General features: G+C 40.5%; 4 protein-coding genes and 3 long non-coding RNA genes across 20 annotated transcripts; 5 read left to right on the top strand and 2 right to left on the bottom strand.

Annotated features, from left to right (window-relative positions):
- Positions 1-50773: 50773 nt before the first annotated feature.
- Positions 50774-82541, top strand: lzts1 (leucine zipper, putative tumor suppressor 1). Of its 4 annotated transcripts, XM_077224146.1 has the most exons (7): positions 51167-51334; positions 53050-53078; positions 77741-78238; positions 79063-79908; positions 80072-80260; positions 80458-80652; positions 80744-82541. In XM_077224146.1, exons 3-7 carry the CDS (start codon positions 77879-77881, stop codon positions 81329-81331), a joined length of 2178 nt encoding a protein of 725 aa, XP_077080261.1. In that variant the 5' UTR covers positions 51167-51334; positions 53050-53078; positions 77741-77878; the 3' UTR covers positions 81332-82541. The 4 variants fall into 4 exon arrangements, with proteins under 4 accessions (XP_077080259.1, XP_077080261.1, XP_077080262.1 ...); XM_077224144.1 differs by lacking the exon at positions 53050-53078 and having other exon boundaries at positions 50774-51334; XM_077224147.1 differs by lacking the exons at positions 51167-51334; positions 53050-53078 and adding an exon at positions 66650-66932.
- A 6830-nt stretch (positions 82542-89371) lies between these two features.
- On the top strand, positions 89372-108216 carry msi1b (musashi RNA binding protein 1b). 7 transcript variants are annotated; one of them, XR_013201097.1, is made up of 15 exons: positions 89372-89553; positions 89825-89865; positions 91013-91094; positions 91221-91305; positions 97043-97084; positions 97197-97289; positions 102304-102352; positions 103556-103638; positions 103740-103857; positions 104047-104127; positions 105262-105318; positions 105605-105667; positions 105851-105984; positions 106833-107804; positions 107874-108216. XR_013201097.1 is itself a non-coding variant. In XM_077223284.1 (14 exons), the coding sequence occupies exons 1-14, from the start codon at positions 89423-89425 to the stop codon at positions 106872-106874; spliced, it is 1101 nt and encodes a 366-aa protein (XP_077079399.1). In that variant the 5' UTR covers positions 89372-89422; the 3' UTR covers positions 106875-108216. The 7 variants fall into 7 exon arrangements, 4 of the variants coding, with proteins under 4 accessions (XP_077079399.1, XP_077079401.1, XP_077079400.1 ...); XR_013201096.1 differs by having other exon boundaries at positions 89373-89553; positions 105830-105984; XR_013201098.1 differs by lacking the exon at positions 105262-105318 and having other exon boundaries at positions 105830-105984.
- A 700-nt stretch (positions 108217-108916) lies between these two features.
- LOC143732329 (uncharacterized) lies at positions 108917-110943 on the bottom strand. 2 transcript variants are annotated; one of them, XM_077223289.1, is made up of 6 exons: positions 110837-110943; positions 110366-110743; positions 110050-110202; positions 109655-109689; positions 109450-109548; positions 108917-109270 (listed from the first exon to the last, which is right to left on the bottom strand). In XM_077223289.1, exons 1-6 carry the CDS (start codon positions 110883-110885, stop codon positions 109172-109174), a joined length of 813 nt encoding a protein of 270 aa, XP_077079404.1. In that variant the 5' UTR covers positions 110886-110943; the 3' UTR covers positions 108917-109171. The 2 variants fall into 2 exon arrangements, with proteins under 2 accessions (XP_077079404.1, XP_077079405.1); XM_077223290.1 differs by having other exon boundaries at positions 109026-109270; positions 110396-110743.
- Positions 110944-125070: 14127 nt separating this feature from the next.
- Positions 125071-129766, bottom strand: LOC143732324 (uncharacterized). Its single transcript, XR_013201093.1, has 2 exons — positions 129542-129766; positions 125071-128350 (listed from the first exon to the last, which is right to left on the bottom strand). It is a non-coding gene; the product is annotated as an uncharacterized LOC143732324 (long non-coding RNA).
- Positions 125142-127787, top strand: LOC143732326 (uncharacterized). The gene is made up of 2 exons (XR_013201095.1): positions 125142-125276; positions 127241-127787. It is a non-coding gene; the product is annotated as an uncharacterized LOC143732326 (long non-coding RNA).
- Positions 128854-141532, top strand: prkab1b (protein kinase, AMP-activated, beta 1 non-catalytic subunit, b). 4 transcript variants are annotated; one of them, XM_077223281.1, is made up of 8 exons: positions 128854-128991; positions 130087-130231; positions 130347-130498; positions 132537-132630; positions 134342-134456; positions 134539-134672; positions 139694-139762; positions 141004-141532. In XM_077223281.1, the coding sequence occupies exons 2-8, from the start codon at positions 130091-130093 to the stop codon at positions 141079-141081; spliced, it is 783 nt and encodes a 260-aa protein (XP_077079396.1). In that variant the 5' UTR covers positions 128854-128991; positions 130087-130090; the 3' UTR covers positions 141082-141532. The 4 variants fall into 4 exon arrangements, with proteins under 4 accessions (XP_077079396.1, XP_077079394.1, XP_077079395.1 ...); XM_077223279.1 differs by having other exon boundaries at positions 130087-130234; XM_077223280.1 differs by having other exon boundaries at positions 130084-130231.
- On the top strand, positions 134681-137534 carry LOC143732325 (uncharacterized). Its single transcript, XR_013201094.1, has 2 exons — positions 134681-134852; positions 137371-137534. It is a non-coding gene; the product is annotated as an uncharacterized LOC143732325 (long non-coding RNA).
- Positions 141533-144179: the final 2647 nt, after the last annotated feature.

The following is a 144179-nucleotide window of genomic DNA, read 5'->3' as shown; positions in this document are numbered from 1 at the left end:
GCAGTCATAAAATGGTATTAATTAAAACCTTGGCCCGAAAACTTTGAAACCACTGGACAAGAGAATATATGCAATTAAAACGCAATAAATGCAATCAAATGTTACACAATAAATATGCGTGTGTGTGTGTGTGTGTGTGTGTGTGTGTGTGTGTGTGTGTGTGTGTGTGTGTGTGCATGCGTGCGTGCGTGCGTGTGTTTATTTGTTTGTATGTATGCACACTAGGATCATTTCAACATTAGTTTCTCAGCAGGATGTTCTGAATTTGGAACCATTACCGGATTATGGATGAGCATTTTGGGATAATCTCACCCTTGGCTGGACTCAGAGTTCTTCCTGCTCACATCAGTAATATATAAACATAAATAAATGTCCCTCTATGTCAGTATACATAGAGGCAAAACCCATTTGGATCACACAACTTAAAATATAAGTTTACAGTAAAACGTCTGCTTGTGTACATCTGGAATAAGTTCAGTAAACTAGTCCCGATCTCATTGTGCACTTCTATGTTAATCAGATTTAGATATAGGAGCCCTTGTTTTAAATGTACTTGACAAATACGATAAAACAAGATGTAGGCTTATGTTGCACTGATCATTGAGTAGATGCTATTGGACATTAGTAAAGGTGCTATGCTTGTCAAAAAGAACAAATCAATCACATGATTTATGACGCCTCCATGGGTAGCACTCAGACAGACTCTTGAGAGATGGTTAGACTGCAGACTCTGCTTATTGGCAGTCCAAGGCATGAGCCTAAACTGATGCTATCTGCCAAAACTTTGCTTAAAGGCGTACAATATAAGAGCATCAGCATCTGTCAGATCAATTTACTGGTTCAATGAGTAGGTTACTACAAACACTTACAGGCAGAAAATACGGCAGTGCTGGTCCAATGCAGCCTCCGAGCATAAATAATACAAGGGGGGGAGAGTAGGGAACGCTATTGACAAGATTTAAATCAAACCACTGAAGCCAAAATAATAAGCTGTTTTATCTCAAACTGAAACTGTCCGTTGAGTGTACACACTGCTTCAGTCTACACACTCTAACTGTCAATTTCACACTGCTTTAGATCAATGTACATTAAAGTTTTATGAATTTGTGGATTTTGTTATTATGACTACTATTATATTACTATTTTTATTATTGTTAGGGCCAAAATATAAGTTATTTTAATATATTACAACACAAACAATATTCAGGAGTCAAAAGAATAGTAAAGAGTAATTGTATGGATGAGCACGTCCCAACAAAATGGGAAAAAGTATCCAAACGAATATAGGGAATATAATTGGGGGGGGGGGGGGGGGGGGCTTTTGGTGTCTGTGTAGTGATGTGCAGAGTAGTGATAGGTATATTGTGAACAATTAGTTCATTTTGAACTAATATTTTATATGACTTGGGAATAATGAGTTGTCTCAGAGAGCAATTTACTCATTTTGTGTTGGCGGTGCATGTGCATTTGCCCAACATCCTTTCGTTTGTAAACAAAGCCCAAGTTTTGCGATGGCCTGCGTGTCAATTTTCGTCATCAGGAGGGTCCGCGCACATCATCCGCGTGCAGCGTAATTTTTGGGGCTATGCGAACAGTGCAAGTGCAACAGCACAAGCGCAAGGTGAATATTGAGACAGAAGAGTCCACTAGGTGGCAATATGCAGTTGTGATGTATGGTGCACATGGGCGTAGGTTTGGTCTCAGCTTTGGTGGGGACATCCACCCCCCCCCCTTCCCCCCATTCTATTCTTAAAAAAAAAAGTCCATTAGATTAAACTGGGAAGGGTCATAAAACTTGCATATTGTTATCCTAGGTTTACTGCTTCTATTGTTCTCAATTGTAAGTCGCTTTGGATAAAAAGTGTCTGCTAAATGAATAAATGTAAATCTGTTGTGGTTTGATGCTGTCTTTCCTGCATACAAAATGGTTAATTAATTTTGTAGTCTATCCTATGGCTAGCAAGTTTAACCCTCCTACCAGATATTGTTATTTGGATATTATCAATCAAGTAATGATTCATTATATTTGAATAACCAACAGTGTTAACTTTCGCCTTTTTAACATTGCCAACATGTTTTTCCAGCACATGTGTCTAGCAAGGAGGCTACACTCACAAGTACATTACATAAACAGAATGTAGAAACGAAAAATGTCTCAGATGATCCACTGTTTATGACTGCAAGATTCTAAGTTAAGGTAGGCTAATTAACATTCAGTGACTTCGTAGCATTCTATCATGATAGCGCAACTTCTATGAGTCTATCCGTGCTGCACACCCCTAATTAATGCTCCTAATCTTGAAAGATTGCAGAAGCTAGGTTTAACTGTAACAATATCCTGGGTAACCAGGATCGCCAGTTAATACTATTTTCCACAGTAGAATCTGCATTTGAAAGCCTGGTCAGTCACTGCTACTGCTAGTTATTTGTGTGGCTAGTTATTTTTGCCTACTTACACTCTGCTTTATGAAAAAGCTTCGTATGTCCCCTTTCTTCTCCTTGGGTGACATAGCTGATCTACAAAGTACAAAAAGGGGCAAAAAACGGAATATTAAAATGTTTTACTCTGGCCTTTGTATATGGCAGGCAGAGAGACAACCCTGGTAACTTACCATCGGCGTCGTCACGCGCGCACACACGCACACACCACCCGCTCGCTGCCAGTGAGTGCAAGCACAAAAAGTAGTCCCGGCCCGCGCGTGTAGCCTGCCCGTCAGATAACCCGCCGCCAATCAAATTACGGCGTATCTTGTACTGTCGTCGTCCTGGCCGTTGGAATCGGTCCAAATAGCAGCGCAAATATCAAACTACCAGTTCAAAGGAGCTTGCTAAATATTGGTGGGGACAAATTTGTCATCTCAAAATATTGATTGGGACTAGTACCCAGCGTCCCCCCCTAAACCTACGCCCTTGATGGTGCAGTATTTGAAGAAGGGAAGATCGGATCATTTGACTGACTTGGATCTTTGAATCACGCTCAGCAAAATGAACAACATTCAAAGATCCAAGTCAGTAACATGACTATAACTAGTGCAAAGCTCTTCAACAATTGTAAGTAGTATGTAAATCCAGTATATACGCAATTAAAAAGTTTTATTTATATATAGAGAGAGGAAACAGGATCAACAAATTACCTTGAGCTAGGACTCGAATGGAGGCGCAGCTGCGGTGTATGTCGGAAGGCTTCCCACAAGGCTATTGCTCTGACAGTAATTAATACTTTTATTCACCAAGGAGGCATTAAATTGATTAAAAGTGACAATGAAGACTTTTACATTGTTACAAAAAAATATATTTTTTTTGTTTGTTTGTTTTTTTGAATGGTCTATTTCTCAAGGGATCCTGAAAAAAAATGTATCACAGTTTCCATAAAAATATTAAGGAAAACAATTTCTTTCAACATTGATAATACTAAGAAATGTTTCTTGAGCAGCAAATCAACATATTCAAAAGATTTTTGAAGGTTAATGAGACACTGAAGACTGGAGTAATGTTGTTGAAAATTCAGCATTGCCACAACAAATATAAAAATAATATAAAACACTTACATTAAATTCACAATATTAATGCATTTACTGTACTTTTGATCAAATAAATGAAGCTTTGGTGAGCACAAGATACTTATTTTTTTTATAAGAGACAAATATTTAACATTTAAAAAATGCTGACAGAACGTTAGTGTATACTTGTATACTGGTATATAAAAATCATAATCTGACACTCAATGAAAAGGAAATGGAATTGAACTGTGTACCAGTCAATTTATCAATTTATCAGAGCTGCAAGACACACTGAACACTGTGAGTGCATGTAAAAAATCAAGAATGGTGAGAGAACATTGTGCTTGGTACGTGTTTCATCTGCAAACCTGTCACAAACTGCTCTGAGACAAGGTTGAGGATCCAAATGCAGTTTAATAGAGTAATCCAGAATCGTGATCGAACATAGGCAAACGGTCAAGCACAGGAAGGCAGTCCAAACAAACAAAACACATAATGTTGGGAACAAGGCAAACAGGTAATCCAGAGGCAGGCAGAGAGTCCAAGAACCAAAATACAGGGAACCAGAGAAATACTCAGATACCCCTTTTCCACCAAAGCATTTTGAGAGCCGGTTCGGAGCCGGTGCCTACTCGCGAACCGGTTCTTTGTGTTTCGACAGCCAAAGAACCGGTTCTCGGCCAGGAAAACTGGTTCCAAAGCGGCACCAACTCTTTGCTGGACTAGAACCAGAGAACCGTTCTTTTACCACCGTGTCATGCTTACGGCGGGGCTGGAGGCGGGTTTAGATGTGTCCTAAACATTTTTTATGACCGCAAAGCCAGGAGAAACATTTGCAGAAACACGATGTAGTCCACCATTGTAATTATTATGCTTGAAGTTGGCGCAAGCGTGTCTAGCTTTTTTTAAATTTTATTTTTTTATTGAAAACATTATGTAAGCAAAGAAGAAAACAGTCAAAATATAGAACAAATAAACGGAAAGAAAAAAAGACACAAGACAGAGGTACATAACTAATCAGAAATGATTACATATCAAAGGAAAAGATTAAAAGACTTACTTATTTCAATTGTTTTTAAAGCCTTCATGGTACACAAGTTAGAGATAATCCCAAAATAATGTACTTGCTAGCGTTTCTGTATGGCGACGTACACAGTGACGTAACGACGTCGTTCGCTGGGCGCTCTAGTCAGTGGGAAAACGTACTCGGTTACTAACGTAACCTCGGTTCTCTCTAGAGAGGGAACGAGTACTGCGTAATATCTTACGCTACGGGGAAAACCTCTTTTCCACGAGATATTGAAGCCAAAAATTATCCTTTAATTTTGATTAATGTAAAACGCTGTGCGGCAGCGTGCAGACATAGGCAAGACGGCTCGCGCGCCTATTGGCTGCCCTGCGGCCACAGCAGCAAGCCTATCGAGAGAGGCCCTGCGTGACGTGACGTCCAATGGGGGTACTTCGCGCCCATTTCGCCGCGTCCCGCCAGAATAGGCGTGGCCTTGGCCTATAAATACGCTCGACAGGCTGATACAAACTGGTTTTCAACGTTGAAGCGAACCAGCGCTGTTGTATGCACGGCAAGATACGCAGTACTCGTTCCCTCTCTAGAGAGAACCGAGGTTACGTTAGTAACCGAGTACGTTCTCTTACGAGAGTATCTCTCGTACTGCGTAATATCTTACGCTATGGGGAACACAATGTAAGACGCCGTGCGTACTGGGATCCGACACCAAAGTCCCAAGGGCAGTAGCCCGGGGCTCATATAGTGCATAATCACCGTAGACTCACAGAGAGTCGGAGAAGAGAGGCTACCAGCATCATTCCCCACGTAATAGCATCCCATAGGAGCTAGTTATGTCAACAATATATCCCGCAGACAGGGTGAACGCGTTCAGCCTGAACTGGGCAAAAATACGGGCTATTCAACACCCATGGAAGTGTTCCATCGATCAGTGAGTGATACTCAATCAAAACTCAGCATTTTGCGCCGGCGCAGCGGGACAGATAGTACTGAATTCTAGACCGACAGCAGCTTGGCCTGTAAGGCGGGAACTTCTAGGTTATAGAACCTTATAAATGTAGACGGCGAGGCCCAGCCTGCCGCCATACAGATATCATGCAAGGAAATCCCACTAGACCACGCCCACGAAGAGGCCACGCCTCTCGTGGAGTGCGCTCTGACACCCAAAGGACACTGCAGGCCCTTAGAAGTGTAAGCCAGCGCTATGGCATCGACTATCCATCTGGATAGGCTCTGTTTTGATGCGGCCAGTCCCTTGGAGCGTCCGCCAAACAAAACAAAGAGCTGCTCGGTCTGCCTGAAGACAGACGAGCGGGACACATAAGCTCTCAGCACCCTGACGGGGCAAAGGAGATTAGCATCCGCTTCCTCATTGTTCACCGGGAGGGCGCACAGGGAAATAACCTGGGCCCTGAACGGTGTGTTGAGGGATTTTGGCACGTACCCGTGCCTTGGTTTGAGTATGACTTTTGAGTCATTAGGCCCAAACTCAATACAGGACGCGCTTACTGAAAGCGCTTGCAAGTCCCCCACGCGCTTCATTGAAGCAAGAGCCACAAGAAATACCGTTTTGAAAGACAGGTGCTTCATGTCTGACAAATGGATTGGCTCGAATGGGGCACCTTTCAGGGCTTCCAGAACCGTAGAAAGGTCCCACATAGGGACTGAGGGAGGTCTGGAAGGATTCAGCCTCCGCGCTCCCCTGAGGAATCGCACGACAAGGTCGTTCTTCCCCAGTGACTGGCCAGACGTCGGTTTTGCAAACGCCGCTATGGCCGCCACGTATACTTTGAGCGTGGACGGGGTTCTACCCTTATCCAGCAGCTCCTGAAGGAAGGAGAGCACTTCCGTAACCCCGCAGTCTACGGGTGTAAAGCCCTGAGCTTGACACCAGGTAGAGAACACTGACCATTTCGAGGAGTAGAGCCGTCTAGTAGACGGGGCCCTAGCCTGCGTGATCGTGTTTAACACTCCCTCCGGGAGGTTAGCGGGTACCCGTTGATGGCCCACACATGTAGGGACCATAACTCCGGGCGAGGATGCCAAATCGAGCCCTTTGCCTGAGAGAGGAGGTCTCTCCTCACCGGTATCGGCCACGGGGCAGTGCTGGCCAGCTGCATCAGGACTGGGAACCAGGTTTGGTTCGTCCATAGCGGAGCCACGAGCAGCACTGGGCATCCATTTTCCCTGATTCGTTCCAGCACTTGGGGCAGGAGCGAGACGGGGGGAAAAGCATAGAGGGGGCGTCGGGGCCATACGTGGGCCAGCGCGTCCCTGCTCTTGGAGAAAAAGTCCGGACAGTGAGCGTTTTCCTGGGACGCGAACAGGTCCACCTGCGCTCTGCCGAATGTCTCCCACAGCAGTTGGATCGTCTGCGGGTGCAGCGACCATTCCCCTGCTGGGACATTGTTTCTGGACAGTCTGTCTGGTCCCAGATTCAGGTGACCAGGCACATGCGCTGCTTTCAGTGAAAGCAGGTTGTGCTGAGCCCAGCCCAGGAGGCGTTTCGTCAGCCTGTAAAGGCTTCGGGACCTGGTGCCGCCCTGGTGATTTATGTATGCCACCACTGACATGTTGTCCGACCGGACTAAGACGTGGCGGCCTTTTATCTGGGGACAAAAACGCCTTAGCGCGTTGTCTACTGCCAGCATTTCTAGACAGTTTATGTGTAGGAGCTTCTCCCGTTCTGACCACTGGCCAAAGAACGGTGTGCCCTCGAGCAGTGCTCCCCACCCCGAGGTGGAGGCGTCCGTGGACACCACCATCACACTCGAGGGAGTCCCCAGACTCACGCCTGACTGGTACCAGTCGGCTTTTTTCCAAGGTTTCAGAGCCGAGACGCATTTCCTGTCGACCCTGAGGCGAAACAGACCAGCGGCCCAAGCCCCGGGCGGAACTCGTGCTTTCAGCCATAACTGCAGTGGGCGCATGCGAAGCAGGCCCAGCTGAAGTACTGAAGATGCTGAGGCCATAAGGCCCAGCATTTTCTGAAACCGTTTGAGCTGGACTATAGAGCCGCGGCGGAAGGATTTCACGGCGCGCTGAATGTTCAGTCCTCGCTCCGGCGACAGACGTGCTGTCATAGACAGGGAGTCCATCACTGTTCCCAGGAAGGAGATTTCCTGGCTGGGAGACAGCGAACTCTTCGCCCAATTGACTGTGAGACCCAAATTCTCGAGATGCTCGAGTAATGCGGTCTTGTGTTCTATGAGCTCTGATCGTGATCGAGCTAGAATCAACCAGTCGTCCAAGTAGTTCAAAACTCGCATGCCCTGAAGTCTCAGGGGTGCGAGAGCCGCGTCCATGCACTTCGTGAATATACGGGGTGCTGGAGACAGGCCGAACGGTAGGACTGTGTATTGATATGCCTGGCCCTCGAAGGCGAATCTCAAGAATCGCCTGTGACGTGACGCAATCTGTATTTGGAAATAGGCGTCTTTCAGATCTATTGACATGAACCAGTCTCCCTGGCGCACGTGCGCGAGGATTTTGCTGGTTGTCAGCATTTTGAACTTGCGTTTCAGAAGCGCTTTGTTCAATTGTCGCAGATCTAGAATGGGTCTGAGACCCCCGTCTTTTTTCGGTACCAGAAAATATCTGCTGTATACACCCCCTTCGCTCTGAGCCTGAGATAAAGGTTCTATGGCCCCTTTGCTCAGTAGTTTCGCTATTTCGGTTCGAAGTAGATGAGATACTTCGTTGTCCACCGTGGTTTCGACACGCGCCGTGCAACGGCGGGGACGTCGAGCGAACTGTAGCGAATAGCCTCTCTTTATAGTGTTCAACACCCATTCTGATACCCCGGGAAGCATTGCCCATGCATTCGCGTGGATAGCTAGAGGCAGAATGATATCCGGGCTCTGGCCGCGGCACAGCGGCGGCTGCAGAGCTTCGGTGTGCTGAGACATGAACACTGCGTTTAGAGTGCGCGAGGCGGGGGGCGCGCCGATCACGGCGGGCAGGCTGTTCGCACTCGCTTTCTCTATGACACATTGTGGAGAGAGAACGAGCGGGACAAGCCCCGTAGAGTTCAGCGTGTCTGTGAGTGAATGTGGGCGCGGGACAGCGGGCACATTTACTGCACTGAAAACACCGTCGGCTTGCGCTGACTGAATATGTGTTGGTTTCGTTTTTACAGAAACCGTGGGACACGCACTGTGTAGTGTTTGTGGGCACTGTGTCGTGGGCACATTCACTACGTTTGCACAATCGACATGAGTCGATTTTATTTGTGCTAGCCCTGAACTGTGGCGGGCTGTGTCTGTGTGTGGGAATGGGCACTGTGACGTGGGCATTCTTACAACACTCATAACACCATCGGCTATGGCCGGGACACCAGAAAATACACTCTTTATTGGATTTATCTGGGTAGCCGTAAAAACGGCTGTTGTGTGCAGGCAAGCGGGCAAATGAACCGACTTGTTGACTGCTAAATACACTGGAACAGTCACATCGCATGGAACTGGACGAGCGAAATGTTTCGGTGAAAATCCGGCCGCAGCGAGATTTGAACACCGTCGCTTTCCTAGGATGGCTAGGAAGGCTTTGAGACCTCGGGCTTGATCTCAATCCTCGGCCGGGGCCCGCGCTGAGGGGGGCGGCGTCCAGCAGAGCGAGAGCGCGGTCTCTGTTCTCGGGCCTGGCGGCGCTGAGAAGCGGCGGCGGGTGGTGCAGGCTGTGGCTGTGAGCTGCGGGCAGACGGCTGTTTCGAGCGACCTGCTGCGGAGCTAGAGCGCTTCGGGAGGAAGTGCTTCATAGCCTGCGATGTCTTCTGAACCTCCTGGAATCTGTCCGCGAAATCTTTGACGGCAGATCCGAAGAGGCCCACTGGCGAAATGGGCGCGTCGAGAAACACAGAGCGCTCCGAATCCGTCATTTCAGACAGCGTTAGCCATAGGTGTCTCTCAGCCACGGTGAGAGAGGCCATGTTCCGCCCAACGGCCTGTGCAGCAGATTTAGCGGCGCGAAGAGCCAGGTCTGTAGCGCTCCTTAAATCCGCAACGCTGATCGATCCCACGCCTTCCTCGTCCATTTTTCGGAGAAGGTCGGCCTGGAAGATCTGCAGGATGGCCATTGTGTGTAGCGCCGACACAGCTTGCCCGGCGGCGGTGTAAGCGCGACCGTGCATGGCTGACGTCACTCGGCAGGCTTTAGATGGCAACACCGTCTGTGCTCGCCGTCCAGCAGAGGGCGGGCAGAGATGTGATGCTACCGCTGCTTCCACAGGAGGAAGAGAAAGGTACCCTCTGTCTTTCGCACCGTCTACAGTGGAGAATGCAGCAGAGACAGATGTACGCATTCTGGCCGAGAAGGGGGCGTTCCAAGACCTCGCGACTTCTTCGTGAAGCTCAGGAAGAAAAGGCGCGGGTCTGGACTGTGATGGGGCGTGGTCCTTCTTGAGGAAACATCCATCCAGTCGGTTGCGCGGGGGTTGCGCGGGCGCCTCCCAGTCGAGGCCGAGGTTGTCGACGGCTTGAGAGAGCAGACGCATCAACTCAGACTCAATGCCCGCTCTTTTCCCGGAAGGCTCGCGAACAGCGGAGGGGAGGTCCACAGAGCTCGCCCAATCTTCGCTGTCCGACGCCAGGATAGAACAAGCCTCGGCTGTTTCGTCGATCTCAATGGCGGAAGCGGTGGCAGACGGCGGCCGCTGTCCATCGGTGAGTGACTCGAGCGATGCCGGCGAAGCTAGCGGGCGAACCGGCGAGCTTAGGCGGGCAGGAGAGGGCTCGGGAACGCGCTGAGCGCGGCGCTTTTTACGGCGCGGCGTCGCAGCGGGTTGAAGTGCAGGCTCTGAGAAGGATGCCAGGCGAGTCCTCAGAGTCACCATAGGCATTAGCTCGCAATGAGGGCATCCGCCTTCGACGAGAGCGAGAGCCGCATGATCCTCACCCAGGCAGGAAGCGCAGATGACATGACGGTCCCCGTCGCTGAGTGTGGCTCGGCACGAGCCGCAGGATCTTTGCATCTTTAAAAAGACGCTTGCTCTTTTAGAACAGATAGAAAACAGAGATAGAGTGTGAGTCGCAGCGGCGAACACACACTCAGCAGTGAAAAGGATATGAACGCCGGAAAGCGTAGCAGGTACGGCGGCTGAAGGCGGCGAGGTGCAGGCCAGCGACTTCAGGCTCGAAGGCTCGTCCCGCAGAAGGCTTACAATCAGACGGCGCGGCTTCTCACTCCGGATCCAGCGATGCAGTAGTGCTTCGCTGAAGAGTTGAAAATCAGTTTGTATCAGCCTGTCGAGCGTATTTATAGGCCAAGGCCACGCCTATTCTGGCGGGACGCGGCGAAATGGGCGCGAAGTACCCCCATTGGACGTCACGTCACGCAGGGCCTCTCTCGATAGGCTTGCTGCTGTGGCCGCAGGGCAGCCAATAGGCGCGCGAGCCGTCTTGCCTATGTCTGCACGCTGCCGCACAGCGTTTTACATTAATCAAAATTAAAGGATAATTTTTGGCTTCAATATCTCGTGGAAAAGAGGTTTTCCCCGTAGCGTAAGATATTACGCAGTACGAGAGATACTCTCGTAAGAGAACAAACCGGTTCTGAGAAGGTTCGCAAGTTGAACCAACTCCGAACTAACTTTGAACCAGCACCAGTTCCGAACCAGTTCTTTTTTGGTGGAAAAGGGGTAAGAGATATAATGCAACAACAACATACGAAACTACACAGTGATTGAATGTGAAAACCAGGCTTATAAGGGGTGAGCTAAACAAGGTCATGACATACAGGTGAATGTGATCAGTGATGATGAGTCCGGGCAGTGAGTTATGGAAAGTTGAGTGCCCTCTGGTGGCTCTGAAGGCCACTCCAGCTGATGACCGTTACAAAACCAAACTTGGGTCTTCAGCCCGAAAAAAGTTTAAATCCTGTCTGGCTATTACGCTTCCCATAATGTCTATGAATTGAGTCAGTGGGTGGAGGCCAGGCGGTCTTTTGTGGCTGTTCGAATACATTCAACCACATGAGCGTCTATACTACGAATGAAATCCAGCACTTTTATCATGAAAATATGCACTTTGATGGACTTTGAAAGGCATACAGCCATTCACTTCAATTACCAATCTTGGAAGAGCCAGGACATTTTTTAGTATAACTCCAATTGTATTTGTCTGAAAGAAGAATGTCATATACAGCTGGATGGCTTCAGGGTGAGTAAATCATAGGCTAATTTTCATTTTTGGGTGAACTAACCCTTTATCTTCTGCACTATTCTAGGCTTCCTTCCTTGGGTTTTCTTATTCTATTATACTTCTGTCACTCTCTTTTCTTCCTTTCCTCAAATCCCCCGCTGTCCATTTAACACCTGTCCTCCCCACTGCTCCAATTCTTGTGTATTTATTATGTTCCTGCGCTGCAGACACTACCTGTTGTGGCCTCTTCTCTCTTTTTCATCCCCCACCCACTCACACACACATAAACACTGGCAGGTAGTGCCATGCCTTTTCATTTCCACAAGCAGGTGATTAGATTTACTGTAGTCCTCAGGGACTTGTCCACTGTATTGCTGACTGTAATTCAATCAAACTCAGTCGGAGCCACCTCGATTGTGAGACTAACGTGCTCCACAGCGCAGCCTGAGGGTGAAATCAACAGCATTTCACCAGAACAAGCAAAAGAGAGTGCAGTTGATGTGATTCAAGAAAAGGCTGTTTGATGCAAACAGAGATTTCTCAAGTGAAATGGACACTCTTGTGAAATATTAAGGAGTTATGCTTAACATAGGCATGTGTTTGTATGTTTGACGTAAATGACAGGAAACAAACACTAGAAATTATCACAAAAACATGATACATTTGGTTTTGCTGTTGTTATGCTATATATACTGTATTTATATATATCATGAAAAGCAATCATGCATTTCAGGCTGATGAAATGGAGACCCACAGACCCTAATGAGCCGTCCGTTGTAGTTTGAGAGCTTGAAAAATAGGGCTGTCAGTTTGTCATACGTGTGATTCAAAATAAAATAATAACATGGTAAATAAAAAAGTGAATCTGTTAACATAAAAATTATAATAAATTAAATTATCAAATTGTATATTTTAGCATGGTAAAAATTAATTATTGTAGCTTTTAATAGTTTATAAGGTGTTATTGAGACTAAATTGTCCAAGAGTTCAGAGCAAAAACACAGATAAATAGTACAATTCGTGCAACTTGGCTCAGTGTAGCTCATCGAGTTCCCCCCTCTGCATAATATCCCTGGTGGGAGTCTCTTTCACAGATAAACATTCACTGTTCTCTCTCTTACCACAAGCTCATTTCATTCAGCCAGATAAGTTTGCTTCTATTAAACGCAAACCACAATGGCATGCTTGCAGGGAAGGACATGGGTTTGCCAATAATGAATAAAACCTTTGTAGAGTGCTCAGGGGGCCTGTAATAGTGTGAGAGAGTTACAATTACAGTTAGCTGTTAGGGTTATGTGGAATAACACATTATGCAGAAAACGGTACAATCAAAAAAGCATAAAATGTGATATGCATATGAGATACTAAGTAAATTATACAGTATATGCAATACCACCCCATGGTGGTGTAAACAATAATAGACACTGAACGACTGTCAGTTTATCAAAATTACAGTAGCTGATTTCTTTTTAATAATGTTTTCACTCATTAAATCAAGATTGATCCTATTTGCTTTGACCCTAAATGCACATTCCTGGTCTTATCGAGAATGATTTATTGGGGCATATATGCTTCTTAATCTTTAATCAAAATGTAATGTAAGTGTACACTTTCTCTTTGGAATGAATTTGACATCGCTTAGGCTTTGTGGCTATTGTATAATGTAAACCTTTAGCCAAACAGCTATTTGATCAATTTAGCATTGTTTTAGTAGACTCACATTCAGAGCTTGTTCGATTTTGGTAACACCTACTTTCAATGACTGATGAAATGTGCAAAATTTGTAACTTTATTTTGTCATTGGGGTAGTATCCTCTTATTTACCCCTAAAAGTTAAATATAAATACTTTAAAGAATTAACAATTGGCACCCTTAAGGTACTAATATGTACCCTTAAGAAAACTTCTTGGGTTACCTGTGTAACCCATGTTCTCTGAATAGGGAATGAGACGCTGTGTAGCAATGACAAAATGGGAAATGCCCATGGGTTGTGTCAATTGTCTGAACACGTAAAGAATCACGCCAATTCATTGGCTGATGGCGCGGGCACCTCCTCAGTGGTGCTGCATCATTCACTCTTAATACAGTGAATGCACCATCTGCTCCTAGGATTTTCTACCGACACCGCCCTCGACAGCGAGATGAGCTTGGCAGCAAACGCAAGATGTTCTCTTTAATAGGTTCACTCAACACTGCATAGCATTGACACAATTGGAACGATACACCACACGCCCAAAGCTAAGCGCTGCCAGATCTGGCGCAAGAGCTTTCTTTCTTAAGGGGTTAAGGTGTTTTTGGGGTCCTTGAGATGTTGTGGCGTGCCCTGACATTTGTGCTTGTAATATTCAGTTACTTATAAACATATTAATGTCAAAGGTGTCATTACACTCTATTCAGCACAAACAGGGCTAGCATAATATGTGAGCAACATGTTTGCATTTTGAGAAAATAATGTTTATGCATGGTTATTGAAAAAACAAACAATTAAAGTTTCTGAAATAAGGCCACAGAACACATACTAAATTTGTGTCCACAAGACATTTGACTAATGGATGTCTTTGCCAAGAGTTTTTGCTTCAAAGGGATGTGAAAATCATCCTGCCTACTGATTCATATAAAACAATAGATTGATTTAAATGTTGTAAGACACTTTTTGTTTAGAAAGGCAATATGCGTGGGGGCATGAATGATCATGAATAATGCTGTGATTCACACCTGAGAAGACAATGAACCACAGCCCAAATCCTGTTCAAATAGGCTACATGGGTAATTCTAGAGAATTGGTTCAAAGTGGAAAAATCTTGAAAAAAAATTTTTTTTTTCCACAAATTTTGTATGCATGCAAATTGTATATCCAAGGTAAACATTAATTCTCCTACTGTATTTTCAGAAAGTTTTGGAATATTTATCCTCTCCCCAAATGTATCACTAATAATACACAATTATAAATAATGAGAAGGTTTATATTGAACTATTAAGATTTTGTTTACATCTATGTGGCGAGCAGGACGAGGCCGAGGGCCGTGAGATAGTGGCACGAGGTCGGTGGCGTGATTACTTGATGAGCGTATCTCGTATCTCTCACAGAGGAGCGGAAGCATAAAAGGAGGAGCGAAGACAGTGGAAATCGAGAGAGGCCAGGCCTGGATTTCACTTGATGTTTAATTTAATTGTGTGTGGCGGCAATCGACCATGAGGGACTGCCGTCTTTTACTTTCATTTTGTATTTGTTTTATTTTGTTATTTAAATGTTCGCCAGTTCCCGCCTCCTTCTTCCCGTAACATCTGAACTACGTTACAATCTACCTTATAAATATATTTTTTGCTATTTTAGTAAATAGTTTTCACATGTAAATCAACAACAATTGCAATTTTAACAATATTTTATATATCTTTCTTTGTAAAAAGCATACATTTTATCATATGTATTTCAGAGTTAAAGATTCATTAGTTTGAATTGGTACAAACACTATAATGACATCTTAGTTGATAATTCAATACACCTACTTTATTTTTGACAAAACATCCCATACTATGTATTTAACATATGAGCAGAAATTAGCAAACAAAAGCTTATTTGATGTGGCAGTTGTCTATTTTACAGTAAAAACATTATAATTATACAAAACTAGTACAACAAAATCTTGTCTAAACATTCATATTTCATCAGTAACAATCAGTAAAGTTTTTATGATGTATTAATATAGGGCATATAAATGTTAATTTGCAGTTTGATACGTTGCATATACAAAGACAGTTTATTTCAATTATTTCGGTAACACTTTATTTCGATAGTCCACTTTAGACATTCAACTAACTATAAGTAACTTTGCAACTACATGTCAACTAACTGTCATTAGAGTATTAGTAGACTGTCTGCTTAATATCTGCTAACACTTTATTTTGTTGGTCCCCCAACAGATACTGACTATAAGTAACTTAGCAACTACAAGTCAACTTGTTCTCCTAACCCGAACCCTAACACCTAAACCTAACCTAACAGTCTACTGACAGTCTACTACAGTGAAGTGCCTGTAGAAAACAACAGCATGCACATGGGCCGTTCATCCACACAGACACGCGATTTATATTTAAACAGTCTTTTTGTGGTTTATATGCACTATATGGCAATTAGAACAAAGCACTTAAGAATAAAATAACTTACTATTCCCAATCCTCAGCTGGATCCGTTGCTCCTCGAAATGAAACCGAAACTAGCACTGCTGAGGTAAATTTTCCCAGCATTATATTACTATTACACTATTATTATTCCTCACAGCATCGCAAAACGACATAAAGTACATGAATCTGATTAAACTTGACGTGTTTTATTGAGTTGATTTGGGCATTGACAGGTTTGCATGGATTTGTTTTCATTTTGAATTAGATCATTTAAAAGTAGGCACTTCAAGGATTATAAAGATATATTGCTCTTGCCTGTGTGACTAGTATTCATTGAGTTTTGTTTAAGTTTAGAGACATGCTCCAGAAAGACGCCCTTCTGTATAACCATATGACCAGTATTTTAAGTCTATTTTGCTGCTATGTGAAAAAAATCCAGCAAAACGCGCCAGCGTTAATGGTCTCCCAAACATTAGCGGGAAGACCAGAAGCCATTTGCAACTGACCCTGATCTGCCACACCCACAGCCTCCATATCTCGGGTTGAGAATGGAAATCCTGCCCTGGAGCTCAGGCAACAGATCTCTCATTGTTTCAGTTTCCCACTATGACTGCTGAACCAGGGAGCTCAGCTCAAAAAAAACATGTCTGGGATGCCCCGAACGGAACTACCAATAGGAGGGCGAATTCCACACTCCCTCACCCTGCAAAGGAGTGCATGGAGCAACTTGACTAGAGGGAATGCATATAGTCTCTAATCCGGCCATGGATGAGCAAAGGCAACTATCCCCAGAGGCATCAGATGAGACAGGGCGAACCAAAAACCAAATGGGGCACAGAATTGAGTCTTGCGACACAAAAAGGTCCACCGCCAAGTTTGGTAGTGCAACTGCAAGGTTCACTGGAATGCACTGGAAGGGCCACTGGAATGTTAATTGTTCTCAGAAACAGGAGCCTGTCCCGAGCACACAGGAGGAGCCTGGTCAGGAGCCTGTTCAGGCTGTGTGACCGCGAACCTCCCTGGCAATTTATGTGGGTCACCACTGCCATATTGTCTGTCTTGACAATAACATGACATCCCAACAGAGCCGGGAGGAAGTGATCCAGAGCCAGAGAGATGGCTCGCAACTCTAGGCAGTTTATGTGCCTCGAGAGAATATTTCCCGTCCAAACACAGCAGGCCAGTCCGCTTTTGAACACTGCACCGCAACCAGTCAGGGAGGCGTCCATCGTGATAACCTGATGGTGGCAAACCACACCTATTCTTGACCACTTGAAGCTCAAGAGAGGGTCTTTCCACCTACCGAGAGCAAGAAAGGCAACTGCGCGATATTCTCACCAGACGGAAGGCTGACCAAGATGGGGGAATGCCCCTGAGCTTCATTCACTACAGGAATGGCCTCATATGAAGCAGACCCAAAAGCAGCACAGGAGAGGCTGCTGCCATGAGCCCCAGAAATCTATGACATGTCCCCAGCCCAACGCGATGGTCGAGCCTGAAATGGGTCAAGCACGCACTGAGACTGGAAGGGGCCAAGCGGGCATGCATCGAGAGAGAATCGAGCTGGACACCCAAGAAAATGGCCTACTTAGTAGGTGTTAAGACGCTCTTCTGAGCATTCAGCCTGAGACCAAGAGACCAGAGGTGGTGGAGAAGGACGTTCCTGGGACGACACACTAACTCTTTGAATTGAGCCAGAATGAGCCAGTTATCTAGGTAATTTAGTACACAGATGCCCTGGAGCCTCAAAGGGCTGCATCCATGCACTTGGAGAACATCCATGAAGCCAAAGTCAGACTAAATTGAAGGACCTGATCTTGGTACGCCTTTTCCCCAAAGGCAAACCTGAGAAACCTCCTGTGGCGTGGAATAGCCTGGATGTGGAAATAGGCGTCCTTCAGGTCCACAGTAACAAACCAGTCCGCTGCTCAGATCTGCGACAGGATAGTTTTTAAAGTCAGCATCTTGAACTTTCCTTTGTAGAGGGAAAAATTCAAATGACATAGGTCCAAAATGGGGCACAGACCCCCGTCCTTCTATGGAACTAGGAAGTAGCAGCTAAAAAAGCGCCAGTTCAAGTCAGAAGGAGGAACCGCCTCTATAGCTCCCCTCAGGAGGAGTGATATCGCTTCCTGCTGTAGAACAGAAGCCTCTATGGCTCTGTTCATAACAGTGGGATGAACCCCATCGAAGCAAGTTGGATTGTGATGGAACTGGAGAGTATATCCAAATTGGATCGTGCAGAGAACCCATCGCAACACTCAGGTCTGGCAGAAGCCCCCACGCTTCCAGGTTGTAAGACAAATCACGGGTGCAGTGTGCTTAGTCGCAACGCCAGGTCTGTTGCTCTGCGGAGCTCCTTGACTGCTTCTGGTGTCAAGTCCCCGCCCTGGTCAATTTCCTTAAGGACGTCCGCTTGGTAGGTCTGAAGAATGCCTATGGAATGAAGCGCCATACCTGCTGGCCTGCCACCGTGTATGGTTTGCCCATGAGGGCCAAGGAGGACTGGAAGAAGGCAATAGGTGATTGGCCAGCGTGTCCTCAACTGCTGGAATGCTAGTAAAGGGCTGCTCCACAGAACCAACCAGGCTGGGGAAGTCAGAGACCTCTGCAATAGTCAGACGAGCGGAAAAAGGCTGCTTTCAGGGCCTTAAGATCTCGCAGCGAAGATTGCTGAAAAATGGCAGCTTCCTTCTAATGGGGCACGAAATAGATTGGCCACTCAGAAAGTGCTTGGAGGATTAAGAATCGTGAGGCTCGTCAGGCACTCAGTGTTGAGCTTCTCAGTAGCACGAGATAGCACATCCACGAGATCAGTGTGTGTAGAAGGCCGAGCTTCCTGGCCGCTAGGCGGGAGAGCATCGGCCGCGGGCCCAAAATCCTCCAAATCAGATGCCACGGTGAATAAAATATCCTCCAAGGAAATGGCATCACGTGCCTCTGGACTGGGGCATAAATAATCATGGAGAAATTACACAGCAGAATAAATGCAGCGCAAGAGCTCAGGCGAGAAAGAGAGAGAGAGAAAAGGAGAAACCGGTCTGCTCACACTCCATATCCTCGAGCTCGACATCCGATCCCCAGGTCTTAGATTCATGAAGGGCCTCAGTCAATTCATTAGTCACAGAGCGACGGGGGAGAGCAGTCGAATCCTTTTCAAAGCAAGCAAGCCTCACGCAGAGAGTTTTAAGCTTAAAATTCTTGCAAAACATAAAAGCGCCATAAATAGCCTTGCATACATGTGACAGTCTGAGGCATTTTACACACTTACCGTGTGGGTTGTCCCTTGCAATGAAGCGGGAGCACAGCGGTTGGCAACGACGCAGATCCATAGTGCTTCACCGAGAGGAGAACGAAGAAAGTTCCACTATTTGTAGTCGCTGATGCACAAAAAGAGAATATCCAAGCGAAAAATGCTTAACTAGCATGGGCCAGATAAACCGCATCTTCTGAGGAAGAAAATCTGAGGAGCAGATAGGAGCAAATCTTCACCGTATGAAGAGTGAATGACGTAGCGCCACTGAGGAGGCGCCCACGCCATCAGCCAATGAACTGGCGTGAATCTATACGGGTTCAAACAATCAACACCGCTCAAAGAAGTTTACCAAAGTTGGTGACTTTTATAAAGGTAAACTAGTTAACCTTTCTGTTTCAAAATGTACAAAATTTAAATATTCAATATTTCATCAATACTTCTTCCAAAACATGTTTTTGTCTTCCCCTGATTCACTATGTTATAAGTGTTTATATTTTAGACCTGTCGGGATTGTTTCACAGGAAACTGCATACACGTCATTCGCTCCTACGCGTCTAGTTATATACATAAATAGAGAAAAGTTGCTCCGGCTACTTTGACACGTGTTTGGTGTGGGAGTGGCATAGGTTAATTGTCACAACGAGTGAGAAATGTTGACATGTAACGCGCTAAATCTTGAACCGCTGGGGAATAATCTTTAACAAAACGCAGAACAGAGTCTCTGCTAGCAAAAATAGAATGTGACACAGCTCGTAATAAGACAAGAATCAAATCATTGGTTGATGTCGAGAACTTAGGGATTTGAAATGTTGTAAAAGTGACGAGGAGATGGCATTTCTATTACTCAACAGGTATTTTATTGAACAGATATTATCTATTGTGAAGGGTCATATCCATCCGCAGAGTCACGCAGAGCAGAAGCCCAAACAAAACAATGTTCTTCCGAAAAATGCATGCATTTTAGTTTTATAACCGCTAGATGGCCAAAAGTTACATAGTCACTTAGACCCATCAATTGAAGTCTTGTTTAGACATATTTTTTCAGATTTCATATCTTAAAGGTACACTAAGTCACATCTTGGCTGATCATGGTCAATATGGGGGTTATGTGCCACAAACGTCCGTATTCCATAAAACAGGCTGCATGCCTTCCGGTTCAGGTCTTTTATAGGGAAATGTGTTATGTCAGTTCATTTAAAAAAAAAAAGTTTTAAATTTACTTAACTTATATAAACGAAAGTTATATTCTTACTGTTCCTGGTGGTAAAAAAAAAAGGGTTGACCTTTTTTGAAGAAGCTTTAAGAACGTCCTGGTTGCGTATGCAACCCACCGTTCCCTGAAGGAGGGAACGGAGGACGTAGTCGACGCGACTGAAATGGGATCACGCTAGGGAGCCTATCATCTTCGAGTACTATTGAACGAGCCAATGTAATTGGCGTGCGTGATTCGCATCACACACTCCGCCCCCGCGGCGCGGGTATAAATACGGAAGTGGGTGCACGCACTAGTTGCTTTTCGCTGAGGAGCCGAGAGTAACCCGGGGTCAGCGGTGGTCCAGCGGTAGTGGCAAGGGGACTACGTCCTCCGTTCCCTCCTTCAGGGAACGGTGGGTTGCATACGCAACCAGGACGTTCCCTTTCAGTCGATAACGTCGGACGTAGTCGACGCGACTGAAATGGGATCAACCATTGAACACGCCACTAACGCTGCCACCTTCCAGTGCCTAAACCAAAGCCTCCTGATGCCCCCGCAAACTTAAGGCGGGGAAGGACAGGGCTTAGGCCAGGGAAGTCACTGCTGTTCCTACAGGACCACTGGGAAAGCGTTCCCCGTACGTTGGAAGGAAGGGACGCTGCGGAAGCCACATCCAACCCGAGGGAGGAAATGTGGAGAATACCCATATGAACTGGGCGGAAACCGGGCAGTCTAACATATGGAATGTCACTGGGGTGGCTCCAGCCTAAGACGGGGGGAGACACACCGGACAGTGACGGCAGAGAGACTCTGCCGAGGGAAGACACGGGCTCACCGCAGGGAGCCGTATCGTGGAAGAATACACATATGGGGTCACCGAAGGGACCGCAACATATGGACCCAGCCTAACACAGGTTCCACACTGCTTACGAGTGGTAGGCCTAACACCAGACGTTCCGCACGTCCGACGTCGGAGGGGTGTGGAGGAACTCAACAGGGTTCAATTTTAAGGGAACTCAACTGGAGTAGAAAGGCGCACGTATCCAGTCCATAGGAGGGGAATGGCGCAGCAAGCCGACACTTGAACCGGGCTCACGGTGAAACTGGCTTCATGAGAAGGGAGCCCACGGGAAGCAGCGGTTCAACTAGGTGTCGTCCAGCCCCCAACTCTAGAATCTGTTTAGCAAAGTATATCGTCAACGCCCAGGAACGTTGGGCGCCCAGGGGTGTATTACTCTCTTCCAGTTGACCTGAAGACCCAACGGGCTCTGGAGCACTCGAGGGGAAGGACACTGTACTGATACTCCACCCTTAGACGCAACACACAGGATGGCCTGCGGTGCGGGAGGTAGAGATCTGAAGCACATGTCTTTCAGGTCAAAGCTGCAGACCAATCTTGGGCCAAGATGGTCACGACCCACCACCTAGTAGCACGAAGAACGAGTTTACAACTAGGAACCTTGGGCTCAAATCCTTCGCCAGCAGGATAAGATAAGCACGCACAAGTCAGGAGCACTGCTCAACACTCGGTGTGATGAATATCACTGAATTTTCAGGAGCACGTCTGCTCAACACCTAATGTGATGACTATCACTGACTTGAGCGGGGTAGCCGAGCCTGAGGTGGGGCAGCAAAGTAGAGAGAGTGGTGTTAGTGTGCTGTGCAACACTTACCTGTCTCCACAAGCGGCAGGGGGCGCGTGAGAAGGCGGATGACCGGGTCCTCGAACGCACCAAGCTGCCTGCTGGCGACCAAGGGGGAGCTGAGGGGTGTAAGGCTATACAGGGTCACACCCGCCAGACTGGCCCTCTTGGGACCGAGGAACAGATGAAATTGCTCTCTCTTTGAAGTGTGGGTACCGCTTGCTCCGCTTTTTTTTTTTTTTTTTTTAGGGAGCCAGCGGCGGAACAGACACACACACAAACAAAGGCTCCACCCGGCCCTCACCCGGGGGGAGGGAGTGATCGTGCCACTCCAAGAGCATCTCATCCATTCCTGGGCGGCCCGCTCCGGAATGCTTTCGCTGTCGCTTGCCACCTGGCTTGGCAGCGCCTGGAGCGGGCTGGGCGTCTCTACTGCGGCCGGCTCCCTGCTGAGGCCTGGGTGGAGGCTGCTGCGGAGGGCCAGCAGGAGCGGCGGCCGGAGAACTCCCACGGCGACGAGCAGGCGGAGGAGCTGCCACCGGCGGCGGGTGTAGGCAGCAGCTGGCCACCGGGGCAGGATGTGCCGGATGACCTCCGTCTGCGCTTGAGCGGCAGAGAACTGTTTGATGCAGTTCTCCACCGCGTCGCCGACCAGCCCAACCTGGGAAATTGGGGAGACCAGGAACCGAACCTTGTCCGCATCCGCCATACCAACCAGGCTGAGCCAACGAAGGCGCTACTGGACCACCAAGGTGGACATCGCCAGACCGATCACGCACGCTACGACACCCGTACCCCGGAGGGTGAGGTCGGATGCAGTGCGGTGCTCACCTATGAGCGCACGGTCTGGATTACCCTCGTGCATGCCATGGGTGCCCTAGCCTGCAGCAACGCCATGGCACGCAAGAGGAAGGGGCTTGCCCACAGGCTTTGTAAGCTCTGCCCGTCGGAACGGACGAAACTCACAGGCCTTAGGGGGGAGACGAGGATCCCCCCAAAAGGCAGCGGCCGCCGGACACAGGTGCACCTGTGTCGACAGACCGCTCCAATGGAGGGACACCTCGCAACCCTTCACCGTTCCTCCATCAAGGGTAATGAGGGGGAAAAGCTATTCAGGCAGTTTCTGGCAGAGAAAGATGCTGTTCACCACCTGATAAGCTCTCCATGCATTTCGGGAAAGAAAGGCACTGGGGCGGCGAGCTGAGAACCAGCGCGGCCCGCCCCAAGATACCAAACTCCAGATTCCAACCGAGACTGAACGGGACACGGTGGAGGTTCCACTCGAGCCCGGCAGCCTCGGCGGCCCGTTTCAGCATAGCTGATAATTCTGGATCCGGCTCGGGCAACATTGAACTCCCGGAGGGAGACAATGCAGCCGAGTCATCATCTCCAGAAGTCAGCTCACCCTCTGATGCTGCAATCGGCGTCCTGTCCTCCAGGGGAGCCCCGAGTGAAACCGCTGGCCCACCCATTACAGATGGACCAGCAGAAAACACAGGAGGCTCCAGTGGTTGCAGTGGAAGGGAGGAGTGAGGAGCCCACAGGGAATGGTTACCGGGCGGGACATCCAACACTATCCTCCGGTCACCCATCCCACACAGCACCCGAGGGTGGGGCATGGTAATGGGGACTCGCTCTCCGCGAACGAAGGCGAGTCTCGCCCTCAACACTGCGACAGTCATGTTCCCACAGTGAAAACATGAGCTGTCCACAAAAGCTGTCTCAGCGTGCTGTAAGCCAAACACGTGACACAACAGTTGTGACCATCAGAGAGAGACAGGGAACGACCGCACCCAGAAACGCACGGGCGGAATGACATCTTGAAAAAGACGCAAACGCACCCGTGTTGCTCTTTCAGAAAATAGGACCGTCACCAGTGCCGGAGCACACAGGGAAATGACCGCGGCAACACTGAACAGAGAACTGAAACAGTGAAGCACTCACTTTTCCGCCCTCTAACCAGCCATCAACACACACACAAACATTTAGAAATTTGTTGCTGTTAAAACAGCAGTTGAGAGCTCAAAGCTCGCGATCACCGCTGCACTCGCGCTGTAGAACACCAGCACTGGGAGAGTCTTCCTGAAGAACACCGACACACTCGCTCGTTGTAGACAACAGCACTCTCAGAGACATCAAACGATCGGCTCCGAAGCGAAAGGCAACTAGTGCGTGCACCCACTTCCGTATTTATACCCGCGCCGCGGGGGCGGAGTGTGTGATGCGAATCACGCACGCCAATTACATTGGCTCGTTCAATAGTACTCGAAGATGATAGGCTCCCTAGCGTGATCCCATTTCAGTCGCGTCGACTACGTCCGACGTTATCGACTGAAAGGGAACCGTTTTTATCCACATACGATAATTTATTGAGGTCCAAAACAACATTGCACTAATTGCATTGTACAAGGATGTATTTCTGAGCGTACGGCCCGAGGAACCAGCTGTTGTACCCATAAAAGATAAAAAAAAGTTCTTTGACAGTGCAATGATACACTCAATTCCCAATGGATAAAAGTCCCGCCCTTTACCCTATTTGTTCATAGAATAACCTATTTCACAACATTACAGTCACACAAACAGTAAATTCACATTGACTATAAAGATAAATGTCCCTTTCTTACATCAGAATATTTCCCTTGGATCTAGATTTCAAATGATAAATTGCAAAATTCCAATTTAAAAATATATGATCAACAGGACAGTGTGTTTGGTACTAGCCACCCATGAGTGTTCTTCCTCGGTTGTGTTGGTAGATAACAGTAAATAGCGCGGGTAAGAGTGTTCTCTGTGAGTGCTTCACAATTGTTTGTCAAAATCACACATTCTCAAACAGCACCTAAAGCAGAGCTGTCACAACACCTTTTTTAGTGTGGTCTTGAGATCAGTAGACCAAGGAATCTGAAGCAGCCATTTCCACCGTTACATCATCATCACCGTTATGTGAGCCTCTTTTTGTCTCTGTAAGCGCTTTTCTTTTCAGCCAGAAAGCATTCAGTGTCTCTTGCTGACATTCAGGCCTGAGGTGCTGATTGTGTGTCTGTGGCTTGTCTAATCTTCAAACTGTGTGTGCTTTTATTATTATTACTGATGGCTGTGATGTCTGACGTGGGTGTCTGAATGAGAATCTGTCTGTCAGGAAATCTTTTTTTTTTTCAAGCACAACCTGCACCTTTTACCAGGTTTGAGATTTTTAGGCCAACATGGATACAGTTTAAACATGAATCCAAAATGTGGCCAGACAGGTTTATGTGCAAAGTGAAGTTCTGCATTTATGAGCATATTGCAGCAGATTCCTCAACAAATAGCATTGCTGTAAATGACTTTTTTTCGTGGGAAGAAAGGGGCTTTAGATGCCGTCATCTAATTACTAGCTGCATCTGTAGTTCAATCTCCAGTCTTCACCGTGCATTCTACATTTTAACACAATCCAAGTAAACAGCAGGTTGCCTTTTAAATTTCCTCTACATTAAAAAAATAAAAATAATAATCAATCACAATAAATAATCACCACATATTGTTGACTGCTGAAGAGCATTGATATGTTTTTGGGTTGTTGTTTTTTTCATATTATTCAAATTGGTTCCTTTTCCTTTCCGAAACTTTATATAAAAAAGATCAACATTGCCTCTTAGTGGACATTTAGAATATGTCAGTAGGCCACTGGCTAACCCATATTGCATAGAAGTGATGTGAAATAATATACCTGGTTTCCCCATCAATCATTTTTTCAAAATGCTATTTTTGTACACACTGGCAGTGAGACCTTTCTAGTATGTAAAGACAATACCTCTGAAAACCTCTCCATTCTCTTGACATCATAGTAGAAGTCTTCACTTCTACAGTGACGTGAAATATATTGTTTCTGAATTACAGTAAAATTCAAAAAAATACAAAACATGTTTTCTATTCCGTAACTGTATTGACCGCAGTATTAGGGCAGTGATTTTCTTTGTTATTTTAATCAAAAATACAAATTATACATATAAATACCAAATTATTTTTGAAAACTTTTTTATTTGTTTGTTTGAAAAAAAGTCTTTAGAAAGTAAAGTTTCCCTGATTTGAACAATAAAGTCACTATGTAAGTGATTAAAATAAAAGACATATAAACATAAATAAAAGAAAGAAAATATTTCTAAAGTTTAAGGCTAAATTAAAACCCCACCTTAACCCTTGTACATCAATTTAAAAAAGTTACACATAGGTACATACTGTAGTGGAAAAATACTGTCATAAAAATTTGAAGCTTGGGAGCACAGACTTAAGTGTGGTCTCATTTTAAAGAAGACCCGTGGCAGATTATTGCTGAAGTAAAAAAAAAAAAAAAGTTAATAAAAAAAAGTTATATAGGTTTAAGTTTAGGGAAATTAGGGTTAGGGTTTATGAACATTATTTTATATAAAATATATATTTTATGAAACAAGTTGAACACTAAAACGGCTAGAAAATCAAAGCCATAAATCTAAATAAGTTGTGTTTCAAATTTGAGGTTGATATCTCAAAAAATTAGCTTTCAGTAAGATTTTGTTTGGGTGCAGTAACAGATTTTCCCAATTGGATGCAGCAAAACTCCACTGGTGCACACAGTGATTGGATTTTAGATTTGCAGCTTTTCTCTATCAATATTACAAACACACACATATTTTTTTTACAACACATATACCAACAACCACACTCTGACATCCATACCAAAACACCCACACAATTATCGTTGCATAATTTATCCAATTGGCTCTATGCCGAAGCAGAAAACAGGAATAAAGCAAGTATTTGCTTTATATAGGCAAAACCTGCATAAATGGCACCATCTGGTAAAAATATTTTACAAATTAAAATTTTGAAGCCTTGCCAACAGAATGAAAGCCTCTTAACAAAGATTGCATCATTTTATAGTTAAATGGGATTGGGTTTAAAAATTGCAGTTTAAATAGGTTTCAATGGGGACATTTCTGTCTAAGAGGCGCTGAGAGAAAGTATTGTGTACCTAGTGCAAAATAGATTTTTAAAAGGAAATAGTGGTGAAATAGTAAAATTCCAATAAAAACACACCAGTGCAAAATTTTACGCAGTTAGCAATAACACAGGCAAAGTGATATAAAAAAAACTGAAAAAGACAAATATGTCCATAAGGATGCACAAAGAACGGAAAAGACCCAAACTGCTTCTTCCCTCATGCTTCAATGTCTATGAGGATTCAGAATAATCTTCATCATTAGAGAATGCCTTATACAAGAGGGGTTTTTTTTTTTCACCACTCAAAGTACTAGATCTTTTGAAGGGTAATTGAGATTCCAAGGCACTTCACCTCATCCCAAAACACTCGTTTATCATTCATAATAACTGTTAATAAGAGTGAGATGCCTCCCTGGTGGTGTGAATAATGATTGCTGATATAGTTTAGAGTAAATCCAAAAGAAAGTGCTCTACGTGGTTGACAAGTGTTGCATAGAATAGTTGATACATTGTTCAGATTAGCTTGATTTATTATCCAGTTTGACCCAGTATACTCTTATAGTATCACAAATATGATACACAAACAGGATCTTTAAGAATTATTTTCAGGATCTTTTGAAAGAAACCTCTTATGCTCACCAAGGCTGCATTTATTTAATCAAAAATACAGAAAAAAAAGTTATTGTTAAATTATATTATAATATAATATAACTTTTTATTTGAATATATTTTAAAATGTCATTTATTCCTGTGATGCAAAGCTGAATATTCCGCATCATTACTCCAGTCTTCAGTGTCACGATCCTTCAAAAGTCACTCTAAAATGCTGATTTGGTGCCAAAAAAAAAACATTTATTATTATTATCAATGTTGAAAATAGTTGTGTTGCTTAATATGTTAGAGAAATCTATGAAAACAAAGTTTAAAAGAAAAGCATTTATTTTAAATAATAATATTTTGTCACAACATAAATGTCTTCAGGTCACATTTGATACACATGTCCTTGCTTAATACATTTTTTTTGTTTGTTTTTATTTTTTTAAATACTCACCCCAAACCCTTTGAACGGTAGTGAATCACAGTTTACACAAACATATTAAGCACAATTATTTTCAACATTGATAATAATAATAAATGTTTCTGGAGCATCAAATCAGCATGTTTGAATGACTTCTGAAGGATCATGTGACACTGAAGACTGGAGTAATGATGCTGAAAATTCACCTTTGCATCACAGTAATAAATTATATTTTAAAATATATTATAATAGACAAGAGTTCTTTTAAATTGTAATAATATTTCACAATATTACAGTTTTTACTGTATTTTTGTATCAAATAAATGCAGCCTTGTTGAGCAGAAGAGACTTCCCTCAAAAACATTTAAAAAACGTAAAATTAAAGAACATTGAATGGCTGTGTAAATTTTTAAGACCAGGGATTTTCAAAGAAGCCACAAGGGGGTGCTAGGGTATGAAAAATAGAATTTTTTTTATTTTTATTTATTTCTAAATGTTTATCTATTCTTCTTTAAAGTGTCCATACTGTATGATAAAGAGTCATGTTGTCCTTTTAGGGTGTTTTTCCCCCATTTGGAGGATCCTTAGCATTAGCAATTGTTTCTGACATAACCTAACTATCTTCATACTTTCATTTATTTTAATTTTTTAATTTTATATTATGTGTAGTTGTCATATTTATGTGTGTATACTGAAAGCTCCACCACCAAGAAAAACACATTGTGTACAGTTGGCAATAAAGCGCTTTCTGATTCTGAAAGTTTGAAAACGTCTCGGTTACGTATGTAACCCTCGTTCCCTGAGTAGGGAACGGAGACGTTACGTCGGATGACGACGAATGGGGTTTCGCTTAGAGCACCTATCGACTTTGAGTATTACAAAACGAGCCAATGGCCAAGAAATGACATGGGTCTGCGGAATTTGCATAGCGTATCTCCGCCTTACCTCGTGGGTATAAAAGGAGGACGCCAGCAACATGCAGATATGTTTCTTCGCTGAGGAGCCGAGACTGAACTCAGGCGATCCCCGCGGCACAGAGGAAAGTGGCAGGAAGACGTAAAGTCTCCGTTCCCTACTCAGGGAACGAGGGTTACATACGCAACCGAGACATTCCCTTTCGTTGTCACTCCGAGTTACGTCGGATGACGACGAATGGGGTTACCAGTCTAATCACGCCACCTTCACAGCTGTCTTCCAGTGCCCTGCGTAAATCTGAGATCCCTGTCGTAAGACTAGCAAGGACTCCTATTTAACACAGGAATACCAAGGTACACTAGGGAGCATATCCCATAGTTTAGAGGAAATATGCAAATATAGCCAGCCCAAACGGGGGGGGACTTAGAGAATACACATATGACCCGAAGGATGCATATGGAGAACACTGGGGTGTCCAGCCGCAGGTGGAATATTTCAACCCCCAGGGGTGGCAAGGTGGCTTGCCAAGGGAAAGACACATGCTCAGAGAGGCTTACAGTGGAAATACACATGTGGGGGTCGCTCAGATGAGGGACCATGCACACGGGAGGCACCTAGCCGACGCGCAGGCAATAGACACTGTCGCCGACGTCAGGAGTGCTGGAGGAACCTGAGGAGGATATCGCACGTATCCAGTCCGTGGAGTGGAATGGCGAGCAAGTCGAAGACACCTGAGCGGGTCCAGTACAAGCTGGTTGAACCGAGTACATGAGAGGACACTGGCTCCACTCGGAGATTGTAGAATCTGGCGAATGTGTTAGGTGTCGCCCAGCCTGCAGCTCTGCAGATGTCTGTTAGCGAGGCGCCATGCGCTAGAGCCCAAGAGGACGCCACACTCCGGGTGGAGTGGGCAGTCACACCAAGGGGGCACGGTCGACCTTGCTGCTGGTATGCCAAAGCAATGGTGTCCACTATCCAGTGAGACAACCTCTGCTTGGAGAGAGCCTTTCCCTTCAGCTTCCCACCATAACAGACAAGAGCTGGTCTGAGGTCCTGAAACACTGTGTTCTGTCTACGTAGGTGCGGAGAGCACATACTGGACAGAGCAGTGCCAAGGCTGGGTCTGCCTCCTCCGAGGGCAGCGCTTGCAGGTTCACCACCTGGTCCCGGAAGGGAGTGGTAGGAACCTTGGGCACATATCCAGACCGGGGTCTCAGGATCACGTGAGAGTAAGCCGGCCCGAACTCCAGGCACGCTTCGCCAACGGAGAATGCGTGCAGGTCACCTACCCTCTTGATAGAGGCCAGTGCAACCAGGAGCGCTTTCTTCATCGACAGGAGCTTAAGCTCCACTGATTGCAAAGGCTCAAAGGGAGCACTCTGCAGGGCAGTTAGAACCACCGCGAGGTCCCAAGAGGGAACGAGAGGAGGGCGAGGAGGATTCAGTCTCCTCGCTCCTCTCAGGAACCTGATGATCAGGTTGTGTTTCCCAAGGACTTACCTTCTACCAAGTCATGGAATGCGGCAATAGCGGCAACATAGACTTTGAGGGTGGAGGGAGACAGCCTTCGCTCCAACCCTTCTTGAAGGAAGGAAAGCACGACACCGACCGAGCATCTCCGGGGATCTTCTCGGCGAGAAGAGCACCAGCTGACGAAGAGGTTCCACTTCAACGCGTAGACGTGTCTCGAGGACGACGCTCTAGCGGAAGTGATGGTAGCCACCACCGCAGGTGGTAGGGTACTCCAACCTGCCTGGTCCCGCCCAGGAGCCGCACGTGGAGGCTCCAAAGATCGGGACGAGGGTGCCACAGGGTACCCCGTCCCTGAGAAAGAAGGTCCTTCCTCAGAGGAATGGGTCAAGGAGGTGCTGTCACGTGGAGTAAGAGTTCGGAGAACCAGGTGAGGGTGGGCCAGTAGGGCGCAACCAGAAGTATCCGCTCCTCGACCTCCTTGACTTTGCGCAAAACCTGCGTAAGAAGGCTCACTGGGGGAAAGCATATTTGCGGCCCGCGGCCAGCTGTGCGCCAGTGCATCCGTGCCGAGCGTGCCCTCGGTCAGGGAATAATACAGGTCGCAATGGGTCGAGTCGTGAGAGGCAAACAGATCTATCTGTGCGTCCCCGAACTGGTCCCAAATCAGCTGAACCGACTGGGGATGGAGTCGCCATTCTCCAGGGAGGGGCTGAAGCCGTGAGAGCTCTTCGGCTGCACAGTTCAGGACTCCGGGAATGAAAATGGCTCGAAGCGACCACTGAGGTGGCGGGCGAGTTGCGACATACGGCGTGAGCGTAGACCACCTTGACGGTTGATGTACGCTACCGTGGCAGTATTGTCTGATCGGACTAGTACGTGTTGATCCCTGAGCAACGCCCGGAAGCGGTGCAGGGCAAGGCGTACTGCCAGCAACTCGAGGCAATAGACATGCCAAACTGCTCAACACTACATGCGAGAATCACTGAGCTTCAGAAGCAACCTTGGTCAACACCTAAGTGTGAAGAAATTCACTGAACTTCAGGAGCATTTCTGCTCAACACCTGGGTGTGATAAATCTCACTGAATTTTTCAGGAGCATTTCTGCTCAACATGAGAGTGTGACAGAATGTCCATTGCGCATGGCGCCCCAGCCCGTGGAGGCATCAGTTGAGACAACAACATGCCGGGAAGCTCGTTCCAGGGGCACTCGGATCCGTAGAAAACTGAGGTTCGACCACGGGGTGAGTACTGACGGCAGGTCGGAGTAACTGGTACTCGGAGGGTGCCGTGTTGCCATGCCCACCTCGGGACTCGGTCGCGAAGCCAAAGCTGAAGCGGTCTCATATGAAGCAATCTGAGCGGCGTACCGCGGCTGCAGATGCCATATGCCCCAGGAGCCTCTGAAAAAACTTCAGTGGAACCGCACTCTTGTGCTTGATAGTCTCAGGCAAGTCAGCAATGGCTGAGTGGAGAAGGCGACCAAGTCCATACCGAGAAAAGAGCTCCTCTGCACGGGGCAAAGTTTACTCTTTCCCAGTTCAGAGCTAGGTGCCGGAGCACTGGGTCCCTGTATTCGCAAACCTGGTCTCAGTGAGCTTCAGACAGCCAGTCACCGAGATAGTTCAGGATGCGAAACCCCGTGTTCCCGTGGAGGAACAAGGGCTGCCTCAACAACCTTGTGAAGGCACGAGGAGACAGGACTAGCCCGAATGGGAGAACAGCGTACTGATATGCGTGCGCCATGACAGCATACCGTAGGTATGGTTTGAGTCGAAGGAGAACGGAGACATGAAAGTAGGCGTCCTTCAGGTCGATCGCTGCAAACCAATCCTGTGACTGCACACATCCAGAAATGTTTTTGGCCAGGAGCATCTTGAACAGCAGCCTGTGAAGGGAGCGGTTCAGATGCGTAGGTCCAGGATTGGCCGTAACCCACCAGACTTCTCCGGGACAATGAGGTAGGGGCTGTAAACCCGGACCTCATTTCAGCTGGAGGGACAGTCTCAATCGCACCCTTCGCCAGTGGGGTAGCAACCTCCACTCTCATGATAGCATAGCCATCGACCAAAGTGGAGCGGACTCCCCTGAAGCGGGGAGGAGACCGTGCGAACTGAATCGCATAGCCGAGCCGATGGTTCGCGACCCAGCGGAGCAGATAGGGATGCTCTGGGCAGGCTCCCAACTGTGCCAGCGGCGTCAAGAACCACAGACGTCCCCCCGGTGGTGCAGCGAAGTGGAATGACCGTCCCAGACGTGTACAGCATAGAGGCCCGGTGTGGGGGCAAGGTCATAACCGCACCCTGACAGAGGAGGCCAGGGAAGGACTAGCGTTCCACGGGGCCTGCTCTGTCAGGGGTCTGGCGACAAAGGGGGACAGGGGCGAAGCGGTCCGTGGACGGCACGCCGTGTTAAACGCCTTTGTGACAGAGGGGGACGAGGAGAGCACGGCTTGTGGGCGGCGCTCTGTGTCGTCCGAGAACTCTGTATGCTCATAGACGAGAGAGTCAGCTCTTTCTGAATAAGGATTCTTCCCCAGCCCTCCACCGGGAAAATGAGTGGCCCTGCTACCAACTCCTGGAAAGAACTGAGTCTCATCCCTGATCAGCCCATCTCAAAAGTGCCGCTTAACCCGGCGTTTAGCGGGGGGTGGGGCGGGAGAGGGCTGTGGCATCCCCCCTACGGTCTTCCAGAGCCAGGCCCGGGTGAACGGGCGGGGTTGGAACCGTGGGAGGGTGCCTTCGGCGGTGAGCAGACTGGGGGATCTGAGCGGACGACGGGGCCGTCGGGCAGAATAACCTCAATTTGCTCACGGGCAGTTGAGAACTGTTGGGCAGAAGCACTCAACCGCACCGCCGAAGAGGCCGACCTGGGAGATGGGGGTGTCGAGCAGACGGGTCCGCCCGACATCGTGCACATCAGACCGGTCAGCCCCAGACTGGTGAACATCACCTGACTCCGAGAGCGTACGGCCACTTTCGTCGCTCGGAGAGCAAGGTCAGTGGCAGCGCGCAGCTCACTGAAGAGCCTCGGGTCAGTCCCGCCCTCCTGCATGTCCATGAGCATCTGGGTCAGGTAGACCAACAGAATGGTCATGGGATGCAGTGAGGCGGCTGCCTGTCCTGTGTCACTATAGGATTTCGCCACAGATTAGTGTAGACGAAAATAACTACAGGCTTTGGACGGGTGCTTAGGATTGCGCCGGGAAGCACTCTGAGGACACAGTAGGATGGCACCAGAGCGTTCAACCGGGGGGACCCCAGTGTACCCGTGGGCAGCGGCCCCTGAGGGGAGGAAAGGCGGATGAGACCAATGAGAGGAAAGATATTGGGGTTTGCCGTGGACGCGGGTCGGCGGCCTCACCCAAAAACCAATCGTCCCGGGAAAGCATGGCCGTCATCTCTGGATCAGACTCAGGCACAGCCGTATGCACACTAGAAGGTGGCAGCTGTGACGAGTCATCATTTCCAAAAGAATCAAGCCCACCTAGTGATGCTGCTACAGACACAGCATCATCCTCTGTAGCTTCAAATGAAAACACACAGGCCACCCGAGGGTAGACTCATGGAGTCATCAGTTCGCTAGCGGGCACCGTCATTAAAGAGGGGGGGCTGGGGCGTGGACACAGAGTCGGCGCCTTGTTCCAGACCAACACCCTCAGGTCACCCTGGCCACCAGCCGAAGATCGGGTGGTGGATGAGGGGACTCTCACTCTTGCGAGTTCACCGAGTCTCGACCTATATATGACGCAATGATCACGTTCCCAGAGAGAACATGAGTCATCCACGAGCGCTGTTCAAGCATGATCAAAGCCCAAACACACTAGATAGCGCTCGTGCCCATCAGAGTCCGATACCAGTCCGTTGTAACCAGAAATGCACGGGCGAGCCGTCTTTAAAAAGACGTGCCGCGTGCGAGCTCTTTTATGAGAGGAGAAAAAACTCTGCGATGTTGAAGCGCACAGGGAGACACACACACACTGGCAGATCACTGCACAGATCAGCAGGCACTGTGAGCTTGCTGGAGATCGCCGTCACACCAACACCGAGAGAGAAGCTCGTCTCGTAGAGCGAAGTCAGAGATGGCTGTGGAGTGAAGAAATACTCTTGGCTCCGAAGCGAAAACATATCTGCATGTTGCTGGCGTCCTCCTTTTATACCCACGAGGTAAGGCGGAGATACGCTATGCAAATTCCGCAGACCCATGGCATTTCTTTGCCATTGGCTCGTTTTGTAATACTCTAAGTCGATAGGTGTTCTAAGCGAAACCCGATTCGTCGTCATCCGACGTAACTCGGAGTGACAACGAAAGGGAACTCTTGGAACAGAGTTGATCATGTAGAATGAAATATTTGATTTCAAAGAGGAGTGTGTGTGTTACTTCCTAAGAGTTAGTTTGTCAGTATGCTGTGACAGAACTAGGAATTATAGCACTAAACAGGAAATGCATCTGTCATGAACGGCTGATCGAAGCTTTCAACACCACAGCAGAATGATGTGCCGAAGATAACTGCTGAGGAAAAAAAACTGTTGACTAGTGGTATCAAAGCAAGTACATTAATGCAGTCGACTGAAAATGAATCTTTAGCTATTGGCTTTAAGATTGATCTGCTTTGTCTCTGATGCCAAGATGAAGCGTATAAGATGACGGTTTCTCGAAAGGCATGAATTTAGACCTGTTATCTAAAAAATGGTCTAATATCAATCTTTCAAAAAAGGAAATTGAAAACTCAAACAAATTCTTGTTTGTTGCTGCTTAATACATTCACAGTTCAGCAGTATGTAAACAACTGTGAAAAATGGATGTTAAAAAAACGTAATGAGTTCAAATCTAACCCCACAGATTCATCCAATGCAGTCATTTTTGACCACAAAAAATACAAGTGTGACTATTTTTTTCAAGACCATTTAACCTTTTCGAATAATGTCCATGATTTTTGTGTGTGTGTGTTCACACAGAAAGTGCCAAAACCTTTATCAAGTTTTGTACCATTCCAATTAAGTCAAAAAGTCAGCACTAGAGAGTTAAAAAAGACTGTTTATTTCAAATATACTTCAAAAGAATATAGTTTAGTGTGAAGACTGAACTGAATGGAATATTATTGAACACTTATTTGCATTTGTACAATAAAAAAAAATGCATTATAGTTTACATTTATATTAAATACAGTTGGTTGAACATAGGAGTGATTTTTTTATGCACTTAAGTAGGATATAGTACATCTTATTTTGTTTTTTGAATACCGTGTGGCCAAATGTACTGGCAAGCATTTATAGTTTAATTATACTTTTGTGTAATTTAAATATATTTGTAATTACTCTTTTGTAATGAAGTTGCAATTTAGTACATTTAAATACCTTTGCATGCAATATTTTAAGGGTTAGTTTACCAAAATATCAGTAATTACTCGCCCTCATATTGTTCCAATCCCGTAAGACTTTCACTCATCTTCGGAACACAAATTAATTCCCATCAAATGATCATGAGCGTCATCTTCTCAGTTCTTGCGCATGCGTCGTGGCGCCCTCGTGAATTCACGTCAGAAGCCCACAGAAGAAAATGAATAGTTGAATAAAGTCGTTATTTTTGGGGGGGGTTGTGCAAAAAAAGTATTCTCGTCGCTTGATAAACTTAAGATTGCGCCACTGTAGTCTCTTGGACTATTTTAACGATGTCTATACTAACTTTTCTGGACCGGCAGATGCAATTACCTAGCAGCCTATGAAGGAGTGATCCAGCTCTCAGATTTCATCAAAAATATCTGTGTTCCAAAGGTGAACAAAAGTCTTACGGGGTCGGAACAACATGAGGGTGAGTAATTACTGACAGAATTTTCATTTTTGGGTGAACTAACCCTTTAAGCACAATTATTTTCAACATTGATAATAATAATATAGTACACACTTAATAATAAGTACACTGATAATCAAGTGCTTTAGTATGTTAGACAACATATCAAAATAAGTGCACTTCTTTAATGCACCACAAACAATTATCTAAAACCTAATCATTTAAAATGTACTTAAAAATGAAATGTACTGAAATGATTACAAAGTGCACTTTTTAAGTGTTAAACATTGCCATGAAAGTGTACTCTCTTTAAGTACACTTACATTTTCTTTTACGTTTAAGATTTAAAGTAGCCTACCTACACCCGAATTGAGCTTTCAATAAATGTACTTCTTCACAAGGGAAATTATCAATGAGATGGGTGGATTATATAATATCTATTTGCTTTATGCTAACTTAATAAAACCAAATGTTATGATGTCGATTTGAAAGATACAGTAAGATGTACAGTAATTATAAAATAATCTGAATGTTACTGCAGCTGTTAGCAAGCACTGTTGACACAGTGTGACCCCAAGGGGGCAGTGTTTCATTATAATTCACCATTTATGGGTTAATGGGCACTACTTTAAAGACTGTAATTTATTTGAACATAATATAGTCAAATCTGTTTCATTAAAGTAGCCAATGGCTGTTAACCATGATTTAGTTTTTGATTTTCTAGACTCAAAAGAAAACTGAACAAAGGGCAGAGCTGAAACATTAGAGGTCTGGAGTTTTTAGGCAAACACAATGTGAATATTGAGTACAGTAATCAGAAACTCATCCATATGCTCGCAGGGTCGGCTTCCTGAGCTGACTCTCTGCCCGCTGACTGATCCCTTCACAGAGAAGCTCAATACCACATGTGTCCTGAGGGCAGAGAACGAGAGAGAATCAATAAAGATCCAGCTCATGTCCTAATGCCTGCCGCAAGCCAAAACTACAGTCAGAGAGTTCAGTGTGAATCTTTCCCCATACTGAGGGTTTATCTGCATCTGTACAGGCGAGGACATGCAGTATCAGCTCACACACATAGCTGACATATAATGACAGGAAGAGACACTTCATCTTGGCAAGACAACAGTGACATTCTTATGAAAAGAAAAAAAAAATCAACATTTTAGAGGGGGGTGAGTGCTTCTTTTACCTCGAATGTTTGGAACAAGAACATGCAACTGGTTTTGATATTGTGCGCTTCACTGTATTATACAAAATATGTACTAATTACATCGCTTTTATGGCATAATTACTGTGTTCAGATTTCTAAAGCCAGTTTTTACATTATGTTCACAACTCAAACTATGGCTGCGCATGAAATCGCATACTCTCTTGAGAAGGTTCTTATTTTGAATAAGTAATAAAGTACATTCTATATAGTATGATTGTGTGTATTATGAATGTAATCTGGAGGTACTACATTCACCATGTTGTCATTATCACATGACCTACCAGCGTCAGTTACATTGCTTCTCTGCCATTCATAAATCCTCTCCCATGGCCTCATGGGATAGTAAATCGTATGCACACTTCAGAATATCGCCGGAAGTACTAGGTCATCCAGGTATTTTTTGGCAACACTTTTATGAGTTCTGTAAATTTGGACACCAAAAAAATTTTGTCACATACTCTTTTTCGCCTACTACATAATAGGGAAGTATGTAATTTCGGATGCAGCCAATTCTGTATATGGTCGCTCAGTTTTGCATCTAGTTTTTTTAAACCAATCATAGGAGTTATATATGTCATGTGACTAATCCCTTTGGAGCAGTAGGGAAAAGACATCATGACAGTGCTAATTGGCTGATGGGACCATAACTATATAAAACAAACCAAGACCAAAGAGAAACTATTGTTTTAAGTAATATTTTGTTTGTTTGATTGTTTTTGAAAAAGTATATTATGCTCACCAAGATTTTATTTGATCAAAAATACAGTAAAAAATATATATTGTGAAAAATAGTTACAATTTAAAATAGCCATTTTCTATTGTAATATATTGTAAGATGCTAATATGCTGAAATAGCTGCTCAAGAAACATTTATTCTTATCATTAATTTAGAAAACAGTTGTGTTGCTTAATACTGTTTGTGGAAACCATGAATCCTTTTTCAGGGTTTTTTGATAAATTTAAAGTTCAAAAGAGCAGCATTTATTTGAAAGATACTTTGGCAACATTATAAATGTCTGTAATGTGTTCTTACTGAATAATATTAATTTCTATAATATTATGATACAGTTTTGATAATATATTGTAATTTTAGATTGTGTAGATAAATGGACTCCGGGAAGACTTTTTGGAAACCAATGGGGATCCAAATAAAAATGAAAAGAAGATTTTACAAAGAGTTTAGTTGCCCCAAACTGACTGCATTTGTTCTCTAAACTTTAAGACGATCTTTTCAACATAAGCTCACATTTTCTCTCTGTATCTTTGAACCATGATCACAGCTGATTCCTCACTAGGAGTGAAACATCTGTGTTTGAACATCAGCAGAGGGACATGAACTGAATCTGGCAAGGCAAAAGGTCTTTGCATGTGTGGCAGGGAGAGTCACACTGGCTTTACATCAGCAGTAATTTGACCTGATATGGCCTTCAGCTCAGAGCACATTCCCTGGGGTTGCTCAGCAAGCGGATGTGGTCAGGAGCATGGATGTGTTTGTAGAGTATTGAGTAGATGTGAGCAGGGGTCACTTCCCTCTCTCCCCCAACACTGTGAAGTGCATTAGGAAGAGAACAGATGGGAATGAGGTGAGCCAGTGCGTCAATGTCAAATAGCTAATAAAGGACCATGTGAATAAGAGAGAGACAGACGTGGAAGGGAGAAAGGCCCTGTTTACACCTGGTATTAAAATGCAGTTTGGTCAATCGGATCACAAGTAGACGAGTGAGACACACTCCCACCTGTATTATGGAGGTTATCAGTGCCTTTTAAAGCAGATTTGGGTAGATTGATCTATTAACATTAAATCACTAAATATACAATCATAAGTAGCAATGCACAATACCATAATACCTGAAACAGTGTCACTATGTTATTTACATGAATTTCTGGAAACCACAGCTTCTATTATTTTTACCGTAAATGTAACAGGGTACAGTAGGGATGAAGATTATGGTGGTACTATACCGGATATCAGCTGAAATTAGAGATTTTTTAAATTCATATTAATTTGCGTATATTTAATTGTACATGCTCAGCTCATTTCCCCTATTTTTACATTTAGCTTACCTTTGTCACAGCTCTGCCTTCCTTGTCTGGGTTTCCTTGTGGTTTAGTGACAGAGCTGTGACACTCCCGGGTTGTCGTGTGTTTGTGTCTTGTCTAGTCTGTTGTGAGCACATGGCTGTTATGTTGTTCCTTGTGCCATGTGCTCTTCTGTCTATTGTCAGCCCCTCCCATCTCATTATCTGTTTAGTGATTAACGTTCTTCACCTGGGTTGTCTCGTTAGTCTCCTGTGTTTGGTTCCTATATAGTCTCCTTTGTGTTTGCAGTCCAGTGCTGGTTTGTTGTACATGTTACGTGTCTTTGTGTTCCTCCCGTGATGTCTAAGCCCTGAAGTTTGTACCTACCCTGTTTGTTTTGTTATTAAATCACTCTGCATCTGAATCCACGTCTCTTGTTTACCATTCCGTGACAACCTTTGACAAAAGATAACTTAAGGTAATCTTCTAAAAATACTATTTTATATATATATTTAATAACACTTTAAATGCAATCTTTATCAAATCTCAAAATCAATATCTATTTTTCATGTTGTACAATATAATGTTGTGATGCCTACAATTGTCACGTGTGGCTGTAGTGAAGCACGTAACAAAGGAGATAAAAAACAAAAACTTTCTTTAATCCACAAACTAAAACTCAAGAGATCGCAGGAAAATAACAAACACTACCCCGTTTAATTTAGACTATACTGGACAAAGGAACAGAATGAAACTCAAGGCTTAAATACTGCACATGGAGAGAGTAATCAAACTTAACAGAAACGGGTGTGAGTGACTAATTAACAATCAAGGAAACTAACTGGGAACTCAGGCACGTAAAGAGGAACAGAACACAGTGAAACGAAACCAAAATTGAACAAACAAGTTACAACATTCACTTGTTTTATTTATTCAGTTGAATTTTTTTTTATCGTACCATGCAGCCATTATTTTAATATTGATGCATCCCATGTCTTCTCTTAAAAATAAAGGTTTGAAAATGTTCCATAGAAGAACCATTACTGGCTCCCGAAAGAAACTTTCAGGGAACAGTTCTTAATAGATTCTTTTTTTCTTAGTGTGAAGGACATTTGAATAAACTAAAGAACCTTTTTCCTCTATAGAGAACCTTTCATGCAATGAAAATCATGCCATTGAAGAGTGAGGCTATCCACATCTAATGTGAAGTACCAGCGTCAGAAGCAGATGACAACGTGTGTGCATTTATTGATCGATTGTTATGAAAACTGCATCTGTGTAGTTCTTTGTCATAAATGCATTTTACATAATATGATGCAAGAAAAATTCAAAATGGTTTCCCATCCATTGTCAAATCTGGGATTATTTATTTATGTAGTTTTATGAAATTCCTTTCATCTAAAAGGCATGAGAGTTTGTGGCCTTTCCTACTCTTCTTAAAGGGGTGGTAAAACACGATTTCACTTTTCTAACTTTAGCGAGTGTGTAATGTTGCTGTTTGAGCATAAGAAACATCTGCAAAGTTACAGCGCTCAAAGTGCAAAGCAAAGGAAGATATTTGCTTTTAAAGAAATCAATTTCTAAGGACTACAGCAAACGGCCGGTAGGGACTACACGACATTCCTCCAGGGTTGCTGACATCACTAACCCCACTAAACTCCTCCTCCGAGAATACTACATAAGGAGGGCGAGGTCATTTTATATTGCGTTCAATGCATTGGAGAAGAGTTGTTGTGGTATAGGAGGCTGTTGTTGCCGCAGTGCCGTCGAAACGCTGTTATTTTCATCCGGATTGCAGGTCCACTTTGTTCAGCCTTACTTGGGCCGTGGGAGTAAGGGATCAATGGTTAATTATTACCCAAATTTCGCTCTCTGTGCTGCACATTTTACAGAGAAAGCTTCCACAATCTTCGTGAGTTCAATGCAGGATTCGCACAACGGCTTGTCCTGAAAGATGGAGCAGTTCCAACTTTAAGAACAGAAGCTGTTGTTTACGGGCCACAACCTGTAAGTATGATTTATTTTTCATCGATGTGTTTTCCTGTAATAGTTTGTATTGTTAATTGTACGTTGTAGCAAGGAAGTAAACAAATGACAATGCTGTTTGGCTCTGCAAACTAGGTTGTTAAATGTTCATTCATACTTAACGTTATCCGACAAACACCTAACGTTACAAACGTTTTCTCAACAGCGAACTTGGAATTAGTGTAAATTATTCTTTGATTAGAGCTTTTATGTATTGTTTATCTATATCGTCGCTGTCCGATGAAAACCGCGTATGTCCATTTTGCCGATTTTGAGCTTTTTCAATGGATAGAATGTCCAGGTTCATTTCCGTATACAGTATGCTTCACATTATCTAAATGACCAATGAAAAGTTGTGAAATCATGTCATCTGATTTTCATGTATATCCATTTGGTGTCAAAGCTGTCAATCACGCCGCGTATCTCCCACCCTGTGCGGCATCTCGCCGGTCTCGTGAAGTTTCATCTTAAGCTTCTCTGGAAGCTCAGCATTGGATAGCCAAATACCACTGTGAGGTAAAGTATCAGCAAACGTTTGTTTATGACAACTGTTCTCAAGTTTATTATATATTCACAAAATTACGGTAGGACTGTGCAAACAAAGTATCAGTCTAGCATTGCCATGTCAGTGTATTGATTCATTGTCCCTTCATAGTTTGCAAGAGACATTTAATAAACTGAGTGTATTTAATAAACTGAGACGTAGGCTATTTAATAAACTGACACTTAGGCTATTTAATAAACTGAGCGTAGCCTATTCATCTGTCAGTATGAAACGCGACTTGGTCATTCTAATTAATGATCGGAAGAACGCATATCGACCACCGTTACTGTAAAATATGCACTATGTCCATTTAAACTTGATTTTGGTCAATGTGGATTATATCATTACACTGGCAAGAATATGGTTACATTTAAAGATGCTGTACCAAGTATGCAATGCTACGTTCAACTGCTTTTGAAATTACGGTGTTTTTTTCACTTCCTGAAAAGTAACCGTTTTAGACATACGTGAGTTTCATCGGGCAGCGACGATATGCTTATTTATCTACAAGCATGCTAAACATGGTTCTGTGTTTGATTTGGCTACTGTAGTAAAGCCAATGTTTAGTGTTTGTTTTGGGTTAGTAGTTCTGGTGACAGATATTTGTCTACAATCGTTCTAAAAATACAAAAGGAACGGTGCCAACGCATCTTTGGTTTTCGCTGAGGAGCCGAGGTCCGGTTGGGCCAATAGGGGGCCACTAAGGCCCTCCTCGTCCTCCCTGACTTTGAGGTCTGTGCAAGAAGGCTCACTGGGGGAAACGCATACTCGCGAATGCCCCAGGGCCAGCTGTGAGCCAGTGCAACTGTGCCGAGGGTTCAGTAGGTCAGGGAGAAGAACAACTGGCAATGTGACGTGTCCGGGGAGGCAAACAGATCTACCTGTGCGGTCCCGAAGTGCCTCCAAATGAGCTGGACCACCTGGGGATGGAGTCGCCACTCTCCCGGAAGCGTAAGCTGTTGTGAGAGCTCGTCGGCTGCACGATAGCATGCCAGAGTTTGCTCTTGTCCTAGCTGAGGTGCCTGAAGGGAAGGACTTTGTACTGATACGCCCGACCCTCAAAAAGCAAAGCACAGGAAGGGCCTGTGTCAAGGAAGAATGGCTGAGCGACCAACAAATTCTGCAACTGGCCCTCCTCCGGTGGAAGAGCAGCTTCATCCCGGTTCGGCTTGCCCGTCTCAGAGGTGATTTTTCACTGACCGCACGGCGGCTGAGACGAACGGCGTTGTTTCACTGCGATGTCAGAGTAGAGCTGGCTGTTGCGTAGTCCCCTTCTTTTTTCTTTTTTTCTTTTTTTTGCAGGGGAACTATGCCCAATTTTTTTTTTTAGAAATGAGCAGAAAGAGATGGTGAATGAAGTAAGAACATTTATGTTCTGACTTGTCATAAATTCTTTCCAACATGGACAAATGCTAAAAAATGTAAATAACAAACTTTACCTTCCCTATTGCTGCTACAAGTTCCAACATGACTATAAAACTGGAAAGTTTTTTTTTCATTATTACTTGCCACACTTTACACATTTACTGAACTCTTTGCCTTTGAACTGAGATTACAGTGGGTAACCCTTTGCCAATCGACTTTCCCCTAATGCACATACACTGAGACAGTAACTGCCCCTCAGGCAGCTGTACGCATTTTATTTTACATTACATTACAGATTAAATTGAGTACTTAAAGTGAAGTACACCAAACTAACACATTTAAGTACGAAAACACTCCATCTTTAGTTGATTATACATCAAAATTCACTCAAAGTAATGCAAACGCCACACTGAATTGGTGTGGAAAGTAGGTTTGTGCCGATAGACGATAGTATCGTGTATCGACGATAGTCTGAGATTTCGCCGATGGCAGATGCCTTTGACGATATCAATACGATATTGGCTCGTTTTACCATGAACATATTAAATCATTATTATTATTATTATTATTATTATTATTATTATTATTATTATTATAAAGCTAGTATTGTTATTAAATTAATATTACGAACTACAATTAATTTGCCTTGCCTAAATTCACTTGCCTAACACTTGCGACAACACCGACACACGCGTATGAGGACTCCTCTAAGAAAATGTTTTTAAAACAGAATAAAAAACTAGGCCTACATCCCACATCAACATTGAATTGCAAGGTGATCCATTCACAAATTGTCAAGAGTGCTTGTTTTAACAGACGCACGCATATCTTATAGCCTACAGATCCAAGATGAAAACAGCATCGTTGTCCGTCGTCAGTAGCCTAGCCTATTTTGTTTCCATAGCACATTAACAAAAAGTTTAAAGACACTAATAACACTAAAAACAATACAATTACTCAATATTAATAATAATATCACTAAAATTATATAGGCCAGTCTTTAGTTCACAAACACAGCACAACTCTGCCATCTGTGAAAATCAAAAGCAGCTTCAAACGCTTGTTTAACAAGAAATAGTCTTGTAATTTTTTCACTGTCATCATTTAGGTCCACAAGAGAAATACTAAGCCAGTAAATTAAGATAGTCGCTATACCGTTATATCCCATCGTCGACTCTGAGAGAACGCGGCGTTAATGCAGCGACAGCCGAAAGCTCAGTCCGTTTCTACTTTCACTTTGTTAATGAGCGCGTTTACAGGCACGTTCTTAACCCGATTATTCTGAATAAACTGACAATGCATGTGGTCACGTAAACGCATTAACCTGTTTTCCTTTATCGGAGTCAAGTCATAAGTTTAAGTATAAACCGATCGACTTAGCCAGATTTCTGCACCTTACTCTGATTTCTTCCGGCATTAACACCCGCGTTCTTCGGGCTTATTGAAGTGCGCATATGTGAAGTGCATCCAGACAGAGAGAGCACTGGTAGGAGGACATATATCGAAAACTCCGACACGTTCTTGACCTTAGAAATTATTAAAACGTGTTTTCATCTCGTGCAGAAGTACGGTCAAAATACTGCATCTGTAACGGCATGAGAGGATAATGTGTGGCCATAAATTTCCTTCTGACATGTTGAAATACTCTATGTAGTCAGATACAAAAATGATTAGGATCTTTTTTTACCATACCGGGAAATAACCCGATCTAGCCTAGTAATAAACTCTCCACCTTTGCTAGCAAAATAGAAAAATATTCTCGTATAAAATGAAGTAATAAAACAAGCAAATTAATGAGTAAATAATCAAGTTAATAATCAAATAAGTAAGCCCCGCCCCCTCACAATAATATCGTGTATCGCCGATCTCACAGGCTGACGATAGGACGATATGAAAATGTAGCATATCGCCCAACACTAGTGGAAAGTATCACGTTAATTTTTAAGCAGTCTTTTGTAAAACAAAAAAAAATGCTTTTCTGTGTCATTTCTGATTTGTGCATCAGAAATGACACTGATGTTTCGGTGGATACGGTCGCTCTGTTGCATAACCATGGACTGAGGGAGCAGTGTTGTGCAAGTTACTTCCAAACTGTAATACATTATATATTACTTGTTACTGTTATTTAAAAGTAATTCATTACCTTACAATATTACTGTCTCAGAATTGTAATGCGTTACATTACTCCTTGTACGATATGCCATATCATATGAAACCGAAATCGCGACACTCAGATCCACGAACCTGCAGAATCGCCACACACCCCTTCCAACTCCCGGCGTTATCCATACCGTCCAGATCCAATGCGACCACATCTTTAAATTACTATTAGTATTATTTGAAGTTAACCTAACATTATAAAATATGTAGACCTACACCACAAAACTAGTTGAGGATAAGTTATTTAAAATTTGGAAATTCCAGCATTATGGACATGACATTTGCAGACTTGTAGTCAAAACTTATATAATTATATAAATTCTCAGAAAGTGCATTAATACCAAAATATTGAAACGTCTGTTTATCCATAGGCTCCTCCCAGAAAGGAGTCCAGACATTAGAAAAATATCAGTCTACACATGCGTTTTATATTTAATATTAGGGAAATCGACAGTCATGTGTGACAAAAAAAAAATCTTTAACTTTTAGGAGGCAACGATTTTTTTGTTGTAATTCTGTGAATTACACTGCGCAAATCTAATGAAGAAGGGTTGGCTCTCCACAGAACATAAAATATTCATTTTATTTTATTTTTCGTGTTCGCATTTATGAGGAAAAAACACAGACACCTTACACAGAAGACACGAAGCCTTTCTTTAAAGTGAATTTCGTTTTGTATTAATTGTACGGACCTGAAAAATATATCTATATTGAAATGTCTACTTGTAAACAGAACAATTCAAAACGAAAGATAACAGACTGCTCTCTGCTTATGAAATGAAATGTGCATTTCTCTCTGGTGCATTCAATACTGCGAAGATCGCGAGTCAGCATCGTCAACTTCATCTCGACTTTATTAATAAACAATCAACATGTCTCCTTGCTATATTTGACATTTTCAAAATCTTTTGCCGGTTCTTTGTGACAGCTTTTAGGTGCTTTATCGGCAGCGCCGCCGCCCTTACATGAACGCGTCACCACGGCATCAAAAACATGATTGCGTGATGAAAACATGAAAAATACCACATAAACATAGCCTAACTGTTTAGAAAGAAAATAAAGAACGAATAGCCTAATGCGCATACGTCCATCTCGCGAATGTAGTCTTCATGCCATCTTCACCATTAGCCGCTTTTCCTCTGGCCAGCGTGAGCACAGAGGCCGAAATCATACCTCACGGCACTCCTGTAAAAAATAAATCGCTATACAAATATATCAGACGCTGCCATTTAGTCTTTAATTACAGACTTGGACATCACACGCGGCTATTGACTGACCACGAACAGGTAATTTAGCCTACTTGCATCTTTCATTCGTTAATGTCTGGCGGTCTTGCTGTATTTTTTGTTTTGTTTGTTTGTTTTACAATTAAAACTAAAAGTCTGTTGTAACGCAAGCCTTACCGAACATGTACCGAGTAAAATATTACTGAAAATTGATTAGTAATGCCTTACACTACTGCGTTACAGCAAAACGTAATATGTTACTGTAATGCATTACTTTTGTAACGCGTTACTCCCAACACTGTGAGGGAGCAAGAAACAAGTGTAGGATGGAGAAAAGGAAAGAGAAACAGGATGACTAGGGTAAATCAAACCCTTTACATTTTTATAAAGCACTTAGAAGAAAATGAATAAATAACAAACAGAGCTTCTATAAGTAGCACAAGAGGGACATTTGACAAGTGTTTTCCTGTCAAGTGCAATACAGTTTACCATGTGTTTCCACTTCCAGCAGAACTGTTCATTAACACTCTTAATCGAAAGTTTAACATCACCATTTCACACATCTGATTACACTACGTGACTGATTCAATCTGCGTGTTCAACTGCAATAGATCCAGAGACTGTACAGTATAAGGCAGAGACCGTCCTCTCACACATTTATGAATGGGACAAATAGTTATATATAGGCATCTGTAGTCCTAATTTCCAGTTTTGATAGACACCACAACGCTTAATATGGCGGCTCTAGAAATATATATGCGGTTCTATGACCATGCAAATATTTTAGATTAAGCGAGTGTTAGTGTTATGAATCCCGTAAGTCTGGGGGATCCAAATGCAGCGTGTTTATTAGAAAGCAGAGTCGAACAGGCAAAGATCAATATCACAGGCAAACAGCAGTATCAGAGGAAATCCAGGGATAGTCAGCAGGCGATGGTCGAGGCAGGCGGCGGGCAGACGAGAGTCGGTATCCAGGCAGGATGCGCAGGCGGCCGGGGCGGAGCAGGCTGCGCAGGAGACCAGGGCAGAGCAGGCTGTGCAGGAGACCAGGGCGGAGCAGACCCCTCAAGTGTCCATGGCGGTGAAGCCCCTTCGGGTGGCCATGGAGGCGAGGACCCCTCTGGTGGCCACAGCGGAGCAGACCCTTCGTGTGGCCATAGAGGTGAGGCCCCTTCAGGTGGCCATCGAGGTGAAGCCCCTTCAGGTGGCCACGGAGGTGAAGGCCCACCCCCTTGAAGGCCGCAGAAAGGAGCTTTCAGGTGGCCGTGGCCTCTCAGACGGCCATGGCGAGGCCCTATGCCCCCCCCCCCCCCCCAAAAAAATATATCTAGAGAGGGCTACGGGGTTAGGACCGTGCTCTAGAGTAAACTCTGGGACAGGCCCTGGGACAGGTTCTGGGACAGGTTCTGGGAACGGCTTTGGCCGGGCTGAGAGGACGTGGACCGTCTGAGACTCGGCAGACAGGACGTGGACAGTTTCGGCCTTGCTTGATGGAATAGGTAGCACCGGCAGGGCAAGGAGCTCGGGCGGCGCAGGCAGGGCCAGGAGCTTGGGAGGCGCAGGCAGGGCCAGGAGCTTGGGAGGCACAGGCAAGGCCAGGAGCTTGGGCGGCGCTGGCAGGGCCAGGGGCTAACTGGAGGTTCAGGTATGACCTCTGGGGACTGTTGGGCGCAAGGAGTCTTCTTCCTCCTCCGTCTCCGAGAGCGCGAGGGCGCTAGGCTGGACGAGATCAACGGCGAAGACTCGGGACTGGACGGGACCAGCGGCGAGGGCTCTGGGCTGGATGGGACCAGCGGTGAAGGCTCTGGCTGGACAGGCTTCTCCACCTCCCGTACTGTGAAGGGAGATACGCAAAACTCTAGGACGAAGTCCATAAATTGTGCCAGAGTCCAGCTGGGGTCTTCTTCTGGCAAATTTCTTCTAATGTCCGGGTCTGGTCCACTGCAGAAACAGTCTTTAATCATTGAATCATCGCCCGGAAAAAGATGACTATAAAAAAGAAACTCCTCCACATACTCCTCAATGATGCGATTAAACTGATAAATAGTACACAGTTTTCTCAGCGGGTCCTGAATGGTACCTGTTAGATTCATGTTGGTCAATGGTGCTGCTGGATCAGGCAGACGAGAACAGAGATCAGGACAGGGTCAAACCAGGAAGATTGCAGACAGGGAAAACGCTCAGTAATGCTCACAACAGTAATACAAAACTTCGCCCCGAGTGAATGAGATAACAGAGTACAAATAGGCTAGGGAGACAAACAGGGTGACGAGACACAGCTGGGGCAAATGACCAGATAATGACAGAAAACCAGATGAATTAACTAAACACTAACGAGGAGCGGGAAACAGGAAACAGGACTAAACCAAAAACACAAAGAACAGGGAAACACAGACAGAATTCATAACAGTTAGATGATACAAAGGTAATTTAAAAGTAAAAACTTGGGAAATGAATGAATGATTAAATATACAATATTGACTGACACAATAAAAAATTAGCAATATGCAGTCCCTCCATAAAAACGCAGTTTTTTTGTGATTGTTGCGGGCAAAAATCCTTGATTATGCGGCACGTTTTCTTAAAAAATGCGATGGAATATGCAGGATATTTATGCAATTTTATGCGATGAAATTGCGGGAACTTGCAAAAACTTTAAGTTCTCATCTTTTTTTATTTCAGACCTTAATAAACACATGGTGTTAAACACAAACTTACAAAACTTACAAAAATGATTTGCGGGCTTCATAATGGCTTCGTTGCGGGGTTTGCAGCATTTCGATGATGTTCACGTCGCGTAATTACGTCACTTCATAACGTTCCCATGGCAACAGGGGGAAATGGCTCCTCTTGTGTGAAGTAAACGCAACATCTTTCAACTTTCTGCTAAGATATGTGTCTTTTTTGCAATGAAAATGCGGGGATTATGAAATCATGCAAGCCCCGCATATTTTGCGCGGAAATCAGCAATTTATGCGGCAAAAGTGCGGTGTATTTGAAAAAATGTGATTTACATTTAAAACACAGACAGCAGCAGGAAAATTAGGCTGCTGTCACTTAAAGACTAATGTGCGGCTATAATGATACTCATGCGTTGTCTTTTTCGACTCTTTACGTTCACTTAAGCCATAACCGATTATGTTTACTAGGATACTCACCATGGTCGGCATTTTGAGATAAATTTGTGTGGATTTGTCCATTTAAGCGCAAGGAGAATTAATTTTATTATTTGCACGTTGTCTGAGACACGCAGATTTCTGTGTGTGTGTGTCGGATGTGTGCGCACACAAAGCGTCTCACAGAGTGTGTGCGGCCATGCGCGAGATCTTTCGCATCATCTGGGCCTGAATGCTTAGGCAAGGCTTGAAAACACATGCAAATGATAATCTTTAATGACCATGCAGCACTGGCCCGAAAAGGACCGTGACAGTTCCTTCAATTGTACGAAACATCTTTCACGCTAAAAGGCGCACCTGCATCCGCCATGTTAAGCACTTAATGAATAACTGGGTCCCAGTGTCGCAGAAGGTAAATAAAAGGATGACATCTAGTGGAGAAGACTAGTAATAAGATTAACATCAATGAGATATTGTGTTAAATGTTTGCGGAAATAAATACCAAAAAAATATTGATTATTGGCTTTTGCGAATCAACATCAAATCGACCACAGTTTAAAAAACGATTAATCGAAAAATCTTTGGGTTTTATTTTGCCTAGCCCTAGTATCAATATTGCACATCAAAAATTCTATCATTGTTGTCAGATTTTATTCCTGATGTCGAATGTTATTTAAATATTCACAAACTGACGTCTTTCATAATACAAGTAGATAGGAGCAGCAGTACTTGCATGGCTGGAAATATCTGCCTGGGGACAGAACCAAACTGACTTCCTTAAATGAACTCAGTGAAGGATCTTTCTTTAGATTAATACTGCGTATCGTCCTTTTCTGCGATCCACAATATGATATAACATCAGAAAGACCTGTGAAGTAATAGGTGAAAAAACTGCTTATTCACATAAATGAAGAATGCATCCATGCACAAGTACACAGATGTTTTAGAAAGAGTATCCTCTACTACACCAAGGTCACAGCTGTAATAGATGGCACTGGACTCAAGGGCCGGAATGGCCCCATTAAAAGCCCGCCCTTGGGAGGTCTGAAGTATCATATCCCTCTTAACTGTCACTGCCCTCATGTAGGACGGATGTGATCCTATCTAATAAGTGGTTATGCTGGGATTCCTGAGGTTCATGTTAACGCAGCTTGTTTTATGTTCGATCACCATCTGGCAGACTTGTAAAATTGTAGAATTAGCGCTTTAGGTGAGTGCACATGAGTGAAGTGTCTTATAATGAAACTGCCCACATTAATGGCATGCCAGGACAGAAGACGACCAAATACATGCATGGAATTGTATATGAGAAAAAGTATAAAAGATGCATTGCAGATATCAAAGCAGAAATGGTGCTGCGGCTCTTGCAAACATGGATTTGGACATGGAAAGAGATAAACGAAAAGGGAGGGATAAACTAAAAAGAGAGGGAGGGTTTTTGCACTGGTGAGTATTATACAAAACACCCACATCATGGCAGTCTGTAGAGACTCAACTCACAGTACAGGAGGAGGAAAGATCGAGAGGAGAGACCAGAGAGATAATGCTTGTAACTTCCTGTTCTCCATTTAAATATAATCAGAGCATTTATACAGAACATACACAGCAAAAACAAAAACACACTTGGAGGGACCATGAAGCACGGTGAGTCACTATTCATTTTACATTTATTGTTGGTATCGGATTATTTGAAATGTTGTGGTTTTCCTTCTTCTGTTTCACTGTAAAAAACTAACCTTATTACTCTATTATTATTATTATTATCATTATTATAAAATTGTTTTACAGAAAAAGTATATAAACATCCTTGACATCCAAGACACATGCTTAGAAAAAAATGCATAAGAACTTACATTCTCTGAAAACAAGTTTACCCTATATTAGTATTTTTTTAAAACATAAATCTAATGGTAACGCTTTACAATGATGTTTAATTTTTTTAGCATTAGTTATATACATTGGTAACACTTTATAAGGTTTCATTAGTTAACATTAGTTAATGTATTAACTAACATTAACTAACAATAAGCAATACATTTGTTACAGTATTTATTCATCTTTGTTAATGTTAATTAATAAAAATAAAGCTTTTCAGTGTCTGTTCATGTTAGTTCGCAGTGCATTAACTAATGTTAACGAATATAACCTTTGATTTTAATAATGTAGTAAATGTTGAAATTAATATCAACTAAGATTAATAAATGCTGTAGCGGTATTGTTCATTCTTAGTTCATGTTAACTAAAAGTACTTAACTAATGTTAATTAATGAACCTTATTGTAAAGTGTTACCAATACATTCATTAACATGAACAAAAAAATGAACACTTCAACTTTTACACATCTTCTAATTTTACAACACTTCTAATTTACTAATTAGTTATTCCACTGTGAACTAACATGAATATATATTTTTTATTAAGTAACATTATCAAAGGTTCATAAATGCTGTAAAATAATCTAGTGTGTTTTTATTTATAATGAAACACAATGTGTGTAATATTTAATAATAATATTGAATTGTAATACGGTACAACGGGGCTAAAGGCACATCCTAAGAACAATTTGCTATTAACTACTCTAATTGCAGAAAAAGATATGTTTTTATTGAAAATTGATGGAGCAACAGATTTTGTGTGAAATGAATCATAAAAGTGGTTCATTTTGTTTAAAAAACGTATAAATGTATGAGGTGGCAAGCTGAGCCTGTTACCCCACACATGGGGCAAAAGGCACACATTATTTTTACAAATAGTTTATCTAAAATAATATGTTTTGAAATAATGTCTAAGTTAAGTTGTTCACTTTAGCAATGTTTGCACTGTTTGGTTTATTTTGATAAATATACTGGAAAAAAAAATATATACTTAAAATATGTTTAAAAATATAGAAACAAAATTATTTTAAAAAGCATTGAATGAGATCCCATAATGGAAATGTTATTTGCAAGGAACATGTACCTGAACCTGGATCGAACTAGCTGAGCTCATGAGCAAAACCTCTAGGAGACACAAACTGATTGAACAAAATGTGATCAGTGACCACAGAGCCTGCAATGAATTATGTCAGAAAAGCACTCTTACATAACAGATTTATTTTTGTCTCCATGTTATGCCATTTTTATCTCCTTACACCGTCAAGAGTTATTGTTAGTTATAGGTTCCCATAAATGTTGGTTTTACCATACAAACTTGACTGTTAAAATGTCATGAACCAAACTGGCATTATCGTTTAACTTTGGCAAATGTTCATTAGAAGGTTAAAACTCTGTGATGATGATGATGATGATGATGATGATGATGATGATGATGATAACATGACATAAAAAAGACAAAAAAGCATGCCTCATCCTGTTTCCCAGGTTTCAAAGAAACTGCAGACTGGGGGAAGGTAATACTGTCTAAACAGAATAACAATGTGAACACAAGAGCCTGTTACATGCCAAGACAAGTTCAGATAATACACAAGTACTTGAAGACGTGTGGGAGTACAGGATCTTTTTACTTCAAGCCAGTTCATTTATTATGAGTCTTTGAGCTCAGGGAAGGCAGAGAAACAGATACATAGATTTACTGTCAGAGGAAGATTTTAACAGGACATCTGTACAGGCAAGTTTTCAGAAAGTGGGTGTGTGAATGCAAAGTTCAAAGACATGGCTTATGTTCATACACACAAGAAAAGAGGACAGAAATGTCAAAGTAGGTGGACCATAGTGAAGTAGGGTGGACATGCAGCGCCCTAATACGAATAGCCTAATTGTGATATTAAATGACTATATACATCGGCTAATGTATAGCTGCACAATTAACTAATTAATTAATTATAACAAAAAGCACATAGTTCAATTGTAAATTTACCATACAGTAATATGGATCTCTGCAGGACTTCAGGTCTCTCTGCAGCATCAATAAATTATAAACTAATGCTTCACTGAGCACCGTTTACTCAGTTATTTAGGTCAGTGACATGACGGTATAAAGATAGATATCTTATTTTCACTTTTTAAATAAAATGGTAAAAAAAAAAATCCCACCATCCTATGACAATTCTGAAAGTAACCATGACACAAGCTTACTGTTGTTACAAATGCAACATCAACGTGCATCTGATTGATAGATAAACGACAGTTTGCTTAGCAGCATTAACAACTAGTCAAAGAGGGCAAGCTTTCAACTGAACCATTTTAAACCATTTTAAACACTTACGTTATGTTCATGCGCATTTAACTCAACTGCTAAGTTAATGTATTAAGCTGAACCTTAAGCTATGATCCATGTCAGGGGTAGCCAGAATTACTTTAAAAAGAGCTATAGAAAAGTAAATATAAAATGGGTCATTCCATGTCAAATCAAACAAATTTTGAAAAAAAAAATATTTTGTTAATATTTTTTCCGAAGAAAGACAAACATAAATAGTGACCAAAGCCAGATTATTAAGTATCATGATTGTATATTGACTGAGTAATTCACTATTTTGTAGAGGGTGGTCAAAATTACAATTTTCACCTGAGATTTGGAGCCAAATTACAGAGGGGTAAAATTGACTTTATAAAGATGGCAGGATCCTTATTTTATTTTTACACAGAGATTGGTAGGTCTATTATTTAAATCCGTTGACTTTAGCAATCTTTGTTGCATTATTTGCCAATGGTGAAAGTTCAAAAATGGGAAAAAGCACTTCTTGTGCCCCAAGTTTGCATGCCTGTAACTCAAAAAGTATTAATGATATATTAATATCCTTTTAGATGCTGGTTTTAAATAAAAATTTATTTTAGTATCTTCACCCCAGTTAAGGCCCTATATGGTTCAATCCCAGAGATATGGAGGATCTTAATGCGGCTCTATGAGTAAATTGGTCAATTTTACACATTTGCAGTGGTCAAAAACCAAATGTAGGTCTCTTTGCATACAGCGGATAATTGTTTCTTTTAAGAGGTAAATCTGAACATCAAATAATGTTGAAACTAGAACAGTATTTCGTTTTTTCTAATTGCATAGAATATACCTGTCTGAGATAAATATTGTTTTTCCAAAGTTTGCATGCCTCTCACTCAAAAAATATTAAGTTATCTCAATTGGATTTTAGATTCTGGTTCTTAAACTTTTCCTTTGAAATCTTCTTTTTCAAGGCCCTAAGTGGTTCAAGCCAATATATATGGAGATATCAGTGTTCAATTTGTTGAATTTTACCCATTTTCAATAGTGAAAAACCAAATATGGTTCACTTTGCACACAGCTGATACTTATTGTATTTAAAGGGGAATGTCTAAAGACTAAATAATGTTGAAACTAGAAATGTATCTTGTTTACCTCTATCAAAACAATTGCATACAACATACCCGTTAAACTCCCTGTAATTCAAAACCTAGATGGAATTTGCATGCAAATATTTTTGCCCGTTATCGCTGGTGTGATTGTCAGTCTTTGCTTTTCCACAACAGACTGAGGCGGCCTTGTGCATTGCTTTCAGCTAACAAAGAAAAATACAACAATTTTCTAGTGTTATGTTGGGGCATTCTTCAGCTCTTCCTCAAACTTTTCAACACACAGCCGGCCTCAGATAGCTTTAAATTAATTTACAAATCATAAAAAACGCTATCTTTGCCTAAAGTCTGATTGGGGCAAGACAGATGTTTGGGGAGAGCTCAGCCAACCTCTGCCCATGCCTAGATTCGGCCCCGATCATGACTGTGTCAAGGTCAATAAGTCTCTTCAAATATAAGATAATTTGACCTTGTTATGAAAAGGCAAATTAGTTCAGGTTTTAAAATATCATGTGGTGCGCCTCCACAAAAATGTGATATTTATAAATTAATAATTCATTAGGGATCTCTTCTCAGCATCTAAACTTGCCTTATTTGGCCTTCTCCTTGGGTTTCCATGTTTTATGAGGACATTCCATAGACATTTCTATAGTGTACAAACTGTGTATTCTATCCCTTAACAATCACAAAAAAAAAACGTTCTGCATTTTTACATTGCTTAGTATTATTTACAATACTGTTGCTGTTTTCCTCATGGGGACAGAAAAAAAATCCCCACAAGGACAAGGCTATCATATATTGCCATATTTGTGGGAACATTTTGTCCCCATAACGTAGGGTACACCTGAACCACACAAACAAGCACCAAAGCTGTGTGAAACTTGAGACTGTGTCCTAACTGTATAAACAACACTTTCTGTTTCCTTGTTTTTTACGACCTCTCTGCATGTGGGAGGAACAGTTGGTGTACGACTTCATTCTGAATAGACAAGTTTATCATCAGGTTTTAACAGAGTCAGTTATTGTTCAGTTTGCTGGAAGGCCAAGACGTTTCACTCCCTTATCCTCATGCCAGACATATTCGGCAAAAGATCTTTTAAACACCTGTTTCCCTCCAAAAAAAGATCAATAACTCAAGATGGTATGCAGCTCTTCCCAGTTAAACTGTTTTCGACAATCTTGTGTCAACTAGACAGACGGTTAGAGCACATTATGATCTCATGAATGATTTTGTTCCAGTTTGGCACCTCAGAGTATTCAAAACATTCAGAGGTATCAGAGCTGGCCTTTCATATGTACACAGAGTTAATGCTTTGAAGAGAGAGACATGTTCTTTCCTGCCTCCAGAAATTACTCATGTGTGCTTATGAAATCTTGTGTGGGTGAGAGATGCAGTCGAGGTGTGGAGCACTGGCAATGAATAAGGTGTCATGAGTGACGTTCTTTTTTAAGAATTAAAGGGTGTTTTTGGATCTAAACACTCATCTGTTGCAACACTGACACTTGTTTTGGTACCAGCAGCTTCACAAATAGAAAAAAAAATTCTTTAGAAAAACAATCTACTATACCTTGATATATTTTTTGCTCAAAACAAGCATTTTAAACATCCATCTGAAAAATACATATATTGCAATGTATATCCTCTTGATTATTCACTGAACATGTCATTTTAAATGTAGAGTTGTATCTGATAACAAGGACAACAGGAAACTCTAAAAATCAAGCATTGTACGTATAAGTATGTGTTAACTACCCACATGCAAGATTTTAGGGGAAAATATATTGGTGGTTTTGTAAAAGAAAAAGAAAAGATTTCACAAAATGTATTTTAGAGCTGTCAAAGTTAAATGTCAATATTTTATAACACATTTACCACTTTTTATATATTAAAAAGCCATAGTTCTTAACAGTACGAACTATGGCTTTTATGGCCATTAAGTTTTGTGTTGGTAATTCTTTTGAAAGAAGTCTCTTATGCTCAATGAGACTGCATTTATTTGAAAATCACAGAAAAAAATGTAATATTGTAAAATCTTATTACAATTTAAAATAACTTTTTTTCAATACATTTTAAAGTGGAATTTATTCCTGTGATGGCAAGCTGAATTTTCAGTAGCCATTAATCCAGTCTTCAGTGTCACATGATCCTCCAGAAATATTGAAAAGAAATGTTGAAAACAGATAATATTTTCATTAAAAACTAATATTTATTTCTTCTCTGACACGGCATAAATGCATTTACACAGGAATTAAAATCGCGGGATATAATACTTTAAACATTACTATTTTAAAACTACAGTTTTAACAGTGTTATAAAATGAGTTTTATGCCTCTAGCTCTTCGAGAAATAAAACTCGAGACAAATAAAAATACGGAATTTTAAATAAATTTCCTCTTCATGCTATATCTCGCTTTCTTACTAATGCCGTTTACTTTTCATATAATCAACATAGATGAAATTAAAAACTAATATTATATATTTTAAACATAAATATTAAACTAAATGCATTTTCTTTAATGACTACAACACATAGTATAGCTCAGAGAAAATTAATGTCGGAGCGGATTTGAGCGAACGCCGTTTTACCGGTGAGCATGTGGGGGAGGGGTGCGATGTTCGATTTTCTTTTTTTAACAGTCTTCGAATAATAATCAAATAATTCCCAGCGATCATCGAATATTATTTTTGCTTGAAATGCCCATGCCTATTACACACGTCGACGACTTGTCCCTTTTTGGCTGACATGTTTTTAATTTGGCTAAAACAATATGGAACTAGGCCTGTATGTTTTGTCTCCCGCTTCTTGATTCTCCCACCGCTAGAGCTGACAGGTGTGCTTTTGATTTTCATGACCAGAGCCGACCCTCCCTATATGCAAACTAAGCGGCTGCTTAGGGCCCCGCCGCCACTAGGGGGCCCCAAAACTATGGTCTGACCACAGACCCTGACCGTGACCTGTAACTCACGGTACATTCGCATCACATGTTAACTCAGCGGTAGAGTTACTCACGGGACACTGCACTTATTCTCAATCACAAAAGTTTATTATTTGCATTTGCTTTAAAGCCTTGTCCGTTAAACATTTCATTTGCGTGCTGCTCTGACATGCGTTTTTTTTCTGTGCACGTACACACTAAAAACCTGTCAAACAGCACCCGATTACTGGACTGCAAATTCTGTCAAATACACACATGGTTTACATAAACACAGTTGGTTATGTCTAAAGTGTAAGTAATCAGTTGTGTCTGTCACTTTTTTAGAAGCGGGACAGCAGATAATATACATGGATAGTTAAAGGGATAGTTCACCCAAATATTATATTATAAACGTATTATTAACTCACTCTACATGTATCAATTTCTTTTTTCTGCTAGACACAAAATAGGAAATTATGAAGAATGTGGGTCCAAACGTTGGCAGGTCCCCATTGACTTCCATATAGGAAAAGAAAAAACTATGTAAATCATCAATGTTGTCTATCAAATGTTTGGTTACACACATTCATCAAAATATCTTCTTTTGTGTTCAGCAGTAGAAAGAAATTGATACATGGAGAGTGAGAAAATGACAGAATTTTCATGGGTGAACTACCCCTTTAATGTTAATACATTTATTATTGTTACAGGTCCATCTGATTCTGATCTGTTCATTTTATGTCTTATTTTAGTATTTAATTTAATATTGTCCGTTTTGTAATTATTATTTTTTTTATATAAGAAAATACTGTTTATCTAAAGTTATTTATCTAATTGTTTTGCACATTTGCACACAATTTTTTTTTATACCAAAATCAGGTTTGCTGGTTTATTTAGTACACCACATTGAGTATACCACTTAGTACTGTAAGACTTTGAATATAAGACCTGGCCACTCTTGTGGGTTTGCTACTGTTACAATTTGAAACCCGTAGAAGGGTAAAAACATGCCAGGCACACATTGATGCAAGCAACACAGCTCCAATTAATAAAATTGATAAAGGGTGAGTTCTGTAGTCTGCCAATAATCAATCATTGACAATAGTCAATCATATTGGTGTGCAGAACCATGGGCCCCCAAATAAAATTCTGCTTAGGGCCCCATAAAGGCTTGGGCCGGCCCTGGTCATGACAATGACGTAGTTTACAGCAGCACAAATCCGCATTCATTCACACTGAACCAAAACAGAGTCGCCTTTGATACTAGGGACTGTGGTTGGTCAGACCCATCATATTTTTAGTCTGCTTTTATGCAGTATTGCGTCTTTACACAGAATTCTGGTTTCACAGAGCCGCTTTAGAGCACCCTTAAAGGGACATTGTGTAGGAATTTCTCCCATCTAGCAGTGAAATTGTATTTTGCATTCAAACGAATTTTGCTGTCCAGCGCCTCGCTTTTTCAAATTCGGGTTGTATCTACGGTAGCCGTTATGTACCAAAAAGCTATGACATGATGTCTTCTAATAGCACTTCGTCGAGTTTTCCTTCAGGTGAACAGGTTTGTTATTTCAAACAAACTGCAACTTGACACAACGAACAAAAGAACGTTAGAGTATGAATTACTGACTGACTTGCCGGGGCAGTGACAAGCGCATCTCACTGCTCTGCTCCTCTGTTTCTGCTGCTTTCAGTTACGTGACGCTGGCTCTGAACGAAAACGCGTTGTGGAAACGCGTTGGCCTAGTACTTTTTGACCCTCTCTACTATTATAGTTTTTCAAGATGGAGGAACGACATGGAAGCCTCCGTGGACCGACCCGTCACATGTATATAAAGGTAATAAATTCTTCGTTTACGAGGATAAGTCAGATAATTCAGAGGTATTTGTACACCATTGAGGACATATTGATGAATAAAAATATTGATTTTAGATAATAAAATACCTAATGATTTCCATTACACGAGAGTAGATGTTAAAACTTGCTGATTTGTACTCGACATTCGCCAAGATAAGCACCAACTAAGACGTAGCTTTACAGTAACCTATTGTAGCAATGTTCAGGGAAGAAGGAGGCGGGAACCGGCGAACATTCAAATAAACTTTATTAAAATAAAACAAACCAAACTAAAATACCGCCAGCAGCCCCTCGCGGACGACTGCTGGATTACCTAAAATAAACATAACGGCCAGCAGCCCCTCGCGGACGACTGCTGGCAAAATAAAACACAAATACAAAACCAAAACTCAACTAAAATACAGGCCTTTTCCTCTCTCGATCATCAACGTCGTCGCTCCTCCTTTATGCTTCCGCTCCTCCGTGAGAGATGCGAGACCGGTGTGCTTCACAGGTGTTGCTCATTAGCAATCACACCACCGGCCTCGCGCCGTTCTCTCACGTCCCTCGGCCGTCCTGTTCGCCACACCTATGCTTCTCCATCCATTACGCTTCTTTCCAAATGGTGATGTGAATCTCCTTCTGTCTGGTGTTAATAGCTGCAGTGTATTTGCACACACAACGGCTGCAACCACAGTGCGGTCCACTCATGACAACCGTCTGGATTGAGTAGAGTAGGGGACATCTCTAGGGTCTTCAAGTGGGCACCTTCCATCCTCAGTGTTTCGTCGACTAGCCCACGACACCTCAAGAGGGCTCGACAGTGACTCTGGCGTCCCAGAGTCACCCCCCCCCCCCGTCCCCCACTCAACTCAGCCCAGCTTACTGACCTTTACATCCCTCCTGCTGCTGAGGCTGCTCCTTTGACTAAGGCTGTCGAGCCCCACTGCGGACGTTAAAGTGGTCAGTGGCAACGGTTCCGTATGGCATACTACCCAATATCTGTCCAAACACCAATCCTCATTCACGCAAAATGCACAGGAACGTAATAACTGTAATTACTATGCAAACTATACAAATAAACCAACAGACTTATCAAATTTTCAAGAATTTTTCGAAACCGTAGCAATGCTGCCTGTACACAGCCAGCCAGACTCTTTCCGTCTCAACCACAGCCAGTTGCTGCTCCTCTCTGCTGCTTCAGATAAGTTCTTTACTGTGCGACGCAACTAATGGCCACTGAATCTGACGCCTCTGAGGAACCGGGTTGTGGAGTGTGCCACAAATCCTCGACAACCCACTTCCACTGGATAAACCCGGACTCTCCATCCTCGCTGTTCTGCTTCAGTGGCCAGCTGAGCATACCGCAGTTTCTTCCTCTCATATGCCTCATCTACAGCATCCTCCCATGGCACTGTTAACTCTATCAGTTGAACAATGCGTGCTGATCCAGACCACAAAACAATATCTGGTCGTAGGTTAGTGGTGGCAATCTCAGCTGGAAAAATAAGCCGTTGATCAAGATCAGCCAGCATTTTCCAGTCCCTAGCAGCTTCCAGTTGTCCCGAGCGAGAATTGGTTTTAACACCTTTTCTTGGTGGTTGCTCGCCTGGGCGGAGGAATATTGTCTTCTGTGTGTAATGTTTTGCTAGAACAGGTGGCAATTTATTGGTCATGTTACGCTTGTCTTCCAATGCTAAAGCCAAACATCGGAGTACTTGGTCATGGCGCCCGTCAAGTAAACCGACCTTGGCTAAGAGCCACCTTACATCCTGTCAAAATGTGCCTTAATGTGGCAGGTGATGAACACAAAGGACAAGAGGGATCCTCTCCTACCCAGAGGTTTAGGTTCTGTGGTGATGGGAGAACATCATATGTTGACCTGATAAGGAAACTGATCCTACTCTCTTCCATTGACCAAAGGTCTTGCCAGCCCATCTTGCGTTGTTGCACACTCTCCCATCTCATCCACTCTCCCTGCTTGGCCTGGGAAATGGCCTTTATACATCTCATCCTCTCCTCCTGCTTTCGCACCTCGTTGACTACGAGCTTCCTCCTTTGAGCAGGGGCTGCCATGTGCCATTTAGGAGGAGCTAAACTGAGGCCAAAACCCCCTCTTCCATGCTGTACCTGCCCCAGGATATCACCAATTTGAAGGGCAGTCTTTGCGTCTTCCACAGATTTTTTTGCTGACCACTTTCTACCAGTTTTTAACACAGGTGCTGCCTCCCTTACACATTTGTTGCGTGACTCTACTAAGGTAATTTCCAGTCTGACCTTGGCGCACTTAAACTCCTCAGTTAAAGCAGAGACTGGCAGCTGCAATATTCCTTTGCTATAAAGTCCCACTCTGCTGAGGCAGCGTGGAACTCCCAACCATTTCCTGATATATGAACTTATTAACGCTTCCAGCTTATCCACTGTTGTCAAAGAAACCTTGTACACAGTTCAGTGGCCACAGCAACCTCGTCAGTAGACCAAACTGAAAGCACCAGAGTTTTAGTTTCCCTGGTAAAGCGCAGCTGTTTATGCTCTTCAACCCTTCCACTGCTTGTCGTCTAACTTCTCCCACTCGAATTGTGTCCTTTAGATCCCCATCGTACCATCTCCCAAGACTCTTCACTGACTTCTCAGAAACTGTTGGTATTGCCTCACCATTAATGAAGAATGTTTTATCTACCACCTTGCCTTTAATTATCGAGATGCTCCTTGATTTAGAGGGCTTAAATTGCATTCATGCCCATTCATTGTTATCGGTTAACTTACCCAATAACCGATTAGTGCAGGCTACTGTTGTAGTCATGGTTGTCATGTCATCCATGTATGCTCTGATTGGTGGTAGTCGCATCCCAGAAGCCAAGCGCTCTCCTCCTACTACCCATTTTGATGCCCTAATGATTACTTCCATTGCCATGGTAAAAGCCAGTAGAGAAATTGTGCATCCTGCCATTATTCCAACCTCTAAGCATTGCCATGTAGCGCTGAATTCTGGAGTTGAGAAACTAAATTGCAAATCTCCAAAATAGGCTTTCACTAAATTTGTTATCGACATCGGTACCCTGAAAAAATCAAATGCTGCCCAAAGAAGCTCATTAGGCACTGAACCATATGCATTAGCCAAATCCAGGAATTTCACATGGAGCTCCTTCCTCTCCTTTTTAGCTGATTGAATTCGTTGCCAGATAACATTGATGTGTTCTAAGCATCCTGAGAACCCTGTAATGCCCTCCTTTTGAGCTGAAGTGTCAATATAGCCATTCTTTAATAAAAAAACTACACATTGTCCCTTTAACTCGGCTGTGTAAAGATGTGTTTACATTCACTTTTAAACAATATAATGATTAAAAGTATTTGTTTTTTAAACAACAACTTTGTATTCAATTAACTTTTAAACAGTAGTGCAAATGAATGTAAAAACAGCTCAATTACAGCTCACTGACCAACTGATTTGGACAATTATATCTAATTATATCTTTCAACATGGGGAGTGCTCTGGTGGTCTCAGATACATCAGTGATCATGATGTCTAAGATCAGCTGCCTGTTTTGCTGTTACCATAGGTTCATGAGGGTCACTACCAAAATCTTTAAAAAGAAATGGAAATACGGTATTGTACTGTCTCTATCTGTCAGGGCTCGTTCAGAGAAGAGAACATATCTGTAAATATTTCATGAAAATGACATGGAGCATATATTTTCCAGATACACTGGGCTCTAAAACTACTTTTGGATGGATTCCAGAGGCATCTAAGCTTTCATGGATTATTTGATGGTACCAGGAGCCAGACAACAGAGATCAATCAGAGACAAGAGTCTAGATGCTTGATGACATCTGATCACTTTTCCAAAGAGAATTGGAGCCTAGGAAAGCAGAAATATAATAACCATCTTTGCATTCTTTAATCTTCATCTTTTCTTATTCTTATTGCAAGTAGTATTATAAGGATCTATTTTACTTTTTTTTTTTAAATCCATTGGATATCAATTTGGAATCTTCTAATTATCTTTAATTATCCGTCACCCTTTGCAAGTTTGTTGATAAAATACTTTGAAGATGCTAATTAGATGATGCTCCCATTCTGTCTAATTGGATGGCTCTTTTTGAAATAATAAATCAAGGGGTCAAGGGTTGACTGGTTACCGTTAGCACTTTCTGGTAGATATCATAACTACACCATCTGGGGTGCGTTTCCCGAAAGCATCGTCAGCCAACTATGGTTGCAAGTTCCATTGTTATCAACATACGTCAATGATTTGGCGTTTCCCAAAACCATAGTTCCAAAGAACATTCGCAAACAGTGTCACCAACTTATGTGGTTTGAACTACCGCTCTCGAGCTGTGGTTAATAGTTTCAATGACATGTGGACTTATATAGATCATGCTCTTAGGCACAATAAGCATGCTAATATTGAGTACATTCTTCATTTTATTTAAATATATATGCATTTTAATATATATATTTTAGGGTGTCAACAATCAATGGTATTTTTGAAGAGTGCATATTAAATGTGCAAGGGAACCCCAGACTATGATGTATGAGGAAACCCGCAATGAATCAAACGAATAAAATAAAGCAAAAAGGCATGAAAAAAAAACAGCGAAGTAGTCATTAGCTGCCATGTTCATTACAGCAGCATCTTGGAGATCTCGAATAGATAATCAGCAGAAGTTTTTACTCCAACTGCATGTGACTTTAATATCGACAGTCCTATATTGTTGAACCAGTGTAGTTCAAACAACAGAGGTGAGACCATGTTACTACAGTTTTCAGGAAACAGTCGTGACTAGTTGGTTAGTCCAATGCCGTAGAGTATATGGTAGTTAATCAGTGGGTTATACAGTATGCTAAACACACCCCTGGTTGTAATGAGCAGAATATACTGTACAGTTAGAAGTTCAGCATTGGTCAAAAATACTAAAACCCATCATTTTCTCTGTACATACATTACATTTAATTCATATTGTACTGCACATTTATATTTTCAGTTTAGTTGTTTTTTGTTTTATCATTTTAATTTGCGAAAATATTATACATTGCTAGTTCTAATCTTAATCTTAATCTTTTTGAATAGTTTAGCTAATGATAACTTTATGATTCATAATTACAATGGTTACATTTTCAGTGCTGCTGTTGGCAACAGTTTTGGCTTGTTTAGTAGACTGAGCTGACTTTCACTTTATCCAACCTACACACCCTCATTTAACTCCAAATTTCAACTCCCCCTCCACCATTCTCTCCACTCTTTATTCCTGCATTTCATCAGTCTCCTACACACCTTTATCCAAAACAGCCAAGGTTCAAGGGCAATGGAAGAGGAGGCCCTAATCAAGACCACTCTATGATTTAACCCACCATCATTCTTTTCCTTTATTTCACACCACATGTGGTGAGAAATAGGGTCAAATTAAGCTGCCACCTATTTTTTACTTATTGTGTAGTATTATCAGTGCAGTGGTGGTTATAATAGAGCATTACAGCTCTTAGAAAAAAAAACTGATTAAAAAAAGACAAATCAATCAAGACATGAGCATTATCGAAAAACTATTTAAATGTAAAACTAAAATAACGATTATGATAATAATGATACACATTATTTAGTAATTATTTTGCAATGTAGAGGGTTGTATTGAGTGAGTTATTCAATGATTTCACAATATCTTTGAATTTTCTTCATTTTGAGGGCTTAACAAATATTGATATGCAATTAACAGCAATTTTTTTATCATTTGACAGCTGTCACTTTTATTGAAGCCCATTTCTGCCACATAAGACATAAAAAAAATTGTGCTTTGGTACCTTAATTATTACATAAAAAGATAAATAGCCAAAATTATGAGATAAAAAGTAAAAAGTGCACACTAATTCATAATGACAACCCTCTACCATGCGAGTAAGTCACTCGCATATGTGACTAAATCTTCACTCTGGGCGACTTTTTACTCGCCAGTGTGCGTTAGACGCTAAGTAAGTTAGACGCTAAAAATGTACACAATAAGTCCATTGTACCAAATTATTAGTTTTAATGTAAGTACATAGTACTTAAAGCACTTAATATAAAGTGAGACTGAAAGCTGAATGTCGAACAATATCTTAAGCATCATCCCCAGTCCTAAGTTCAGTTAAAATGATGAATATGCATTCATACATGGTTACCAAGTTTTAGTTATAATTACTAAAGTTCTATCATCAAATGGTGCTTGATTATCATAATATCATATAACATCAATATAATGCTTGATTGACTGATGTTAAAAGTGTACGTTCAGATATTTAAAAAGCTGTGACATTTTACAAAGATAATCTGATTTGGTGTAATCTCATATATATAAATATATATATATATATATATATATATATATATATATATATATATATATATATATATATATATATATATCAGTCTGGCGAGTAACTAAAAAATGTACTAGCCACTGGCGATTATATTGTCATAATAATTATGATTTAAGTTAATTAATTTATTCTATACTTTTTTTTTTATTTACCAAAGAATTTTTTTTTTTTTTTGTGAAAATGATGTTCCATGGTAATTGGAAAATAATATCAGACTCCAAGTTCGGTGCAAAAAGTTATTAGAATTAGGAGAAAGAGTAAGAGCTATTTCTCATAGAAAATGGCAGTCATTTATTTCTCATCCGCACAATTATACATGAACTCCAACTTTCAAAGGAAGGCGTATGACTTAAGCACTCTAAGTGGTCGGCGTGCATAAGAGAGTGGTCAGAAAGTGCTGTGAGGGTGTTGGAGAGGACTCTGAGTGATGCTGGAGGAGGAGATCTCCTTCCTTTTGAATTATTCACTCCATCACTGTAATTCATCTGCCTTCATGTCGAGAGTTCTTATTTCAAGAGTGCATTTACTCTCAACTGCTCCAGATGTGGCTGCACATGGGATGGGGTGTGTGTGTGTGTGTGTGTGTGTGTGTGTGTGTGTGTGTGTGTGTGTGTGTGTGTGTGTGTGTGTGTGTGTGTGTGTGTGTGTGTGTGTGTGTGTGTGTGTGTGTGTGTGTGTGTGTGTGTGTGTGTGTGTGTGTGTGTGTGTGTGTGTTTGTGCTACTCTCAGCCAAATTTAAGAATTAATAGAAATACCCTGCTAAAATTTTTCTCTCTCTGTAACCCACTTTTATGTACAACTCAATTACTTCTCTCAGGACTCAGATCTCAGATCATCCAGCATGAGATAAGTGCACTGCCGGAGTGTATATTAAAGAAGGTAATGCCCCGAATTTAAAACCATCAAAAATCCTTTATTTATAGTTGCTATGGTGACTTGGTGAGTTGCATGTTGAATACATAATGCATTTTAGTATGAAATTGTCCAATTCCAAGTTCCAACAGACTTTCTGTACTATTTACAAGGTCAGAGTTGCATTGTAAAATTATTGGATTGGTGAAGATAATTTGTTTGACTCTTCACTAAGTTCCACAATCTTAGTTAGACAAGTATGAGAAATTCCTATAGAAAGGGGATGGAGATTTCCGTGAACAGCATGATTTTCAGTCAAATATGTTCAATATGTTCACAATATGTTAGCGTGGTCAAAATTGGTCGGATATTCTTACATGGGCTGGAATTTATGTACAAGTGAAATGAAATATGAACTAACAATAACAATTATTTACACCATTTATTCATTTTGGTTAATGTTAATCAATATAATATTGTTAATTTTTAATTCATGTTTGGACTCAATACATAAACCAATGTTCATTAATACAACTTGCATGTAAACATTTATGTAGAAATCAGTATTACCTATATAAATAAATGCAATAAAAGTATGAAAAGTATGAAAAGCATGAAACCTAAATTGTAAAGTGTTACAGAAAAAGTGTAAGACTGTGACTTCACAAAACACAGGTCCAGTGAAATTAGAAAAGATTCATTTGATAGCAAATAAAATAGATAACATAAGCAAGTAAACAGTATGATTTATGACCAGGAGAGTTTACCAAAAAATGAAATATCATCCTTTACAAAGATAACATTTTGAAGAATCTTGATAACCAAACAGTTTTGGTAACCACTGATAAATTTCATCAAAATATATTGTATTCTGCTGAAGAAAGTCAGACATACAGTTTTGGAACGATATAAGCTAATTTTTTCAATTTTTTGGGTGAATTATCATTTTCAGACCGACTGTATCAGACATTTTGGGTCGCAGTCCTGCAGTATGACTGTTCCTATCACGGCCATCGGCCATTTTGTGTGGTAAACATTTCCAAAAAAGCACAAAACAAAATATCAGACTGGTGGATAGCACAGTTTTAAAAAGTATCTGCTGCATTATGGGGCAAAAAAACAAAAACATCTATAGAATATAAAACGGACTAAAAAACACACTCTAATGCCTTTTATACCAGTTACTGATTACACACAAATTGCTAAATGAACATTGTTGGATGTGTAAAAGCTTGGGACACTGTGATGGGCTTAGCTCCAGATGGTTATTGTGCTCAGATTTTTCCTGATTAGGAATGATAAGATCACATCTGCTGGTGGACAGAGAAAGAGAAAGAGATAGCTAACAAGACTTTTCCCCACAGACCCTTAGCAGCTGCACACAATATACCACCAATTAAGTCTCCCTGTCTAGATGAATGGACAGCAAATACATCCAACGTCTTTAAACATGCATGATAACACTAGTTTATTACATAAACAGATGAAATGGAGAATCGGTATGTATTTTGAGCCCAAAACCTGCTTATTAACCATCTGAAAATATTTACCTGAGCCTCATTCTATATGTAACAGGTTAAATTTCAAAATTGTGTAATGAACCGAATGAATTCATAGTGAAATTAAGTTCAGCTGATTCAGCTAATTAGCACATGTGCTCATACAGAGCGCAGGAAGAAAAGCAGCATTGTTGTGATTGAGAAACATTATTCCCACGGGACACTCCCGTCTGGCTGCACTCCAGTATTGACACTATATCCAGATCCTTTCTAGAATTCATATAAAAAACGGTCATAAAAAAAACATTTTTTATTAACCTTCTGGTGCTGTTCGTGGTGCGGTTGCTTCATCGGAATGGTACGAAACTTGTTAAAGGTTTTGGCACTTGCTTGTGTGAACACAAAAAAGGTTCAATTGAAAAGGTTAAATGGTAGTGGAAAAAATAGCCATACTTGTATTGTTCACAGTCAAAAATGAATAGGGATTGGAATTGATAAGATTTTATCAATATCAATGCCACTGACGATTCTGCTTATCGATCCGATTCTTAAAGATTCTCTTATCAATTCCTGGTAGCACTTTGTGGGAAAAGTGGTTTTATTTGTTTTAAAGCTTGAGTAAGCAAACTGAATAATAAATAAAATTTACAAAATAAAATAAAAAATCTTCTGTAAACACAAGCATACAGGCCAGAAAATCTTCCTTCTAATATAGAATTAAAACTATTCTCGAGAAAAACAGGGAAGGAATAGTTATACATAATACAGTGTTTCCGTAGAATATGCTTGTTATTTGTAAGACGCCAGTGATATTTAGCACTACATTACCCTGTTCAACGGAGGTTACGGTGCTGCTAGCTTGGGTAGTTGTACGCAGCGGATCAAAAACATGGCATTCCTGTAATTTAGAACCATGGGTAGATATAAGTTTAAGCATGTTGCTTGTATTTGCACCCTTACACAAAATAACAGCCTTGCAGTTATTGCAAACGGCATCATTTTCATACTCATTTAGTAAAATAAAGCCAAGCTTTAGATAGTCTCTTCCTCTCCATGATTCCCTCCTTTGCTCAAATCTCTTTAACGTCATGATCAAGCCCTGAAAAGTGAAGCCAAAGCGTCTCGATTACCCCTCGTTGACTGATCATAGTTTAGGTCATAAACCCCGCTTCCCCATGTTATTCAATGGGACGTGAGACCAAATAAACAATTAAATTACACTTTAATTTACTGTAGTTTTTATCACACTGATGTAATTTCAAGTGTTTGTTTTTAAAACAAGTTTGCTTTTATTTAGTTATTTGACGCTATAAAAACTGTTCTGTGACGTCATGATTGACAGGTTCTCTGAGCGAAGTAGTCACTGAAGCACCAACAGACTTCAGGATCTTCCGAGGACTGAGGAGATTGTATTTACTTTATTTTAACAAGCCTCTTGTCGTACTGCAATCAACAGACATCAAAATAGGAGAAAAATTGCAGAAATTAGGAACAGAGCAGACATAGGCCACTTAAAAAAAGGTGCAAGGACTGGGAGAATGCATTCGGCGAGAGTGAGGGCGTGGCGTTGATTTCGCGGCTTTACTTCCTGCTCACTACTGCGCAGGTCTGGTCCAGAGATCGCTACTGCGCAGACTCAAGTCCCAAGATGTCAGCGCTATATCGGGACACTGGCGGTGTGGGACACACCCAGCTTAGGACACCATTAGTATGCCAGTAGTATGCCTGATCTAAATCTGTTCTCACGATAACTACATGGTTCTTTTAATAACAAAATGTGTACAACATATTGCACTGATTATTACGATAAAAATAATGACATCATTATAATTGCATTACAAATTGCTGCAAATACGTTAAGGCAGTATAAGCTCAGGTAAAGCTCAGCTAGCATGCTCATCAGGTAGCTGCATGCTATGCTACTATGTAACCTAACTAAAAAACACTAAGAACGAGAAATGTTTAAATTCACAATCTATAGCTTCGGTTATATACTAGTATATGAAACATATGAGTTAAAAGACATTAATGACTCGGTATAACGCAGTTCAAACGTCTTCTATAATAAAGTGATTTTGTCTGATTTGTAACCAGGCACTAAAGCGATTACCCATAAAACGTGCTTTGAACCAATCGGATTGCTTGGTTCCTAAGCTGGGATCCAACACTTCAGTGGGACCCAACACTTCATCACAGCGGCATCACTTCTCACCAATAAAAGAGAGCGAAGGGGAGTAGTCCATCTTTTTTTACAGTCTATGGTCATGATGAACAGATGCGTAGGACGGTGTGCTATGGTGCCCGATACAGGACAAAAGGGGCAGTTGTGAGTTAGCGGTTTGTATATATGGCTGGGATTCGGAGCAGGAGCATCGATAAGAGGACTCGTTAACATCGAGGGCATACAATAATGATGGTTCATAAAACTTAAAACCAGTTTTCGAGTTGAACAGGTTTTCAATTCCCATCCCTAAAAATGTCCGCATTGGAAATGAATGGGGGGCGATTTGCATCTATTGAAAACGTTTTGTAGTGCGCACAAAGCTTTTTTAAATATCAACCTCAAATTTGGAACACAGCTTGTTTAGATTTATGGCTTTAGATTTTCTCACAGTTTCAGAGTAAAATATGTTTTGGAAAATATATATTTCATATTAAAAACAATTGTGCATTTTAATAAAATAAAAATTGTATAACTTTTTTCAAGTTCACTTTTTTCACTTCCACAGTATTCTGCCAAGTGTTGTCTTTAAGAAGAGAAAAAGAGACAAAACTTAAGTCTGTGCTCTAAAGCATTCAAGATTTATGACAGTTTAAGTAGGAAATTAAATTTTCAGGTCCATGCTCAAAAAGTGATTAAATGGGTTATACCTACTGAATAAATATAATTTAGTACTATAAAATCCCCTAAATATACTAAATATTAAATAAAAAACATTATCGAACTAAAATATAGTACAATCATTTAATTTAAATAAAACAAAATTTAGTCAATTTTGACCGACATGCGAACAGATTAAATTAATAGTTTAAAACGATGCACCTAGTGTGTAAACACGTTTATACATTGTACTTATATAAAAATACCTGCATAAAATTACAAATTATTTCTGTAATTACATCTATAATTACGCAGCTGTCTATAGAGCTACGTCTTAGCCAACCCTTAAACACCATACCACAAAAACTAACACTTACCCATATCCCACCTCAATACGCTTATTTCACGCAGCCGTTATTTTGAAATCGAAAGCGAGGCTCCGGTGGGAAGAACCCCGGAAGTAAAGATAAACAATAAATTAATATTCTTAACAATACAGATGCAAGTCTATGGGTGCCATCTGGCCGTCCCAGGTGTGGTAAAGTGCAGCAGTGTACGCTTTGTTGAGACCGCAGTAAATCTTCTACAGTACAACAGCCCGAACTGGGACTCATGCGGTAATGGATTGGCCATGCGTTGGATAACGTCTGCTAGCCACACTTCTAGGACGTCTTTGTCCCGAACAGGTTGATGTGCGAGGGGAACAAAACCACACACACACGCACCCAAAAGAGGCCCACTGTCTGTGATAAAGGTCTTTCATGGCCAATTAAAGCAGCTCGACTTTCCACCTCAATAACATCTAAGCATCTATTAGTGGCAAGCGGACGCTCTGTCACGGCTCCCACTGAGCTCAGCTCATTGACTGTATGATTAGGTCATGTCGTTCTCATCTGTCTCTGAGAACAATGATACAACAGCAGAGCGCATAAAGAGCCACAGCTACTCTCCAACAAACTGTAAATCATGTGTCCTACTGCTGGGTGATTACAATAGTGTCTGAATGAGCCCCAGGGTTACAAAGGCCAAAATATGAAAATTAAGCTTAAAAAAAGATCTTCTCTGGCAGGGCAAAGTGTCAGTTATTATACAGACATTAAATGTAATTCATAACCCATAAAATTCCAGCTACACTCTTAAAAATACAGGTTACTTATTGGCATTTATGGTCCCATGAAGAAGAATTTTGAACATCCATGGAACCTTTTCAATGCACAAAACTTTTTTTATAATTTTTTGGAAAATGTTTTTTATGATTATTAAAATGTGCTTCACACTAGAAAAAAAAAATTCTTCAATGGTATTGTTTCGAAAACCACCTTTTAGGTGCTCCCACATTTGTCACCCATCTCTATATACATTTTTACACATCAGTAAACATATTAATCTTTGTCTAACCTTATCTCCCCTCATTTGTTTTTATTTCAAAACCACAGGTCTGTCCCACATGAGTAGGCTGCTTTCCGGAAAACGAATTTAAAGGCACCATATGGCAAATCCAGAATTATAAGCTCAGTAAAAACTTTTTATAAATTCATTATAAATATATTGATTTTTTAAATTTAAATAAAAAAAACTGCATTATAATAAAAACTAAATATATTATTTAATAAAATAATAGTAAATAAATAATAAATAAATAAAATAATACTACAAATTATTTTAATTTAAGTTTAAAAATAATAGAATAAAATAGTTTAATAAAAAAAAATTTAATGTACTATTTTAGGGTAAGTTTAAGACAATGATGTACTAAACAGAAATATTTTTCCTTTGTGTTTTTCGTGTACAGACGACAATGTTGTCAAAACAATCCCTGTTCACACGGATCCACCAAAACGTCAAATTGTTGAATCATTCATGCCAGGCCAGTAGTTGGCGATGTCACTTTGTAAAGAAACACTACGTGTCTTTAGACTGAACACGTAATACGCATGTGCATGACGTCACCGTTTTCACAGATTTCAAAAGTTAGCATTTTCAGGGACTCAAAACACTGTTATCGTGTAAATTAACAGCCAAAACACATTTTCCATTTTTAGTTGAAAACGGTGTCGTGTAAATGGCCCCTTAGTCAGCTTTCCTTTTTGTTGAAAACAGTCATCTGGCACATGGCCACATATGACATCAGTTGTGAGTGAGAATCATAACTGCATCCAACTGAAGATGTCATAAATCAAAATTGGCCCTACTCTGTACTGACCAATAAGGGCCAAAGACAATATGCATATAAGCATATCTCATCATTACACTGCTGCCCTCTCACTTTCATAGCAAGGTACCATATTAAACAACAACTCCTCTGGGAACTCGTAGACACTTAAATCCACATTCATAATTTAAAGAAACGTATTCAATGTGCTGTCTGTGCCCTGTCCCAAGGGGCCACAGCCGTAGACTGGCCGACCTTTGATTCCTCGCACACTTGCAAATGTGCCAGTCCCATTGTCCACGACTATGGCCTGTTTTTACATATTGATTGCATTGATCCCTCCGCTAAGCACTTACAAAGAGCATCTGAAGAATCAATACCATGCCTTCTGCTGTCATCTTGCCAAATCAAACTTCACCCCCAAAACAACATCTTGTCAGTGTGCAATGAAATTAATACTTGGAAGGGACTTTGGGTGACAAATCAAAAACACCTATATTCTTCACACATTTATAGCATTGAAAATGTTTTGTTAACTCAAAATCGAACATTCCCTCCAAACAACACAACTCCTCCAACCTTGGTGTTTTGGACAAAAAGGATGCATCCGCAGAGTTAGGATAGAGTTTCACAGCCAGATTGATTATCTGAAAGTCTGCCTTCTTTGTTCTGGTCCCCGCAGTGCTGAATTTGCACTTCAGGTGAATGTACACAGATGCAAAAACTTCGGTGAAGAGCAATAGCTGTGCAGTGGTTATGACGTTTTGAGTTTACTCTTAGATATTTTTATCATTTTCAGAAAGTTATGTGACGACTTTAGAACAATTGTTGGGGAAAATGCTTATGATAATTTCTTAAAAGTTCACAAAAATATAATCCAGATGCAGAGCTAGCAAAAAGACTTCAAAACAAAAGTGCTGAATTGAATTTGTTTTGTACAAGAAATCTATAAATAACATAGAAGTGAATATTCTGATAAAAGTCTTTTTGTCTTGTTTTCAAGTAAAACATCCTTACGAATATAAACTATATTTTTTCAGAGAATATTACTAACATTGTTTACTTTTCTAATAAGAATTGTTTTAGATAGATTAGAAACTACATTTACTCAACAACAAACAAAAAAATTATTAAAAAATAAAAGTGATTGTTTTAAAGTAATTTCTTTCTGGAAAACAAAACAAAAATACTAATTAGACTGCTTACAAGTCAAAAGGCCACTTGTGTTTGACTACTCCAATATGAAAGTATCAAGAGGGTCATTTAAACATATGTTCAACTGCTTTTGGAGGTTATTAAAATATTAAAATCCTTTGGAATTTTAAAGTTTATTTTGAAAACACATCTGCACAAAAAGATACATTCTGCACATTACGGAAACAAGCTTACACACTTCTTTTTGAGAGGTAGTTAGAGAGTCATTTATTTTATGGTGTAAATGTAGCACTCAGCTTAAATAAATGTTCGAGTTCACTGAACCTCACACAAAACAGGCACACTTCAGTGGACAAAGACACAGGCGGAGGGAGGGAACATCAAGCTCTTCTTTCTTTTCCAGGAGGGGTGTTTGTTCAGAGTGGGTGCAGGGCAGTTTGGAGAGGAGGGGAGGGCAGCAAAGAGAGCCAACTGGGAAAAGTGTGTGTGTTTATAAAAAACAAACTGTGAAAGATAACCAGTACTAAACAAGTGAGTCAGTGAGATTCACAAGAGCTACTGTAACTTGTATATGTGTTTGTGTATGTGTTTGTAATTAGTGTGTATGACAGAGAAAGAGCGGGAGTGAAAGTGAGATTGATAGAGGGGGGCTTGAAGCTCATTGTGAGCAGCAGTGAGTTAATCTCTTTAGCGGCACACGTCTTATGTAAAGAGGTGTAATGGTCTCTGCCCCCTCTTTCCCCCAGGGGACCCCAGGGGACACTGGGGTCCCGTCTCCCAGCAACATTTACATGTCGGTTATTCCAAAAAAAGATATGGAGGGGAAAAAAACTCTCAGTGGTGATAAGATCCGCCCACTTTGCGTGGTAGACTTTTGTCTACAGGCAGTCTATATAGTATTCAGTGGTTCACTCAAGGACAAACACATTCTGACTCGCCACGGAGAGCATGCGAAGGAGATTTAATTCAGATTTGACAAACGCAGTGTCTGTGGATTTATTTGTTCGAAGAGTAAGTGTCATCTATTTTATTCTGGTAAGCCTTTGAACTTGAACGTAATCACAGAGTAAAAAGAGATTTTTTAGGTTACAAAAGCCAGACAGACATTGAGACGGTCCAACTGAGATTGTTTACCTGCAGCACATGGTGGGAAGTGATGTATATGCATGTGTCAAACACAATGCAATGTCTGACTTGACTTTTGCTGATTGTTTTGTACCTTTTAAATGAAAAAAATTATGCATTCATATAATAACATGCAGTGTGTATAGATTGCTCTTCATAAATGAAAAGTGCAAACTCATCACAACAAAAATACTTCCCTCTGTGGATTGGCAAAAACAGTTTGCTTGTTCCAGTGATTTATGGGAGTTATGACTTATGACAAGTGTGTATTACGTGTTGTGAGAATGTGTGAACTGATGATAATGTCAAGCATTGTGATTAATTTGCAGTCCTGTATAAAAGTAGAGTATTAGCATTACATCATTGGTTGGCATGACTCGAGGACAAAATATGTGTTACTCTCTTAAACAAAGACTCTGATGAGGTCGCTTTTCATTGGAGGGGACCGCCAAAGGGCTGCCTGAAGCTATTAAGTCCTTCTGCTGAAACAGATGTTTAATCCAAAATTAGTTTCAAATAACCTTATTTAAATCACTGCATATGCAGAATAAAGCCACATGAATGATAATTGAGTTGTCTGGAATATCATCCTTCTGGCAGTACAAACAGTTGAATCAGTGTTTAAGAAGTCATTAATATATGCCTCTATACCGTTTTATATAATCGATTTTGAAATGGCATGCAAAAAGGAAACTTACGGTCGGAATATAGAGAGACAAAAAACAAGTATGTGGTTGCATATATGTTTTTCTTATCTAAAAGCAGCTACAAGGAAGCACAAAATTAAATAACATAAAAAGCTTTTTGTAATTTCTTTGTAATGCATGAATTCATAATGTGATATTAATAATTAAGAAACAGCTGGCATCTTTGCTCTGTTCTTTCTTGCTAATAAGCCTTTAACATATCAGGCCAGTTATACAAAGCCACGTGTGACGATGGTGGCAGGTCTTTTGTTCATAAAGCCCCTTGCTTTCTGCTCTGAAAGACAGATGGAAGGCATGATGTGTTGATTATGGATGTGTATTATATCCTTTAGGCACATATGAATCGTAAAAGAAGGTTGATTAGCAGGTGATAGACCTTTGGTACTCTTGAACTGTTGTCAGGTGACTGACAGGTCCAGTCTCCCAAGCGGGTTCCTACTGGAATATTATTTACAAAATATGAAGCCTTATATATTTATTTATATATTTGTAAGCTACCTCATCAAGTAAGAATGCTTTTTTTTCTAAATAATGCTTGTCTGAAGAATTAACAGATGCAGATTTTTCAAGATGATACACACATAAAGCATTAGCAGTTTTTTTTTTTTGTTAGATTGTAGCATTTCTAGATTTAAAGCAAAAACTGAATGGTCTGACTTTAGTTTTGTGAAATAATGCTACATAAGCCACCTGTACAAAACAAAAAGGCAGACTGACTGAATGAAAATGCAAATTCACTCTGACAGTAGGTGGCGCTTATGGGACAGCAGCGGTATCTTTAGGTGCCACACAAAGCAGCACTGCACTTATAAACACTAATTTATACGGAGGTAAGAAGAAAAGAAAATGGCATTTAAACTTTTCAGAATACAGTAGGTTCCCTTCAAATAAACCCCAATTCAATATGTATATTTTTCTTCCTATACTTCGAGCATCGCAAAGAGTGAGCTTGCTGTGCCTGGTACGGTATTTGCTTGTGCACATAAACATACTCAACTTTTGACCTACTGACCAAGTAAAATGAAAAGATGTTTGACCTAGACTAATTTCAAGCTTGTAACATTGTCAAGCTTTTTTTGTCAAAGAGGAGGGTATTCTGGTTACTTGTTCATAGCATGCGTTCAATATGGTCTCAATTTTGTAAATCAGGATATTCAGGATAACTGCCATTAGGTCTACCCCTATTGTAAACCATGTGGGCAAATAGCCAACAGGAAGACATGCTGTAGTTCCTGTTTTTATAGGACCTGTTTGCTCAACTAGTGAACGTTAAGTAAAGTAAACATTAAGACAAATTATGCATAGACCCTGGTCCTATATTGCTCTAATGACAACGAGACATCTCACTTCATTTCTTAAAATCCATGTTTTACCAGGTTTCCCAAATGGGAATAAGAAGGATCTCCACACAAGGCAATGAGCCCATCAGACCTTCCTCCATCATTAAAATTCTCTAATTACACACCTGCCACCACCAAGACCACCACCTGCTTTCTCCAGATGTCCCAGCAAACATGGGTAGTGTCAGCAGTTTGATATCAGGCCATAGCCTCCACAGCAAACACTGCAAAGCCTCTGAAAACAAACTCAAAAAGGGTCTTCAGTCTAAGAAAACAGGCCGTAGCTTGGATGGCCTTCTGAAGTATGGCTTCTCTCAGGACCATTGCACCACCAACAACAACTCAAAAGTCAGCTATCATTCAGGCAAAAATGACGACTTCTTTTACATCAAGGTCAGCAACAAGCCCCGAGCTGCTCAACATAACATTAATACAGCTGAAGAGAGTCAAGGAAGAACAGCTGTAATGGACAATGAGGTGGACAGGAGAAGAGGGCCACCAGAATTAGTTCCGCTGTCTGGAAAACTAGAAAAGGTAACAGAACTGGAGTTAGCCAGAAAGTAAACAAAGCAAGGCTTGGGCTACAGATATAATTTTATATTGCCAAAATAACATATCCTCAAGAGTTTAATTTCTTCAGTGCCTATATTGTTGTATAATAAGGAAGTATTTCTATCCTATAAAAACATCCGTAAACAATTCCGTTTATAAGGCAGTACAAATCTAAATGTCTGCTTGGTTCACATTAAAGCAGCCAAACCCCAAAAATGGCCCATCCCCCCAGCTATTGTTATCACACAAAATCAAACAACAGTCAAATATAGTTGATGTTAAGTAATCCCCACCAGACCCTGACACTTTCACTAAAAGCTTAGCAGTGTCTGCTCCATTTAATTAAACCCACAGATTGACAAGGTAAGAATGCCTTGATCTCTCCAGAGATTCGGTCCAATGGCAGTGTGGCACTTGCAAGCAGGCAAGCTGCTCTTTCCCTGAATAGCCTCATTTATGAAGGATCTAGCTAGGAAAATGAGCCGAGTTTTACTAGGTCAGGAAGTTAATGCTAAACTAGCAGGGCAAACATACTACCATATGGAAGAGAAAATGACTGGGAAAAATAGGAGAAGAATAAGAAAGGAAGTATTGTTAAGATTGCCTTGTTGATCAATCATTTATGCAAAATGTTTTGTAATGCCCTAGCAGTTATGAAAGTAATTACTTTGAGAGCATTTGATCAATAGGTTTTAAGATGGATAGTGTCCTGCCTTAATCATGAGCTTCATGAATGATCAGTTGGTTGTTGTGCACTTTAAATCTCAAAAACACTCTGTCTTTTATTTTTCCCCCCTCTCATTTAGAGTGTAGAGAACGCCTTGATTCGGCCGACCGCCTTTAAACCTGTTCTTCCTCGAAGCAGCAGTTCCTTGGTGGAGACTCATAACAACTTGAGCACTATCCTGGGCAAGAGAATTAGTCCCATAGACAGGCTCAAAGATCTTCAGGACCCCAAGCTGGAGACAAATTCTGGTACCTTCTCTGACTCTGGAAGGAACTCTATGTCCAGCCTGCCTACCCACAGCACCAGTGGCAGCAGCCAGATGGACAACCTAAGCACTTCAACTAATCACACCGTGTGCCATGGAGGCCTTAGCCAAAACATGGAAACATCTCAGAACCCACAGGGGGCTGTAGCTGTAATGAATGGAAACTCTGGATTCAGTAGGATGTGTAGTGGGACTAATGGAAACAGTTGGGCTGATGGATTTTGTGAAACAAACAGAAGTGGGGAGTCCACAAATGGCAACACAAGATCCATTGGTGTCCTCAGTGAAAGTGTGGCAGCTGCAACAAGTTTGAACAGAGAAATAACTGCTGCAGCACTGACAGTCTCATCCACGGAGCAAAAGATTGATTTCTCTGGAAACCAAGAGCAGTTTCTTGAACACAGATTTACAATTTCAGAGCAGAACCCAACAAAACCATCAGCTTCTGGGGGCTGTGTCCGATCACCAATTTCAATGAATGAATCACTAATACAGCAGCTGGAGCACAAACTTCTGGAACGGGAAACTGAACTGGCAGAGTTACAAACGAACCTTGAGGAGAAGGAGTCAGACACATGTCAGCTATTTGAAGAGAAGCAACGCTACTGTGCTGAGGAGATGGAGGGGTTGAAACAACGCTGTTCTACAAAACTTCGTCAAGTAAGTTGTTTACAATATTTTATAGATTTGAAGGGAATGTGAATATGTATAAAGTCTGGTGTTAATCCAAAACCAGTAAGAATACCTTACCTTTATAGTAAATCAAGCACGCTATTCACCTTTATCCAGACAGATCCTAATGATCTTTTGTGTATAACTGCAGGTGTCCCAGAGGGCTTTGAGAGCCCAACAGTTATTGCAACTTCAGGTGATACAACTTCAACAGGACAAGGAACGTTTGCAGGAGGAAGTGGACCAGCTAAATCGTGACAGGGACACTGCAGAAAGCCGACTTCGAATCTATGAGAGCCAGAGAAACCTTGTACCTACACTAGAAGAGACTCAGTGGGAGGTCAGTCTATAAGACCTAATTGTGGTTTAGTGACAAATGTGGATAACTGAATGTGCTCTATGTTTGATAAATATGTCTATATTGTCTATATTGAGTCCTATTCTAAATATTGGGATAATCAGGGGAAAGATCTAAATTGTAAATTACAAAAAACTAAACGCATCTATGCTTTCTTTCACCCAATGTTATATTTGTAGGTGTGCCAGAAGTCAGGTGAGATTTCTCTGCTAAAGCAGCAACTTAGAGACTCCCAAGCAGATGTTGGGAACAAACTCAGTGAGATTGTCAGTCTCAAAGCTTCTCTGAAGGAGTCTAAATTCAAGATGGAAGAACTGGAACCGAAGATCAAGGAGTATGAGGAAGCTCTTCACCAGCGATGCGCTGAGATCGAGGTATGTGTTCGTTGACATTAGATTAACTTGCAGTTGCTACTGCATCCTATACTGTTACATATGACTTACTTTGATATCTGTTTTTAAAAAGGTATCTAAGAATGAGTTTCAAAGAAAGAAGAATGAGGCTGAGCTCCTCAGGGAGAAGGTGAACATGCTGGAAACAGACATCAAGGGCATGAAGCAGGACGTAGCATTGGCCAAAGAGGAGCAACAGAAGCTAATGACCATGAGAGGCAAGGTTGAGGAGCAACAGCTGCAACTGAAGATAAGCCAAGCTCGGATGGAGGCCTTTGGTGCTAGTCAAGCCAAATCAAAATCCCAGGAGGGAACAGGTGCCAGTAAAATTCTACATCATAATGGAGGGTCCGCTGGCTTGGATACCCTACACAAGGAGATAGAAAGGCTGAGAGGGGAACTGAAGGAAGAGAAGCAAAAGAAACATAAGATGATGAATAGCTTCCAGCAAGAGAGACAAACATGGAATAAAGAGAAAGACAAAGTAATCAGATACCAAAAGCAGTTGCAGTACAATTATCTGCAGATGTACAGAAAGAACAAGGACCTGGAGAAGATTCTGAAGGAGCTAACGGCTGAGATGGACAGTCGGACAGAGATGGACATAGACAGCCATAGCTCTGACCTGAACTTTGATAAAGTTGTAGCCACAGAGATATGAGGTCATAGAGGTTGAATGTTTTCACAATTAACCGAATGGTCTTAAAAGGATGAATGTACTAGTGGGCGGAATTCACAAAGCAAAATTTAGAGAGAAACATAAAGTCACAGAAGATTTTGAGACGTCAGGAGATGCTCGAAACTCGAGAATATAACATCACTTGTACAGACCACCAAAAGCTTTTCTCCTTTTAGATTGATCATATAATTGAAAATATGTCAGGATGTCAGCCATGCGTATCCCTATTAAAGATGCAGTAAGCGATTTTGTCTGCTAGAATGGCACTCAGAAAATATCCCTCTGACTTGACAGATCTCACTGATTTGATGTTTCTTAAACTATCACATCTGTTTCAGTTGCAGCCATAAATTCTGTAAAATCCAAATAATTGACCACGGTCAGATTCTCTGTTTAGCCATTTTCAGCCTGTCAGTCATTTTGTGCATTCATAGGACAGCCCATAAATAAGAAGGGGGTGTTTAGGAGTGTGGTAGTTGAAGTTAGTTGATTAATTCAAGTTAAGCACCATATTCAGATTCATAAGCAATTAACAGTTGTTAGTTTGTCATACAGGAACTATTATTTTGCTACAGTTTTATTTTTAACAACTTTGGCAAAAATTAGATATGCTACTGTTCTCCTTTCTGATCTCTGATTACAATGGTCTCTATGGTATAACATTAGGGCGGGGTTATGGGGGTTAAATCTGCAGAAGTTCCAGAATGGCTACTGCTTACAGCACCTTTAATCTGTGTGCCTTCAACCAAATGCTTTACCTCCCACTTACCCAAACAATCCAGTGCTTCTTGCTTAAACCTTAAGCAAATATATAATCTCACACTACAATACAATATTTTATTTTCTGTAAATGCTAGTTTTGCACTTTCTCTTTGTTTTGTATGACAAGAATTCTTATCACCTTGGCAGACAGGCTTATAGAAACAATATGTATACAGGGATATTATATCTCAAATCTCAGTTGTGTTTTTTTTCTCCCAAACTTGCCCTGGTATGATTGTTCATGTGACATGAGAACCACTCCTGTTTTGGCTTCATGACGTCCAACCAAGCACAGTGCATCTACATTTTCTTCTAATTGAAAACAAGCATGATTGAGATTTAAAAAAAATTGGAATGGAAGATAATCCATGAATAAATGCTTTAATTTTGGTCTATTATTCAAACAATGACTTCAGAAGACCTAGAACAAGCTCATGATTCATGTGGATTACTTTTGTTTTGAATTGTTTTTATATATATATATATATATATATATATATATATATATATATATATAAATATATATATATAAATATAAATATATATATCACTATCTACTGTCTAACCGTCTGTCTAAAGTAATTATCATTTCCTTCCGGTTTCAGACAAGGCTTAAATCTAGTCCCCGACTAAAATGCATGTTTGAGCTGTTTTAACTAAAAGCTACTTGCACTGACAAATCTTAAAATATGTCAGTTCCATTGTTTTGTCTCAAAATGCACACCAGTAATGTATTTTTCTAAGGAACTTTAATAAAAGCTACATACATGTTCTAATTGAACTAAGGCCTGATCCTGGCTGAATCTAAGCCCTATCTGTGAAACCAGGCCATAATGGATTTGTAAACAATAATGTTTAATGGAAGACGAAAAATAATACTTGGTTAGAACAATAAGAGTAAGTACATAACAACATTTTCATTTTTGGACCCATTCTGGGATTTTCCAAAATAAGTGTCATGTGGAAAAATGGTTCTAAGAGTGACTGGACTACAGTGATCTATTTTACTCTTTGGTGGGAGTTTGAATTAGTTATCACTTCAAAATGCTATCTACAAAAAAAGCATCTAGTCTAAAGAAGCCTTATAGTAAGAGAGTACACTAAAGAGAAACAAGATGAAAACATGAAACAAGATGGTGATGATAACAGAGTAGTATGTCCTCCTGTGTGACACAAAAATACAATACTATATTTAACAGTTCACAGGACAGATTTTCCTACCAATTTTGCTTAAAACGGCAAACAGAAAGAGTGAGATGGTCAGCACTTAGGTTTCCATTTTTCATTGCACAAATTTGTTTTATCACACAAAATTTCCCAAAAAGCTGCCTTGTAAATTATCATCCTTAGAGCTTCCAGGAGTCTTGATTTGATAAGAACAAACTGATAATCATATTATTGATGGTGCAGAGTGTTTGTGGGGTGTAAGGCTGTCTTTAGATGCATTTGAATGCATGTATGTGTTGTATATTTCTTATTTATTTTGATTAAATACACTAAGATGTTTTCTGAATATGGTTTCAATTGGTTTTCAATCAGTTATTTTATTCTTCAAGTACCTAAGCAATGATCAAAGTTGATGAAAGACAACGCAACCTCCACAGGTGATGAGTGATGACATCAATCTGCAACACAGGTGAGGAACCCAGGCCAGACAAATATTCTTCTTTGTTGTAATTTTCTGCATTTGATCCTGCTTTTTAACATTCTCATGCTACCAGAGAGAATAAAGGGAAAAGTTAACTCCTAGATACCAGTACTAACTAATTGTAGTCATCGGTAACTGATTCCAATTTACCCCAGTATAGGAAACCCAGATGCAATTTCTTTTCAAATGCACTTCATGTTGTTGATAAAGAATGGAATATATTTTATTTCTCTATGTATTATTATGGTACAAGATTATTCTATTCAAATCAAGTTGGGTCAAAAGTAATCTGAAAGTAGTCAGATTACATTACCTTAAATGTCATGTAAATTAATGTAATGGATTACATTACTAACTACAATTTTTATCATGTAATTTGGAATTAGTAACTGACTAAAATTTAAGTAATCTACCAGCACTATATTTTTCTTTTCTTAGTAGTGTATTGGTGAATGAGTTTTCATAAGCCCAGAACCTTTTGCTATGTCATTACGAAAGACCACTGAAACTGAGAGCCGAACAAATGACAGGAAATTATTGATGCTAATATAAATGCTTGCAAAGCTACCTACCTGGCTGACACATAAATGATATTGTATCAGTAACTATCAGTAACATGAAGATGGTGATATTTCGTCAAGGCTTATGCCAACAGGGTACAAAGGTTAAAAAGTTTATCAAACAACTGAAAATATTTCAGGTAGGTTTTGCAAAATGTTACATTGCTCAGTGCTTTTCAATTACTGTTAGTACTAAGTCTGACAGACACAAGTTCAACTATAAATGCTTATTTTTAAATGCTCATTGACATTGTGGAGTCGCCCTCTTGTGGTGACCTTCAGTTATTACACAACTGACAATCTTAAAGGGATAGTTCACCCAAAAATGAAAATTCTGTCAGTATTTACTCACCCTCATGTTGTTCCAACCCCATAAACCTTCGTTCATCCTCGGAACACGAATTAAGATATTTTTGATGAAATCTGAGAGCTGGATCACTCCTCCATACTAGTCCATAGGCTTCTTGAGGGATTGAAACTTGCCGGCCTCGAAAAGTTATTCAAGACATCGTTAAAATAGTCCAAGTGACTAAAGTGGCTCAATATTAAGTTTATCAAGCGACGAGAATACTTTTTCTGCGCATAAACAAACATAAATAACGACTTTATTTCAACTATTCATTTCCTTCTCTTTGGGCCTCTAGTCAGTTAAACTAGCGTAATTGTGTAGAGCTACGTCACACGTAGGCTCACTATTGGCCGACGCTGGTCATGTGGGTGATGCGTGTGACGTGCAACAACAGATCATACGCTGTTAAACTAGTAACCTGACTCGAGGCCCAGAGAGAAGGAAATGAATAGTTGAAATAAAGTCGTTATTTTTGTTTTTTTGCGCACAAAAAGTGTTCTCGTCGTTTGATAAACTTAAGATTGAGCCACTAGTCACTTGGACTATTTTAACGATGTCTTTAATAACTTTTCGAGGCCAGCAAGTTTCAATCCCTTTGGGGTTTGGGTTGGTTCACCTCAATCTCCTCCAAAGTGCTGCTCAGCATTGTCCTCTGTGTGAAGATAGCAATCCTATCTGATTCCAATATGATGTTCGATATGATAAAAGAACAAGATTTGTAAAGACAGCTTCAATTCAACCCACTGTTGTATGTAAATGTAAAAACTACTTTTAATGGACACGCCAACAACAATGAAAATTTGCCCAGACAAGCCAAAAATCTTTATCTTATTCATTGCCTTAATTCTTTATCTGCAGGATTACAAGATTAAACCATATTGATGAAATAAAAATGATTGGCTTCTGTGAAATGTTTGCTTACCGTTGAAACCATTGGCTTTACCGTTGGCTTACCTGCCGCTAAAAAATATTGCTTCTGTTTCTGTAAATTGTCAAAATAAGAGTACTATGACTTTTATGAAAACAGACTGAAAAAATTAAAAGAATTGCCATCGAAAAACTGTATATTATGATTATGATGATGATTAATGTACAGGTTTGGTGTCTTTGCGCATGCTGCATCAATTGTGTAGCCTATCAATGTTAAAAACAAAGTGAAGTGTTTTTTTATCAAAGGTGAAAAATATACTCGGTTCGTCCTCTAGAGGGAGCACATTTAATAATCCATTCTCTAACTGTGAATCAAGTTTTCTATTTACAGTTCTCTCTCTCTCTCTCTCTCTCCCTCTCTCTCTCTAGTCAACTGACAGAACAAATCTTTGCAAGTCATAATTAATCGTAAAAATGCAAGTTATATCAACAACATTATCTCGTTGCAAGTTTACGGCAAAGGCTGCCCTCTAGTGGAAGAGGTGATAGAGACGGAGCAGGGACCCCCACTGATATGTTCATGAAAAAATTCGAACTGCGTAGGCTAGCCTTTTTTTTCTTTTTTTTAAATCCACATTTAGTTTAGAATCAAACTTTAAGTATCAGGACCCATGAGGATAACCTTCTGGTGAAGACCCCTGATTTAAAACATGCACATAGACTACATGAAATTTTAGGCTGACTAAACATTTTTATTGACTAATATATTAAGATCTTATTTGCATATAGGTTAGGTTTTATTTATATGCATAAAAATTCAAAGCTAGGTTATAAATATGCTATATGTTGCGCAGTAAAAAATTGTACACGTTGCACAAAGAGCACATAACTGTTCAGAGAAACTGCACTACATATTTAAAGCAGTCCTGCCACCCACAAGTCCTCCTCTGTACAGGCTACCATGTGTTTAAGCATGCTAGAGAGATTGGGTAATCCTGTAGTGACCGGTGATGGGGTCACATGTTGAGGTGAGTGAGTGTGTGTGTGTGTGTGTGTGTGTGCGTGCGTGAGTGTGTGTGTGTGTGTGTGTGTGTGTGTGTGTGTGTGTGTGTGTGTGTGTGTGTGTGTGTGTGTGTGTGTGTGTGTGTGTGTGTGTGTGTGTGTGTGTGTGTGTGTGTGTGTGTGCGTGCGTGCGTGCGTGCGTGCGTGCGTATGTGTGTGTGCCCGTGTGTGTTTCTGTGTGTGTGCTGAAGGGAGAGATTAGCCATGGCTGGCACTAATTAAATACTTAAGACTCAGCCATAAGCAGTGAACATGCTGACTAAAACCTCAGCAACACTCAGAGACACCAAGAAAACAGCAACACAGCTCTGAAAATCATATCCCATATGAACATTGTTTTATTTGTATAGCTAATGTAGATAGTTGTGTGTGTGTGTGAAAATTGCAGACAAAGTATTTCCATAACTTGATAACATGTGTGTGTATATATATATAAGAAATGCTAAAATATATAAAACCAAATTATATCATAATTTAAAGGAAGATTAATCAATATCTATATGTTCTGTCCAATATTTACCCATCGCTGGGTTGCCAAATACAGCAGAATTTTTTTTAACCCTGCATTTTTATTAGTAAAAATAGTATTTATAAATCTATATTCAGAGGGTTTTATGGCATTCCTTTTTTTATAGATGCTTTAAAAAAAATAATGTGTTTTTAAATGTCACAAAACAACTTATCAAAATATTATTACACATATGGTCAACTTCTCTCTTTTTTGTATAAAAACACCAAATTTTGAATGGATTTTCAAGGTATTACATTCTTTGTAACCATTCATACATTCTGTCCCAAATTCAGAATGTAAAAAATACTTCTTGACAAAATGTACAAGTTTATCTAAATTAAGATTTATAGCATAATGTCCAAGCTGCTCTTCATACAATGAAAGTGAATGGTGGCAGTTATCAAGCTAGTTTTTCAAAGCGAACTTTTCAGTGAATAACAACTTTAATTTAGTTTGTTCCTCACAAAAAGCTATTGTTTGACTTTAGGAGTACCTGGAATATAGTGTTAAAGTTGATAATAGGACAATTCTATGTATTTTTATGATGCTTTAGTACTTTTAGGTTCTTTATCATGCCCTGCATGGTCCCCGTATAGAGAGCAGCACAAACGTCCCTTTTCCCATTCCAAGGTGGAAAGAAAGTCTTATGAGTGTGGAATGGCATGAAGGTAAGAAATGATGACAGAATATTCATTATGGGGTGTCTCTTAAAGATAAAACACAAATGGAGACAACGTGGAAACTCGCTGTGCACAGAACTGATCCAACCGTACCTAACTAGCAAGGATTAATGTCTTAAACTCACTGTTGCTACCATATGTTTATGTTCCACTCTAATTACATTTGTCCATTGCGAGCCCTTAAGTGTGTGAATTAGATAGAACGAGTGCTATGAGTGGGACAGACAAATCAGGCACATAAATTCACACAGCCAAGCAGCGCTTACTCACAATCCTATTATGACATATAAATCTCCAGAAGATCTGGCTAGTTGTAGAGATCCACTTGGCAATGTGCAGTGGCCTTTTCCCCCTCTCATATATGTCAAATTAGGCCATACGGGCATATAAATCTGTATTGATTTTAAGATGGCCTCCAGTACCACCTGCTCACACTGCACTCAGTCTGCGCTTATGTCTTTTTCACAAAAGGATAATTTGAAAGGATTATACTATTGTGTATTGTATGGAGAACTGAAATCTGACTAAACAATAATCAAATGTATTTTAAACCATGTCCTGGCTTCAAATAACAGGAAGTAGAAATAATTTGTATCAAGTTGGTAACTTTTTGGGGGTCACTAGGTCTGTAAAGAAAACTCCTGCTTAGCTGCATCTCTATTTCTGAAATTGTTGTTAATAGTGATGCTGATATGCTGTCCTGATATGGACTGCCTCTAGATAGTATAGAGTGGACTGGGTTTCCACCAGAGACATTTTATCAACAAGTTTCAGGGAATATGAAAATGGCATATATATAGAGAGAGAGGAAGCAGTTTCTGCTGAACAAAACCAAATCTCACAAAAAAAAAACTACTCATAACACTGGGAAAATGAAAGTGAAAATCAGAGTAGCCTAACCTGGAAAGTTATCAGGCTCTAAACAGAAAGTCTGTTCTGAATACACGTCAGAAACGGATTCTCATAAGAAAAGCCAAATAAACATGGCTTCCAAAAGGAATAGTCTGTGACACCGGAGATGTTGATAGAGCCGCATTTCCACCTTCATTGCTATAAAGTTAGAGAAATCACTTTGAAAACACTAAAATGTCACTCTTTGTTTGTCTAGGTAGGGGAGGGCAGTTGTGCATGATTTTCATATCGACATTTCATTGTTATTATAAATTTTTTTTATTGTCTGTATTTATAGCCTATATTTCATGTTGCTGAACTTTCATTCATTCATTCAATCATTCGCATTATTATTAACATTAATGGCAGGCCATAGCCTATTTCTATTTTATTATTGTAGGCTATTGACACTTTTTGTATGGATGCTTCTTGGTAGGCTATGCCAAAAAAATCGTAATGTAATTTCAGTACATAAAATAATAAATACATAAATATGTTTAAAATGCTATTATATTAACTAACTAAATAAATAATGTTCACTATTATAAAGTAAAAAAGACAGATCTCCCGCCTTAACAGTAAACGTGATGCTAAATCGTTTCAGTTGTTCTGATGTCATCATCGTGTCACGGAAGGTAATCCACTGACTCCCGGTCAGTTCTCGAGAGCCCCCGTGTTTCACGTCGGGACTGGACCAAGAGAGAGGTGGAGTCTTTCGGCTTTGAGCTCTTACTCACCCCATGCCAATCCCCCTCTCCACACTTTCTGCCTCCTTTCTCGCACCATACTCGGACGGGATACACAGCCGCGCAATGGAGTCGGAAGGCAGCCAAAGTAACCTGTCCTCCTCGGACTCTCCGCACGACCCCTGGTAAAAAAAACAAAAAACAAACAAACAAACCTTCCTCTTACTTATCTACATATTAGAGCGTCAGGGCGAAATCAATTAAAAAGTAACTCAACAAAGAGGGAAACATGTTTTGGCGGAGTCCAGCGCACCTCTCATCCACTCGGATGAGATTCACTGAGACTCACTGCCGTTATTTCAATCTCTGAAAATCTTGATGCGGCTCTTCGGTCCTTTCAGATTTATACGCCAACGCGAAGTACTTGTTGATCACTTGTTTGTGTTGTTTTCACAGCAAAATGTTTATCGGTGGTCTGAGCTGGCAGACTACGCAAGGTGAGTAACACTTTACTAAGTCTCTGCACATGTCAGCCAAAGACGGGGATCTGATTCAAATAAAACACTGAATAACTGTCTAATTATGTCAAACAACTAAAAAAGTCTACAGTAAAATAAGTTACAACCTAAGTCAAAGATGGTACACTGTAAAAAAAAAAAAAAAAAAAAAAAAAATGACACGATCAATAAGTCATGACAACGTGTTTTTACATTACTTCAACTCATTAAAATAAGTTGCCATTTTAAACTATTTATAATTTATTTATAGTTATAGAGATTCAACTAATTCATTTTTGGAAGTCCGTTTAATGCAATTTAAGTTGAAATGACACAACCTATTTGATTGTTCTTAAAAAATGAAGACAGCTTTTATTTTTATTTTTACAGTGATATAATAATGATACAAATGTTTTTATAATGCATATTGTTTGTACAGCTCCAGTTATGTCATTCGCCTTATGCATGTAACTAATAAGCAAGTAGTCAGTCCTGGATGGCAAAATACGTCCATTGGGTTGCTCTGTAATTTGGCTTGATCCTTTGTGTAAAGGCTATACAACAGGTTTAGCTGAATGAATGGAGAAAGTTTCACCAACTGCTGTCATGCTGTAGGCTGTCCTCAGAATGTAGGACACATTGTTGTTTTGAATTACGCTGAGGTATTGTTCATGCCACAAAACTCTTAATAGCCTTCCTGTCATCTGATTCTGCCAGTTATTATGAACATCTAATAGATTAACATTTTCATTAAGCTTGGCAGAAACCTAGGCTACTTAACAGCAAAGTCGGTAACTGAGGTGGCTGAGGAGCATATTTTGGCCTAATATCTAGTTAGCCTAAAGTTTGGACGTGAAAATCATAATCGATGTTTTTAAAACAACTATCTAATGTAGACATCAATAGTAGATCATTAAAGAGTGGATAATGTAATCCAGACCTAAACTTAACATTAAAAGTCTTGTATATTTCACTACATGATGATGACCTCACCTTGTATTTCACATCAGGCTTCTTAGATCATCTCTATTGATGATGTCATTCATTCACTGTTGATGTCATCCACGAATAAACTTGGTTTTCCCGCACTGTTTAAGCTTCTCAGTCCTAATGTGATAAAATAAGTCTTCTTCTCCTGCTTTCTCAGAGGGTTTGAAGGACTACTTCTGCAAGTTTGGTGAAGTGAAAGAGAGTATGGTGATGAGAGATCCAGTTACAAAGCGCTCAAGGTAAGGGAACAACCAACCTGACCCAGAAGCGGGAGCAAACATACAAAGGCTTTTATTATTGACTGTATTGTCCTTTTTAGAATGGGTGGAGGACTGTGTTGTAATTTTGATCTCTCTTTTCCCTAGGGGTTTCGGATTTGTCACATTTGTTGACCAAGCTGGTGTGGACAAAGTTCTGGCCCAGACCAGACATGAGCTGGACTCCAAAACTGTGAGTTTTAACATCATTTAACTATATTCTGCTAACCATTTCCTGCGTCTGCGTCATTGACATCCTTTGGCTTATTCTGTCAATTAACCAAGGGGTTTGTAATAAATACTTTAGATACACTTTTTTTTTTAAATATTATTATTTATATTTTTTTGCTTTAATGAGTTTTAGTGCAGTGTCTGTGACTGACTGTAATGCCATGATATAGCCTAGCGATTCGCTATCGTCGCAGATGCTGTGTATGCATGTGAGGTTTCATGCCTTTTCACTTCGGGTTTTGGTCAAACAATTCGGGAAAGAGTGAGAAAAAGTTCCCATCTCAGCCTTCCCTCAATGAGGTTGTCAGGGAAGCATTCCTATTCTGTGTCAATCACTATGGTAACTAGGGGACCCGAACAGGGTATGCTGGGAAGCCTTTGTGGTGCCTTGTCTCAAGAGTCTCACCAAACACATTAGACTCATGCGGAATTCAGATTTTTCCCTTGTGGAAAGTCCTTGAGTCTTGTGTGATGTTTTTCTAACAGGTGTATTACTGTTAGAAAGGATACATTTTTTAAAGTAAGGCCTAGTTTATAAATTACAACAATCTAAATAATAAAATAAACATGATTTTGCGTTTGTATTTGCAAACTGATTACTAGTTAGAGTGTTAAAAAATGGGAAACTTTGACGAGAGGTCTTGTGTGTTGTGGTGCATCTATTTGTGAGAGTCTTTGTCACTGTGCAGAGCAGGCGGGTCCTGGGACAATGGTGCCCGTTGGTTGCCATGGCGACAGTGGAGTCACCCCCCCAGGGGGTCAGTGGGGAGGGAGGGTGAGGCTTGAAGGAGAAGAAAAAAAACTTTCACATCTCTCTCTTTCTCTCCCTCTTCTGAAAGTTTGAGCTAGTTCCTCATTTGAGTGAAAAACAGCCTTGCACTATGGCAACAGGTAGTACACGGCAAACCACAACGAAACTGTGTGTTTCTGTACTTCTAAAATACTCTTCAGGTAATTTGTTTGAAATGACCCTAAAATTGAGTTGTCATGTGGAATTTTATTGACGCCACAGAATAAAAATGTAAAAAGGTAATTGCGATCTTTTTTTTCACAATTCAGGACTTTTTTCCTCACAATTGCAAGTTTACATCTCACAATTCTGTAAAAAAATGTTCTCTTAATTCTAAGTTTACATTTCGCGATTCTGAAATTTTTTCTATGAATTCTAAGTTTACATCTTGCAATTCTGACTTTTTTCCTCAGAATTCAGGATTTACATCTTGTGATTCTGACTTCTTTTCTCAGAATTCTGAGTTTGTTTCCCGCAATTCTGACATTTTACCTCAGAATTCGGAGTTTACATCTCATGATTCTGACTTTTTTTCTCAAAATTCTGAGTTTACATCTTGGAATTCAAATTCTTTTTGTCTCAGAATTCTGAGTTTACTTCTCGCAATTCTGACTTTTTCTCTCAGAATTCTCTCACAACTGTGACTTTTTTTCTCTAACGTCTCACGGTAAACTTCGAATTGTGAGATATGAGCTTGCAATTTTGAGACAAAAAAATTCAGAACGAAGAGATATACAGTGAACAGAATTGCGATATCTTTTTTATATTTTTATTCCGTGGCGGACATAAGCTTCCATACTATTCGAACCGTTTTCCGAGGCTGACAGACTGTGAAAGCCCAACTAAAAAGCCCAAGCCCAAATAAAACCAACATAATAACTAAAGAGAACATTTAGGAAGTGTCTCTCAGCTCCAGTCTTCCACAGCGTGGCCGCTTGTGCTGTTTTCTAAGTGCCTCCCCCCTGAGAGAGAGGCAGGCAGAGCCAGGGGAACATGGAGGCCTTTGTCCTGCTTTACCTCTATGACTGTGCCCCTGTGAAGGTGCCTTATGGCTGCTCGCCTGGGCCGACTTTAAACTGGAGATTAGCTTAACGAGCTCAGCGATGGGCCGGTGGAGGAGGGGAGGCCAGGAAAGAAAGAGAGAAATGTGTGCGGCACAACTCATAAAAATCACGATTTTAAGTCGGCAGTCTTGGGAGGCACTGTTGAACTTTCTTGTAGATGATGCAATCATTCTGTAAGATTGTGTGCTTGCGTGTTTGTCTCTGTGATTGATACATATTCTGCGAACTGCTATGCCAGCGACTGACCCTGAAGGATTGACCTGGTTAGTTAAGTCTATTGACTTAAAATAGTTTTGACATGGATGGCAATTTTGGCCGTTTAAGGACACATGGCGTTAGAATATATACTTTTTATTGTATTTCACAAATCATGTATGCATGTTTGGAAAATTTTGTTTATGTTAAAGAAAGCTGTGTAGCTATATATTTCCTCAAAATGGAAAAGTTGTGACTCAAAGGGGAATGTTATTCCCTGAGCCACAGAGAAGTATTGACAGCATCTTAAAACACCCTCAAAGTAAACACACAAATCAAAATCTCCGTACACAGTGTGCATCTGTAGTGCACACTTCAATATTGAAGTGTACTAGCTCTGTTAGTCATACTCGGAAAGGCGTGCTCACTCTAATATCGACCTCTGGGTCAATGGCAAATAAAGATTGTCCAAGATAAAGAAAAGGAAAAATCTTTTATGTTTAAATGAGACATCCTAAACTAACCTTGCTTTGTCATAAAATGATCTGATATTTTAAGATACTTTTTGACACAGTCATGAGCGTCTGCAGGGGTTTTGATATAATTTGATATCAAATGATATCATTACTTGTTGTAAGTTTTTATTTTATTTTATTTTTTTAGTTGCATATATATGTTTATATACATTTTTATAAGCAGTGAAGCAGATTTGTTAAAGTATCATTTAAATAATAAAAGATTATTTCAAAAAGTTTTTTTTTAAGTATTATTATTATTAATGATCAGGACAGGTGTATCACCCTGATATTTTTAACAATGTAATTTAATGGCCCCAAAAATATCAAAATAAATTTTAATTAAAAATTAAAAAAACATGCTTCCAATAGAAATGCAATTCATTAATTCATTGTAAGTATAAACTGCATTTTAATGTATTTTTGAACGAGAATTAATAGATTTAAAAAAATCATTTGTCATCAAAAAACAATGTCATTTCATGTTGATAAAATCAAAGGATATAAGCAAATATTAAAGACAAAAAGTGAAAAGTAGAAGAGTTGAAAAACTCGTACTATTAGTGAATGTCCGTAGTGGTTAAATGTACTGTAAAAACACTATGTAAAAACATACTCAGAATAGAAGTTGTGTATTTATTGTATGTATAATGTATTTTAAATAATAATAATAATAATAATCTCATTTCATTGACCCATTCTGGATAAAATGCAAAGGATATTAACAAATATTAAAGTGTCAAAAATCGTATATTGATCGACCACTAATGATCTGATTTTAATAAATGTCTGTGATGGTTAAACATAAACAAAACCCTACTGATTCCATTACTTTTCAATGTCTCTTCACCCTCCACATAGTCAAAATCAACTCCAGTGACAATAATCTGCTTTATGTGACCATACTTTTTATCCTCAGCCTTCCTCTCATGTGCGTCGGTGGCTGTATGTTGATTTTGTTTGTTTGTGTGTGTGTCTGTTTGTTTGTTTTTGATTGTGCACAGGAGTGGTGCGGCCTCAGCAATGTTGTGGACCGGAGGTGACTATCAGAGTAGTCTAGAAACTATAGACATAAACCGTAGCTTCTGCATCAGATCTCTGTTCAGATTAGCTTAGCCTCTTCATTTTACTCTCTAGATTCACAAAGAAACTCTGTTACTCGTAGTCTGGTGTATGGAAATAAACAAGCAACTCTGGTAAACTGCTGTAGTTTACCTCAGAGGTGCTAGCTCTTTAGCGTAGCTCTATTCGAACCCTCTCTCAGACAGACTAATCATTATTGCTGCTAGAGCTGTACTGCCTTCACTGTCTTCTAGAATTTAACCTCAGTACAGCATGATGTAGACTAGCATTTGGTAAATAGATGGACTAGACTATAGACTAATATAGAGTATCTTGAGTATCTGTAATCTAGTTTGTTGATTGTTTCAACGGGTGCTGATCGACATCAATTTTCTGCACATGGTTCATAAATTAAAAAAAAAACGAATGGTATATCAAATGTTGTTTGCTACATTTACACAGATCTATAGTACTAGTTTTTTAGCTAGCCTAGTTCAACATTGTTTGAATGTATTTAATTACAAATATACAGTAGTTTTTTAAAGGAGCTGGATACAGTGTTTTACAGCTCATTTTCCAGATTTGGACACAATTAAACAGTATTCAAATCTGCAGAAAGAAAGAAAAGAAAGGCAATAGAAAGAAAGACATGCAAAAACAAACAAACACAAACAAACAAAATACTTTTTGTTTGGCTGTCAAAAGAGTGTGTGGGTCAAGGATGCTTTTCTGCTTGAGTTTCTGTGCCTTCTTTTGTTTTCTGACCACTCTTCTTCCAAATGAACATGGTTTTGGTGTTTCCCTGAGTGTTTTTCATGTCGTCCACTGATGTTTACAGGAAAGCTGACCCTTCTCTTATCCGGTACACTCACACTCACAGGAGGCCATGACAGCCTCTTCTGTCCAGTAGTCCTACTTGCCTCTCATAGAAACCTGTACACTTTTCACCCTGTTTTTCTGTCATTTTTGTCGTTACTACACTCTTGTTACCGTTCACACTGACAGCGACAAAGCAACCCCCAGTCAATGAGCGCTGGGCTAGCGTTGAGAAAAGTCACATTGCGGTGACTTGACAGTTGGAGTGAAGACAGTGGAGCATGTTATCTTTTAATATAAGAAACTTTTATTGAGCAAGGAAACATTAAGAGACAGTAAAGACATTTATAATTTCACAAAAGACTTCTATTTCAAATAAAAGCTGCTCTTTTGAACTTTCTATTTCAATAAATCAAGGTTTTCACAAAAATACTGAAGTAAAAGACTGGAGTAATAATGATGAAAATTCAGCTTTGAACTTTGCCATCACATGAATCTTTTTCTTATATATATTGAACTAGAAAAGTTATTTAAAATTGTAATGGTATTAATATTACTGTTTTTACTGTGAAGTAAATCAAGCCTTGACGAGCATAAAAGATTTCTTTTAAAAACACTAACGAACCCCAAACGTTTGTAACGGTAGTGTATATAATTTTCAAAATTATGATTTGGATGAAAATGCAACAGTTATTACGATGTATTATGCACTGCTGCCATTTATATGCCGAGCAATTTCCTTCCAGAATGATTCATTGTAAAAATAGAGTGACACTTATTTTTACCGACAAAACATCTCATCTGTGATTGGATGTCCAAAAGTTACGGCCAATTGTGCAGCCCAACAATAATATTAGACATGCTTACAAGCAACCAACAATACAGCGATCTGCCAACATCCAGCAATAAAATCACTGTCAGTGTGAACAGAGCTTTACTCTTTTCTTAATAGTTTATCACGGTCACTATTGTTCTACATTTCTTTTTCATATTTCTCATCACTCTTGTCCTTCTCTGAACTCTGCATGTACGTATTGTACCATCATTCTCAGACAGTACAGTTAATGCAGGGTGCAGCCAGAGCCTTTAAAACACACAGGCAGATGTCCCTGCAAGAGACACCAACTGAAACCAGAGCTCAGAGGATGTGAGCTTCTCACTGATGTTCTCATTTACGGTCCCGGGTGTGTTGGTGTCAGTGTTCCTCTTTCTCCAGAATTTCTAAACTAGACCTTCTCCTCTCAAACTCTCCTCTAGATTGACCCGAAAGTTGCCTTCCCGCGGCGAGCCCAGCCTAAGGTATGTGCCTGACTGGTCAACATGGTCAAGACGAGACACTTGTGCTATATAATATCCAGATTTTTGTCATTTTTCAAGATCTTCGTCTCTTCACCCTCTCTCTCTTTTTCAGTTGGTGACTCGGACAAAGAAAATCTTTGTTGGAGGCCTGTCGGTGAATACTACTATTGAAGATGTAAAGCAGTACTTTGACCAGTTCGGAAAGGTAAGTCGCCTTTGTGTGAAACAAGTGAAGGCTTTATGGGATATCATGGTGATAAAATAAAGAGATAAGCCTTGAGAGGCAGTATGGTAAAGTGAGTTTACTATGGGTAAGTGATGTACTTAGGCTTGGCAAAAGGAATATGATAAAATACAATACCATATGATAATAATCGGAATAACAATTCTTTCAATAAGTGATAAAGGTCCAGTGTTAAGCAATTTATAATTGCCATGTAACGCACATTCAGCAATGTTAATTTGGGGTCATTAAGATTTGTATGCTCTTATGCTCATCTAAATACATCAAAAATACAATAAAACCAGAAATATTGTGAACTATTTTTACAATTTAAAATAACTGTTTTCTGTTTTAATAGATTAAATTCCTGATTTATGAAATAGATTTATTCCTGTGGTCAAAGCTAAATTTTCAGCATCATTACTCCAGTCTTCAGTGTCACATGATCCTTCAGAAATCATTCTAATTTGCTGATTTGATGTCTTACTGATGTAAAAAATGGTGCTTAATATTTTTTTGTGTAAATCGTGATACATTTTTTTCAGGATTCTTTTATGTAAGCAAACTTTAAAAGTATTATAAAAGTATTTTGACCCCAAACATTTGAACATTATTGTAGAATGTACGGTAACGTGTTTGTTTCTAGTCTAAACAGTATCAAACATGACTCATACAATCAGAATTTACAGTCGGAATGATTCATTTCATATACAATTTTCAAATAAAATAACAGAAAAGAATCATTCTGAGGTTTTTCAAAGGTGTACTGAGTGCAATTTGAGCCGGTTTGGTGGGGAAGCGTGAAAGAGGGAACAAGAAAGGCGCAGAGAGACAGAAAGAGTTGGGGTAGAGTTTGAGAGTTTGAAGGGTTGAGTTTTGTTTGCTGGGGAAGGTGGGGGAGATTACTTGAATCTGAATTAATTTGATGGAACAGCTGCTACTGCCCTCAGCCCCCCTCCTACCCGGTTACCACGGTGACCCTGCCCATCCATTGTCCCCAAGTAATTTAGCGGGCAAAAGGTTTTGTGTTTGGGGTGTTTGTGTGTGTGTGTGTGTGTAGGAGAGAAAACGAGGTAGAGACTGTGTGTTTAGGGGGAGGACAAATGTTCATAACTGAAGTAACACAACAATACACCCCAAAAACTGATGTGCTATAGATCTTCAATTGTTTCTTTGCATCACACTTCAATCACACATGGTCAGTGATTTGGGTGCAAGACTTTGATAGAAAATGATTCATCATTCTTGAGCCATACTTGAGAGTGGAATGCAGACAGAGAGAGAAAAAAGGGAGCGAGATGATAGTCGCAGCCACCCGGGGAAGTTGCAGATTAGTTTGCCTCACTGGTCACTTTGTGTTCTGGCCTGGTTTGAACAAGGGATGGAGAGAGGGAGCGATGGAGAGAGAAAAACAGATACCATGAGAAGAAGCACACAGAACAAGAAGGGACTCAATTTGGAACTCTATTACGAAAGATACTAGAAAATAGAAAGGTTTTCAAGATATTAAATACAAAAGTGTAAATGAGAGCAACACTAAGATTTCTGATCCTTAAGGAACTGATATACTCACAGCGAAATTCTTTTTTGTTCTTTGCTCAGGGGGTAAAAATGATTGAAATTCCTCTGCAGCAGATATACTGATAATGAACATCACAACACCGTTCACGCTGCTGAGAGCGGCATTTAAATGAATATGTAAATATGTGTTGTGTTTTCCTATCAATAACAAAATAAACAAAAATGACAGCAGTTGAAAAAGCATCTGATCATAGCGATGCGGATAAAATGACAGTTGTGGGAAAAAGCATCTGATCGAAGTGCTATGGATTGTTTGCTCAAGCTCTGCATTTCGGCACTCCAGTCAAGTCACGTCTTGTTTATTTATATAACATTTTATACAAGAGATTGCGTTAAAAAAGCAGCTAAACAGTATAACAAAACATAAAAATAATGGTGTCATTCAGTTAGAATTACAACTTCTTTTATTACTGCAAAGAAGCTCTCCAGAGAGTTCATGTTTGTACTCGCGTCTGACCTTGACGGACTGAACAGCAGAAATGTACCGGAGGAGATCCGCCGCAAAGTAGGCGGAGTCTCAGAGCTCATCTTACCTATTATGTAATCACCATGAACCAATGGTAGTCGGAAGGTATCTACCAACCACTGCTAATAGGGATGCACCGATACCACTTTTTAAGGATCGAGTACGAGTACCGATATTTTTTTCCTGGTACTCGCCAATACCGATACCGATGCCTGTTGTACTGGGGGGGGGGGGGGGGGGGTCTCGTTTTATGTGGCAATTTTCTAAGAACAACTCAATGAGACTTATGAACATATCAGCATCTTTATTTTTAACAACTTAAATCAACTTAAAGAAATAAATCATTCTTATGTGCTTATCACAAATTTTCAAAGCACAAATTTCACAGTGTCCAATAACCTCCAAAGGGCAAAACCAAGGACATAATGAATGTAATTTTTACCTGCCTGTCACAAAGTTGTCAAAGTGCTAAAGAAATCACAGACAAGACAATCAATTTTGTCATACAGTGCCAAAGAAATCACAGAACAAATGTTTAACATAACACTGATTAACAATGTAATCCCAGCCGAAAGTGTAAAGTGAAATATTAGAGTGTACTATTAAATCTAGCAACACTAATACTGCAGGAAGAGTGTTCATAAGAATTAAGAAATATAAGCTAAGTATATACGTGAGGTCACGCGTCACGTGAGGTATCGGTCTTTGGTATCGAGGTATTTTTACGAGTACGAGTACAAGTACATGAGCTTGGTATCGGGCCCGATACCGATACTGGTATCGGTATCGTTGCATCCCTAACTGCTAACTTGTCCAGAAAGTTCGCTTTGGCAAGCTGTTTTGAACTCCAGAAATGAACTCTAATCAAACTTCGTTTTGGCCTGATTTTGTTCGAAATGATGTCACATCGGTTTCATTTGAAACCTTGGCGTTACTTGTACCATGCTTTACTGTTTAAGCTACAGTAATGCTGTTCTATTATTTGATTGCTTGAGAAAATATTAATTTCTATTACAATATCAGCAACTGTTGTTTTTGCTGTTATGTCCAAGACTGTCATATTGTCAAGCACAACATAAAATAATGCCAAATGATAGAAAATTAAATGTGCATAAAATGTATAAAATTAAATGAACACTTATTTGAAATAAAATGTACAAAATGCACTAAATATTTTAAATAGTGATGCAACAAAATTTCGGCAACTAAAAATGTTAAGCCAAAGCTGAAAAAAAAAAGAATTTTAATTTTGGCCAGAATAGTTTTAGAGAACCGAAATAATTGACCGAAACCGGTCACATTTTGACTATGTCAGTATGTGCTTTGTACGAACAACACGGATAAGCTACAATAGTCAAACAAGTTGGTTAAAAATTATGCTAGTAAAATTTGTTTTGCTGAATTTACAAGAGGCGGCTCATTGCCGAAGAAATTTACTACTACTGGTTTATCACCTGAGAACATGACACATTGATCAGCATGCCGAGTTCAATTACTCAATTACCCAAATTACATGGGTAATTTTCGGTTTAATGAAAACTTTAATTTCCGTTTTGGTAAACAAAAGCAAAAAAATCTTTTTATTGCATCACTTATTTTAAAATGAATTTATTTTATTCATTAATAAAACAAAGTGCAAGGCTGTTATAAGATTTTGGCTGAGTGGACACAGTTATCGGCCGATGATCTCACAATGACCAAATATCAGCCAATTAATAACTAGTAATATTTAAACCATACTACACTACTGGACAAGTGGATTTCTTTTTCCAGGCACACACAATAAAAGATGAGTAAAAGGAAATGGAGAGAGCGCAGAGAGTGTTATTGGTCTTTTAGTTTGTTTTCACCAAGAGACTGTGAGCATTTGTCCATATTAAGTGTTGATTGGTCAGGCTGTCCACTTGTTTTTCAGATTTGAATATGAAACTGTTTTTCTGCCTCTCTCTCTCTCTCTCTCTCTCTCTGACATAATGCCCTTTAAGTTTGACCTTCACCTCTAACCTTTAGGCTAAAGCTGTTTGTAGATATCTGTCAGTACGCTCACAGTGACGCACTTTTGCACACACACATGCTGACACTAAAACACAAGACAAATACACTTTTGCCCCTCTTTCTTCTAACAGAAACCCTATGATATTGTAGTTAGCATTCAATCTAATGAAGTAGTATTCAAACAAGCTTGTAAATAAAGAGACGTGTTGCTGGTTAAAGTGAGAATGTAACAGTATAGTTTTATCTGATCTCTCCTTGTGAAGAAATGCACTTAACTGAATTGAATGTGCATATGTAGTGCACATATAATTTTTTTTTTTAATGTACTTGCAGATAATAAAATATTACTTAAATAAAAGTCCACGAGAATGTAGTTAAGTCTTTTAACACTTTCTTTTTTTTTTAAGTGAACTTTGTAATAATTTCAAATTAGAAGTGTTTTCTTAAAGAACTTTGAAATATTTTTTTTTGTATTCATATTTTTTCATGCTTTAAAGAAGTACACTTATTTGATATGTGGACCAAAATACTAAAGCAAATGTACTAAACTGCAACATCATCATTACAAATGTGCAATTACAAATATATTTAAATACATGACATACAAGTTTCAATAGAAATGTCTTTAAGTATATTTTAAATGCTTATCAGTATCGGCAGTACACATTCATTCACACTTATCTGTAATGAGTACTCTTTTTAAAAGTATGCCGAAGTGTACTTCTTTTTTTAAAAAGTTGACCCTTAAAAAAAAAATCTAAATTTGAGTTTGTGGCCTTTAATGGATGTCAGTTAGCATTAAAGCTATTAAAGCTGACTTTCATGTAGAATATTATGGTTCATGTCACAAACTTCCTGTTACAATAGGAAACGCATCACAGGTTTGAAAACTGACTAATGCTAGAAAACAAATAATAAATTAATGTATGAATTCTCTCTCTTCCTGTCCTACAGGTGGATGACGCCATGCTTATGTTTGACAAAACCACCAACAGGCACAGAGGTGAATTTCCCTTTATCTTTCTTTAAATAACTAAGCACGTCAATGGCAGCCATTCTCCTGTTTGCTCCTTCCTTTCCTAAACCTGGTCCAATCTGTCTCCGTCTCCTCTCCATGGCCCTCCATCCTGTACTCTGTAGGATAAGCGGTAGGTGAGGAGAGAGATTGAGTAATTAGTGTGTTCGTTAATCGGGGTTTAGGCTAAAACCTTGTTAAGCGCCCTTCCCTCCCCCTGCCGGTTCTACAGCACATCGATTATGACAGCTTGCATGGCTTTACCGCAGCCTTTCAACCCAGAGGAGATGAGACACATGGAGACACAGACAGGGGACAAGAGCAGCACTTGAGAAGAGAGAAGCAAGTTTTTGCTGGAAAAAAATATTTAGCTGCACATCTTTTTGTTGAGAAAATCTAGCACTGTTTACGGAGACAAAGTGGACACATGTATGTATGACCGCTAAGGTTTAAAATAGAATGCAGGTCACAGGAAATCTGTATAATTACAGTATTAAGGTTGGCCCTTAAGGACAATCACATTCACAAACATTCAACCTCAAAATGGAGAAGTTACAGGCATACGGAGAGAGCACATGAAATTCCTTTTTACAAATACTTGTTGGAATCCAAAAATCTGGGACCACAATCTTGGATCATTTAAATGTAAATATGAAGTGGGAACATTTTATTTTGACATTTTACTACAAGAAAATGTTATGAGGTAAAATATTAAAAGGGTTAGTTAGTTAGTTAGTTAGTTAGTTAGTTAGTTAGTTAGTTAGTTAGTTAGTTAGTTAGTTAGTAAAGGCCTTCTGAAGCAAAGAAATGCGTTTTTGTAAGAAGAATATCCATAATTATAACTTTATAGACTGTAATCACTTGTAATCTGTGGTCTCAGACTTTTGGACGCCACTTTATCCCTAATTAAAAAGTACATTGGTGGTATCAGATGGTGATAGGTGATGTATGCTATGGTACTCTCTTGGTACATCTCCAAAAAACATGGTAGTACTTTTTGTGATGTCATGATCATATTTATTGAGAAAGGAAGTAGATTTTTTTGGCTTTTCTTTGGCAGTTTGGCATCCGAACCTCTCACCTGAAGTTGAACTGAAGTATATGAACTGTAGACATTGTTTATAATGATGGCTAAAGTGGAAATCCAAATGTAAACTGCAGTCTGAGTGTCTGGACTCTTTCTTCCCTCAGGGTTTGGATTTGTGACATTTGAGAATGAAGATGTAGTGGAGAAAGTCTGTGAGATCCACTTCCACGAGATCAACAACAAAATGGTGAGATTTCTTATTCCGAGACACTGTTTCGTTTCAGAACAAAATTGAAAAAGTTAAAAAGTTGTGTTTGACTGACTGATATCTTTCCTTTCCAATCACAGGTGGAGTGTAAGAAAGCCCAACCCAAGGAAGTGATGTCACCCACAGGCTCTTCAAGAGGTCGTGCTCGTGTCATGCCCTATGGGATGGACGCATTCATGCTTGGCATAGGAATGCTGGGTAAGAGTGGCATGGATGATTAGGGCTCCAAGTAATGAAAAGCATAGTGTCGACTCTTCTGCCCTCTGCTGTTAAGAGTGAACAAAGCAGCCTGTACTGGTCCAAGAATTCATACTGAATACACAATTTCTATACATTGATCAATATTAATTTAATATGATTTGATGAGTGACATTATTTTCCCCCCAGGGTATCCAGGGTTCCAGGCAGCAACATATGCTGGTCGCAGCTATACTAGTCTCACACCAGGATACACATATCAGTTCCCTGGTAAGACTCAATGTCTGGCTCATACTGTAATACTGTATCAGTGTCTCCGTACACTTTTTCACACATTGGTTCATGTGTATTAACTCTTTCCTGGAATGAATCTTTAGACACTCGGGTATATAGAAAATCAAATATTGGGTTTTTGAAACAGGAAGTGATTGATTATCAGTGTAAAATTGCATATACACAATTCAGTGAGCATTATGTAATGGTAGGTTGTTGCCAACATTAGGTAACATAACTAACTAGTTGCTAAATATGTTTGTGAACATGCGGTATTGGTAAAGCATTTGATGTGACACAATTTGCATATGCACAAAAGAATATACTAATTGTAATAAAAAATGCATATTTCCCATTTTGTGATCAGATAGTATGGGTAAAAACACCACATATATTAGATTATATGTACAATTTTATTTTCAATACTTTTTTTTATATTTCTGAAAGAAGTCTCCTCCCAAGGCTGCATTTCTTCGATCAAAAATACAGTAAAAACAGTAAAATTGTGAAATATTTTTCCAATTTAAAGGAACGGTTTTCAACTTGAATATATTTTAAAATGTTATTTATTCCTGTGATGGCAAAGCAGAGATTTCAGAATCTTCAGAGTCGCATGATCCTTCAGAAATCATTCTAATATGCTCATTTGATGCTCAAGAAATATTTATTTTTATCAATGTTAAAAATGGTTGTGCTGCTTAATCATTTTGTGGAAACTGATTTTTTTTTATGGCTTCTCTGATGAATAGAAAGTTCAAAATAACATAATTTATTGAAATAGAAATATTCCAACCATATTTTATTTAATGATCCATTTGATGCATCTTTGCTGAATAAAAGTATTACTAAAAAGGTAGTGTATATTGTCATATATCACAGTTTTGCAACAGCATTTAAATCAGTGATTTAAACAAACTCAAGGCTCAATCAAGCTGAATCAAGGCTGCTTGTAAATCTCAGAGAGCCGGTCTGAGACTATCTTTCAATGTGCGCTAACTTGAGGCCTGTACGCTTGCATTTCTTGCCACTGATTTTTGCTGCCATAGGCCCTGTAGCGCTTCTCCATGTGTGTAGTCTTAACAGCACTTGTGTGTATGATTAAACGGCTTTCTGTGTTTATCTCTATTCTAGAATTCCACTTAGAGAGGACCCCCCTTCTGACATCACCCCACCCCCCTGAGCTCACAGGTTAGTCCCTCTATGAGCTTTACAAGCAGCTATTGCACATGGTACCCGCTCACCATATACCAACGCGCAACAAAGTGTGATTTGAGTCCTGTAAGTTTACGCTGTGACACCACCACCCAGGAAATCCTGCTTAACAGCTTACTCGGGCGTTACCACAAATTATCAGAGCATCATATCTTACCCTGTATGATGCAAGCACTTTTCCCATTGCAGAGACAAGCCGTAATGTTTCTTGATTCTGATTGAGTTCTCTTTCCTGTTTGTTTGCATGCGGATGTTGTTGTAGCCATCCCTTTAACGGCGTACAACCCCATGGCGGCAGCCGCCGCAGCAGCAGCTGTGGTCAGAGGTGCGAAAATTTCATTTTACATCCTACACATGACCCATTCTCAGGAAATAAGCGCACTCACCCCAATGCGCCTTTTCACCTTCCGGGTGACCTATATATCTATAAGATTTCAGGTTCATGAAAAGTGATTGAGATATTGTGGAATATCGATTTCTATTGTAGGCTCAACTCCTTCTCGCTCAGGTGGGTTTTTAGGTACCAGCAGCCCTGGGCCGATGGCAGACCTGTATGGAGCGGCCAATCAGGACTCAACTGTCAGTAGCTATATCAGCGCTGCAAGTCCCGCTCCAAGCTCTGGATTCAGCCACAGCCTCGGGGTGAGTCAGTCAAATGCAGTGTTACTGTTAACTAAAACTATTAAGAACAACTAATAGAAAAGTCATTGAAATAAAGTGAATGCAAATATTAGATGAAAAATTTAGATGAAAAAAAGAAAATTTGAAATGTTACTTTGATACTGAACTGAAATAAAATGAGTACTAAAATGACAAACTGAAAAATAATTATAAATAATAAAATGACAAAGGCACATAACAAAATGACTAAAACTTAAACTACAATTAAAATGTAAACTGAAAATATCAAAATAAATATGAATTAAAAATATAAACAAATAAAAATAAACAAAAACAAATAATACTAAATAACGCCGTCGAAAAAGTAAAAAGAAAAATTTAGAAATGTTCTTTCTGTATTCATATCGGATCATAATTGAATGACTCGTAAAACATCCTTCAAGTAAAAAGTAAAAAAAAAAAATGTATACTTTGAATACGTGCAGTGTATCATGATATTAATTCTTAAATATTAAGTGTTTGGCGAGCCACACCACATGTGAAATTGCCATGTGAAAGAGGTCAAATTATTGACCCTGACACAGTCATGAGTGTCTGCAGGGAATATTTTAAATATAAATAAGCAGTAGGCAGTCTTTTTTTTCTAAGAAATAATTTTTATTGTTATCTATAAAAAAATATATAATAATTCACACAAAAAATTGATAGTCATAGACGTGTTTAAGCCAATGATTTTAAAAATTTTTAATTTTAATTTTTTTTAAAAACAAGTGTTACATCATTGATGGAGAACATCTGATGTACACGATGAATTTAATAAATCATTTTTTTTTTCTGTGTCTTTTTTTCCTTATTTTTAACCTTCACAGGGCCCTCTGATTGCTACGGCATTTACTAACGGCTACCATTGAAATGAGTGTCAGGTACAACAGTATTCATCATTCGGACGTCTTCCCTACATCATAAGGAAGGATTTTTAAAGTATGTGGTGATCTCAATCGAATATAATGGATGCACTCTACGTGCTGCAGGGTTTTATTGTTATTTTATCAAGCTCTCTGTCATTAAATGGTTTTGGATGAGATGAATCAGCCCTAAGCTGATGAAATGGTGGCTGCAACACTAATAATGTGATGTGACATATTTCCTGTTTTATGAATTACTGTCATATCAGTCTAACTAACCTCTTGCTCCTCTTATATAGAGCTAAAACTGTAAATAATTAGTTTATTTCTCAGTTTAAAATGCTAACAACTTAAGTGTATTTTTGTCTTAGTTTCTTTTCTCTCTCTCAGTTCTTGTTTAAAGTTTTGTCTTTTTCTGATGATTATGTACATGTAGGCTTGAAATTGTAGAAAAGTCTTTTCAGTTCTTATAAGAGCAATAATCTGTCAAATCTATGTGGATCTTTGTAGTGTATTTAAAAGACTAAATCACTTTCAGATGCATTTGGTACATTTTCTACTGAAGAATATAGTGATGGGACATAAAAATGTATATTTTGTTAGTTTTGCAACTGGATTTATTACACTGATCATGAAAATAGCAGTAATTACAAGGAGAACATATTTCTCAGACTTAGATTTGACCTTGTTTGTGTAAAATATTGTATATAAGTCTTTTTGATCTGGTGAGATCTGTCAGCGTGATTAAGAGTTTTTTACACTCAAGAACGCGAACGCATGGTATTCTTTATGTCCAAAAAGTCTTGTTTTTTTCATGATTTGATGAACTTGAACGGTTTTATTTTATGTTTTTTGTTGACAGAAGGCAATGTGAATGATGCTACTATTGATTGATTGATTGTGTGTGTGTGTGTGTGTGTGTGTGTGTGTGTGTGTGTGTGTGTGTGTGTGTGTGTGTGTGTGTGTGTGTGTGTGTGTGTGTGTGTGTGTGTGTGTGTGTGTTAGAGAGCGAATGCTGTCATGATCTAATGTATTATCTTCAGTAAGATGATTTAAAATGTGAATTGTAACCCCTATTTCCACGCTGTTACATCGCTTTTACCAAGTTTATATTCGTAACACAGTTCCATTAATCTCTTTTAGAGGTTTGAAGTCTTGTAATAATTTGAATATTAATAGACTTCAATTAAATGAAGTTTCTGGTACTGGTTAAAAAAAAAAGCAACACTAATAACACTTTTTTATGAAGTAAACAGGATGGCTGTTAATAATTGAAAGTTTTAATGTTTCTTGTTTGAAGCTTGACCCTCTCTGAAAAATAATGAAATAAAAAAAATTAAAAAGTGTATTGGAAATTTATTTAAATTATTTCATATTTCAGAAGTCTTATAGGGTTTAAAACTGCACGCATGACTCACTTCAGGCCAGACGTTGCCTGTTAATGTTAAGTCTTTTTCTATTCACCTGTGGCTTCGGGGCTTGTCAAATCGCCTACGGTCTATTGAATCTCTCTGTTCTGAAAGCGCTCACTGAACAACCCCGCATAGAAATCTGTATTTATGTGACACTTGTGAAAATACAACGAAAATAAAGATATCTGTCAGGATGAAACAGCATTATCTTATTGTTGAAGCACGTTGTATGATTAGGGCTTTTACCGTTAAGCTTCTAAATGGGGTTGTGTAGGCGGTAACGCATCAGTCTTTTACGATAAACATCTCTGTTATGTCAATTAACAGTTCTTGTCATCTTCATGTATTATTGCTACAAAAGCTAGGAATTCACTGATAATAACAAACAAAGATGTAGAGTGCCTGAAAGATTTGTTCTGGGCTGTTAGCCACCACACAATATTCCCTCTTTCTAAACTGTTTAAAACCTGCAGGCTAATTCCTATATAAAATCATGTTGAAACAGTTTATTTTCAGTCCACTTAAAGCTAGTCTAAAAAATGACACCATTTTGCCGTTCCATGAAGCTCCATATCAGTTTTTAACAGGCACCTTTTAAAAAACTCTGACCTGATCACTGAAAAACAAGAAACGGTCTTTAAAGGTTTTATCAGATGTTTTTATAATTGTATCTTAAATATAGACATTTACTGCTTAAAACAGACTCAAAAGTGAGCCTTAACAGCACTTAACATTTCAACCTTCATGAGTATTACACAAAGAAAAACAAACCATTGAAAACTATATCAACATTTACAGTATTTACAGCAATACCTTAACAAACAGGACCAGAAGCTAAAAGTCCCATTGAAAAACCCTGTCCCATATCCAAGGCGAAAGAGATTACAGTGCTCAACCTTCATCCTTTGAACCTTTCTTTATGTGGACCTCAGAGTATGTCACTGAGTCCTCTGTGTAGGTCCCTGAAGAGAGTGCCAGAGATGCACTGTTCTGTAAGACAAGTTATAACATGGCATAATGATTGCATCTGGATATGTAATGCACATATTGGATATAGGCCTATAAAGTGACAACTGCAAACTGTCTATTTGCTTACTAAGCTAAAACACGTAACTGGGCATCACTTGAATACTACAGACAATTAAATGGTCTTAATGGGCACTATTTACCTCATTTCTTGATTTCACACTGTCTCGAGGAATGTTTAATGCCGCATAAACAACAGTTTCAGGAGTTTTAGGGGAGGGTGATCCACGGGTAGCATCAACCTGAGAGTGAAATGATTTATTTTAAAAAGTACTGTATAATTTTTCTGAAAGACCATCAGCTCTGCCAATATTCAAAATGAAACATAAATAAATAAATGTTACTCACTATGACTTCTTTTGCTTTATGTTCTTTCCAGTGTCCTGTTTAAAAAAAAAATCAGCCTGTTAAACTTTACAGTCACTTGAATTGTGTTTATTTTAAAAATTGATAGTATGCTAACAGTACACTGTAAAATAAAATTATGAGTTATGACAACATGTTTTTACATTGCTTTAACTCATGAAAATAAGTTAAGCAATTTTGAACCCATTTTTTTAAAAATCAGATTAATGCAATTTAAGCTGAAAAGACTTAAACATTCAAGTTGATTGTACTTAAAAATTTAAGGCAGGAACTTTTTTGCAGTGTAGTAATTGATAGTATGCAATAGTTAGTCATCCTAAGCACATTGCGATAAACCCATCAGATTTTTTTCAAAGAACTGTCACAATTGTTCTTACCTTTATAATGTATGTGAATAACACAGGCAATGCTGATGATTAGCAAGACACAACCCAATCCCAATGACCACAAAACTGTGTTCTTATTAAAGTGATTTACTGTCACAGTCACAGATGTGGGAGTTGGTGCTGTCACAGTTGTTGAATTAGGCACTGCAAAGTATTAAATGTTTATCATTTAGATTGTTCATGACTTTTTAAGCACTGAAAAATTGTGTTGAGTGTATAAATAGACTGTTACATGAAATATGTGCATGATATTACCAGCCTTTAAACAAAATGAAAATTTTAAAAAGAGTAAAAAAATGAAGCTCACCCACATATACATGCGTCCCATAAAGCTCACCCACATATACATGCGTCCCATTTCCATATTTAATGGGTCCAAGTGTAGGTAAATCCACCCATGCTTTGCAGTAATAATTGCCGCTATGATTTAGATGTATTGACAGCAGGTCCAGCGATGCGTTAATAAACACATCTCCAGATACAGACGATCGATTTCCAGACATTGCAATTGTTTCACTCTTCATTTCAGTTTGATTATCTTGCAACCATTTAACCAATATTCTTCCCAATTGTAAATGAGCTTTAATGTGACAGGTGATGTTTTCACTTGTGCCTTTCCATTGTATTGTCTCAGGTTTTTGCCACACAGATATGTTTACATGTGTCAAAGTTACATGGACGAGACCTGTGAGAAGTATTAAATTAATTTAATTTCATCAAGCTATTGACATCATGTCGATAATAAGTAGTTATCGAAGAGGAAAAATGATGATATTACCTGTAAACCAGATGGTTGCGAAGAGAGCAGAGAGACTGGTGCGTGTCATTTCATCTGAAGTGCAGAGACAGCGGGTTTAGCAGTGACAGAAGTTTTTTATTTTTCCTGTGTGGTGTATCCTGCAGTCTGAAAGCATCACCTTATCTGCATAAACTCACACGCTCCAGTGACGCCCACAGACAGGCCAGTCTCTGTGACGCTCATTTTTCAATTCATACATGCACTTCAATTCAATGCACCTCTTCTATGATGAGCATGATTTTAATTTCTGCATTAAAATTCATTTTAAGATGTTGGTTACTTCACTACTTGCATCATTAAACATTATATATATAGCAGTTTAATAAAGGTACTGACACTAAAACTCTGAACTTGCCGTTCAGAGTTGTAAAAAAAACGTCTCAGGTTACGTATGTAACCCTGGTTCCCTGATAGGGAACGAGACGCTGCGTTTGAGACGCGGTGGGAACGCTCTGCGCGATTACGTCGTGAAGCATGTGTAAAATCAGTCCAATGGAAGCCCGCTACGACATAGGTGACGTCATAGACCAGGAAACTATAAAGCAACCCTGAAATCAGACCGCGATAGCTTCTGAAAAACCTGAAGCAAGTCGATCAGGGCAAGCAGGAAGTATGGCAGGCAAACGCAGCGTCTCGTTCCCTATCAGGGAACCAGGGTTACATACGTAACCTGAGACGTTCCCTTTCAAGGGAACTCGAGCTGCGTTTGAGACGCGGTGGGAACCCCATACCCACTACGCCATAGTGACAAATGCCCGTTCTGTGTGAAGTCCTGCGCACACTAAGAAGCAAGCAACCTCGCCCCAGGAGTGGACAGGTCAAGGTCATAAAACCTGACAAATGTATGCGGAGAGGACCATCCTGCCGCATTACACACGTCAAGAAGGGAAACTCCCGAAATTAAGGCCATAGAGGCCGCCATACTCCGAGTAGAATGGGCCCGCACAGCCATAGGTGAAGGCTGTCCAGCCGCTTCATAAGCCAATGAAATAGCCTCGACTATCCATTTACTCATAACCTGCTTAGATGCAGGGCATCCTCTCTTGAGTGAACCAAACACACAAATAGTTGCTCAGATTTACGCCACAGGGCAGCTCTGTGAACATAGGCATCTAAAGCCCGGACTGGACATAACAGGTTAAGCTGTTCCTGGTCAGGGGTATTAAATGGTGGAGAAAAAAGGCCTGCAGCACTATTGGGCCCCCAACATTCAGTGGGACCATAGGAATATAACCCGGCCTGGGGTAGAGAAATGTCTTCACCACACCAGGTGCAAATTCCAGACATGAAGGAGCAACCGACAGAGCATATAAATCACCAATTCTCTTGATAGATGAGATAGCAAGGAGAAATAAAGTCTTTAGAGTGAGGAATTTTTCTGAAACCTCCTCGATGGGCTCGAAGGGAGCTAAAGCCAGACCCTCGAGTGCAATGACCAAGTCCCAAGTCTCTAGAGTGCAGTGCAGGTCTCAACCTCAATGTACCACGGAGAAAGCGAGTAATTAAAGAGTTTCTCCCGATAGAAGTACCCCCAGAGGGGTGTGGTAGGCAGATATAGCCGCCACGTAAACCTTTAGGGTGGAAGGAGATAACCTGGCCGAGAAACGGTCTTGCAGAAAATCAAGAACTGAACCAAGTTAACAGGATCTAACTGACGTTCAACACACCACATGGTGAAAAGTTTCCATTTTAGCGCATACAGCCTTCTCGTGGAAGGAGCTCTGGATTGAAGAATGGTTTCTACAACATCGGTCGAAAGACCGGTCTCCTTGAGCCTGGCCCCCTCAGAGGCCAGGCCCACAGTTTCCATAACTCCGGCCGAAGGTGAAATATCGTGCCCCCGGCCTGGGACAGGAGGTCCACCCTGAGTGGGATCTCCAAGGGGGCGCCGTCCAACAGAGACACCAAGTCCGAGACACCAAGTCCAAGTTCGGCTACTAGTAGCAGACGAGCCCCTTCCCGGCGAACCCTCTCCAGAACCCCCGGAAGCATAGATATCGGGGGAAAGGCGTACAGGTGCAGCCTCGGCCACACCTGCACCATCGCATCCAGACCGAGAGGAGCTGGGTGCGTTAGAGAGAACCACATGGGACAATGGGTTGAATCTGATGATGCGAAAAGGTCTACCTGAGCACGACCGAACTCTTCCCACAGGAGCTCCACCACTTCGGGGTGAAGTCTCCAATGCCCGGGCCTCAGCCCTTGTCTCGACAGAATATCTGCTCCCACATTCTGACGCCCCGGAATATATACCGCCTTGAGCGACAATAACTTCCCCTGGGCCCATAGGAGGATCTGATGGGCCAATTTGCAAAGATGACGCGACCTCAGACCCACCTTATGGTTGATATAGGAGACCACCGAAGTGTTGTCTGTGCGGACCAACACATGATGGCCTCTCAGGTCTGACAGGAAATATTTGAGTGCTCGAAATACCGCAATCAACTCCAAACGATTTATGTGCCAGGAACTTTGATGGTCCTGCCAAAGACCTTGCGCCGAGCGGCCACTCATGACCGCCCCCCATCCCGTGAGGGAAGCATCCGTCGAAAGCGTGACGCGTCGAGAAGGAGCCCCCAACACTGGGCCCTGGGCGAGGAACCAAGGTTTCTTCCACATGACCAAGTCACGAAGACATAGCCGCGTGACCTTGATCTTGCGGAACGGATTTCCCCTCGGAGAAAACCCCTTGGTCCTGAGCCACCACTGCAGGGGTCTCATGTACAGAAGGCCAAAAGTTATAACGTTGGACGCAGCTGCCATGAGACCCAACAGTCTCTGAAACTGTTTCACAGTGAGTGACTGGCCTACTTTCACATTCTTTGCGGCTGTGAGAATCGCAGAAATACGAGCAGGAGACAGGCGTGCCTGCATTGTGGTCGAATCCCAAATTACACCTAGAAAAGTGGTCCTCTGAGCAGGAAGGAGCACACTCTTTTTGGTGTTGAGCCGCAACCCCAAACTCTTTAAGTGGGACAGAACAGCATCTTGATGCTGAACTGCCACCTGCTCTGACTGAGCTAAAATCAACCAATCGTCGATGTAATTTACTACGTGGATGCCCAGGAGTCTCAACGGAGCCAGAGCTGCACCCATGCATTTTGTAAAAGTGCGGGGAGATAAACCTAGGCCAAATGGAAGAACCCGATATTGGTATGCTTCGCCCCCGAAAGCGCACCTCAGGAACCTCCTGTGATGAGGATGGATAGATACATGGAAGTACGCGTCCTTCAAGTCTATTGTGACAAACCAGTCCTCGGACTGAATCTGTGATACAATCTTTTTTAGCGTAAGCATTCTGAACTTGAGTTTCTGAACTCTGCTGTTTAACTGGCGCAGATCTAGAATAGGACGCAACCCTCCATCCTTCTTTGGAAAAATGAAGTAACGGCTGTAAAACCCTGACTCTCTGCTGGGAGGAGAAACCCTTTCTATAGCTCCTTTTCGAAGAAGTGTCATTACTTCTTGCTCCATTACCAGAGCCTGCTGTGAGTCCACCACCGTGTGGAGGACCCCTTGAAATCTGGGCGGACGAGAACTGAACTGAATTCTGTAACCCTTTTCTATTATGTGCAGGACCCATAGAGAAATATTTGGCAGAAGTTTCCACGCTGCCAGAAATTCCGATAAGGGAACCAGTCTCTCGAGACTGGCCTCTGGATTTGATTGAACAATCATTTCGGCGCCCTGAAGCGGCGAACTGGCAGGGAACAACCGAACTGACCGTTCTACAACCCTCCTCAGAGGATTGCACGGGGAAGCTGACACCTTGGCGCCCTGAAGCGGCGAACCGGCAGGGAACAACCGAAGTGGCAACGCTGCGACTCTCCTCGGAGAATCGCCCCCCAGAGGGTGCCAAGGAGGGACGGTTCCTCGGAATCGTTCCTCCCTGGAGGGGACCACCCTCAGAAGCCTGATAGCCTTGGCATCAGGACTTCTTCTTAACCAAGCTCTCTTAGTGATGACAGTCCTCAGATCCTGTCTACCTCTAACAGGCTTGGACTGCGACTGCCACTCAGGAACCCCAGATTGAGGAGGAGCCCGAGCGGCGACGCTCTGTTTTTGCTGACTTCTATATGTGGAGCTCGTAGACGGACGAGACTGCTCAGGCTTTATGTTGCGAGCAGCCTCGGGGACACTGGACCGACGAGGAAGAAACCTCTGAAACGCAGCCGCTTGTTTTTTGTTTTCTTGAAACCTATCGACAACACAATTTATAGCGTCGCCGAACAGACTTGTAGGTGAAAGCGATGCGTCCAGAAGAACAGACCTATCTTTATCCTTAATCTCTGATAGATTTAACCATAAATGAGGTTCCGTGGCCATAGAACGGCCCACAGATTTGGCCGTCTCCCTGGTGGCCCAGAGAGATAAATCTGTCGTGCGACGCAATTCTCGAATTGCATCAGCACTAACTTCCTCACAATCGTCCATGTCCCTCAGCAGGTCAGCCTGGTATGCTTGGAGAATCAACATAGTATGTAAGCATGCCGCAGCCTGACCTGCTGCCGAATACGCTTTACCCACCAACAAAGATGTATTTTTTAAAGGTCTGGTGGGTAACGTCGGGGCTTTCAGAGAAGAAGATGACTCGGGGGAGAGATAGCTCGCTATCGTGTCTTCAGCACGAGGCATAGTCAAATAACCATAGTGATCAATCCCTTGAATTTTACTATAATTACTAGTATGCGAATGTAGTAAAGGTTCAGTGTTGGTGTGATGGAAGAAGACAGGGGTCGGCGTGACTGGGACTCGTACACTTTTATTTAGTTAAGAAGAAATGCGCTGTGCGCGCTCTAACATAAATCAGGTTCACGTTCAAAATATCACTCTTTCCACTATATCCAATATCACTCTTTCCAACATCAAACATCACTCTTCAGCGTCCAGCTCACGTCTCGTGCACGAGTCCCCAGTCCTTCTCTCTCCCGCTCTCTTGCAGCAGCCAGCTTTTATGCGATCTCCCCACGCCAATTACTGCAATCAGAGACAGGTGTTCGTCATTTTGCACTTGACCTACTTACTCACCGCTCGGCTCCGTCGTTGCTCTCGCGCTACAGACTTCGCTGAACCACGCCCCCCTCGCCACATACCCCCACCGCCCGACTCAGGCCGGGGAGCCGTCCGGCCTGCAGCCTCCCCCCTCTCCCCCCTCCTCCTGGAGAGGAAGTCAGCCACAACCATCTGTGCACCCGGCCTGTGGATCACCTTGAACTTAAAAGGCTGTAAGGCCAGATACCAACGGGTGATCCGCGCGTTGGTATCCTTCATGCGGTGGAGCCACTGCAGGGGAGCGTGGTCCGAACAGAGGGTGAACTCTCGACCCAGGAGGTAGTAGCGGAGGGTGAGAACGGCCCACTTGATGGCTAAAGCTTCCTTTTCAATGGTGCTGTACATAGTCTCTCTCTTCGAGAGCTTCCGACTAATGTACAGCACCGGCCGTTCTTCGCCCTCTATCTCCTGGGACAAGACTGCGCCCAGCCCCCTGTCCGACGCGTCAGTCTGTAGGGAAAAAGGGAGAGAAAAGTTAGGAGCCTGTAGGAGCGGTCCGCCACATAGAGCAGCCTTTATCTGGGTAAAGGCCTGCTGACACCGCTCCGTCCACTGGACAGTATCTGGTGCTTCCTTTTTAGTCAGATCAGTCAGCGGGCTAGCCAGGTCCGAATAATTAGGCACAAACCTCCTGTAATATCCAGCTAGCCCCAGGAACTGTCTAACCTCCTTTTTGGTCTTAGGTCTTGGACAGGTCGCAACTGCTGCGGTTTTATCAATTTGGGGACGCACCTGTCCATGACCCAAGTGGAAGCCCAGATACCTAACTTCCACGCGCCCAATTGCACACTTCTTTGGGTTGGCGGTGAGCCCCGCCCCTCGCAGCGTCCTGAGGACAGCTCGCAAATGCTGCATATGCCGCTGCCAGTCGTTACTATAGATGATAATGTCATCCAAGTAAGCAGCAGCATATGCAGTATGCGGCCGGAGAATTCTGTCCATCAGGCGCTGGAAGGTCGCGGGAGCCCCGAACAAGCCGAAAGGAAGAGTAACAAATTGGTGTAATCCAAACGGCGTCGTGAAAGCAGTTTTTTTTTTAGATATTGGAGATAAGGGGATCTGCCAATACCCTTTTGTCAAATCCAGTGTCGAATAAAAACGAGCGGTACCGAGCCGATCAAGCAATTCGTCAACCCGCGGCATTGGATACGCATCGAATTTCGACACAGCATTCACCTTGCGATAATCCACACAGAACCGGACGGAGCCGTCGGTTTTAGGCACTAAAACTATCGGGCTTGCCCAGTCACTGTTGGATTCTTCTATTACCCCCATGTCCAGCATAGCTTCTAATTCATCCTGAACTACTTTCTTTTTATGTTCAGGTAAACGATACGGCCGGCTGCGTACTATTACGCCCGGTTCGGTCTCAACGTGGTGCTGAATGAGATTTGTCCGACCAGGTAGGGGCGAAAACACATCAGCAAACTCTGCTTGTAAATTACGTATGTCAGTGATCTGGGACGGTGAGAGGTGGTCTCCGCCAAATGCCAGAGCGAGAGATTGGGATTTTGAGCTCGCTTCTGGACCGAGATCCTCCTCCCCACTTACCACCGTCGCCAGCATCACTGACTCCGCCTCATTCCATTTTTTAAGGAGGTTAAGGTGGTAAATTTGATGTGCCCCGTCCCTATCTGATCGGACAACCTCATAGTCGAGGTCCCCGACTCGCCGTGTGACCACAAACGGCCCTTGCCACTTCGCGAGTAATTTAGAGCTGGATGTGGGAAGCAATACAAGGACTTTATCTCCCGGTGCAAATTTGCGTAGTCTAGTCCCCCTGTTGTACAGCCGACTTTGCTTGTCCTGAGCCTGTAACAAATTCTCCATAGAGAGCCGCCCCAAAGTGTGGAGTTTTGTTCTCAGGTCCAAGACATACTGAATTTCGTTTTTGCTATTCGAAGGTCCGTCCTCCCAAGCTTCTCTAAGCACGTCCAGCACCCCGCGGGGCTGACGCCCATAGAGAAGCTCGAAGGGGGAAAACCCCGTGGAGGCTTGGGGGACCTCGCGTACAGCGAACAAGAGGGGTTCTAGCCACTTATCCCAATTTTTGGCGTCTTCCCGTACGAACTTACGAATCATGGATTTTAACGTGCGGTTAAAACGTTCCACCAAGCCGTCTGTTTGTGGGTGATAGACGCTGGTGCGAATCGATTTAATGCCCAATAATTCGTACAGTTCGCGAATAGTGCGTGACATAAACGCCGTGCCTTGATCGGTGAGAATCTCTTTCGGGATTCCTACCCGGGAGATTAATTGAAACAGTGCGCTCGCCACGCTTTTAGCGGAAATATTGCGAAGCGGCACTGCTTCTGGGTATCGCGTTGCATAATCCACCAGGACTAATGCAAAGCGATGCCCCCGTGCAGATCGTTCTAATGGCCCGATGAGGTCCATTCCAATTCTTTCGAAGGGGACCTCCATTAAGGGAAGAGGGCACAAAGGTGCTTTTGGGTTGGCCGGTGGATTCACCAACTGACATTCACGACAAGACGCGCACCACTTGCGCACGTTCTCGTGAATGCCCGGCCAGAAAAATCGGGTCATTAAACGATTTAGTGTAGCTGCCTGCCCTAAATGACCAGCCATCGGATTACAGTGAGCCGCCTGGAAAAGCATTTCCCGACGGCTCTTTGGAACTAATAACTGAGTTGTATCTTGCTTTGACTGGGTGTCTTGGGTCACCCGATACAACTTATCTTTTATGATAGCAAAATAAGGATATGAGGGCGGTCGGTCGGGGTGGAGGGGCTGCCCGTCGATCGTACGGACCTGGTCAAACGCATTTTTAAGCGTCTCATCTCGGGACTGTTCCAGAGGAAAGTCATCACGCTCTGAAAGAATCCTTCTTTCAACCGCGTTCCGAACCTCTGGGACAGATACCGAGGGCCCCGGCACAGCCTCTCCAACCTGAGCGACCGCTCCCCTCTCCTGCTTCCTTTTTGTCCCAGAAGCACCCGCACACAAATAACCCAATAGTGTTTTAAACCCCGGCCAATTGGTCCCCAAAATTAACGGGTGCCGGAGGTGTTGGCTAACGGCCACCTCCACACTATGCTTTTGGCCCCGAAATTGGATAATGACTGGCATTAAAGGGTAATCCATCACCTCCCCGTGCACACACCGAACCCTAACCGTGCGGCTCTTATCCAATGCCTCTGGTTGTATCAGATTTTGATGGATGGAGGTTTGGTTACAGCCTGAATCCACCAAAGCCTGATAGGTACCCCCCTTAATACTCACAGGTATTTGGTACAACCCAGCTTGATCGGGGGCAGCCTGCGGTGTGTCAGGGACCCTGACCAGTGTCCCCACCTCCATTACGGGGCACCGATCGATAAAATGTCCAGGGTCCCCGCAACGCCAACAGGCCGGCCCAGTCCTTCCCGCCGCCCCAATGGCGGGAAGTGGGTCAAGCGATTGGCGTGGGGAGAGCGGGGGTGCAGGAGGCGCAGTGGCAGAGGCTGTTCCCCTGGACGGCGTTCTGGGCGCGGGAACAGGCTCAGCCGTAGGTCCGGTCCTCCAGCGGGGCGCTGGCCTGGGCAGGAATCCTCCACGGGACCTGGGTAGAGGGACAGGGCGAGAAGAGAGAGAGAGAGAGAGAGAAGCTGCTGGAAGGGGTTCGCCGACCCCTGGGCACGCCACCATCTGGTCCTCCGCCAACTGGATGGCCTGGTTCAGCGACGTCGGGCGGTGGCACTGGACCCACTGCGCGGTCTTCCGGGGGAGCCGCGCGACGAATTGCTCCAGTACCACGTGGTCTATAATTCCCTCGACGTCGCGTCCGTCGGCCATCAACCACTTGCGGCACGCGTCCCGGAGCTGCTGCGCAAAGGCGAAGGGTCGGCCGGATTCCCCGAGCTCCAGTGACCGGAACCGCTGTCTGCTCTGCTCCGGGGTCCGGCCAACCCGCTGCAGAATGGCGCGCTTGAGGTCTTCATAGACCAGGAGGTTCTGGACTGGCAGCTGTTGTGCGGCGATCTGGGCTTCTCCGGCCAGCAGCGGGATCAGCCGCATCGGCCAGTCCGTGGACGGCCAGCCCCAGGCCTCGGCCGACCTCTCGAACAGCTCGAGGAAGGCTTCGGGATCGTCTCCTGGACCCATTTTGTGGAGGTGCATGGGCTGGGCCGAGGCTGGAGCTGGCGATGATGGTGTGGCCCGAACCTCCTGGTCCATCCAGCTCCGGAACTGCTCACGGTCCTCCTGCTGGGCCCGGAGGAGTGTCTCGAACCGACGCTCCTGGTGCTCCTCCATGGCCAGCAGGGCCCGATGTTGTTGCTGGTGGAGTCCCGCGAGCGCGTGGATGATGTCCGCAAGTGGGGACGGGGGCTGTGTGGCGGCGGCCTCTTCTTCCATCCCGGGTTTCGGCACCAGTGTAGTAAAGGTTCAGTGTTGGTGTGATGGAAGAAGACAGGGGTCGGCGTGACTGGGACTCGTACACTTTTATTTAGTTAAGAAGAAATGCGCTGTGCGCGCTCTAACATAAATCAGGTTCACGTTCAAAATATCACTCTTTCCACTATATCCAATATCACTCTTTCCAACATCAAACATCACTCTTCAGCGTCCAGCTCACGTCTCGTGCACGAGTCCCCAGTCCTTCTCTCTCCCGCTCTCTTGCAGCAGCCAGCTTTTATGCGATCTCCCCACGCCAATTACTGCAATCAGAGACAGGTGTTCGTCATTTTGCACTTGACCTACTTACTCACCGCTCGGCTCCGTCGTTGCTCTCGCGCTACAGACTTCGCTGAACCACGCCCCCCTCGCCACAGCGAATTACACCTCTGTGTGAAGATCGGGAAAAAACTGGAGTTCCCGACGAGGAGGTCGTGATCTAGATGGTAGATACCCTTCATCTAAAAGACTCTTTCTAGATTCAACATCAACATCATCAGCTGGCCACTCAATATTTAATTTATTAACAGCACGAGATAAAACCTCCAAAGCTCCCCATCAGCAGGGGTATTAGCTGGTGAACACTCAATATCCCCCATATCAACGACATCCTGAGGATCTGAGGATCCAGATCCTCAGAACTGGATAGCCGTAATATTGGTGCCTCAGCCTGGGAAGGAGAAGCCGCAGAGCGGGCTCCTTCCTGGGCAAAGACACCGGATCCAGCAGGTAAGGGCTGAGAAAGGGCGGGGCCCGTCTCAAACCCCGCTACTAGATCCATCTGCGAACCCCAAGATGAAAGCCGACGCTGTGCCTCGGCAGCAGCGGGACCCGCACCTCGGGGAGCGTGAACCGAACCGTCCTCCTCAAAGAACGCTCGGCGAGAGCGGAGAGTTTTCATAGACAAACTCATGCAATGCTCACAGTCAGCCCCCTCGAGGACTGACTGGGCATGCTCCACTCCCAAACAAGCAATACACATATGATGTGTGATCCCACCCGTGATATAACGAGGGCAGGGAACAACACAACGTATAACTTTGCTTGCTCGCCATAATGATATATATATATATATATATATATATATATATATATATATATATATAAGGGGCTTGACAGACAACAATAAATAGACAAGGACAGATATACAGAGAGCGCTTGCTGAAGGTACAGAAGCTATCGGGGTCTGATTTCAGGGTTGCTTTATAGTTTCCTGGTCTATGACGTCACCTATGTCGTAGCGGGCTTCCATTGGACTGATTTTACACGTGCTTCACGACGTAATCACGCAGAACGTTACCACCGCGTCTCAAACGCAGCTCGAGCTCGAGGGAACTACATTTTGTTGCATTTTTGTATTGCAATATATTGACACGATATATTGTTACACCGCTAATATATATATATATATATATATATATATATATATATATAACTTAACTTAGTGTATATATATATTATCTCTTTTTTTAAAATAATTATTAAGATGTGTGCAAGGTGTAAAGATGATGTTACTTTTTACTTGATTGCATCACATTATATTTTTAAACCACAAGGAAACAACAGTACATTTATAAGAATAGGCATACTTTAAGAAGATTTGGTTACACTATTTTAATGTGTCCTTTTTCAGTACTCAGTAATATAACATGTAGGCTACTTACTACAGGGTAAAGAATAGAATTAAAGGGATATGTTTGGTTTATGGTTAGTTGCATGTAACTATAATGTGCCGTAAAAAGGACAAGATTTGTCCATTTATTTATATTTTATCACTATTGTGCATCTGTAACGTGCGATGCAGTTTATGGCCTCTATGCAGCGCTGTTTTCGCTCTCCTCGCTTACAGTACTACGCAAAAAAACGTGGGAAAATTGCCAGTGTGCATTTCTTGACAGCCTAGTAATGTGATTTTAGGGCCATTATCCATATGGCTGTATCAGTTGTAACTTTAACACTCCCTTCTCCCTTTGACAGATAATGGTAATATGGGCAAGTAGACAGACTTATTTTCCTCCTCTTGCCTCTCCTCTTACATCTTACATTGCTTCAACGTCCTGCACACATTCTCTCTCTCTCTCCATCTCTGAAGTGGGATAGTGTTCAGGCCGGGTGGTAATTAGGTCATAAGCCATCTCTGACTCACTCAACTTCTCATCCATCGCCTTTCACACTTACCCAATCATCTGACATGCCCCATGAGTGTCTTTTCTTGCCTTCTTGTTTCTCCTCCAGTCTTCCATTCAGTTTCCGGATCTTCTCAGCACGGCTTTCGTAAATGTTCTTACCATCTCCTGTACCTTCATAACTCCTGCGTCATGAGTCCTGGTCTTCATCGGTCGGATGGAAAGACAAACTGCTCTATCGATGGAAGTTCCGACCACAGTTTGGGAAGGAGTGCTGAGGCTCAAGGGACACCACTGCTGAAAAATTACATTTTTTTGACTATATTCACTTGTTTTTGTCCGGCATGGCCTATTAACATTGTGGCGTTGGTTTTTTCTCTGATGGTGAGTAGAAAACAGTATTATTTTTGTTATTATGTTTGTAACTTGAGAGTTGCACATTCATATGGTGCTTTATTAAATTAAAATCTTAATTTAGGTTATATATCAAAACGTACAGTGTTTCTACAGAGTTTGAGTCATACGCTGTAGAGAGTGTTTTTCTTAAAACATGTGGCTTTGAAATCTGACTAAACCTAATGTTCTTATGGTCCAGATAGACATATAAGTGTTATAAATAGATAGGCCTCAAGTATCTGTGCAGTTAATTTTTTAGCACTCCCACACATGCAAGACTGCATACACTCTCACACGTCTCTCACACACCCTTTCCCCTACTGGAACATTCACACGGCATGCAGATGTGCTCACTTGAACAAGGCATGTGAAAGGTGGATATGATGATGAACTTTCACAGGCTTTTTTTCTCCACCACTGCTTATACTGTAGATAAACAGGAAAGTTTTTTCAGTGGTTTTCTACCTGACTTGTCACACCTTGACCTCAGAATGAGAGATGCAGTAACAGTTATACTGTCTTGCCACTAATCTGTGTGGCCAGACTCTCTGTGTTTGTTTGTGTTTGTGTGTGTGTTTGTGTGTGTGTTTGTGTGTTTGTGTGTGTGTGTGTGTGTGTGTGTGTGTGTGTGTGTGTGTGTGTGTGTGTGTGTGTGTGTGTGTGTGTGTGTGTGTGGTGTGTGTGTGTGTGTGTGTGTGTGTGTGTGTGTGTGTGTGTGTGTGTGTGTGTGTAACCCCGTCTGTTCTATATAATATTCACTGTGTGGGTATATATCAGGTATATATATATATATATATATATATATACACACACACACACACAAAATAATATTTTATTTCATTAAATTTTAGTTGTACTTATTTATTCACAAATACATTTTATTATGTTAATAAAAAAATATTTCAATGTTATATATACACACACACAATAATATTTTATCTATTAAAAAATACATCATTTGACTATATATATATCGATAAAAATAAATTAGTTCAATGTTATTTAATAGGCTATATTATTTTATAAATTTGTATGTATATGAGTTTTTATATCAATATAAATTTTTACTGAGGGTGAAAAACAGAAATTTAACTGGGAAAAAAATCTGATTAATCATGGTTAGTTTTTGATTAGTCTAATGACAACCTTACCATTTTAATTAATAATTTATGATTATAAAACGGATAGTCCTTGATTCTAACTGGTGTGTAACTCCGCTTTCAAAGCCATTGTAAATTGCTCTAAAAACATACACCACTTATTAAAAATAATAATTTTAAGGACTAACCGTTTAATAAAAGCATTAAGCCCCATAAAGCTGTTGTTTACAGTGAATTTAGAACAGCTAAACGCTCCACGTCGTGCCTAATTCACTGTCAATCCTGACTTCTTAGGGCTTATTGCTTTGTTAACAGGTTTAATATTATAATAAAGTATAATACATAATAGGGTAAAATAAATCATTGGGTGCGGATCATGACAGAATTGGTATAAATGTAAGATATGTTAATTTATGTTAAATTATGTTTATTCGTGGCATACATGTGATAAAAATGAATCATTTTTACCAGCAGCCCATTCCTGTCATACTTTTGCCCTGTATCCAGCAATCAATCTGTGCTTTTCAAATGCCACTACCAGAATTGAGGCAGCGGGGTCTGAATGGGGTAAAGTGCAGGGGTTTGCCGTGGAGAACACCACAAGTTTCAGGTTGACTCTACCTCTGCTGCACATTAAAACTTCAGGGCTCACTGACAGCAGCTGCAGCCGCCACCACACCGCCTGTGACAAACTAAATGAGCATCGTAAATCACGCAACCCATCTAACTGCCCTCTGACACACTGGTGGCTCTATGCACACTGTATGAGTGCCAAACGTGGTTAATACAAAAATGTTTATCTTTACAAGAGCAGAGATAGTAATTTTCAAAATTACTTAAAACCCACCAGTAGTATTAAAAAAAACAGTACTTAAACCTGCATTAAATATAATGATATATATTTCATGTTTTTGGCATAAATCTAAAGTTTAGTGATGTTTATGTCTAATAAAAGAGTTTAGACAGCCTGCTGTGTCTGATTTTTAATCTGTGAATCATCTTAGTGACGTCAAATTCTTTGCCATCTCAGTAAATGTGATTTTGACATCTGTATGTCCGAGTCATTTTGCAGTCTGATCTTATTAAGAGCCGAAATTTCACACGACATAATTTCTGTATCACCTCGATCAAATGAATCTCTGAGTTTTTCCATCCTGAAAGTATTTATTTTTTCAAATTGGTTAATTTCACAATTAGGATTTCTTTCTCATTCAGTCTCAAAGCAGTTACGATGCAGAAGACTATGAAGGAGCTCAGCGGCTGGGAAGGAAGGCTCTTCACATGGGAATCGCTTCTCTAGTTATTGGCCTTCTGATCATAACGGTCTTCTGTATTGTACACTTCACCACGGTACTCATTTGCACAAAATGTTTCGAGTATAATTATAAATGTGTCTTGTTAAAGGAATGGTTCACTCAAAAATTCAGTCATTATTTACTCATGTCTTTCCAAACCCATAGGACCTTTTGAAAAATATTCTGGTTAGTCCTTTAAATATAATGAATGTGAATGAGGACTGGCAACAACAACAAAAATGACAGAAAACACCATATAGTATTATAAAAGTGGTTCATGTGACGTGTGCAATATTTCAAGTCTTCTTAAGTCATATGATAGTTTTATATGGGAAACAGACTAAAATTTAACTAAATTAATGAAAAATGATTTTAAGTTGAATCTTTTATATGAATCAGTTGATTCTGTTCATCTGTTCATGGATAAGCAAGGCAGCTGGATGAGGTGGGAGAGTGTGTGGGAGAGGGTTCTGACTTGGGAGGACATCTGGAGCATGGAAGAGCACTGGATTAAGTTTCTGTTGTGTTCCATGTTTGCAAGGTCCTACCAACTCCATCAAACCTACATACATGGGAGTGTTCAGAAAACCCCAAATGCACACTCTGTGGAAGGCCAGCTAACCTTGAGCATATCCTTTCCTCGTGCAGAACAAGTTTGGCAGATGGGCACCAAATTTTGACTAAGCTGGCTGCCGGGGTGGAGCAGGCAAGAAACCAAATGGCTGGGAGATGCGGGCAGACCTTAAGAAGCAGCTCAAATTCCCAGAGGAAATAATCCACACTAGCCTTAGACCTGACATTGTGCTCTGGTCGAAGAGTACCAAGCAGGTGATACTTGTCGAGCTGACAGTACCCTGGGAAGAAAGAATAGAGGTATCACACAAGTGTAAGCTTAATAAATACCGATTGCGATAAACCCTATCATATTTTGCATATTCTGTTTGTTCACATATCGACTGATCTGGTTCTCAAACTCACTTACTGACTTGATGGTCCGATTACAGTGATTAGAAGTCCACTAGAGGGGAAGATTATCAGTGAACTTAAAGTGCCACAATTATGCTATTTTACTCTACTCTGCTCTGATTGGTCAGATGGCCTAGGCAATTGTGATTGGTTTATTCTGCTCTGACTGGTCAGATGGCCTAGTGTCTGTTGTTATTGTTATCCACCACTTACAGTGTGCGTCGGAAACAAAATTTCCTTTACCATGTCTGAATCTCAGCTCCGGAGGCTTCCTCGGCACAGTGATAGAAACAGTGACAATGTTGTCGATTTTACTGTATCAATTCCAGCCGGAGTTGTCATCCTTTGGAACTGCACGCAAAATAGAATTGCTTTCGTAGCGAAGAAAACAGTGTCTTCTCAACGTGTCAACAACACTAACCAAACTCTTCCAGGGCTCAGCTACAACTACAGTGTTTGAGGGCGGGTCAAAGTAGACGTTTTTCACGAGCAGCTAATGAAGACCATAGGCTGACATTTTGCTAATTTGTTACAAACCTACATAGGTGTGTGCAGACTGGAATTACTTACGACTTCAATTACTGATGACTCATTTCAGGCAGTTCAGAATCGGTTCTTTCTTTTGGGAAACAAGATCTTTGAAACTTTGCAGACCTTTTGCATTCACAAACAGCGAGATTACACACTACATGAAATGTAATATCCAAAAAGCATGTTCATCACACAAAGCTGTTTTGTGGCTTCAGAAGACTTATAGAGTCGTGCTGACTACTTTTATGGAGCTTTTGAATTGTTTATTAGGCTTGAAAGCTCCCGTTACAATTTAATCACCAGATTTTCTGTTCCATGATATAAAATAATAAGTGCCTGAAACAACATGAGGATTACTAATTAAACTCTTTTTGTTTTGGGGTGAACTATTCCTTTAAATTATCATTGTAAATGATATTCTCATTTGCATGTCCTTTTATTTAAGTAGCATGATTTATTGTTTCTCATTTAGTAAGAAAATATTTCCTTCTTTTATTGGTCTTTTTTATATCAACTAAACAGAATGCAATCTGATGGTGGAGAGACCGGTATGGCAGGAAGGCTATACTGTAAATTGGTGGCGATCGGTTCCAGTGAACGCCAGAGGACACTGTGAGCCAAAACCAGAACGGTGTTTCACTGTGGTGGCACCATGTGCTTGAACCATCCTGGGTTTATAAGTAATTCATATTTTTAAATGGAATGTATAAGTGGGTCTGATTTGCTCAAAGCATGGCCAAGAATCCAAACTACAGAAAATCCTACACTAAAAGTCACTACGTATTCATACCACCTCAAAGATATATCAGAGTGATGTTTATTCCTGCAGGCAGTACAATTGCAAGTCTGTATTAGCTGAGTATGATGACACTTCAATTGTTGTAAATGTGTAGTTTAGAGGTGTACATTGTGTTTGTTCTAAAAGGATGCTTGCACCCAAATAGATAACCAATGCTTTTACCGTAAAAAAACAACCAGTTATGTTGTACAGGTGAATGTAAAATTACAGAAAGTATGATCATTTTTTAAGGAAATATGAATAAAATGTGCAATGTATGAAATATCTCAATATACTAAATGCACAAGTGTCTGTCTCAGTTTTATAATGGATTATAGCGGGCACTAGCCACTCCCTCTCCTCCTTCACACCCAATGTAATCTGCAGTGTTTGGAGTTTCCTGTATTTTGATATGTAATATTATAGCCAGCTACGGTTAAATATAGCAGAATTTGTCTCCAGTCTTGGCAATCAAAGCAAAGAACTACTAGCTACACATGTGATAGAATACTAGTGGTAGTATTTAGCCTACTCTAAGTGTTTCATTGACAAGTTTTCAGAGTACTTCAATATATTATGGGTGATTATACTACACCACTACCATCAATCTTAGTTGATGTTTTTCCAATATGTAGTGGTGGTCCATCTCACCACTGTTGCCACCCAAGTCTGTTTTTATTGAAGTGCACTTTGCGGATACAGTTCCACTTATCTCAGTACCTCATTGCCAGTCATGTGATGACACAGCGAAACTGACAGCCATGAGAATGTGGCAAGATTCTGATGAACATGTGTGGACTCTTAAACACAGCTGGCTCACTCCATCATAGGACACACCCAATCTGGCACAGTCCCTAAAAAATAAAAAATAAAATAAATAAAAATATAAATAAATAAAAATACTACAATTTTTTAATTAATTATATAACAAATACTGTTTAATTAATGCAAAATAATTTAAATATAAAAATATGTAATATTTTATGTGCTGCTCTGAACTACAATATGTCTAGTGCTTTTAATTAAACCACTTTTACTAAAATGTTATCAATTCAAACGAAGCTGATGGGTTATCAAATAATCATTTGAAGTATATTTGATTTCCATAATAATAGTAGACTACATAATTCAAAAGTCATTGCCTACAGAACATTTAGGCCTAAAACGCTTTCTTTTAGAGTAACAATCCTGATTAAGTAATCAAAACCTCTCTTTTTACGTAGTTTATGGACAAGTTGTAGATTTTTTACACTACACTAATCGGACAAATATGTATAAATTATATCAAAGTTTAAAATACACAACACAGAAAAACGCTTAACAGGAGTTTAAAAAAACTGTTACACTTCCAGTCGTCTCCCACTGGTTAACTATACAGAGCTCGAACAGCAGGCGGAAGAGGTGTGCTTAACAGTTAACCTTTTTGTGAGGCAATGTGAAAATGGCGTTATGAAAAGAAACAGACAAGGGCTACGGGCAAATAAAGTTTTCAGAGGTAAGTTAGTTACATGATAAGGGCAGTGCCAGTTACCACAGTACGAGATCAAACGGTGATAGACTGCGGTTGGCGAGATGCGTGCAAGAACAGGAACAACAAAGTAAAAAAAAAGACGCCCAAAGAAAGAAACAACATCTCGGTCTTTTACGTCCTTTGTCGGCTATGTAACTCCAGACTGATAGTACTAAACAAAAATAACATATTAGATGATTGCCAAAACAAACAGCGATCAAATGTTCTTTAATCGCGTGTAATGCATTGTTTGTGAATAGTGTGGGATTTATAAAACGACTCTTAGTGCAGACTTGTTTTAATGGATTTTAAACCAATGTTGAATTATTTAATGTAAATACAAAGGTATTTTTTGGCTGCAGCGTCTGTTGCTGTTCGACTCGTGTGACGCTGTCCTTTGGCGCCTTGTAACTTACTTTTAGCTAACGTTAGACGTCAATTTTAAGCAAAATGCTTATGTATTGGACATTTGTCGTATATGGCATGTCAATTGTTCAGAAATGACAGTAACTTTACCTTTCAGTCGTCGACTTACCATCAGGTGCTAAACGCAAGCATACCAGAGACAAACGTGACTTTTGTTCGCTCGCGTCTATTTATAAATGTAGTCCCTGATAGCACACATACATCACAGAAATGTGTGGTTTTTTTTTTTTTTTTTTTTTTGAGAAACACTGTGAAATATGCCAAATATACTTGTTCTCCTCGAACAAGTCAAGAAGAAATGTTTGAGGGGGGACACTTTAAAAATTGATTTTGTCCATTGGGAATTGATTGGATCGTTGCTACTGCTGTAATGTCATGTGAGTGATAGGTTGTCCCACCCTCCGGCCAGTAAACATGTCATCAGAGATAAGATGTGGCTAAAAGGGAGTTATTTTTATTAAAGATTATGAGGGCACATGAATTTAAAAGTTGTCGACTTAACATCAGGTACTAATCGAAATTATTGAATTGAAAATCAAACTTGATGTGCACAGATAAATAAAATAATTTATAATAAATACTGCAATATTCCATAAAAGTATTGTCAATTTTGATATCATGGTGACTGACTTTAACATGCATGAAAATAAGCAGCAGCATGGGCAACACCAGCAGTGAGAGAAGCGGAGCGGAGAAGACGAACAGGCGAGAGAGCCGTGGTAGTAAAGATGGAGCTCGACCCAAAATCTTGATGGACAGCGCGGAGGACGGAGACCTCTTCCAAGCAGATGATGCCAAGGTGGTGTGTTTACAGTGAAACATCAATTGTAAAAACATGTTCCTTATCTCATTTATTACTGCTCTACCTCTATTTGCTGTAGACACCTCATCAGTCTTTCTCTCTGTCTTTCTAGGAGTTTCTAGCTTGGCGACAAGATCAGGAATCAGATATTAAAGCCCCACCAGAGGAAAGGCCCACTGTGTTCCGCTGGAGCGGTCCAGGGAAAGAGATCTACTTGTCTGGCTCCTTCAACAACTGGGCCAGCAAAATTCCCTTGACCAAGAGGTGAGTGCTAACAGATCATTAACATGACATGGTAGAATGCAATTATTAAAAGGAATTTAAAGGAATGTTGCATGTTCAATACAAGTTAAGCTCAACTGACAGCGCTTGTGGAACAGTGGTGATTTGCACAAAATGTATGTCCTTCCTTTTCTTTAGAAGAAAAGAAAGAAGCAAAAATCAGATTTACAGTGAGTCATTTACAGTGTGGAAGTAAATGCTGGCCAGTCCGTAAACTTTAAAATACTCACTGTTTCAAAAGTATGTAAAATGTTATTTTTTCTCACGTTATATGCCATGACAATGCAATGCCTAAAACCTAGGGGTGTTGAAATTAATCGTTTTTACGATGCTACGCGATGTGGACGTCATGTAGATGATTCTGCATCGATGCAGTAATAGACCATAATTGATTATTGTCGTTATAGCCTACTGACATATCTCTGACATCATTCATCGCATTCATGCTTGTGTCACTAGCGTAAAATGGCAGATGGAGGTGAAAGACAAAAGCAAGTATTAAAAAAATTCACCCACTATTTTAACATTTACAGCGTGTGTGTGTGTGTGTGTGTGTGTGTGTGTGTGTGTGTGTGTGTGTGTGTGTGTGTGTGTGTGTGTGTGTGTGTGTGTGTGTGTGTGTGCGCGCGCGTTCCTTTATCTGACTGCTTGTATTCCGTGACAAAAATGGAGCCATGTGCGGTGGTATTGCAAATGCAATGCATCGAGATATCGAATCGTTTAGAGGATAATCTTAATCGAATTAAATCATGAGACCAGTACGATTCACACCCCTACTAAAACCCCAAAACAACTGTAAAAATGACTAGCTGAAATAAAGCAAAAGTTATATAAGTATTAATGCACACTACCGTTGAAAAGTTTGGGTTCAGTAAGAATTTTATTTTCGGGAAATTAATTATTTTATTTAGCAACAACCAGGGCTTGATGTTAACACCTGCCAAATGCGTGTAACGCAAAGGTCGAATTTTATATATAATATAAATTTTTCAGTTGTAGTCTTTTAAAAAGGCTTCTGAAATAATAAACTAAGTGCAATGCAGTGTTGTCAGAAATAAAGATTTTTCGCTACATATCGATACTGAAATATCTGAAATGCATCCGATTCTCATTTTCCACAGAATAGACACACGATACCAGCTGTGCTTTCTCGCTCTCTCATCTCTCTGACAACGAGTTGAGACACAAACCCGCCTCCCCTCACTCACTCGTTTCATTTGCTCTGGATGAGTATTGTTGCTGTAACAGGGCTTGAATTTCGCCGTGGGATTGCGCGTATTGCGCATCATTTTACTCATTCCCGCAGATTTTAGCCTCACACCTCACAAGTGCGCACATAAAGCAGCCTCTCAGTACTAAATTGAGTTCTTTTTCGCTGCTTATTGCGCTTAAACAGTCAAATACATGCAAAATAATGTCAAAATGCCAGGCTTGGCAAGTATTCATGTAAACACAGTCAGTTATGTTTTAAGTGAACGTAATCAGTTGAGAAAGAAAACGCATGTGTAACAGTATAATGGATCTGTGTGTCAGGTCTTAAAGCGACGGCAGCCTAACATACCTGATGCCAAATTATGAGATATTACAACAAATATCCATATGGCAGTTTTTGAAAATGCTGAGTGGCTAGTAACTTTAGAAAACCACTAGCCACAGTGGCTGTTGAGCAAAAAAGTTAATGTCATGTCCTGGAAACAACATATTAAATTGATTAAAAGTGACAGACATTTATAATGTTACAAAAAATTTATATTCAAAGAAATTCTTTTCTTTTGCAATTTCTATTCTTCAAAGAGTCCTGAAAAAAAATGTACTAGCGTTTCCACTTTACCTTTTACATGTTTAACACTAGGGGTCAATGTGTGCTTACAAGCAACTTTACAAACAACAACAACAACAGTAAACACTCATGTGACCTCATGCCGAACCCTGTATGCGGCTTCATTTCACTACCATTATCATAAAAGGGAAAAGAAAAGAACCTTTGCTTTATTGTTTTGTTCTCTTTCTCTTTTAACAGTCATAATAATTTTGTGGCAATACTTGACCTGCCTGAAGGAGAACACCAGTATAAGTTCTATGTGGATGGGCACTGGATATTAGACCCCAAAGAGGTGAGAATCAGAATCAGAAAGAGCTTTATTGCACAAGGAATTTGTTTTGGTACTGAGGCTTCCAGTGGACATGTACAAATACAACAAGAAACATGATACTAAAAATTATTAGAATAAAATAAAAATATATGAGAATAAAAGTATCACAGTTGGGTTTAGTCAGAATAGACATTTTCAGATTTACAGATTATGAACATATTTATAGTGTTTTGAATATTATAAATAAATAAATCTACATATAAGTATCACCTGAGTTGTAGGGTATTGCACTAAACAGTGGGAGTATTGCACTTAAGGCATATGCCTTGGGAGGAGTGTTAACTGTTCAGGAGGGAAATGGCCTGTGGGAAGAAACTGTTCCTGTGCCGAGATGTTCTTGTGGCCATGAATGAGCCTCTTAAAGGAGTAGTTCCCTTTTTAATAAACGTTTGCTGATAATTTACTCACCCCCATGTCATCCAAGATGTCCATGTCTTTCTTTCTTCAGTCGAAAAGAAATTAAGGTTTTTGATGAAAACATTGTAACGAATCTTTTTTCGAGTCATTTCGTTCATTCAACGAACCAAATTACTCGAAAAAAGATTTGTTCATTTTGATGAACGAGTTCGAACAGGAGAGTCACGAACGTACATCACAGAACAGAGCAAGGCGAGCATTTGTGCTTATAAAACTTATACTTTTTTATTTATTTTTGAAATGAGCGATCGTTTCGCCAGATAAGACCCTTATGCATCGTATGGTGTCGTTTAAAGCCATTTGAAGCTGCACTGAAACTGTCATTTGGACCTTGGACCGTTTGGTACCCAATGAAGCCCATTGGAGAAGAATCCTAGAATGTTTTCATCAAAAACCTTAATTTCTTTTCGACTGAAGAAAGAAAGACATGGACATCTTGGATGACATGGGGGTGAGTAAATTATCAGCAAAAGTTTTTTTTAAAAGTGAACTAATCCTTTAATGTTTTCAGTTATCTGAAAATCCTCATTTACAACAACAACATCGTTCAGACTGTCAGTCCAAGTCCAATTTTTGTGCTTATCCGATTGAAATCCGATCAGATTTAGTATGAACGAAAAAAAAAAACTTATTTTTTTATTTTTACAAATCCGTTTCGAGCTAAATTCATATGTTGTTTGAAATCCTATCCTATTCTGGAAATCTGTTTCAGTCTGACCGCTCTGGGGTGCGTTTCCCAAATCCAACTATGGTTGGAAGTTTCGGCGTTACCAATAGAGTTCAATAGAACTTGCAACCATAGCTGGCTAACGATGCTTTAGGGAAACGCACCTCAGATTGGATTTCCCCTGTTCTGTGACTTTCTCACGCCACGTAAAACGTAATCGTCAGACGTTGTTATAGGAAACCTGCTATAAGTCACTGCAGAAACAAGGTTGTTACACATTGTCATGTTGTAAATAAGTCAACATCTGTATTGCAAGATCCTCCATGTTGCGGTTGTTATTGTTGTTTTTGGCGTATACCTACCAGCGCAACGTCATTGCTATAGAAACCAATGCAGATATTCCGGAAAACAAGAGCGGCACAGACACAAAAATCGGATCTGAACAGTTGCGATGCACAATGTGGACAGTCAATAATTTTAGATCAGATACGCAAATAACTGGATTTGAAACGACAGTGTGAGTGTAGCTAACATGTTTTGAAACCTGTTCTTTCATTAAGTTTAATTATGATCTTTTTTTTTTTCTAGGCTGTTGTGACTAATAAGTCAGGTGTGGTTAATAATGTCATTAAAGTGATGAAAACAGACTTTGAGGTTTTCGACGCACTGAAGACAGACTCCGAGAAATGTGCCGACATGTCAGGTAACTCTTAATCAATATAAAGCCCTTCACTGTTACAGGAATAAAATATGCTGCAGGTTCTGATGTTTACATCTTCTGCCAGACTTATCCAGCTCCCCACCTGGCCCGTACCATCAGGATCCCTACGCATCCAAATCAGAAGACCGACTGCGCTCTCCACCCATACTCCCTCCTCACCTGCTACAGGTGCTCCTCAACAAAGAAACTGGAATCTCTGTAAGTACTGCTCTGCAATGCCCTGAACGCAGATGTGATCGCCCAATCTAATGACAGAAGCTGCTATACCCGATTGTCTGGGTAAATTGTTTTCATCCCGCTTTATGTTCACTCCCGCTGAATTTCTCTTCTGTTAACCGGCCCGTATTTTTTCCCAGCTGTAACAAAGCCTCAATAAGAGTTACTAGGGCTGGGCGATAAAACGATAACGATAATTATCGCGATATAATTTTTCTCGATAAAATGGAATCAAGAGTTCGATAAATGTTCGATAATGTTTATGCGTAATGTAAAAGCGTAACGAAACTCATTTGAACCGCGCGCCACACGGACCATTTATCCGCTCGGCTCAAACTCCAAACGGCAGCGCAGCACGAGCTCACTGGAGGAGAAGCGTTTATTCTGATCGTCTCGGTCACGAGATCAAGTGAGAAGCTCTTGAATTCAGTGAAAAACACAAATGTCTCAGTGATTTAAACCAGTTTAAAGGCAGAAGAAACGGCGCTGACAAACAGGAGAAACACTGTGCGCAACGATACAGTCAGAATCTGAATTGATACTGAATCCATTTACATGGATTTACTGTAATGTTAGCCTAGTAATATCAACTGCACCATGAAATGTGGGATATTCATATTGAATTGTATTATATTATTAATGTAGACAATGTATTAAAGGTGCCTTGTGTCATGTCCGGCAAAAAATCTATTCATACTCCACATTCCATACCAGATGGGGGCAGTATACCTCCAGAAAGGGAGTTGGTCTACTCTAGAGTAACAAACGAGAAACGGCATTGTCTCTATGCTCCGCCCCTACCTTCACAACGACCCTAGAGCCATAGCCGAAGCCAAGCCAACGCCTTATAGAGGACGTTTTGACTCCAGAGGAACGTTGGTTGATGTCAAGTGATTTTTAAATGACATCTTCAAGCTACTCCCCTTCACCCTTACCAGTGAATATGTTCATATTCGTTTTGTTCATATTACATTTTTATTGTTTGTTTGAATTACATTCATTTGACAGACAGCATTCGCTGATGTTGACCAAACTAGCGCCATTCAGAGCTGCCAACTCTCACAAATTCACCGTGAGACACACACATTTGACACTTTTCACACGCTCTCAGTCACTCCACACATCAATTTTGTCACGCACAGAAAAATCGCAAAGCAAAGAGGACACGGAGACCGACAGACTAGACAGAGCAGGTTAGTCATGATATAAAAAAATCTCAGCTCTCAGATTCGGACAATTTTATTACGCAATTCAAACAATAAATACCGTTTTGGCGCTAGTAAATGTTACACGACAGATCCCTAGCGCACGTGAACCGATCATCTCTACTAGCTAATAGTAAAAACACACGAACACTGTTGAAAGATACAGTATGCTACAACTTACCAAAATGCATTCCTCATACATAATATCGACCAATCATTTTTTTTAATCAGCGTGCAGAGGTCAATAACATAGCTGGAGAACAAATATATCAGATTTACCTCAGGAAACCAATTTAATAAACATAATATAATTAGCTAATGTTACATTTTATCATCAGCTTGGTAGAGACGGGCTCTGGTAGATAACAGGTGAAAACCGGATTGGATCTGTGGGTAGAGCTAACTATCAAACACATCAGGTTCACGTACGCCCACAAGCCGTGCGAGTTATTCGTGTATTGCAGTTTGGCTGGTGGTTATGTTGCCCGCATACCGCCTCCCATGGCCGAAACTGGTATTATGACACCTGTCGGGCCGTGGCTAGTAATTTAGCATGCTAATTCAGGTTGATATCTCTGCAGCACTATAACTTGTCATTTTTTTAATGACATCATTGCCCTTATTTCTTCTCATTCTTTTGATGTGTGTAGCTCATTTTTTGGATATTTTTACCTCAATTCTTACACATGGCACCTTTAAAGAACTAATGGAATATAATTACAGTATTTAATAATGTATTTAGGCTACTGTTTTTCATACAAATACAGAAACCACAGAAACCATAAAGTTACATTTTGCCATGATAGTGAGGTGCTATAGGCTATGCCTGGTTTTATCTGTGGTTATCATGATCTAAATGCATGATACTGGATGACCAATGGTTAATTTTAATAAAACTCAAACAGTCAGAATATTTTTATATTTTTTTAAACAGATGTTACTGTTTTTTTTTAATGAACATAAATTTAACATAGTATTAGCTTGAGTTAGGATGCAGATTTACTGTCAACTCACTGTCAAATATGTGTTTTGAGACAAAACATGTAATATTAATATTGCAGCCTGCACTGCAAACTGCTGAAGATACGTGCCATAAAAGTCAGGCAACACAAACCTGTTTCAAGACTTGAAACAATATCCCCCATTAGCACATGCAGAAACTAAGAAATATATTTTTCTGTTCAGATATTTATTTTAAGGAAAAATGACAAATGTTTGAATGTTGTACCTGAGATTTGTGAAATGTTCACCTGTTTGGCAAGTGTTTGTCAGGAAATGTTCTGACAATAAAGAGTAGTTTAAAACCACAATTAATGCTCTGGTTTCTACAACTTTTACATAGGAGTAAAAATCTCCCTTTAAACTTGAAAGAAATAAAGCTCTGAAATTTTTCGTGATAATTATCGATATCGACTAATATAAAAAAATTATCATGATCGTTTTTTTTTTTTTTTGCCATATCACCCAGCCCTAAGAGTTACTGTTAACTGCAACTAAAACTTAAACTTTTAAAAATAATTTTCAGTAATTAATAAAATCAGTAATTGAAATATATCTGAAATAAAATCAAATATGAATTTTAGATTAAAAAAAAGCGAAGAAAGAAAAACTAACTAAAGTAAAATTGCTAAAACAAAAATTAAAGCTATACAGAAATATTTATATAAAAAAAGTAGTGCTGTCAAACGATTAAAATATTTAATCGCGATTAATCGCATTAATGTCATAGTTAACTCGCGATTAATCGCACATTTTTATCTATTCTAAATGTCTCTTGATTTCTTTTTGTCCCATTATTTTTTCTCATTTTAATGCTCTTATCAACATGGAAAAGTGGATCGGCTTGCTTTGTGCAAATGTTTTTTATTGAAAACAACATTGGCATATATTGTGTTCAATTTCACACTAAAACATTCTTACTTGGAGCAAATAATCTCTCACACAATGTAACACTGTCCATCAATAAAAGGGTGAAAGAAATACTGACGAGGTCCTGATATTGACGAGGAAGCGGAGAATTCGCATCAGCTGTGTGTGTGTGTGTGTGTGTGTGTGTGTGTGTGTGTGTGTGTGTGTGTGTGTGTGTGTGTGTGTGTGTGTGTGTGTGTGTTTGGCCATCATCAAGTGGTATTTCAGACTGGACGTGCTGCGATGATGATAGCTCAGTTCACAACGACAAAACACACAGATCACTTTGGTCTCGTCAATGGAACCATTTGGCAACTTTTTAAAAGTAAACGTTCCATTCAGAATCTTATTGGCATCCATTTCGGTGTCTCGCGCTCGTCATCCACTCAAAACTGGACGTTTTGAACGTTCCTATAACATTCAGAAATAACGTTTTTATAACTTAATGGGAACGTTATGAAAACGTTCTTATAACCTAAAATTGTTAGCTGGGGAAGAGGAGAGATTCGCGATTGCACTGAACACGTTTTAAGTGCAGGCACATATTGTCTGAGCGAGCCCAGAGAAAATTCTAACAAGAGAAGCGTGTATCTGAGAGCGCGCGACTCGAGCAGAGAGATTCGTGCTCGGCACATTATATTCCACGCGCGAGCAGAGAGATTCGCGCTCGCGCATCCGGCTCGCAAGCCCAAACAAGTGTGTGCGGCGTGCCTGTTGTTTTGTTTCCGGTCTAGCTAGATCCGCTTGCGCTTTCAAAACGTCCATGCCGCGTCCTATTGCAAAAGCATGTGAAAAAAAACTACAAAGTTTGCTAGGCCAAAAAGACCGTTAATCGCGCGATAAAAAAATTAACGCCGTTAAAATGGGTTTGCGTTAACGCCGTTAATAACGCGTTTAACTGACAGCCCTAAAAAAAAGTAATAAAAATTACTAAAACTTGAACTATTAAAATGAAAATATCAAAATAAATGTTATTTATAAATACTTTAATAGTATATAAAAGAAATAGAAAATCAGCAATGGTAAATATTTTTTAGGTAACACTTTCCAATAGGGTTCCATTAGTTATTGTTAGATAATGCATTAACTAATATTAACTAACAATAAACAATATAATTGTTACAGTATTTTTTAAATCTTTGTTAGCTTTAGTTAATAAAAATAAAGCTGTTCAATGTTAGTTCATGTGAGCTCAGCTCCATAAATAATGTTAAAAGATACAACTTTAGATTTCAATAATGCATTAGTAAATGCTGGAATTAACATTGACGAAGATTAATAAAAGTTTTAGAAGTATTTTTCATGTTTCACATTTTTTTATTTCATGTTAACTAATGTTAAAGTCCCCCTGTGGGGAAAATCAAGCTTTTAATGTTGTTTACATGTCTATGTGGTGTTTTTAATTTGCTTTAAGACAAACCATGTCCAAATTCAGTTAACACCACCAAAGTTAACACCATTGCAGAGTATTTTCTTAAAACTGAAAAATTACCATTTTTGCCATTGATATATATATATATATATATATATATATATATATATATATATATGCAGTATATACTTTAATATCCATGTATAAATAGCTTTTGTTTAAGTATATACTGCATATATATGCAGTATATACTTAAACAAAAGCTATTTATACATGGATATTAAAGTATTTTCATTCAGGTTTTCTAACGCACACAAAAACATATGGATGGGAAGCCAGCAAATGACTTGAGAGGAGGCGGATTCTTTGTAAATACAGTGTTGCAGTTAAAGCAGTTTCTTTTGGGGCTTAAAGAGATAAGAAAAGATAAAGAGCCTCTGGTTGGAAATTGCTGAGTGTGGGCAGTTTTAGAAAGCAGTGACTTTCCCCTTACATGTTCCTATGTCTGCTTTGAACAGTGTGACCCAACCCTGCTGCCTGAACCAAACCATGTGATGCTCAACCACCTGTACGCCCTTTCCATCAAGGTTCGGTAACAGACTACACACACTTTAGGAAGACGCTAAGATTATCTAATAATCTCCACACCCAAAAATGAACATTTTGTCAGTTAATCACCCTCATTTTGCTCAAATAATGTATGTTTTTCGTCAGTGGAATGACAGTCCTGCTGTTTTCTATACAATGAAAGGCCGACTGGCTCCAAAAATGAAAAAAACATCATAAAAGCATCATTCCTTTAATAGATGTGACTTGTTTACTATATATGTCTGAAAATAAACATGAGGGTGAATAATTGATGAGTATTTGAAAATTATGTCATAATTTGCTCTCCCTCAAGTTGTTCCTAACCTGAATGAGTTTCTTTCTTCTGTTGAACACAAAGAAGATATTTTAAACAATGCTGGGAATCAAACAGTTGACAGCACCCATTGACTTCCATAGTAGGAAAAAAAAAATACTTTGTAAGTCTATGGCTACCATCAACTGTTTGATTCCCAGCATTGTTTAAAATATCTTCTTTGTGTTCAACAGAAGAAAGAAACTGGAACAACATGAGGGTGAGTAAATGATGACAGAATTTTCATTTTTAGGTGAACTATACCTTTAAGCATTTCTAGTTTAACTACTGTAGAGATGACCAGGATCTTTCACTTGATGTCACTAAAGTGTCTTTACAGGAGAATTGAATTGTGTATGCATCATCGTTATGCATTTTCCTGTTTATCAACGTAAAACTATGGAAGCTTGTTTCCGCCACAGAATAAAAAATAAAAAAGGTAAATTTCGCAGATCGCAATTCTGACTTTTTATCTCAGTTGCGTGATATAAAGTCGCAATTGCAAGTTATTTAGTCAGAATTACGTGATATAAAGTTTCAAATGCGAGTTAAAAAGTCCAATTCTAAGGAAAAAGAAACTGGACTGAGTTTATATCTCACAATTCTGACTTTATAACATGCAATTTTGACTTTGTCATGCAATTGTGAGATATAAAGTCAGAATTGCGTGTTATAAAGTCAGAAAAGTCACAATTGCGAGTTTATTTCTCGCAATTGTAAGTTTATATACTGCAATTCTGACTTTATATCTCAGAATTGCGAGATGTAAACTCTTAATTGTGAAATAAAAAATCGCAGTTATCGTTTAAAATGTTTTATTCTGTGGCCGAAACAAGCTTCCAGGTGTTTGAAACAATCTGTATTGTATAAAGTGCTATATAAATAAAGGTGACTTGACATATCACTGTGTTTGCTTTCCTCACACAGGATGGTGTAATGGTCCTTAGTGCGACACATCGCTACAAAAAGAAGTATGTGACCACACTGCTGTACAAGCCAATCTGATCTCAAACCAACTGTGGGACCAACACTATTGTCTCTGCTTTCTGCCTGATACTCTATCATTTTACCCATCAAAGAAAGGGATCATACCTAACAGCACAAAACTGTGTCTGTCTGTATGTCATCTTCTGATCCATAAACCAACATCTACAGTGTTTCTGTTTGCACACATTATGTAATGTGATATTTCTTATCAGGCTTGCATGTATGTATAATTGTTTTGTGTGTTGCTTTTCAGTTTTTGACTCTAAAATACTGCTAGATTATTCGAAGGACATCTGTGATGATCATCTTTGAGATCTTGATTCCAGGGATGTCACTAAAAGTTTTTTGATATTTAATATGAACATTCCCATCACATGCCTAGGAAATATCTGCGAATAAAATGAACCATAAAATAACTGTTGATGAATGGACCATTGTGCTAATAAAATTACAATTAAACAATACAAAATTATTGCACACTAAGATATTATTTGTTTATAATTTCATTACATGGATCAATCACACCTTAACTTTGAAATCGGTGTTGGTTCAGCTTTGTTTTTGTTTTGTTTTTTTGACATATTGGGCTTTAATATGATAATTACATAAGAGTCTATATAAGGGGTATGATTCATTATGTTTTTCTAAATTCAAGATTTTCTTTCCGTTACATTTTGCTTAGTGGTAATTGAAGGTTCTCCTGCAGATTAAAAATGTTTTTTGTGAACAAGTCAAAATCCCAACACAAGTTTCATGGCAACAGTTTTGGCCAGTGCTAAACCATGATTAGGGTTGTGTGATGTGATGTTACCAGGCGACAATGTTGAGTCCTGCTAAACTGAAATAACTGTGTTTTTTTTTGTAGGAAGTAAAGTGTGATGGTTTGCAGGAAAGCACTGAGGATAGTAAGGATTTTTGTTTCAATTAAAATAGATTTAAAAAAAAAAAGAAATATGGTAGCAACATTTCAAGTCAAGTCAAGTGTAAAATAATGCAATGAACATTCATTTAAAATATAGGGTGTAAAATTAAACCCTAATGTACATAACTGTTGAAAAACCATCAAATTTGAAAAGGGAACTCTAGGAAAGTCAGTTTACTTCTTCACTGTAAATTATAAGATGGCTTGCTTTTTTTTTCACTTTCAAAAACTGTAATATTAATTTGTTTAAATTTTTTTTAATATGTTACTGTAAAAATTTCCTGTTAGATTTATTACAGTTTCCCCCTTATGTGGTAAGGAAACATACTGAGTGTTAACCAATTAGCAGGTTTTTACCATAGCATTTTACAGTCTTTTACCATTAAAATTACCGCCCCTTTTCAGCGCTGCGCTCATTGTCTTTTGACTTCCGGTCTGTATTTTCATAGCGATCTTGCATAGGTATGAATGAACTGCTCGTAAAAAAAAATCCCGGTCGACATTTGTTAAGACATCTGCTTTACAATGCTTATGATAAACATTACAATGCTCATGATAACTTTTGTTAACTCTACAATAAGTAAATCCACTTCACCAGCTAATCACTCCTGGACAGCGATGCCATAGAAATATACAGAGCGACCGCAAAAACGGAAGTTCAAAGACAATATTTTAAAGATGACGGCGCCCACGTTTCTCTGGTGCATAAGGTCTATAGAGTGTATAATAAACTCATTTGAATTAAATTTAACAGCAATTAACACAAGAGCTGCATTATGGTCTTGTTCTTCAGTGTAACCTGCTTTGTATATCAAAAGTGGAACACATGGGCAGAGAAAATACCACCTGTTGCTGAAAAGACTTGCCCAAAATCTGCTGATAAATTTAGCAACAACTCTTTATGATCAATCTTTCTTTGAGATCCGATGTTAAGTCAGTGTCATTTTTCTCAGTCATAACAGTGTGTGGCGGATTTAATGAATAATGCAAAGTATGTACTGCACCGAACTAGTTGACAGACTGGTTTATTATAATAACTAGCTGCTTGCATATAAAAGAATAAAATAAAATCCTGTGTACAAATGAAAGACTGTTAATTAGAGAAGAGAGGGATTGGCACAGAGATGTTTCTTGCTAGTAAAACTGTACGTTGGAAAACCACAGCAGTTATTTCTTAAACCGTTTGAGGAAACCCCTGGATATTTTTTATTAGGGTAAGATGAAATAATCATTGTTTTATATTGACTTTAACATTAAAGTGACAAGTCAAGGTTAGCATGCATTGTATGTGTGACATAGCCATAAAGAAATATGTCTTTTGGCATCTATGCTATATGCTCTGTGTAGACTAAGATCATAAACTATATAAGCCCATATTTCAGTCATTTGCAATGATTAAAATTAAACAAGTTCTGGCATTAGAGAATTCTGGTATTATGTGACCAAAAGGGAATTTTAAGCTTTCCAGAATTTATACCACCTTGCTTTCAACATGGTGACATTTTGATACCAGATAAATATTGATGGTTCCATGAAAAACCTTTAACATTCATGGAACCTTTCCGTTTGACAAATGGTATAGAGAAATATTGGGATAGGGATACATAGTTTAATAAAATGTTCTTCACACTGAGAAAAAAAAATGCTTCTATTGAGAACTGTTCACAAAATGATTCTTAATGGAACTCATTTTGGTTCTTCTATGGCATTGCTGCAAAAACTCCCTTTTAAAAATCTTTATTTTTAAGAGGGTAGTGTTCATAAGTAGATAAAACACATTTGTTTGAAAATTCATGCTCCTGTAGTCTATGTGTTTTTCGTCGTATAGCTTTAATAGTTTGTCTCATGAGAATTGTTTTGTATACTGCTCCTAGACTTGGGTTGAAGATCCAAATGCAGCTTTATTGAGTGTAACCAATAATCGTAATAAACAGGCATAATGTCAAATAGGGCATCACACCCATGCAGCCTCCAGTCTCCATTTCACTCATACAGGATGAAAAGTGAGGAATAAAACAACATACTGCACAAAAGTGCTATTTAACACAGGTGTGGAGTTCAGAAAAATGTCTCATGAGTGCAGGACAGCTTCTCAAATGAGACTTTGGGCTGGTATATTTTAAGTTTCATGTAACAGTTTTAAAAAATGAGACGTGCAATATGTGCATTCTCTGAATGACCTTAGATCGCAAGG

Source organism: Siphateles boraxobius, unplaced genomic scaffold (assembly GCF_051911475.1).
Source record: "Siphateles boraxobius isolate OS27281-9 unplaced genomic scaffold, OSU_SipBor_1 9, whole genome shotgun sequence".
NCBI lineage: Eukaryota > Metazoa > Chordata > Actinopteri > Cypriniformes > Leuciscidae > Siphateles > Siphateles boraxobius.
Note: the sequence above shows the minus strand (reverse complement) of the source record. Positions and strands in the feature narration are given on the sequence as shown.

What these genes read in the sequence shown, in the direction of transcription:
- lzts1 (XM_077224144.1), top strand. Translation starts at nt 77,879, where the DNA reads ATGGGTAGTGTCAGCAGTTTGATATCAGGCCATAGCCTCCACAGCAAA. An exon ending in TGTCTGGAAAACTAGAAAAG is followed by an intron (nt 78,239 to 79,062) that starts GTAACAGAACTG and finishes CCTCTCATTTAG; the next exon opens with AGTGTAGAGAACGCCTTGAT. An exon ending in GTTCTACAAAACTTCGTCAA is followed by an intron (nt 79,909 to 80,071) that starts GTAAGTTGTTTA and finishes GTATAACTGCAG; the next exon opens with GTGTCCCAGAGGGCTTTGAG.
- prkab1b (XM_077223279.1), top strand. Translation starts at nt 130,091, where the DNA reads ATGGGCAACACCAGCAGTGAGAGAAGCGGAGCGGAGAAGACGAACAGG. An exon ending in GGATATTAGACCCCAAAGAG is followed by an intron (nt 132,631 to 134,341) that starts GTGAGAATCAGA and finishes TTTTTTTTCTAG; the next exon opens with GCTGTTGTGACTAATAAGTC. An exon ending in GAAATGTGCCGACATGTCAG is followed by an intron (nt 134,457 to 134,538) that starts GTAACTCTTAAT and finishes ATCTTCTGCCAG; the next exon opens with ACTTATCCAGCTCCCCACCT.
- msi1b (XM_077223283.1), top strand. Translation starts at nt 89,423, where the DNA reads ATGCCAATCCCCCTCTCCACACTTTCTGCCTCCTTTCTCGCACCATAC. An exon ending in AACCACCAACAGGCACAGAG is followed by an intron (nt 102,353 to 103,555) that starts GTGAATTTCCCT and finishes TTCTTCCCTCAG; the next exon opens with GGTTTGGATTTGTGACATTT. An exon ending in ACGAGATCAACAACAAAATG is followed by an intron (nt 103,639 to 103,739) that starts GTGAGATTTCTT and finishes TTCCAATCACAG; the next exon opens with GTGGAGTGTAAGAAAGCCCA.
- LOC143732329 (XM_077223289.1), bottom strand. Translation starts at nt 110,885, where the DNA reads ATGACACGCACCAGTCTCTCTGCTCTCTTCGCAACCATCTGGTTTACA. An exon ending in CGCAACCATCTGGTTTACAG is followed by an intron (nt 110,744 to 110,836) that starts GTAATATCATCA and finishes TACTTCTCACAG; the next exon opens with GTCTCGTCCATGTAACTTTG. An exon ending in TATTCACATACATTATAAAG is followed by an intron (nt 109,690 to 110,049) that starts GTAAGAACAATT and finishes TTTTTTAAACAG; the next exon opens with GACACTGGAAAGAACATAAA.